This window comes from Pezoporus flaviventris, unplaced genomic scaffold (assembly GCF_033815535.1).
Source record: "Pezoporus flaviventris isolate CSIRO_AGI_PZ_B2104156 unplaced genomic scaffold, CSIRO_AGI_Pfla_v1 ptg000001l, whole genome shotgun sequence".
NCBI lineage: Eukaryota > Metazoa > Chordata > Aves > Psittaciformes > Psittacidae > Pezoporus > Pezoporus flaviventris.
In genome coordinates, this window is record NW_026892549.1 from 7,638,742 (window position 1) to 7,782,920 (window position 144,179).

The 144,179-nt window shown below is 39.3% G+C and overlaps 3 protein-coding genes and 1 long non-coding RNA gene across 4 annotated transcripts; 1 reads left to right on the plus strand and 3 right to left on the minus strand.

Annotated features, from left to right (window-relative positions):
* The first annotated feature begins 4,339 nt into the window (after positions 1 to 4,339).
* CCDC93 (coiled-coil domain containing 93) lies at positions 4,340 to 56,468 on the plus strand. Its single transcript, XM_061479309.1, has 23 exons — positions 4,340 to 4,624; positions 5,768 to 5,881; positions 7,619 to 7,713; positions 10,112 to 10,223; positions 15,550 to 15,648; positions 17,005 to 17,061; positions 23,618 to 23,718; positions 26,329 to 26,368; positions 27,783 to 27,875; positions 28,348 to 28,398; positions 29,411 to 29,497; positions 34,090 to 34,206; positions 38,394 to 38,456; positions 38,625 to 38,698; positions 39,237 to 39,318; positions 40,635 to 40,706; positions 41,829 to 41,900; positions 42,167 to 42,275; positions 45,424 to 45,506; positions 48,624 to 48,661; positions 50,065 to 50,149; positions 54,597 to 54,710; positions 56,161 to 56,468. Exons 1-23 carry the CDS (start codon positions 4,583 to 4,585, stop codon positions 56,212 to 56,214), a joined length of 1,854 nt encoding a protein of 617 aa, XP_061335293.1. The 5' UTR covers positions 4,340 to 4,582; the 3' UTR covers positions 56,215 to 56,468.
* Positions 56,469 to 64,201: 7,733 nt separating this feature from the next.
* Positions 64,202 to 81,341, minus strand: LOC133270401 (5-hydroxytryptamine receptor 5A-like). Its single transcript, XM_061455622.1, has 3 exons — positions 81,095 to 81,341; positions 80,098 to 80,903; positions 64,202 to 65,754 (listed from the first exon to the last, which is right to left on the minus strand). Exons 1-3 carry the CDS (start codon positions 81,339 to 81,341, stop codon positions 65,422 to 65,424), a joined length of 1,386 nt encoding a protein of 461 aa, XP_061311606.1. The 3' UTR covers positions 64,202 to 65,421.
* An 8,232-nt stretch (positions 81,342 to 89,573) lies between these two features.
* DDX18 (DEAD-box helicase 18) lies at positions 89,574 to 101,006 on the minus strand. Its single transcript, XM_061479542.1, has 14 exons — positions 100,805 to 101,006; positions 100,522 to 100,701; positions 99,381 to 99,515; positions 98,761 to 98,896; positions 98,185 to 98,285; positions 97,881 to 98,080; positions 97,680 to 97,794; positions 96,425 to 96,564; positions 95,400 to 95,561; positions 94,237 to 94,389; positions 93,389 to 93,502; positions 92,638 to 92,694; positions 91,143 to 91,320; positions 89,574 to 90,500 (listed from the first exon to the last, which is right to left on the minus strand). Exons 1-14 carry the CDS (start codon positions 100,920 to 100,922, stop codon positions 90,358 to 90,360), a joined length of 1,932 nt encoding a protein of 643 aa, XP_061335526.1. The 5' UTR covers positions 100,923 to 101,006; the 3' UTR covers positions 89,574 to 90,357.
* Positions 101,007 to 108,158: 7,152 nt separating this feature from the next.
* Positions 108,159 to 116,253, minus strand: LOC133275070 (uncharacterized). The gene is made up of 3 exons (XR_009745464.1): positions 116,084 to 116,253; positions 115,852 to 115,965; positions 108,159 to 108,618 (listed from the first exon to the last, which is right to left on the minus strand). It is a non-coding gene; the product is annotated as an uncharacterized LOC133275070 (long non-coding RNA).
* Positions 116,254 to 144,179: the final 27,926 nt, after the last annotated feature.

Consider the following 144,179-nt stretch of genomic DNA (forward strand, 5'->3'; position numbering starts at 1 on the left):
AAAATTGAAGTACCCCAAATGACTAGTTACTTGCATATTCTGACCCCAGTCTTTGAGGGATGTGACCAAAAGTGAAAGAAGTCTGGTAAAAACTTTAGTATTAATCAGATACTTAGTTATAACATTCTCGTATTCTTCAGACAGACTGCTATGAAAGAGCTTGCATAGATGAAACTGGAGAGAGGACCAGTCACCAATTTTGTCAACTTCTGTCATATGGACCATGATGTGTTTGTTTGGTTGTTTGCTTGTTTGTTGTTTTTGTTTGTTTTTTTTTACCAGAACATCAGCATTTTCACTATTGGACTGTATTATCCTCTAGAAATTCCACAGGCCATAAAATTTTCCATTTTCCTTCTGCTTAAAAAGGAACTATCGCTTGGCCATTTGCTAACTACATCACCAGGAAGGTGACCATGAACAGGAGCTGCTTCTGTTTTCTCATCCATTACTCCCTCCTGTTTTACTCATGATTGCCTTGTGTATGTTTGGGATAAACTAACAGCTTGGTGAGTGAGCCAAAAATATTCATTGCCAATCTTAATAAAAAAATAATAAAAATTACACAAACAAAATTTTCAAGAAAAATGTCTTCCTGTCTCCCTGAACGTTTTAAACTACTAAATGCTGTGAATAGGAATCATTCAGAGGTGAGACTGAATAGGATCTTTGTGGGACTGTACCTTCTAGATGTCATCAATGGATGTGATAGTGGGCATGTTTAAAAAATCACTAACGTTAGATGTTACTGCTGAAATGGCACTATACCTTGCAAAAAATATCAGTGTGTTCGATGCAGCCTCTGGCACAATGGCTACTGTAACAGGTCTGTGACTTTTTCATTTCACAGTGCAGGGTCTCACTTCAGTGATGATAATTGGGAATTTGCAGTTGCCTACTGGTTCCTTGTATCTACTACATCTCAAACAATAGATCAAGAGTAGCTGAATAACTGTAAGCAGAAGGGATATGATCAAGACAACAACTAAAAAAAAAAGAATAAATGTACACAGAGGATGATATGGCTCCTGGCAGTATTGCTGATTCCAGAAATCTATCTGGAAACCGTCATGGCAGAGTCATTTCATTAGGGATCGGGAAGTGATCTCTGTGCTGGAGCTGCCAGACAACAAAATAGGTTGAAAACAGAGCTTGTCCAGTAGATGAACAGCAGAAAACAATGCAAAAACTGAAACTGATTGTGGAACTGGGTTCAGTCCCCTACAGTTGGCTTCAGCTTCTCCTGTAGCTGGACATACAACTCAGAAGATGCAGTCATGGCATTACTGAAGTCCATGGTCCAGTGCATTCAGTGGGATTCTTTCCATTTACTCCCAAGATCTATCCATGACACTTCATTTTATGGTATACATAAAAGAACTTTTACCCATAACAAAAATATGCTGTGCAAAGGACCATTGCACAGGGAGCTATACTTCCGCTACCTATCACGCAGAATTTATGGAAATAGATTCTTTTAGACCTTCTCGGTATAGAAACACTGGAAAATTACTAAAGTCTGTCTATTTATTCATCTAATTGTGCCTGCCCAACAAAGAGTGAAGCCCTTGCTGTTGCTGTTTTAACCACATCTCTTAATTCTTGTTACAAGAAAAACCAAGTATGTGCTAAAAGATACACTGAAACCTATTTTCAGTTGTAACCGTCTGATGCTGTCAGAAGTCCAGGCTGAACAGCTAGAAAAATCATGGGGTTATAATAAAAGGGAGGAAGCTCTTTAGCCCAGCCTCATGGGGTCAAGATTAATGAAATTCAAAAATCAAGACAGGATTGTTCAAAGCAGCTGTACCAAGAACCAGAGCTTGCTTACCTTCACAGATCAAAACAGAGCAGGGAGAGTAAAAGCTGAACCTGCTAGAGATTTGCAAGCACAAAATCTAAAGATCTGAAGGAAGGGAGGATTTTCTTTTTTAGATGGTACCCCTCTTGGGACCATTTTAAAATCTAATTAGTATTTAGAAAATTGATTATCTGAATGTAATAGAGGACAATGCCTCTGTCTGGATAACAGGGTCAATTTGCATAACAATTAGGTATTGGGAAGCAATGATTTGAGGTTCAAGTCATCAAATACAAGTTGCAATGACAACAGATACATTTTTTTTATTATTTTCCTGTCTTTCCTTTTCATTTCCTAACCATGTACCAGGTGAAGGAACATTCAAGTCTTCACTGTAAAGGAGAAAAATGTTTCCACTCCTTGCGGTCGCATAGACAGAAAGCAAATTAAAAGAACCTATTACATTTCTGCAAGTATATAATTTCAAACCCTGTCTAATACTCAGTTACTACTTAAGCCCCTAGTTTATACTACCCTTGGCTTTTTATTTACCCTTTTTCTTTAGTGTGTTGCTTTGAAAAAGAGTCTTATGACCATATCACGGCTCAGGAAGTGTTTTTACAAGTTGATGTTTCTTTTCAGTAGTTATCTTATAACCTGTGCTGGCCACTGTGTCTGAAGGTCATGTACATCCCTTCCTAACACTCTTCTGTTTCAACCCTTCTTCTCGTCCCTGTTTTTTATTTCCTTGTTTGTTTAAGTCTCCCTCTGCATGCCAATCAAATTAGAGCCATACAGTTCTTTGTGAGAAGGAAGACAAAGAGCAGAAAGCAGCATTGCTCTTGTGAGCATATTAGCCTGTGGGGCAGCATAACAGTTTTTGGCAACTCTAATTAAGACGTGGCCTGTCGTTACACCAGTACGTAGCCTGGGCCAGCCTGGCATATTTTTGCTTTTATTATTATTGTTTTGATTACTCTGTCAGGGCAGCAGTTGGTGTGGACTGGCTTGGGTATGCTCCGCTGCCCTTCAACGAATGGAAACAATGCTCTTGCGTGGCTTGTTTCTTCACCTCTTTGAGATGTTTCCAGCCACAGCCTTACACAGTTTATTTTTTATAATGGCCAGGAGCCTAGAAATGGAACACATGGGGCAGGTGTGAAAAGAGACCTCTGTCAGTTATTTCCGAAGCTGTCATTGTGTCCTGGGTTCAGCAGTAGCAGTCATGTTTTTCCTTTGTGTTAACTGGTGCAGTGCTGTGTTTTGACTTCTAGCTTGAGAACAGTGTTGGTGAAGCCGATGTTTTCGGTTGTTGCTAAGTGATGTTTACCCTGACCAAGGACTCTGTGAGGCTCATGCTCTGCCAGGGAGGAGGGGAAGCTGTGAGGAAGCAGAGACGGGGCGCCTGACCCGGGCTAGCCGGGGAGGTATTCCATACCACAGCACGTCATGCCCGGGGTGGGGGGTAACTGGGAGTTACCCGGAAGGACAGGGGCTTCCGGGTGGAACTCGCTTTCTTGGCCGGTGGTATCGTATTCTCTTCCCTTGTTATTTTCCCTTATCATTGTTTTAGCTGATAGTAGCGGTGGTGATTTGTTGCTGGACTGTTCTTGTCTCAACCCGTAGGAGTTGCACTCTCTCGATCCTCCTCCCCGTTCCTCCGGGAGCGGGGAAGGGGAGAGCCCCGGTGCGGGGGGGGGTGAGACGGACACGGACCTCGATTGTTGTCAGCTCGGCACCACTCACTGGGAGTGAGTGAACAAGTTACCTGACTGGGTTTAAACCACGACACATTGACAAGAAAGTTTACCCTGCTGCTGAGCTGTGAATTAGTTCACTACCAGACTGTGATCACCCAATAAATGCTTGTGCATTGGTGTAATTTTACAGGTGTTAGTGACCAAATGGTGTCTAGGCACAGACATCCCTTCCTAACACTGGCACTACCAATGAACACTCATCATGCTGTAGGGCTTGCTAGAGTTGGTGAAGATGCGATGGGAGGCCAGGCTCCAGCATAACTGGTCCCTGAAGGCAAACAGGTGCTCACCTTCCCAACAGCGCTACCCTCATACATGGGCCCGAAAACACGCTTGCTGCCCCAAGGCTGAGGTAGAACCATGTTAAGGGGGCGCAAAGGGTCCTGAGCATGGGGTCTGTGTGCAGGACAGAGACACGTAGTTAAATCCCCCTCAGCTGCTAGGTGATCAAGCGAAACCCAGGTGCTATGGAGGAGTGTCGGCACCCTGTGGGTCACGAGGCTGATCTCTCAGGTCATAGAGCACTCAGTAGCTGCTTCTCCGTGCCAGTGCGAGGCCTCAGGTCCTCTTGCCAAAGATAAAAAGAGAAGGACGGGCGCCCGGCACCAGTGGGTGCCCGCAGGGCGGGAAGAGGCCGTGCGCGGACGCTGCCACCGCGGCCCAGGCGCAGCCGCGGGCACGGGGGTAACCCGGGAAGCGCCCAGGGCCGCCGCCCGCGGGCACTGGTGGGTGAGGGTGGGACGGCTCTCCGGCGGTTGCGCTTCATGCAGTCAGTCACATGAGCCGCCGGGGAGCCGCGCAGCCCCCGCCCTCCTTCCCCCACACCCCTTTGGTCGTGAATGGCACGGCCCGGATGCGCTTGTACGCAGGGAGGGTGCGGGCGAACCATTGAGCGGGGGCGGGGGAACCCGGCAGTCTCTGGCTGGGAACACCTCTTCGCCCGGGCGTTGCGGCGGCGGCAGGGGGGAAGCGGACGTGACAGGCTGAGTGGCCGGGCGCAGGCTGCCGGAGGCGGAGGGCGATGGTCGTCCCCAGGGGACAGGAGTACCAGGCTCCCCAGGAGGTACCGTATCGCCGTTTCCCCCAGCCTCCCTCTCCCCCCGCCCCTCACGTTAGGCTGAGCAGCGTTGGCGAGGCGCGGCCGCCCGCTGTTTCTCCGGCCTCGCTGCCCTGGCTTCCCCGGACTCCCTGCCTGCTCCTTCCCCTCTTCGCCTTCCCGCCGGCTGGTGCTGTGCCGGGAACCCGGGGGTCATGGCTATTGAGCGGGCTCGGCCCTCCGCGCGTGCGGCCCGCGGCCCCGTGAGGGCGGTCCTTCGAGAAGTGGGGAGCCGGGCTCCTGTGCGCCCCGTTCCCGCGGGGGGGGGGCCTGTGGGGCTGTGGGCAGCGCCTGTGTTGGTCACTTCTTGCGCACCATGGCGTTTCCTTGTCCCCACTTGCGAGGTTTTACATATTTCCGAGGGAGAGGAGAGGAGAGGAGGAGGCTGTCGAAAAGATTTTGGGGAAGAGGATGGTGGTGTGTGGTGTGCGTGCGCGCGCGCGCGCACCTCTGCAGCCTTGAAGGGGAGACCTGAAGCCCTGTTAGATGTCTCTCTTGTCTGGGTCTGAGGTGTTTGGTCTGAGTAAGTCGTATATATTCTTGGAGCTGTAGGGTTTCATCCTGTAACGTGGGGACAAAAGTGCTTTTACAGGCTTGCTGCGCTGATAAGGCTTTGGAGCACTGAAACTATCCAGGCTGCTCATCAGAGTTTACTTTTTTGTTATTGGTGCACTTTGCTTAAAATTGCATTACCCAAAAAGTGGAATTCCACATGAACTTCTCCTCATGTTTTTGTAAAAAAGTTATAGAAGTGTTAAATTAAGGTGTATGATTTTGTGAACCCTGAAATTGAAACAAGTGTGCAAAAAGGAGAATAAATTGTCTTATAACAATAGTAGCAGTCTGTCTAGCTGGAGGCAAGCAGTAGACCAGGAGTTTGAACAGCGAAAGCAGATTAAAGTATTTAACTGGGTGGAAAAAAAGTGTTGTTAAATCCATGTAGAAATGCATTACCTATTTCTTTAACATCTTTAAAATTAACAACCCAGTTGCTAATGGAAGTAAAGTTTTTCCCTGATATATGGTTTGTGTTAAGATAAAGTTTGGAAAATATTAATGGAAAGAATGAAAGAGAAACAGTTAATTAGTGTTCTGTTGTTCGTTTGTCAGGTTGAAACAAGAGAAGATGAGGAACAAAACATCAAGTTGACTGAAATTTTGGAACTGTTGGTGGCCGCTGGGTATTTTCGAGCCAGAATCAAAGGGTTATCACCCTTTGATAAGGTGAGACCAGTGCGGTATTTCTTTTAATTTCCTAAGTGTATGAGGATTAGACTTCTTTTGCTGGGTAGTTTAGCAGTTGAGGATTAGACTTCTTTTGCTGGGTAGTTTAGCAGTTCTAGGTGACTTTAAAGAAGAAGACGCTTGCAACATAAGAGGCTTTTCTATGTAAATAATTCTGCAAATGACCCAGTTTCAGACAGATAGGAACTGCTCAGTCTGAAAAACAATTTTGTGTAACAAGGCCTATTTTAAAGGAGACAACTGGATGCAACTAATTGCTGGTGTGGTTTTTTTAGGGTGTTATGGCCGAAGTTATATATGGGGAGTTTTGCCCCTCTCTCAGCTCCAGTTATAATAGCTAGAAAGACTTGATAATTGGAGATAGAATGGTAATTTTAAAAAGAAATATTAGTAAGAAACGAGGAAATACTTGTCTTGAGAGGTCTGTTTAAGAATGGAAGAGTTAGCCTAGTGAGATTATTTTTGGGCTGGCTTTATGTATCTTTAGAATGTTATGTACATTAACCTTTCATTGTCCTAGAAAGGAAGTATGTGATACTTACAGTGAGCAAAGTTCAGGTCGAAAAGAGACTTCTGAATCATTTGAGTGCTGACTCTTGAGAAATTCCTGAACCAAGGTTTGAAAACACAGAACTACAGCAACCCTGAAACAGACTCTCTGCTTTCTGCTATTTCTTTGATCATTGCACAGCTGTACTTTTCAGTGCAATTTTAGTTTCTTCAAACTGCTTGGCATTACTGACCTTACATGCTCAGGAGACTGTGCACAGACACAAAGTAGTTCCAAGGAGACCACCTTAGGATGTAATATTATTGCATTTATGTGTAGAAATGGATGCATCAGGTGGATACTTGCCTAAATACAATTGCAAAGTTACCTTTTCATGACAATACCCAACCTATACAATAATGAGAATTGCTGTTGAAAATAATCTAGATGCTAGTGTAAAAGGGGTACTGGTTAACTGTTGCAGAGGGTAATGAGAAGGGTAATGTGTTACAAAACCTTGTATAAAACACCCTAAGTTGCTGTGTGATGTTGGTAACTTATTCCACACTTTAATCCCTATTTCTATGATTGCCTTTGCATACATTTAGGTTAACTTGCATATGTTTATGCAGGCTGTCTTTAAATATTTATGTAATTTATGTAAAGTTGATGAAATGGCTTGGGAGTTTAAAAATGCCTAAGTAGCTGTAGGAATAGCGCCTGAAATAGAAATTTCTGCAGAGCTGGTGGTTTTCATTGCAATGTTGATACTATGCCTAGCATTTGGTGTGGCTTATATTAGCAAGCAAAGAATAATAGTAGCAATGGTTATATATAAAAATTAAATATATGAATACAGAAATTATGATCCTTGACAAAATTTTTATACAGTCACTTTTTAAAGATCATGTAATTTATGATACTGTTGTGTTTTATCTATTGGTTTGGATTTTTTAATGAAAACTGTGTCAAAACTAGCATAAAGGTAAGAGAGGAATTTAGAATGTCACTAACTGCTGTTTTTTCTATATATGTTTTATCTTGTATATGTGTATTATATGTAGAAGTTGTCTACTTTCTGTGTGTTTTAGTCTCCATGTAAGAATACTGAGAATGGAGAAAGTACTAAGCTGTAGTTTCTGTAATAAATAAAGCCTTTAAGGTGTACCTTGGTTTTACCTCTTCAAATTAAAATGGAACTAACTATGCTGTTGGTCCTTTGGTAGGTGGTAGGTGGCATGACGTGGTGCATCACTACCTGCAGCTTTGATATTGATGTTGATTTATTGTTTCAGGAAAACTCTACTATTGGTCAAAAAATGTAAGTTGGTTAAATGGTAGGTGTGGCGGGGGTTTTTTGTTTTTTTTTCTTCTTGGAAAAGAAATGGCTGGTGTGGGGGGAAAGTTAGCTGATACTTGCTTGTTTGTAAAAAAAAATTTTAGTCCAAGTTTCCGGTTTTTCAAGACTACCTATTTGTAAAACACTGCACTTGTTTCTGGATTTCTCAGATTGTAGTTCCACAAACTCTAGAACCAGAAAGAAGCTTATTCCAAAAAAAGACAGTGCTGTTTCCCTCTGTGCTGCATGTTCTTATATCCGTACTAAGTAGTGAAAGTATTTGTGGGGCTGTACTTTGAACTGGATTGGGAACTGATCCAGATTAAAACCTACCAAAAAAAAATATATAGTTTCAACATGAATCAGTTCCTGGATCCAGTTCTTTATGCAGCTGTACAGATGCTTGTGCTGGCACAAGGGGATGATGCTGAAGCCAAAACAAAGGGCAGAGGGAGACCATGCTGCTGGAAACTGGAGTACAACATTAAAAGATCTTCCTTGATGTCTCTGTCTGCAGTGTTGCTGTTATTTACACTTCTGATTTTCCTTTATGGCTTTCCTTTATAGTTGTAGGCATCAGCAAACAATTTAAAGCATGACACTGTTTCTGAAAGAGTTACTGAGGAAGAGTTCCTTCTTTGTGGTGACCCAATGAGACCGTATTTGATTGATTCATTTCTTATGCATGGAATTTGCTCACAAGATAGCTAATTCCTGTATTAGGGAGGTTGTAAATGTTGTTTATGATGAGAAAGGAAATACATTCTAAACTACATTATTGCTTTATACATTTCTGTGACAAAAGAGCCATAATTAAAATTTGCAGGAAATAAGATTAGCCTGTCAAGTTACAGTTACATGAAGAGAGCTTTTTGCTCAATGTAGTTAAAAATAACGTCCTTCTGTGCCGCCTTCTTTAAAGTCATTTAGCATTGGCAAGACTGTAGCACATTATAAATAAAGATTTCTAATAAGACAATTAAATCATCATGAATGACTAAATACATAAAGCATTAAGTGCAGACTAGGATTGAAGGTGGCTTTTACAATTGCCTAGTTTTTGTAATTGCCATCTTTGTTACTCTTAAGAACAGCAAGGTAGGAAATAGTTAAGTTGTTCTCAAAATGTTCTTTTTCCAGCTAACTGGATGCAAAACTAGTAAAACAAAAATCAGGTTTCTTTCCCAAAACAGCAACAATGATTTTTTTTGTAAATCTAAAGTGTTCTGAGTGGAAGTATAGGCTGTTTTGATGTCCTTAAAATGTTTATATTGGTGGTGGCTCAGTGCTTCTGGATATTCTCAAGATAAGGAAAAGTTAGGTTGTATTTTCGCAGTATTATTCTGAAGACATTTTGATGGTGTCCTATTATTTAATTGCTGGGTTGGAAATAAACATGGAAGCATACATTAGGAGAGAATCTTGCGTCTATTGCCTTGTAAGAATTATGTCAAGGTTTTTATTTCTCTTTAGAAGTATAATTTTTCAGGCTCTGTTCCTAGACTTTGGTCTGTGCCTCATGTCTTGCTCGCCTTTGTTCTTATAGAATATTAGTTGTACATTGGGCAGTACTGAATGTCACTGAAGTCAGTATTGGGCCAGTTAATTTTTTTCCTTCATGGAAAAGTAGTTTTAGTTTTTCCAATAAAGTGCTCGTCCTCTGTGCTGACACCTGCTTTACAAATGTGTTTGACAATATTGGCAACAAAGAAATAGAGAAATAGCTTGCCCTATAAGGGATTCAGTGGAAGCAGTCTGATGGTTTTGTAAATGAATCCCTTGTGTTAGGGTAATCCTTTTGCTTTACCAGCTCTTACTTGAGCTGTTAGAACAAGATTGCCAGCAAATTCAGTTTTACTCACTTCAAAACTGTGAAGCATGCTGTGTATTTAGCTTTTAGGTGCAATATATATTTAACCTCAAAATTTCAGTAGTAACATCAAGGTATATCTGGGGAGTTATGCCAAACAAATTTTTAAGTCCTTCATTTGATTCTGGACTTTCTTTGAGTGCATATCATTTACTTAGTAGAACTGTTCTTAAAGCTAGTGTTTCTTCATGTATGTTATAATATACAAAGGTGTCTGTAGATATATCTAACATAGGTATTTTATCTCATCAGGCATGCAGATCTTAAAATTTTGTGTGCAGTACTATAAATGAAATCACTAGGGGTTTAATCACCACTTCACAGACTAACTATATATATAGTAGAATTAAAATCTATTTTCTAAATGGAAGTTTGATTGCTTTTTGCAGCTGTGTACAGTGGAAGCCACTAGAGGGAACCTTTTAACTTCTAACTGTGTTTGCAAAAATAATTTGTAACTTACAAGAGAAAATGGTAGCATACATGCGTGTGTTTGTTGTTTTATTGTAGTGCCTTAACCGAAAAAATTGTATCGGTATTGCCAAAAATGAAGTGTCCTCATCGTTTGGAACCACATCAGATCCAGGGACTGGATTTCATTCATATATTTCCCGTTGTACAGGTAATAGTTTTGTGATGTTTCAATACCTTGCTGAAAAAAGCTAAAAAAACTTTGCATAAAGAGATTAACGAAGATATGTAGTATTACTCGGCTCTTTATTTAACTTTGGAATGAATAATTACAGAGAAGTAGTTTAAATTAATGTTTTTAAAGAATTGAGTGACATTACGGATGATGGAATTCTTATGTGTTGTTTGATCGACATTTAAGAAAAACACACACCAAGCTTTACGTTTTTTGAAGTGGAGTCAGATTCTGCAAAAATGGAATGCCTGCCTAAAACCCCTAAAATTTAAGCTTGTTTCAGAATCTGATAGTCCATTTTGCAACACTAGAAAACAGAACAAATATCTCGCAGTCTGTATTTAAGCTTATGGAGTAAGTTATGCAGATAGTCACTCGATCAAAAGGATATGAATAAGGCAGAAGCCAGCTGAGGTTTTTTCTTTAAGATTAATTGATCCTTCATTTGTATCACTCTAAAACTGTACGAGTGGAAAAATAAATTGCTCTGACCTCACTTGGACTACTGTGTACAGTTCTGGTGTCCTCAACATACATGGAGCTGTTGGAGCAAGTCACGAGGAGGGCCATGAGGATGATGGTAATGAGACACCACATGAGTGGTGTCCCTCAGGGATCAGTGTTGGGACCGGTCTTGTTCAACATCTTTGTCGCTGACATGGACAGTGGGATTGAGTGCGCCCTCAGCAAGTTTGCCAATGACACCAAGCTGTGTGGTTTGTTTGATACGCTGGAGAGAAGGAATGCCATCCAGAGGGACCTTGACATGCTTGTGAGGTGGGCTGATGCCAGCTTTATGTAGTTTAACCATGCCAAGGGCAAGGTCCTGCACCTGGGTCAGAGCAATTGCAGGTACAGCTACAGGTTGGGCAGAGAAGAGATTCAGAGCAGTCCTGTGGAGAAGGACTTGGGGGTGTTGGTTGATGAGAAAATGAACATGAGCCGGCTTCAGTGTGTGCTTGCAGCCCAGAAAGCCAACCATATCCTGGGCCGCATCAAAAGGAGCGTGACCAGCAGGTCGCAGGAGGTGATCCTGCCCCTCTGCTCTGCTCTTGTGAGGCCTCACCTGGAGTATTGTGTGCAGTTCTGGTGTTCCAGCAGTTCCATGTCCTTTTTATGTTGAGGACAAGTTCAGAGGAGGGCCACGAGGATGATCAGGGGACTGGAGCACCTCCCGTATGAAGACAGGCTGAGGAAGTTGGGTCTGTTCAGCCTGGAGAAGAGAAGGCTGCGTGGAGACCTCATAGCAGCCTTCCAGTATCTGAAGGGGGCCTATAGGGATGCTGGGACTGGACTACTCATTAGGGACTGTAGTGATAGGACAAGGGGTAGTGGGTTCAAACTTAAACAGGGGAAGTTTAGGTTACTGTAAGGGTAGTGAAGCACTGGAACAGTGCCAGCGAACAGAATTCACAAAGGAAGTGGTGAATTCTCCATCCCTGGCAGTGTTCAGGACCAGGTTGGACAGAGTCTTGGGTGATATGGTTCAGTTGTGGTGTCGGTGTTGTGGAACGAGATGATCTTAAGGTCCTTTGTAACCCTAACTGTTCTATGATTCTATAATGTGATCCTGTTAACTGTGTGTCAGTTGAGCACCATGAACTGGCCATATGCATGCTCATAGTTCCCCATTTTATTAAGGTTTAAGCTAACATGTGATGTGTTCCAGTTACGTGTGGTATCTTGAGAATCCTTGGTATTTCATTATCATTGTTTTGTTTTACTTTCATCAGCACACACAATTTAACTTTGATAAATAGGGAAAATTAAGACTGTTAAGCAAGCTTCTTTTTCATCAAATATCTCCTTACCTCCTGCCTATGAAAGGATCTACCAAGATGTTAATATAAATCCCAGTTCATAAGAAGTGGGAAAATTTCCTGTTGTCCGTTTCTTGTAACGTTTTAGTTAAGGGGCTTTGGGGGAAGCCCAGGGTAAGGGCGCTCTCCACATAAAGTTACATGGTATGTACTACTGTTACACAGCTTTCAAGCTGTGCTGAGGCTGCCTAAGGTGGAAAGTCTGTATCTTGTTAATGTGAGTTTTTACTTCTAAACTTGTAATTTCCTAAATAATAAAAATCCAGCCCATGTTAATTTCTTGCCCTAGTCACTTGGTGGTAATGAATGGTTATATTTATCAAATACAAGATTTCTTTCACAGGAAGAATAATTCTTCTGCTAAAGTGAGAACATGAAATATTCTCTGACCTGCTTGATCAAAAATCCTTATTTGGGATATTTACCTCTGGAAAGGCAAAACATTAATTCTGAACAGGGAAGAAATCAGCTTCTGGATTTCTCAGGGCATTGACTCTCCGTAGCTGGCCAGTAAATGGTATATCTAACCCAAACTTGGTGAAGAATTCTTGATGAGCTTAGTTTTTCTGTATGTAGAGGATTGTTTTTAGAAACTGTGGCTTTCTGATAGGTCCCTGTAAAGTTCTGCCTGCTTCAGATACCGTTAGTTCCTTATTCATCCCAACTCAAGGAGGCTTTCAAGAAAACTTGTTGGTGTCACTAGTATACTGTCTTCTGAAAAAGACCATAGAAGAGCTATAATAGACTGACCACACTATGGCATGTAGGATTTATGTATTTGATAATGACATTTTACTCAATTCCCTGTTAAATTCAAAATTTCACTTACTAACTGTAAATTTCAAATCAGTCCCCAAATAATACAGAATCTCTTTCATCTACCTGGCATTGTGTCCCAAAAGCTCTTGCACTGTGCAAACTAGAGTGGTGAACATGATGGGAGGAATTAATCCTTCCCTACAGGAAGAATATTAGATTGAGCTGGCTCACTGCCATAGACTGTAGCAGAACTTAGGAAAAAAAAAAAGAGTGTGTGTGTGTGTGTGTGTGTGTATATATATATATATATATACACACTAAAAACAGATTTCAGCAGCCAAAAATGGTGCTGTTATTACTAGTAAATTCTGCTTATATTCCCGGAGAAAAGAATGTACACAAACTTGTGTTCAGATGTGCTTTGTTAATTACTAGTCTGCGTTTTCTCTCGTTGTCATCATCTTCCCCTCACTTTCCAGGGGTTCATGGTTATAGCAGAGAAGACAGTTGCTGGTTCAAACTTGGATCCTGAGATTGATCTGATCTCTTATGTGACCTCCTGCATGGGCTGTCAACAGCCCACAAGATTTATCTTCTCCAGCATTATTTAAAATGTACTTCAGTCTTTTGTGGCTTTTTGTGTGGTCGCATAGATGTCAGAAGAAGTCTTTTTTTCTTATACGGACATGGTTATTCTTGAACATTTCATAGGCTTGAAGATATGTATTTTCATGGTGGAGCTGCCGTTTTTGAAAACAGTAAGTGATCTGTAATAGAAAAAAAGAATCATAGGAATGCACATAACCTAGCTATATTGGCTTCTACCTGGTATACAGCCAAGATTAGTGAGATGAGATCATGTTCCAGATGGTGTCTTATGTCAGAGTATAATGAACGACTGATACAAGACAGGTTCAGTATTGGGTCCTGGCACTGAGAGCCAAGAACATTTTCTGTTCAACTTCTAATTGCTTCACATTCCAGTAGAGCTTCAGCCTGTCTCCTCCCACTCAGGCTGATAGAGGTGGGTGCTATGAACAGTTCAAGCTTGCTTTGTAGGAGGATGACTGTGACAAAGCCCACAGACTATATAAAAGCCACCTGGGATATCTGTTGTTTTAAAGTATGCTCCCAAGGGCTTCTTTGGAGTAGTGAGAGATGATTGGAATAGGTTGCCCAGAGAGGTTGCAGAGTCTCCTTCCTTGGATATATTCAAGAGCTGTCTGGACACGATCCTGAGCAATGTGCTCTAGCTGACCCTTCTTGAGCAGGGAGGTTGGACTAGATGACCTTCGGTGGTCCTTTCCAGCCTCAAGCATTCTGTGACTGCGAACCCTGTATGCATGTAGACACATTTTTGTGTATGTGCTGTAAACGAAATGCTTCCCAGTACTGAGAGATTTCTTATTTATTCAGTATGGCCTGCCCAGTAGGACTACAAGATCAATAGCTTTTAAAGTACAGTAGAGTTTTGAGGTTTTTTGAATGTAGAAGAAGATGTATGTTGTGCAGACTGGTACAGCTGAATTCCTGGTCTGGTTAGTTGTGAAGTATGCTGGCTATTCCATGGTACAGATGAAAAGAAAAAGCCAGAAAATTAACATTTCTTTGTTTCATGAACTACTGTGTATTTTTCTATATTACGTATTACTCTGTATTTTCATATTTACATTATTTTTTATATTAACATTATTAATGTTTAACAAGTAATAATACTATTGCTAATATAACTACTTAGTGTGATGAAATGTACTTTTTAAAAACATACTTTTAGGTTAAGTAGTAGATGTCTTCTGCTAGAATGTTTCATGCAACTCAGAGTTTTGGGAGGGCACTTCAGGTTTTGGGTTTTTTTGAGGGTACATCTTGTGGGTTTTTTCCTTTCTTAAAGATGCAGGCTAAAAGAATAATGTTTAAAGTGGCCCACATCCATTTCTATTCCACAGATACTCTCCATTTTTCTTTTTTGGAATGAATTTATTGAAGATACAAATACTTGGATTACAGTAATTCATTTGGCAAAATTCCAGTGAATTTTGTTTATGCTTGAGAAGATTTCGTATGTTTTTGTTTATAAATGATTTTGTCAACTAAGAATTCCTAATAGCTGAAATTCACAATAGAATTTTCTTTCCATACTTACTAAAACAAAAATAATAAGAATGCAAAAAGCAAGTCAGTATATGAGAAGTTACTGTGCAAGCTAAAAAGGGGGAAATCATGCAACAAAATAAGTAATTTTGCAATACACTATTTACAAATAACATTTAGAAAAGTGGTTTCTGGGGGCGATACCAAGCTTTGCTCTAATGAGTTTATAAGGGAAGGCAGTTTGTTCTTCTTTGGACTATTGAATCCCACTGTGGTGTGAACAGTATGGCTCATTGAGGTTTGTATGGTTTGCTGTTGTCCAGCAAGATCAAGGGTATTTAGAGTTTTAAATGTAAAACCGGTTATAAGAAAAAACATGGTTTCTTAGGTTATGCTTTATTTTTAGTACATTGAAGAGCAAATATGAAGTTTATGAAATAGCTAATACTGAAGCACTTTGTTAGTAGATCTCTGAATCACCATGTTTACAAATAAATGTTCTTGTTTGTGTGCTTAAAATGTGCCTTTAGCTTTTATCATACAAAAGAATTAAAACCAATTATGCAGTAGTTTGATATTTGCTGCTGTTAGTTCCCCCCCTTTCAATTGATACAAACTTTCTTTTTTTCCAGTGGCTAGTAAAACGTGCAATAGAAACAAGGGAAGAAATGGGAGATTATATCCGTTCTTACTCAATATCACAGTTTCAAAAAACTCATAGACTACCTGAGGTAAGATTAAACCAGTTCTTGTTTCTGTTATGTCAGATGCTTAGGTGCAGTACCAGCTTCACAGCTCTGATATCAGCCCAGTATACCAGATCTGCCTTTGCTTTTGTTTTCATAATCAGTTCTAGAGGAATCCATGTAGAAATTCAAAATGTTCTGAGAGAGAGTTCATAGATACTGGTTAACTTTTGCTTTATAGTTGCCTTAGTTTTTCTGCAATATTTGGTACTTTTCTGTCAGTCTGACATGCCAGGTAGGTTGCTTCTGGAGTGGATATAGAGCTCTATGCAGTATACAGCCTGTGTGACTGGAGCTATGTTGCCTGAAATGTGTTTGAAAACACCTGGCATGCTGTGAAGAAGCTGATCAAGCTAAATGAGAATTGATGTGTTGTCAGTTTTCTCCAACTTGGGTTTTGTTTTAGACTGTTCAAAGTCATCTCCTGTCTCCCTGTATCCAAACCCTAAAATTTGTTCTTGAAAACTAGATTCCTAAAAATCTTCATTCAAAAACTGAATTTGAGGAAAGACAGAGAGGGACAGGTTTGGGTTAAAAGGAAATACATTTGTCTCTTTAAAATATAATTGCCAGAGGAGTGATAGGTAGAGTTTTATCTAAAAGTGTAGTGGTAAGAGTAATTTTACACCATTTGTGATACCTTAATAACATTTCTTCTAATAGTCAGATACCACCTGTTTTGAAATTACATGCTTAGAACAGTGTTGTGATCCTTTCTTCCTACTATTCTGCAGTAATGATACAAGTTTCCTTGGTGTAGGAGAAGGGCTAGAATGAGCTTGGGTTTGTGCTTTTAGTGCAAAGTCACCAGTTCTGTTCATGCATACCCCAAGGCAATTCCATATTTAAAACCTAGGACCCAAGTTTTGTTTCTAGTTCAGTAACAGCATTAAAGGTAGATGTACTTAGTGCTGGGAAAGACAGCTGGATTTTATTAGCTTTGGGTGGTTTAGATAATATTTTTTTTTATTGTTTTTAATGCTTAGAAACTGAAATAAGAGTAGGGGAAATTTTTCTTTTCCACATTAAATCCAGCCTAAGTTCATTTCTTCACAGTGTAGGAATTATTTGAGACTCTGGTAGTGGGCTGGCGTTGCATTTGTGTCAGGTACTTTATAAGCAGAAAGCAGAAAGACTGTATTTCTGGATACAGTTTTAAACATCTACCACCCATCTGATGAGGGAAGTAAATAAATTTCTGTGTTAGAGGAAACCACTAACATTTCACCAGATAATTTGGTTAGAAGCTATTTGGCAGTTTAGTTTGCTAAACTCATTACAGTGTCTGAGATTTAGTCTCCGTTCCTGGTATTTTTAATCACCTCCATTAATGTCTTGCAGGATGGTGAATTTATGCAAAGAAAAGAGAAGGCTATCAAAGCTGTCACTGATATATTTGTAAGTATTTTAGATTTTTATGATCGATTATGGGTTTAGTTAAGAAATGGTGGTGGTAAATTCTTTTTAATACAGCGAGTCCTAGGTTTTCTCATGATGAGGCCCCAGTTAAGTTACATGTCAAGCTTCATATTTAAATCAGGTCTCAAATACCAGCATATCAGAAAACCTGTTAGGTGTGCACTGTATGAATATATAATCTGTATCAACAGTCTGCAGAGATAATGTGGAGTTCCATGTGCTCAAACAAAAGCCACAAAGTGGCTTATAAGCTGTTAAACCCTCAGCAGACTGTTTGTTCTGAAGCTATCAGCAGTTGGACTGTTTGTCTTTAACAAAATAGCAGTGATCTCAATTAAAATGTCTACATTTCAGCACTTGTCGTTTTTACTCCTTGTAATTAGTAGTGGAAATACCCTACTTTGAAAATACTTTCTTCAAGTAGCACATGTTGGTTGGGAAATGTGCTATCACCTCTTGTGATTCCCTAATATATGGGAAATGTTCTACCTCTTCAGATGCATTTCTTCTAAATCTTGAATAAACATTTTGTATTTTTTTTGGACGCTTGTTCATGAACACTGCAGGGAGTAACATTTAAAATACATAGACTGTAGCACTGAGTTCAGATGTGTAGCTAGCGTGTGATAAATTCTCAGGCCATCATTTCAGAAGGTATGAGAAATCTTGGTGTGTTTTGAACGGGATACTTCCAAGGCTATTCAGTAGGTAGGAAACCCCATGCTTCTGAGAAAATCAATGCTACCTGAGTCAGCAGTGTGCCATTGTGCACGAGAAAGTCAACAGTACCCCAGGCTGCATCAGGAAGAGCATTGCCAGCAGGTCAAGTGAGGTGATCCTCCGTCTCTACTCAGCCCTGGAGAGGCCTCATCTGGAGTATTGCATCTAGTTCTGGGCTCCCCAGTACAGCAGAGATAAGGAGCTCCTGGAGCAAGTCAAATGAGAAGCCACTAGAATGATTAAGGGTCTGGAGCATCTTTCGTATGAGGAAAGGCTGAGGGAACTGGGCCTGTTCAGCCCAGAGAAGAGGAGGGTCAGGGTGTACAGATACTTGCACACGTACAATGCATGTAAGTATCCTAAGGGAAAGTGTCAAGAGGATGAGGCCAGACTCTTCTTGATGGTGCCAGAGAACAGGACAAGAGGCAGTGAGTATAAAATGAAATTTGAGGTTCCACCTGAACTGTGAGGGTGACTGAGTGTTGGAATAGGTTGTCCAGAAAGGTTGTGGGGTCTCCTTCCTTCTCTGGAGATAGGCAAGATCTGTCTGGACACAATCCTGAGCAGCGTGCTCTAGGTAACCTGTCTTAAGTCTGGAGGTTGGACTAGATGACCTCTGGTGGTCCTTTCCAACTTCAACCATTATGTAGTTCTGTAACTTCAGATAGCTCTAGCTAGACACCCTGCACTCTTCATCCGTGGAACAGGTGTTAAGTGTCAATATAAGAAGTTGTATGATAGCTTACATAACAGACCAGACAAGTCATGTCACTCTTTTGTCATGTTTTCGAGGTAGCTGTTTTTTCATATTAATGACGTGAGTGCTATTGAACCTAATATGTGGTTGAATTACAGTGTATGTTTATAGAAAAAAACATTGCTATGAAAGTCTCCAGGTGATGACCAATGCAAATCCCTTGTTAATCTATTTGTGTAATTACTCTTGCTTTTAAATTTTCAATTACAATCTCTGAGTGTTGTTCCCCATGGTTTGGTTGGGTTTTTTAATTATTAGCAGATATTGAGTGAATCTTCTGCTCCAGCCAGCAATACTTGTCTTCCTAGTGAGATCTGTGTTCTGTTTTACAAGTTAGCTTCCCTTGTGAATGGCTATTATTGTTCTGTTTGTGCACCTTTATAACCCTTTAAATTGAGAGAGAATGCAAATCTATGTAAGAAAGCAAATTCCAAATGTGTGTTGGATCAATTAGCACTTGAAATTCATTGAGCATCTGCTTATTTTCAACTTTCAGAATAATTGTCCTAATTTTTGAAGTGATTAAAATGTGTCCATTTTCTACGTGCGTTGTCTTTAGTAGCATCAAGGATTCTGTGTCCAAGTGGCTGATACCAACCTTGTAACTGAAGATACAAGGTATTAACAATGCTGTTATGAGACATCAATACCTAGAATTTTTGGTGTAATTTGAAAGCATACAGAAGATACTTGATTAACATTGATGAAGGGATCCCTGTATTATTAATGCATTTATTTGTGAGACCTTTTCTGAAAAGAAGGAATGCAATCTACTTTGAGTTTGCAGTTATGTAGTAAACATCGGGTCCATTCAAATCGCTTGTCTAAAGTCCCATGGTGCTTAGTTGGGTTTCCTTTACATATCTATCTGCATGTTTTCTGGAATTGCTTTTTAGTGCTTGAAGAGAATGACATGGCAACAATGAAGCAGGTACATGTATGCCAAATTATGTGTTTCTTTGGTGGTTGAAGCTAGTGAATTGGTTTTCACTTACCTGTTATATTAGGGCTATTACTATAAAATTTATAGGTCATGGTCCTCGAGTGGATATGCATGTGTCTACTTCTGCAGCTAAGGGAACAGTTCCATTTTCAGGGTTCAATAATGAAACAGATAATGGAAAGTGAGGAAAACAAGATAGAATCATAGAATAGTTAGGGTTGGAAAGGACCTTAAGATCATCTAGTTCCAAACCCCCCTGCCATGGGCAGGGACATCTTACGCTAAATCATATCACCCAAGGCATCGTCCAACCTGTTCTTGAACACTGCCAGGGATGGAGCATTCACAACCTCCCTGGGCAACCCATTCCATTGCCTCACCACCCTTACAGGAAAGAATTTCCTCTTATATCCAATCTAAACTTCCCCTGTTTAAGTTTTAACCTCTTACCCCGTGTCCTATCACTACAGTCCCTAATGAAGAGTCCCTCCCCAGTATCCCTATAGGCCCCCTTCAGATACTGGAAGGCTGCTGTGAGGTCTCCATGCAGCCTTCTCTTCTCCAGGCTGAACAGCCTCAACTTCCTCAGCCTGTCTTCATATGGGAGGTACTCCAGTCCCCTGATCATCCTTGTGCCCCTCTTCTGGACTTGTTCCAACAGTTCCATGTCCTTTTTATGTTGAAGACACCAGAACTGCACACAATACTCCAGGTGAGGTCTCACAAGAGCAGAGTAGAGGGGCAAGATCACCTCCTTCGACCTGCTGGTCACGCTCCTTTTGATGCAGCCCAGGATACGGTTGGCTTTCTGGGCTGCAAGCGCACACTGAAGCTGGCTCATGTTCATTTTCTCATCAACCAACACCCCCAAGTCCTTCTCCACAGGGCTGCTCTGAATCTCTTCTCTGCCCAACCTGTAGCTGTGCCTGGGATTGCTCTGACCCAGGTGTAGGACCTTGCACTTGGCATGGTTAAGCTTCATGAGTTTGGCATCAGCCCACTTCACAAGCATGTCAAGGTCCCTTTGGATGGCATTCCTTCCCTCCAGGGTATCAATCGAACCACACAGCTTGGTGTCATCGGCAAACTTGCTGAGGGCGCACTCAATCCCACTGTCCATGTCAGCAACGATGATGTTAAACAAGACTGGTCCCAACACTGATCCCTGAGGGACACCACTCGTTACTGGTCTCCAGCCGGACATTGAGCCATTGAAGACAACTCTTTGTGTGCAGCCATCCAGCCAGTTCTTTATCCACCAAGCAGTCCGTCCATCAAACTGATGTCTCTCCAATTTAGAGACAAGGATGCCATGTGGGATACAATCTTAAAAGTTTGATAGTATTTTGTACCACTCGCCTGCCCTGTCTAAATAGCTCTGAATAGCTCTCCTGCCTTTCAGCATAATGGCTGCTCTCCCAAGTTTTGATCTATCTTCAGGGTTGATAAAGGTGTATTCTGTCTTTTCCTCTGGATCACAGATCTCTAGTTTTTAGGTGCATCTTCATGGTAAATGAAGTTTTGTAGTTTGTTATTTTGACATCATTACTCAGGATATTGCTAGACAAACACCTTTCTTAAACATGAGCTCTGTCAGAATTATATCTGTTATTGTTATAACTACAGCTGGCACCTGACTTGTTAATGGCAGATTAGTTAATGAGATCTCTTAAGGCATTAAGGCATGAGTGCAGTCTAGGAGAACAAAATGAATTTTCAGGGGAGAATCTGCAAAGCTTACCAGTCTATCCATAGGAACTGGAAAAAGGTGGCAGCTATTAGATGAAGGCTCTGTTGCAGGTTGCTTTTCTATTATGCATTGGAATTGAAAGAGAAATCCACTTTCCTAAAAGAGGACCACCAAGTTTGAAAGATTACTCTGTTGCCTGAATTCATTATTATAACTGGTCTAAGGGCCTGTCCTCTTCTCCTCAAGGGGACAATACAGTGAGATTTATGGTCATGCTCAGGCTGAAAGGTTAGAAAAGGGATTATTAAATATTAGTAATGGTTATTGGAAAAGGAACTATAGCTGCTGAAAGGTGACTGACTAGTGGATTGAGATTATTTTGCAGTGGTCTTGTTCAAGTACTCAATTATCTGATGCCAAGATTAATGTTTGTGGTATGATGTCTACACTTTGTATGGTACAGATATGATACAGAATGTCATCCTAAAAGCTATAATTTTTTTTATAACTTACATTGCTTTTCTGTAGGTGTGAAAGTACATTAAGTGTGAGATTCTTGATCATAAAAAGTTTTTTTTCATTCGACAATCAAAAATGTAGCAAGATTTAATACCTGGAAACAAAGATGACAGAAATTGAGATCAAAAATAAAGTAAAAATTGCAAAAGCTAACTGACAAATTCAGGAGACACTTGCCAAGGAATACTATCTATTTTCACTTACTACTTTGGGATTACATGCCTTTGAAAAGATTGAAAGCTATTTTGGCAATGTTATGGTGTAGGAATTGCTTGTTGAAAATAATAGTTTGTGTTTGTACGAAAAGTCAGTTCAAGCAAAAAATCTTTTTCTATTTTCTTTTAGAATCTTTGCAGTTTCTTGCATTGAACCTTTTATGCCATGTGAATATAATTTTCTGAATTTAAATGTATATGTTGAAAGACCAAACTTTCATTTCAATTTTGGCTTTTGTAATGTATTTCTCCTAAGCATTCTGGCCCTCAAAGGGTTCATATATTTAAATTAATCTATTTAAAATAGATGAATTTAAAAATATATGTAATCTAAATTTGAAAATATATTTAAGCATATTTTAAATTCATCTATTCAAAATTCATATATTTGAAATATATTAATGTGGAACAGACCAGAAGAGAGGGTCATGTTCCTTTTTGATGCTGATTATTTGATGGCGATGATGAAGTTTTCCTGTGCTGTGATAAGGGCTATGATTTCATTTCAGGAAAAGGAGAAGAGAAAATGTAATTTAACTGATTAAGGGGAATACTTTTAAAAAATATGAACTGGAGTAAAAAAAAAACAAAAAAAAACAAAAAAAAAACTTTGAGGTCACAGGTTCTTGTTTAGATTTTTTTTTTTACTATGTGTACTAGCAGGATAGCACTAAATACTAGACTTCAGTCAACGTCAAGATCTGTATTCCAGCAACAGAAATGTTGTGTTACAGACTCACTGCACCCTAATCTTTCACCAAACAAGCAGCAAAAATAGTTCCAGTCAAAGTAAATGTTGTCTTGGTTCCAAATTCTAATCTGCCAAAGCTCTCAGAGAAAGGATTGCTGATTGTTTTTTGTTTAGCTTTGGTTTTTTTGTGCCTGAGTTAGAATAATTTCTCTAATGTTGTTCTATATGTGTAGACTTTTTATAGTGACACAGTTATCTATATGGAAGGTACTATCTATAAAAAGGTACTTTAATATAGGCTGTATTTACAGTGCTGTAGCAGTTGTGTCTGTGTTAACAGTCAGGATAATGGCGTTTTTGTTTCCATTTTGTTTTTAAATTAGAAGTAGCTCTATCAGCACAGAATAATGTTGTGAACCCTTGTTATATTTGATGGGCTGTTGTCCAGCAGTAGGGTCACTTTGAGATACCATGATATCAAATTATTTTAATACCAAATGTCTTAAGATATTTTGTTCTTAAATTGCAATTATATCTGTTTTAACTCCATCGTAACCTGTGATCATTGAGTAATTATTACTTAATGTAATAATTACATTTAGTGTCTAATCAGAGATTACAAATCAGTATTAACTTGTAAAGGAGGTGCATTTCTAGACACTGGCATTATCAGCTAAATCACAGATATTGAATAGATATTGATTATGTTATTTTTCACTTTTTTTTCAAACATAGTGGGGGAGATGGTTGAAGAAATTATGTTTGTTGCTAAATACCAATTTGTAATTTTTTAAAGCCTGGAGAGACATGTGCTGTAGCAAATTGTTTAGAAGTAAATTCAGTGAGATTTTATCATGTAATTCCGAAAAGAGAAAGATGTTTATTTGGGTAAGTATATGGAGCTGGAAAGCATGCAGTGGTATATATGTCACTCTAGATAACAACTCATTTATTTCAGAAAAGCCTTTTACCAGCTCTGAATTCATTCACTGTCTTTCAGGAGGTTTACAAACCCCAGAGAAAATATAAACGTCAGAAGGGAGCTGAAGAACTGCTAGATGAAGAATCAAAGGTTCATGCTACACTTCTGGAATATGGCAGGTGAAAGGCTTCATTTAATTGTCTGTGGGGTTTGTATTGTGTGTATTTAAAAGCATCTTGTATAAAATTTGCATTGTAGCTTTTGGGTTGGTTGGGTTGGGTTTTTTTCCCTACTACTTGAGAATCAAACTGTTTCAGACTTCACTTTGGTTTCAGATTTTGTTTGCTTACCTTATAAATTCTCTGGGGACTGGACAGTCCTCATATGTGTGCTATTTAATAGTGGGAGCCCAAGTTCTGATTTTATGCTGAGGTTTTTTTATTTAACATACTTGTTCTTTGCTTCATAAAAGTATCTTAAATTCATGATGCTTCTAGGTAGCATCTGTCAATCAGTGTTGCCTCTTTGTGAGCAATCCCAGAAAGTGGGGGAAAAAAATGAGTCTTGCTATTTTTCTAATGCTAGTAGCGTTAGGCTTGATTTACTTCATCCATTTTAGAGTCAGATTCCTTCCTCCCCAGTGAAAATGGAATTTGTAATTTGGTGATAGTGTCAGGTATTATTCTACTTGGCATGTGGCTTTCTTTCCTGACTCTTCAGCAGAAAACATGCCTACTGAAATATCTAGATTTAGATCAGGTCATTGCTGCCTCTGAAGTGCTCACCATAGGAATCCAAAGAGCTGGTATGGAAAAACAAAGTCCTGGTGTATTCCCAGTCTCTTTATTTATAGTTCTTGTACTGTTTCAATGTCATTACTCCATATTGGTGTCAACAGACATCTCCCAACAAAAAAAGTATTAATCAGTTTATGACCTTTAAGGGAATTCATGTGTATGATTTTTCTAGAGTAATTTTAGGGTTTGGTTTGTTTCAGGGTTTTTGGTTGTTTTTTTGTTTGTTTTGTTTTTGGTTTTTTTTTTAAGGCAAAACTTGAAATCACTATGTAGTGTGAAAATATAAATAAATGAAAGATTTTTTTTAATAGATTCTTACAATTTTTTTAGCTTTAGGTACTGGGGAATAGTTGGGACCCAAGTAAAACTGGTTTTGCTGGGGAAAAAAAAGATAAATCTTTAATATAAAAAACAATGAAAATGGATGATGGAGAGTTGAAGCACAGGCAGAGGAAATAAGAATAGAAAAGTAGGAGGCATTGAAAATACAAAAGAACAACTCTTCTGTTGTATAGTGTGCATCAGTACACACACATGAGAAGTCGCTTGGGATTAATGAGATGACCAAGAAATTGTGAGCTTTGGGGAAGGAAAATACCTCTTTGAGTCAATATTCGCGGAGGTGACCTTGACAGTGTATCAGAGCCCTAGCAGAAAAACAAAGGGAGAAGAGGTATTTGATGTTGGAAAGACATTTATTTAAATTCATGATAGAAAGGACAGGTCTTATTGAAAGACCATACAATTATCTATTTCATATGAAGAGCTTAACATTAATTGGATGGAAGTGGAAGAAAATAATTGCTGGATTTAAATGTGTTCTGGTATTGATCTCTTAATGAATTCTCAAAGCATAAAACTCGTGATCAGAAAACTATTTTTTGTATGGTGCAAAAATAAAGAACATCTAAGAAAACCACAGTAGTAAGATACACAAATATCTGCTTCACATGTTTTGGTAGAGAAGGAAACCCTTAGGGAAGGTGATAGTATGTCTACTGTGAACCTAGTAATAAATTATCAAGAGTACAAGGACTCCAAGATTACTCGTGGAAATCTGTGGGGGCAGTGGGGATTACTGTCCAGTTTTCAACACTGTTAGGGAAACAAGAATGCTGCTGAAAAAGGCAAATCCTAAATGTTAGATTTAGGAATAGAGTTGAAAATTTTTAGAATTAAAATGGCTGAAGTGAACCTTTCATTGTTTTACTGCATGTAGACTGCAGTCACAGAAAATCATGAGGAGAGGATTTTTTTTTTTCTCCTCCATACTGCCTCTTGGTTATCATCTAAATGGCTCCTGCTTCTGCAGTAGTTAAGGAACTGGACAAATAAGAGCGACAGTTGTAGCTGTAAGTTAGTCAGGAACATCACTTTTGTTTCCACATCTGTGTTGATGATGGCTTTAGTGCTTTGTAAGGCCAAAGATCATATCTAAAATTTCTTCCTACCTGTTTTTTTCTATAAGGTAGTATTTCCAAAATAACAACGTAGCTCAAATGATATTTTTTTTTCTCCCTCAAAAAAAACCACCAAACCAACAGATGTAAAGAAGTCTATTTGAATATGTATTTAAAGCTCTGAATGCCATGCTTCAGAAAGAAATTGTGAATTCATCAAAGCACACAAACATGAATGTTTTGAGGAGTAGAGATTGTATTGACGATTTCCTGAAGCCTTTCCAGTATTCAGTTGTATATAGCTAATAATAGCTCAGGAATAACTTCCAAATGGAAAGAGAACATTGTTTTTTCCTTTCATGAGCATTATAAGACAACATGAAATGTCTAGATTTGGAAACCATAATGGAAAGAATAGATGAAGCTGAAATCATTCTTCAAATATGCTGCAGTACCTGCTTATTTAGTTTATTTGAAGTATTCCAAAACTAACCTGAATTTGGCTGTTGGTGCATTTCTTACATTGAAAATTGAAGAAACTTAATGCATTATAAAAAACCCAATGTCTTTCATTTTGTTATTGTTCTTTTAGGAGATATGGATTTAGCAGACAAGCAGGAAAAACAGAACAGGTAAAAAAAATACACAATTTTTAAATACTCAAATTGTGGGAAGAATTGCACTGTTTTTACTGAAGTGTTGGTTACTGTAAGAGCTTAAAGGAATACAACAGTAACCAGCTGCAGCTTCTATTATTACCATCTCTTAAAAATGGTAAACTGGAACAAAAAATCTGCATGCCATGAAAGATGCAATTTAACCTCCTTTTTGAAAGGGTTTCTTTTGTTTGTAATTAAACATTGCATTTTGCAAAATTTATTTATTTTTTTGCTTAGAAGGAAGGGAGTTTAGGTGTTTTGATTTTGGTTTTTAATGTGAGGTAATGACATATCCTGTCTGTTTAATGAGTAACTTTTAACTAAAGGTTCCATGATGTGATCATTAAAGAGTTTTTCCTTTATTTTTCAAAGAACCATTCAGCTTGGTAAGAAATTTTGTAGGCATTTATTACATAACGTGTTTTTTAATGTGATAGAGAAACATGGTAACATGTCATAAATAAATCATAGTGCCTCTTGAAAAGTAGCATCCTTGCTGTGCTTTTGATGATTATGGAATCATAAAATGTCCTTGTCAGAGTATTTGCAGTTTTATTATTTCAGTGCAGATATTACTTTAGCTACAAATTTTTATTACAGACAGAGATAGTGAAGAAATGCAGTAAGTGTGTTGTGGACCCAGCAGTACATTGAGTATATTGGCATTGCACTTCTTTGTTGTCTCAATAGTCCACAGACAAATCTAGCATTTAAATTTTAGAAATGGAGATGTTTTTCCAATCTAGGCATACCTTTTTCTCCTCAAAGTAATTGCCAGACTGCAGTCATATAGAGTTAATAGAGTAGACTTTTATAGAGTTGATTTTTTTTTTTTTTCTTCAAAGCATTACTGACTTTGAAATATTGTGTATTAGACCGTCATCATATTGCTGTGTAAATTAAATCTCCGGTAAGTCAGAAGTGGAAGATTATTCAGGTTGGTGGTGCACTAGAGTGACCTAGAAGTTTGTCTGTTACCACTTCTTACTACTCTTCTCACTGAACTAGGCAATTTAACACTTGATGTTGTATGATTGTGATATTGTTAGAAAATACGTTTTATATATATACGTGATATACGTTAGAAAATACCCAACCACTTTCCCCTATATTTTGGGGTAAGTAATTGTCTTGTGAGGTTGGTTGCTCTCAGAAAGCTGTGTAATAAAGGATCATTGCCCCAGATTGGCCCAGATTAAGCTAGATACCCATCTTGAACAGCTGGAATTCTTGTGAAATCAAGGAGGGGGTTACATTTCAGTTAGCATGAATAGCTGAAATGTATTCATAAAAACAGAACAGCTGTGTTGCAAAGTTCTTCTTGCCGTCCTCCTTAATACTTTAGAATACTACAACTAGATATATTTTCTTAATTCTTCATTAAAAGGCTGAAGATAAAAAAATTGCAGTACCTCCAGGGCTTGCAGCAGCAGGAAAAGCTGAGCCTTGTGATGAAGATGACCTTCGAGCTGCTGAAGAGGTGTGCCACATCAATAGTAGGCATTGATGTTACTGATGTGGGGGGAGGGCATCAGTTATCACTGGACAGTCCTTCTTTGAAAGAGAGAAAATCACTAAGCTTTGCTGAAGTGAGGATTCTGACTCACAGGAGAATATGGGACCTGAAATTAATGCCCAACATTAAATATTTGATATTTAATACCAAAACCAGTGCTTTTGCATTGGAATCTGAGTGGTTTTAAAAGGCCAGGTTTTAGTTGACAGTGGGAGCTGAATACTCTGAACCTTTACTACTATAACAAATTTTCCTTAAATTTGGTAACTTCAGCCATCTCTTCTTTAACTTTTGTAGACTTACTCTGCTATTACATGCAATAAAATATGCATATTATATGATACTAATTGTATATATGTGTCCTTGCTACTAAGCAGAAGCAAGTTAAATGACAAAAGATAAATTATCACATGTAATCCCTCATATTTTGCCCTAGCTTCGCATTAAAACTCTGATGACCGGAATGGCTGCAATGGCAACAGAAGAGGTAAACAGCACTTAAAACTGATAAAGCTTTGTTTACATTATAGTTGATTATGCCAATTATTCCTAAAATTGGGTTAATTATGAGTCTGAAATCTTGGAATGACAGTGTTTAAATTATCATGAAGGGAGTGCATGAAAAGATGGTTGAAATAGGATGACAGTAATTTTTATGAGGCTGGTGACTTAATCTTTTGCCTTGAAATAATGAAAGCAATATAAATAAGTGCCTCTTTAAAATAATTTCTGCAAGGAGAATTTTAGGGGAAAGACATTGCTTTGCAGCTACCCAAGATGCAGTGTGATTGATCTTTATTTATCTTGTGAAGGTAACCACAGGAGTAATCATTTTACTGGGAAGAGTGAAGGAAAATTGTTTTCATTTCCAGGTGTTTTTCAGAGCAACTGAAAAATATTTACAAACACCACCATTAGTCTAAAACACTGAAAATACTGTATACATATCTTCCTTTCTTAATTGGTTGTAGTTGATGATACAATGGAACCTGACTGAGAGGACTGGGAAGAAATTCAGTTGTGCAACATTGTTTCTGTTTATTCTGAAGTCACAGAAGCAAAGGTGGTAATTAGCCTAGTCTCAAAGTTGATGACATGCTTTCTACTGAAATCCACTGTAGAATTCAGTTTTGCTTGAAGATTGTTTTTGTGCATGCATCCAATTCAAAAGGTGCATTCTTTCACACATCTGTATTGTCATAGTTTGGCTCCAAATGTGGTCTAATAGTTTTATTACTGCACATGAAAAATTCAGTGTACAGAATAGAATTAGGTAGGTTTTCGAAAATCTGAATTCAAGTTTGTTAAAAGGTTGTAAATGGGAATTTCCATCAGTGAAGTTTTTTGGGGGTGGAATGTTTCACGGTCTTTTATGGCTAGAGATTATTACCCAGTGTGAAGGTTTTGTAATTTCTGTTAAAATTGGAGCTTGGGGAAATTGCCATGTAAAAAGCACAAGCAGTTGCAAAATTCCAGATGTTTTCTTGATACCATTGCAGGGCAAATTGACAGCAAGCACAGTTGGCCAGATTGTTGGACTCCAGTCAGATGAGATCAAGCAAATAGTGTCAGAATATGCTGAAAAGGTAAGTGTGTTACCTGATTGTGTTTGGCTTACCAAGTTGTGTTTGATAGCTTGTTAATTTAGGCCTTAAGTTTTGAACTTAATTTTCATGATTGTTTTGAAACAGCACTGTTTCATATATGCTGTAGATAGTACAGTCAGGATTCAGGAAAGTATTTCAATGAGATTTAAACATTCACAAGCTTTTAGTGTGTTAGTACCTGTTCCTGGATTGTGTTCGATTTTAAGCACCTGATTAAATGTTTTAATGAACAAAGAAGGGCCTGGGTTGATACCTGTTCAAATAAGACCTACACTCTTAATGCATTTTAATGTGTTCAATGCTAAGCATAGAAGTTCTGTAGTCCTGCTCAGAGAAAAGTCTAGGCCTCCTCCAAGCAGATTTTCAGACTCTGGGCTCTTACTTGTTCTGGGCTTCAATTCTCTGTCATGCCTTGGGTCTCTAGTCCTGAATTTAGTATTAAAACCAGAACTTTGTTGCTTTTAGAATCCAAGGCAATTAAATGTGCCTATTAGCTCCATTTATTGTGTTCAACTGTAATTGTTTTTACAGCAATGTGAAAAGAAAATCTTGCTCTTCAAGCAATTAATACATAAAATACATCACTGCCAGATACGAGTTATAGGAAGCTCTTATTTGTCCAATAGTCTTCTCATATTTCTTTCTTTTTGTTGACACATGAGGTATGGAGCTTTCCCATTTGGGAGATAAACCCTATAACTCAACGTAGTCTATCACAAATTCTTGTTCTTTCTTTATTAAAAGGGAATGGAAGAACAGAAGCCCAAGGGTCATATTTCAGTGTTACATTTCTTCTGTTCTGAGAGAAGGCAGCAGGACCTTGACTATTATAGTAGAAGAATGATTAATACTCTGGAAAATAAGAACTGATTCACATCAAACCAAAAAATGTTTTGCTTTTCAGATCTATTAGATATGGCCAACATAAAAAATTCTGTATGCATGCATATACCTGGAAAAAAGAGTTAAGTATGTTATCAGTTTATTAAAGCATCAGCAGTGTTTGGATATGTAGACTTGCAATAGTTTTAATCCCTTGTAACTATACATAGTCTGAAGAGCACAGTGCTTATTTGTCTTCCAGAGTCTTTATAATTCCCCAGTGAAGATACCTGGCAAAGAAAATTGTAGATCTGATGTTGCCATGTGCCAAGACCTTCCTTACAAGGTGGCACCTTTGCAGAAAGTCAGTGCATACAGTTTTCTGCATTTGTCTTTTCTTTCTGCTGCTGTGTTAACTTGCTGGGTAAACTGGGAAGAGTTTGGTTGTGCCTCACTTCCTGAAAATCCTGGCAGAAGACATGGCTTTTATCTGTCTGTTCATCGCAGCTCTCTAAGGCCAGTTATTCAAAGTAGTTTTGATTTTACTGTTTTAGCAAATTTACAAGTATAGTCATATATAACAGGTGGTTTTGCTAGGAATAGAAAAGGAGGAAAAGTAAAATTAGGGAATGCTAAAACTCAAGAAGTGCTCTCTCAAAATTACCCCCTTCAAAAATGCCTGAAGGAGGATCCTCATCAACAGTTTTAAATGTAGTTTGTGAGTTGCTTCTATCTTAGGATGTTGACTCGGAATATTTTTGGGCTTCTAGAATCCTACATTGAAGAATACTGTGCACCCTACACAGCCAGTTGAAGTAGCATACAATAAGCATTTCAATAATTTAATATGTTTATTTGTTGTCTTTCAAGGAAAATACTAAATTGGATATTTTTATATCTTTTTAGTTTGAGGAAACCCTCAGTGATAAAGTGAGAATCAGAGGGTTCCTGAGCCCCTAGAAAGGGGCAAGGAAAGGTGTCAGCAAATTACATTGAAATGACCGGAAAGATTTATGTGGAACTTTACTGAAAACAGATATGAGCTGTTCCAAGCTTGGAGACTGTTGTTTTTTTTTTTTCCCAGTGGGCTTCAGACAGTGGCCTTCCAATTGAGGCAGTTATGAGGGAGTTAGAGACAGACCTACACCTCTGAAATCTGTTTGCTAGTAGGAGATGGTTGAACATGAAGAGATAAACAAAATTATTTACTGCTACAAAGTCTGTGGTTTTGTACAGATACTCTTTCATTGGTTTTCAGTTGTATTTTGGTTTTAAGAATGTGAAGTTCTGTAATGATTGAATTCTCTTTCTTTAATTGTAGGAAAGTTTATAGCAGTAATGTGTGTGAGAGAACCTCATTACAAAGAATAACAATTGCATATATTTCCTTCTGCCTTCCCATTTAAAACTTTTACATGTGAACAGTGGGAGGCAGGATTTTTAAGTCTAGAATTAGCCATTTATTTTAGCTAGCAGTTTTTGAGCTGACATAGATAAGTGATCTTCATGCATAATTAATATGGTGTTTTAACTTAAACAATAATATCCTCATTTCCCATGACAGAATTGGTCTTGTTTATTTGAATGGGCTGTATCTTTTTAGGGCAACTGAGCAGTTGCAGGGAATGCAGAAGAATGCAGAAGCGAGTCTACACCTGTTGGTGGTGGGGATAGTGTGTTGAAGGATGTATCCATGTATCACATGTAATTTAAGTTCTTGTTTTGAGATAGAGTATCAAATTAATAAACAGTCATACACTAGTGCTCAGCTACAGCTTTCCTACATTATGTTCAAAAGGCAACTGTTGTTTCAGTCTAGTAAGAGACCAAGTAACAACAGTATTGTCAAAAGCAAAGTAGCTTCTATAATTTGTGTTTTCTTCCTTCTCTGCTGAAAGATGCATTTTTCTCCACAAATTGGAACCCAATTTCTCAGTAACTTTAAAGCTCTAGTGTCACTGCAGAGCAGATCCTTGGCCCACTTTGACTGCATGAGGTTTAACCCTAGCTTTTTCGTTTGCAGTCCATAAGGATTTTTTTTTTTTTTTCAGAAACCTCTGTATTACAGTGATGGTTATTTCCCATTTCAAATAAGCTGTAACAGCCCACTTCTTAAGACATGAGCTTTTCCTCATACCAAACCTGTACTGTATGGATTTTAACTATTTTTGCAAGATCAGTCTTGGGTTGATTTGGCTGATGTTTCTTTCTCTTGCATTTCCAGTTTTCTTGATTTGCATGGTATGCATATTAGATAGGCAGAATGTATGGTGAGCAGGATGGGGTCTTAGATTGCATGACATGATGAGGGAATGTGATTTGGCTACATAATGAGAGGACCAAGTACATCTGAGTGTTTATTTGTTGAATAGTTCAGTGTTAACAGGTGCTGCTGAGAGGCATTTTTCCTTTCCTAACATATGTGAAGGAAGTTTGTGAATTGCTGGGTTAAGATGTCAGAATTGGTCTTTTCTTTCTGTGGATGTAGGAGTATTAACAAATCATTAAGCTGCTTCTCGATATGAATAACATAGAAAACGGAGAAGAGGAAGACAGGTTTTGCCCCTTATTTTCATTTAAAATTAAGCTGTTAAGGAAACATCTGCTTACCTATCTGCCTGAGTGGATACCAGGAGCAAATATGAGTGAGGAGTATTTAATTCTTCTTGTACCATTTCTGCTGATTGTACATTGTAGTGCTTGCCAACATTTGGTAAATATTCAAAAAAGCACTTGGTATTGAAGTCTTTGACAGACTCTGCAAATATTAGCACCTGAAGTACTTACAGATTAACCATTTTTCTAGCAAAATACTGGAAAATGGATTAACTGGGAAAAAAAAGTCTGGGTGCATGAAGCAAATTACCAAAACAGATGGATGTATTTAAGTGATGACTTCCAAAAGATACAAACAATGCTTAGGCAAATAATCACGTAGGCATCTAGCTATCACCAGTTTTCAATTATTATTTAATTATTGTCTACCACAAATACACAATTTCTATTATGAATGCTATTCCTGGTAAAGAAGGTTTCTGGCAGCTTTCCTTTCACAGTTCAGAGAGAACAGGGTCCAGATGGTTGTCTTCATTATGTTTTATGAGACACTTTCTTGGCAATGCATGCTGGATTGAGTAGTTTTCAAAGGCTAGCGTCAACTGTACACACATGCATACTGAAAAAAAAAAAAAGAAACCACTTAGAGCGGTAAATGTATCTACCATGCTGAGTATGTCATTGTCATACAGCATAAAGATACATCCAAGCCAGTATTTCAAAATCTAAATATAGAATTTTTCAAGTTCTAGATCTGTTAATTGGGGTATGGAGCAGTATTCCTCATCTGATACAATGAGTTCAGTAAATAACACTGCTTAAGGAGGTTTTTTGACATATTGGTAATTTCTTCCGTTTAAGAACTGACTGTACCAGGCCAGGTTTAACTGTAATGCTCATGTGAAAAATGTATTTCTTCTAGTTTACTATAGTATTTCCCACCTCACCCAGGGCACCTGACTTTATTTTTAGCTTAATTTACCTGTCAACTTTGGGATAGAATTCAGTTGTTCAGCCACTTCCTTATCTTGATGTGAGATAAAGTGGTAAGTCATTCTTTCTGTTGTATAGTGGGAAACAGCTCTTGATAAGGAATATCACAGGTATGTCCCATTTTGGCATTTTCTGAGCTACTGAAGAAGCAAAGAGTAATGGTGTGAGGTCCATCAGGCTGTTGTTATTGTTTGTTTTAGCAATCTGAGCTTTCTGCTGAGGAGCGACCAGAAAGGCTTGGAGCTGCCCAACAGCATAGAAGGAAGGTGGCATCTCTGAATAAGCAGATTTTGCAAAAAAACAAACTCCTGGAAGAGGTAAGTATTGTGTGTTTAATAAAGAAGAAAACATTAATAAATGTAGCTGGTCACAAAATTTTTGCCATCCAGAAAAGATTTGCAAGCTGTCTTCTGTACCATCAATTTGTCATACTGAACATTTATTTCTGCATTTCTGAACGTCTTGCTTGCACATTTATTATGGAGACAATGTGGCTGTGTTTACATTAGAGAATTGTATAGCCCTGTTTGTGAGAAGAGGGCTAGCTAACCAAATCATGCTTTAACTTTTTTTTTTGGTTGGTTTTTTTTTTTTTTTGCATACCTCGGAGAAAAACGTATCTTTATTTGACTTGTTAGCTGTAGTGTTGAATGGGCTGTTCTCACAGGAACAGTTTAGCAAGTTTCACTAAAATATGCCACAGATTATTTGTATCACTTCCTGCCCTTTGTATGAGCCAGCTTGTCTCACTGACTAAGGTGGGGTTTTTTTGCTTGTTTGTTTGGGGGTGTTTTTGCACAGTCACTGCTTGGTTCACATCTTCACATTTGTTTTAGGGGGGTGGAACGGCTCTTGAATTTGACGAGCAAGAGCCACAATTCCTGTATTTCAGCCTACTTAGACTATTGCCATTTAACCCCAGGAAAGTACAAGTGGGAAAGCTATGCCATTAATAAAATGCGGCTTTTAATTATGCATACTGCTGTAATCAGTGTGATGCTATCTTTAGCTTGCAGAATCTGATGAAAACATACTGCATCAGAGTCAGTAATTGGCAGAGGTTGCCAAAACCCAAATAGTACTTGAGGAAAAATGGTTGCTGATGACTTCTGTCAAATACATCACTGCTTCAGCAACTTTCATCTGTTTTTTTCATTTGTTTTGCTCTGCTCTTGTCAGTAATGTCTTAACCCCTTACATCTTAACTGTGTTTTCCTATTAAATGGTGGTGGTATGTGGGCTCTGAAAGATAGGTGTCTGTGTGGCACATTTTATGAGACAGTGATAGGTTCAGTCTTTCAAACAGCGGTAAAGGAATGGTAGCTTTGAAAGCCTTCCCTGCTAAGCCTTCCTGCTCAGCCACTAGTAGACCTGACTACTTTTTTATTTATTTTTAAAATGAGAATAAAGTATTCTATAACAGTGCAATAATGCTTTTTATTTAAGGATATTTATCCCTTCAAAGCTCAAATCTCCTTTCAGAAAAGCATATGCTGTGAACCATTTTTTGAAGTCTGTGAGTAACATTCAATACCTAGTTTAAATTAAGATATAGAAATAAAGCTTGTGCACAAGAAATTGGAAAGACAAATTCCCTGTCCTGTTCTTTGTTTGTTTTTTTCTAACTTTAATAATAAGCTTCATGAAAAAACAGTGTACGTTCTTAAATTATTTTGCGTAAAAAAAAAAAAAAAAAAGAAAAAAGACTTTGGAAGGGTAGAGTATGACAGTGTATTAAGTGGTAAATATTAGAATGCATTTCTTTTGGAACACACTGAACTAGTTTCATTTTTAAACTGATGCATTTCTGTGTTGCCCTTTAGCATGCCCCATCTGTTCAAGAAAAGCATATTTTCCTCATCAATAACACTACAATTATTATTTCTATTTTACGTTGAATGTAAACCATGTCTGTCACAATTCCCTCCATTCTAGAGTGGAATATGAGAACGTATAATGGTATAGTATAATTATGATATTATGATCTGAAATTAAATACACCTTTTTTAAAACTTTAGTTTGTAGTCTTTTATCACTTTGGTAATATCAATTTTCCATGTCTGTTTATGTCAAGCATAACTTTACTGTTTTTTTCAAAATGATGACTGTTAGTAAAAAAGTATTGACAATATCTAGCATTAAATGCAAGCTGAAGTGTCAGGCTTTCAAAAATCATAACATGGGCTTACAGACAGTTAAATTGTGTGAATTGCCATGTTGGTTTGAGTTCTTTTTTTTCCTGAAGTAGAAACACAAATTACAGTGTGAGATCTTTCAATTTCAGAAGTGGGGAAAAAGAGAATGAAGTTCATTGTATCCTAACTCATTGCAGTACATTTCTGTCACACTTAACTCTTTTAAAAGGCTATAAGGCAACTACATATGAAGGGAGATACAGATGTGCTGTGTATATTATAGAATGGAGACAGATGAAGGCTCCCTCACAGAATCTGTTCTGAGCTAGCAGATTGCAAATCTGTTCCAGATAAGCCTCGTTTGTCATGAATGGCAATGGTTTAGCACAGCCCCATTATAAAAGGTGGCACAGGTTTAAGGATGTTCTAGTATAGTTCTACAGATTTTGGTTGTGTCCACCAGCTTACATCCATCTACATTTTGTCTGCAGGCAGTATGTAGACATAGCAGAAGGCATGCTCAGTTTGAATGAATGCATGTGTTAGAACACTGCACCCCAGCCCTTGCATTGTGAGAACAGCTCATGTTCTTGGAGGCAGTTAGCTGAAGTTTAACATTGGGGTGGACAAGTTAGGTACAATTGTGTAGTAAGAGTAGCATTAGGAAACTGGAACAGAAAGCTCAGGTTTCAAACAGTGAAAATGTTCACTAGCATAGTTCTCCAGCCATGCTGTTTCCTTGATCTTTCTTGCCTAGTTGAGCTGTAGGAGAGGCTGGTAAATGTGCTTAGCAGTTGTGGTTGGCTTTTGCAGCTCTTCTGAAATATTCAGAAGGTTTTCTCATTTTCATTTTTCTTTTTTTTTTTTGGAAGTACTTGGCTCTTATATTCTAGGAAATTGTATCATAGTGTGGCTACTATATTAGTAATACCGAATATGCCTCAAACTATATATATGTTGAGTGAGTTACATTTTCATGCCTGGTGCAAGTAATTTCCTCTGCCAGTTTCCCAGACACATGAATGTATGTATTTGCTTGCATTCTCTGTACTGTTGAGAAGAAGAAAGCAATTTGGAGTAGGGAGGAAAAATGGTTATAAACCACACAAATTGGTAGAGTCCTTAATTCATTACAGATCTGCTTTTCGCAGCCAAGCAAACTTCACAATCCACAGGAGAAGTTAAATAATTTCCAAATCTGTTATCATACTATTTGTCAGTTTAGTAGTTGAGGGCCCTTTAATTCTGTGTTGCTTATTTCCACTACATAACAGTCTCAGTGCTATGTGGTTTTAGAAGTGAAAAGAAATACTGACAGCTACAAGACAAATACAATCCTTTTATCACTTTAGTAAAGTAAAAAACTCCTGGGTGGGGTTTTGGTTTTGGGTTTGTTTTTTGTTTTTATTTTTTTTAATTACTTGCCAAAGACAGCTTTTGAACTTAGTGATAATCAAGACACCTCTCCTGAAAAATGATTGTGAAGTTCTGGCTTCAGTGCTGCAGTAAGTTTCAGCAAGAGTTCTTATAAAAAATGTTCCTTAAGCTTTGTGAGATATGAACTGCAGGCTTAAATTTACATTTTGAATTATTGGTGAAAAATATGAAAAAGCTCTCTTTTTATAAATTCAGACGTGGAAAGTAACGAGCGTTGAGTCAAATCTCTGTGTTGTGAACAGCAAACTAAACCAGCATGAAAAGAAGTGGAACAGAAAGCTAAATGTGCATTTCTTTCTTTGTAGCACTTCTGCTCCACTTTTAACCCATGTCCCATTTTTATTGTTACTGTTTGCAATGTTATCTTAAATAAGGATGTTTAAATCATAAGGATCTTCTAAAACTGGTCTCTGTAAGTTATTTTACAAGTGAAATATACAGTGACATTTTACTAACTGCCTTCTTACTAGACTTTCCATAGTTACACAAAAGAAAAACATCAATGAGCTTTCCTAATTTATATGGACATGTCTGTGGTATGGTGCCACGGCACTTTTATGCAAGTCTCAGATCACCCTAACTTATCTGGAGAAGTAAAGAATGGGGCTATCTTCTTAGCCTGGTATGAAACTAGACCAGTGTAACCAGGCTAAATAACATTGAGATTTAGCAGAGATTTTATCCAGTAAGTTGTCATTCCGTTGGCATCCAGACATCTAGAAGGTCAGGTTGAAAATGATTGCTGTTATTAATTAAATATTCAGTTAGAGTTCTTGCAATCAAATGCTCTCAGGGTAGATGATAAGAAAAGACAGTGTATTTGATGGTTAGCCTGTTATTTAATAGGCAACTGTTATTAACAGGTCAAATACTGTGTTCTCCATTACAGGTGTAATTAGCATGTTGTTTTTTTTTTTTCTCTTTCATAATAGTTGCAAGCTAAATGTACTGATCTGCAGTCAAAATGCACTGAAGCAAAAAAGACGTTAACAGAGGTAATCTTTCTTTGTTTTTCTGTGTACTGATTCTAGCTGAATCATTTTTGAGAAGCTTTGTGTGTAGAGGGATGTATTAAATGGAGAAGACATTTGACAAAGCTAAGTACCATGAATCATTTCATGTCTAGAAGTGTATTTCAATTTATTGTTAACTGCAACCCTTAGGTTAAGAGTTACAGTGAAAAGCTGGACAAAGAATTGGCAGCCTTAGAAACGATAGAATCCCAAGCAGATTCTAGGTAAGTTACTTCCTTTGTGACCTTGGAAATTCTGAAAATTGATGGTTTGAAAATTAGTCATTCAGTGTTTCTTGCTTTGTCAACCTAAACAAATAACTACAATTTAGAAATGAAATCGTTTCCAGCTTATTTTCCAAAGAGAGTAAAATATTACCATAGTATTCAGTTGAAATGAAAAGTGTTGATCTGTAGTTGAAAATAATTGTAGGTGTGTAAAGCAGAAGAACCCGAGACACAGTTGATAAATCAGGAAGGCCTCATCTACTTATTTTCTTCATATTTGAAGGCTTCATCTCACATACACTAAAGAGGAGTCTCTCAAAACTTCCACAGTAATGAGGCCAGAACACAGCAAAACCGTCAAAATGCTCAGTGTAATATTACATTTTTATTTTGTCTTTGATATTTGGGTTTTTAATTTACAAGGTTTTATTGGAAACTTATTTAGAACTAAGCTTGTTCTAAAGTCTTTTAGTTTGCCATCTATTTAAATCAGAAACTGAAAATCTAATGTGGTTTACTGGATCTTTAAATTTAGCATATTACAGAGTCTGCGAGCACTGGTGGCCATGAATGAAAGCCTAAAAAGCCAGGAGCAAGAGTTCAAAGCACATTGTAGGGTAAGTTTTAGTTTCTTAAGTAAGGATTCATTTAAAACTTTGGAAATAAGTATTATACTTCTTCCTGATTTGTTGTCTTATTGTGTCCCTGTCTGTCATCTGTCCCTGTCCCCTTCTCCCGTTTACTGGTAGTTCTAGGTTTTCATTGAATTCTGCCACCAGCTTGATTTGCAGCAGAACTATGAACAGTTGCCCGGTTCTGCAGTATATCGTATCTGCAACAAGGCTGATGTCCAAGGAGGATGGAACCAGATTAACCAGGACTTATCCCCTACCCTGAGGCAGGGAGGTATAAGGGAGGGTGCTAAGGCATCTGAATTAGTGTGGCCTTCAATGTTCTGCTGTGCCTGGATTTTTGAATACAGGACAGTTCGTAGACATAGACATCAGCCATATACTGGTCATAGCTGTGGCTTTTCTTGTTCCTGTTACCATCCTGCTGAGAGCAACTTGGGGTGGGTTGACAGCATTAAAATCTAAGTTCGAGGTTGGGCTGTGCTAAATACCCACCTGTGCTATTCACACCTGAAATAGGTTGTCTTTTCTTGGATAATGCAGCCAAGAGTGACCTGAGAAGAGGTAGACTGCCAAAGAGGAGGGCTTGGTGAAGGCCCTGAGCTTTGGAGCAACCCACCAAAAGAGATCAGACTGAGATGAAGCTATTGCAGTTTTCAGAGCACATTTCAGTTTTACCACTTAATTGCTATGTTTTGCTGCCCTGTTTACTGCTGTGTTTATGGACTGCCTGGAAACGTGATCAGAGAGAATTGTCTTCATTTTCTTCTATTTGAACAATAGTGGGTGGGATTCAATAGAATGCAAAGAAGTAAAAAGAAATAGTGCCCAGAGGCATAAACTGATCTTAGGAACCTTATTTTCCCATACATAATGCTTTGGAAAGTACTAAAAAATTGTAATGGAAACTGCAAGTTTGTAGTGGAAACCTGCAAGTGACTTTAGGTTCATTCATTTTTTACAAATGCCGTATGTTGCAGTCCCATGTCATGCCAATTCTACTATAATATTTCTTTGCTTCCTCAGTTCCTTTTTCCATGTCACTCATTAGTTGTTTCACTTGCAAATGTAGTAGATCCAGCTAAGAAATAAATCTGTTCCTGTGTTTGATAAAAGCAGTTTTATATCATGAGTAATAATGGATGCCTGACCCTTAAGCAGGGAATGCTGTTTAATCTTAAATTCAAATATAAAGTATGTGTCAGCTCATTAGAGATATATGTTGTCAAGCTTCCTGTTTTCCCCTTTTAAGAGGACAGGTCTCAGTTAACAGCAACTTTTTTTTTTTTCTTGTTTTAAAGGAAGAAATGGAGAGACTTCAACAAAGTATTGAGAATTTGAAAGCTGAGGCAGTGGAAAACGGGGAGGAACAGGTAATAACAAGTGTGTAAGTTTTTATTTTCAATTTGTGCTTTAAAATGTTGATTCAGGCCCTGCTTCCTTTCAGGGCATTCTTGTAAGCATTTAAGTATCTGTTGCATTCTCTGAAAAATTCTGTCCTCACTCCCTACTGGTAAAGCCACAGTTCAGGCTAATAATTATAGAAATACCGTAGACCAAAAATAGCTGTAGTATTCTTTGTTCTTGCAGAATCCATGGGCTAACTTAGAGATGCTTTTGTGTCTTTAACTTCATTAAAGTACCAGAGAAGAAAATCTCTGGATATTGTGTTAAGAGCAGTGCATATCTCTGACAAAAAAGTCTTCCTCAGAAAGCGTGTTTGGTTGATCTTTTTTATTTATTTTTTTTTTTAAATGTGAATTTGTCTGAAGGATGAAAACACAAGTTTTCAGTGGCTCAGTACATTGCATGCCATGAGTAACTGTCAGAAGTTAGGCTTTAACACAAGTGCATCCAGCCTGATGCCAACGAATAATGCACAGGAAAGGAAAAGCTAGAATGACTTGTATTTTCAATGTGTAAACATTTGATATATTAATGCCTCTGAGATGAGGTAGGTTACAGGTAGAAAACAGATTTTCATGCTGTTCTTCTGAACACAGAATAAAAAAAATGTAAACCTAAGTCTTAAAGATAATCTTTTTCTTGTTTAAAAATTTAAGTCCACAATCCAAGAGATCTACAATACATGTCAGAGTGTTTATATAATGGCCTAGACCATGTTTGTCCTTAACGCCCCTACTGAATGAGAGCATAAACATTTGGACAAGGAGTATGGGCAATGTGCCAATATGTATCTTAATTTAAAGCGTGACTGTTGTAAAACAGTGGAAAAATTGACAAACCTTAACAACTAAAATATCAAAGGCTTAAAAGCCAGCAAAATGCACTTGTTTACAGTAAAAGATGTTGGGTTTTTAAAGCAGATTACGAATCATTGTTTAAAAAAAATATAAGAGCAAATGGTGGTATTATTGTGAGAGCCATTAAATGGGAAGTGGACAAATACAGCAAATAAACTCAGTCTACATGTTTTTGCACTGCAGCTGTCATGCTACTGTAATTCACAATTGTTTTGGGTTCTTAAATTCTAGGAGCCAAATAAGATTATAGAACAGCAGTACAAAACTGAGAAAGATAAGCTTCAAAAGATGCGTCTGTTACTGGTAAGTAACTCTTCATAAATTTACTTGTACAAAATTATTGACATTTTCTTACCTTGTAACTTCTAATACTACTTTTTGTTGGGGTTTTTCTTTTTTTTTTTTTTAAATTTTTTCTTTCACAAATCAATTACGAAAGATATTGAGCCTCAGCCAATGCTTTTTTCAATTAACTATTTAGTAACAAAATATTGCGGGGGGGGCTTCATCCATTTTAAGAAGAGAACAAGAATAGGCTTTGTTTTCTCCCCTCCTAACTTTCTGTTCAGGCAAGAAGAAACAGAGAAATAGCCATTTTGCAGCGCAAGATTGATGAAGTACCCAGCCGAGCTGAGCTAACACAGTATCAGAAGAGATTTATTGAACTTTACAGTCAGGGTATGTATATCTAGCAGGATCATTCTGCTGAAAACTAAAGCCCTGAAAGGAGGACAATTGCATTTTTACGCATATAGCACATAACAGCACTTGCTAACTTTGTGATCTCTTAAGGACCTTTTGATATTCATGTTATATACCCTATTTTCAAGGTTTTAAAAACTGGCTAGAAGAATTTTATTGAGCGTGAAACTTGATGCACAGGATCTCTGGAGTAAATTTTGTCTGCAACAGGTTCAGTCATTTTGGATAATGTGTTTTTAGAAAGTCTTTAATTCACCGTGTACAAATGAGGTTGCAGTAAATTTGAGGTGTGTTTAATGAATTGCTCTTAACATTAGATTGCTTGCATTGTTTTCACTGACATGAGATACCTGGTTCTGAAGCAAACTATGTCAAAATAAATATCCTGCAATATCTTGGTAGGATTAGACTACAAATTGTCTGTAATTTTTTTTATGATAAGATGTTACAAACCCGGTAAATGTGCTCAGTTGATTTTTTTCATAGGTGTGTGTATGCTGTGCACTTGCTGTGCAAAGATGGTATGGAACATACAAACTGAATAAAATTTTGAAGTTATTCCATTCAGTTGATAATAGACCGGTATATTTAGTGGTCTGTATTTGATGTAGCTTTTGTATTAGCATAAGCTAAAATAAGTTTCTATCAAGAAGAACTAGCTAGTGTTCTAAAGATATTTTGCACTTTTTAAATGTGTGTGTGAACCAAGCTCTTGAAGGTTGAGCAGTTCTGAAATTTTTATCTAACTTTGATGCAAATCCTTTGCCCTGATGAAGCATCTCTGGTGACATAATCATGTGGTATCTTCCATGTGTTACCTGATTCAGTGCATGGAATAGATGTACTTCTTTAGTGAGTACAAATCCAGTACTTCCTTCCCCCCACTTTGCTTCTTATGTATGTGCAGTTTATTTATTCAAGTCCAGCTATAAAGACAACTTTGTCTTGCATTAAATTTTCTACAGATTGTTTTCTCTGTCATGTCAAGGTGACTTCAGACAAATAATCTGTGCTCAGAGCATCTGCCTGCTTGGAAGATGGGGGCTTCATTTGTATAAGAAGTAAAGAAAGATTAAGATTGAAGAGACTTAGGAAGCTTTGTAGATCTAAGATGCCTTGAATTTTATGGGGCTTTGTTTTCTATAGTACAAAATATGTGTACTTATAGCACACTGCTCAGGTGTAGCCAGGAACTTGCATTGTGCAAGCTAAGCTTTTGGAAAATGATCTGAAAACCTCTAGAAAGTCTGCCTATGAATTGCATTTTTTAGAGGCTTTTCATTAGGCCAGATTCAAGTGATATTTGGAGTTGCCAAAACCTGGTATTTTTGAACTTTGATCTAAGGGGTGTTGGCAGTCTTCAGCAATTCCTTCCAGTCTTAGTGATTCTGTGATTCTGTACTAGAATTTCATGCTTAGTTTTTGACCTAACTGAACCTCTTTCCTTGAGAACATTAAGCTGTGGTTTCAAGAGAATCAGTGAGCCAAATGGCTCCTTTTTCCTCTTCCTGCTTTGCCTGTCTTACCTTATGTGGGCTCTGGTGTGTGCCCGCAAGGCTCTAAGAAATGGTACAACTTTCTAACCCAGTGGAAGTCTTAAAGTTTTCTGCTGAGTTGGTATGTGGAATCCACTCACAAAAGGTGTGTGACTGCCAGAGCTGCTGCCAGAAAGTGAAGAGCTGCAAGAAGGAAATGGTTAGGGAAATGTATCTTCCAGTCCTGTTAAAACCAAACTAATAGAGCACACCAGAAGTAAGCCTGTTGGAGATCTTTGTATTCATGCAGTTCTTCAAAAAGTAGCTTTATTTCAGCATTTGGAAAATCTGTGTGGAACATGCTGAACAGCCCTTACTAATTTGTCAGCCTATTCCAGGCTTCCCTGAATTCTTCAGTGCTCTCAGGCTCCCAGTACTCAGTATGTTTCTTGAGGCTACAGCATGTGTAGAACATGTGTCACAATCATACTGTAGCAGTGAGAAAGCTCTTTGGTTCCCAGCATCTCATTACTGCAAAAGCAGCAGTCACTAAAACATTCAGCTTTGAGCTGTGGGTTGCTGTTGGGCTTCAGCTGGAGAACAGAATTGTTCAAATCAGAAGTTGGTATTTCTTACAAAATTTGTATGTTCAGTGATGATGTGATGTGGGAGGGGAGGTCATGCTGTCTCTAAATGCTTCCATTCAGAAGCTTAGTCTAGCATATCAGTTCAGTAAAGGTTTTATCTAAAGATGGGAACTTGTTAGCCTTCAGAGTTTAATGTAACAAGCATGGTTTCACTCAGGTATATCTTTTTTAACCCATACCTTTTTTCCAGGTTTAGGATTCTACGCAGTGCTTAATATATTAGCCATAACAGTTTTTGCCAACTCTCCTTCTCTGTTGAACTCTTCCCTTGGGAATCACGAATACTTTAGGTCTCCTTAGGCACTGAAGAACCAAAAAATAGGTGAACACTTCGCATATCTGAGTATCAGTCATCATCTTGTAGGCCCAAAGGGAATGCATGTCTGAGCTTTACCTTCCCCACTAAGCTCTGACCAACCATCTGCTATAATCACCTAAGCCAGAAAGTATTTGAAAAGAAAGCATTATTAATTCTAAATTGTAAGAAGAGAAGGCCTTAAAGCATAAGAGCTTTCTTGGGCATCTTGCACATGATTAACTTGAAATATATAATACAATGCACTTTTTTTCCACACAGTGCTGTCAGATTATGTTTCGTATCTGTCCCTGCTGAGCCTATGCCTGTGCCTCTCCACCACAATGGAAAAGCTATGCGCGGGCAACTGTTGGCAGCACAACGGGCTGTATGCTATAAGGGTAAAGCTTATGAAAGAAGGGTGAACAGACAGTGTCAAGAAAGCACAGCTGGTAGCGCCAACATATATTCTGTCAGCAGTTGGGGCTTAATTTAAACACTGAGCTGTGGTGTTCTCATAAAATCTGATAGCTGCAAACCCTGCTGGAGATTTAAATGCAGAAGGAATATCCTTCCAGGATGTATTAAAGTGTGTCATTATTGATAGTGGAAAGTATGTTATGTAAAGCTGACAAAGTATTTTTACAGATTTCATTTCACCTCATGCTCTTTTATTATTCTACCTTTTTATTTTGTTTTGTTTGCAGTCTCAGCAACACACAAAGAAACGAAGCAGTTCTTTACTCTTTATAATACACTGGATGATAAAAAAGTATATTTGGAAAAGGAGGTAAGAAAATGTTAATCACTGTTTCCTAAATATTCAGTCTGTGGAGAAGAAGATGGAGTTTCTACTTGGCTTTCACCACATTCAGTTGTGGCAGAGCAGAGTTAACAGTCTAAGTAAAAATGAAACAACTCACTTGTAAGAATATTTCTGACATTGAGGGGGAAATGGTCTGTGCTGTAAAGTAAGTGCTATTAGAACAGCATGTTTAAACTACTCGCTGCATTCACAAAACATTAGTAATATTTGATTAGCAAATATCTCTGTCTTGGTATTACAGGACCAAATTACCCTCTTTTTTTTTTTCTTTTTCTTTTCTCTATTTGGTCAATATCTCTTATTGTGAACCAGTGAAAAGCCAGTAGCTTTTGGAGAGCAAATTCCAGCTGTTGTCAGCAACATCAGAGTTAGTTTTCAGGGTCTGAGCCTGACTACACTGAAGTTGCTGGTGATTCTACTGGATTGGGATCAGAAGAGTAGTTTCCATGAAAGCAATGTAGGTTTGTTTTTTTTCCCCTCCCTTCTTGGGGGGTGACTTAATTAAGTGATCTCGATTTTTGTCTTTTTTTTAATGACAAGCAGAGCTTACTAAGAATTATGACATTACTTGTAAAATATATAATGTTTTGATACTTAGAATCATAGAATGGTTTGGGTTGGAAGGGACCTTAAAGATCATCTAGTTCTAACCCCCTTGCCTCATGCAGGGACACCTTCCACTCAGCCAGGTTGCTAGGGGCCCCATCCAACCTGGCCTTGAATGCTTCCAGGGATGGGGCATCCACAGCTTCTCTGGGCAACCTGTTCCAGTGTCTCATCCCTGTGCAAGAGTGGGTTGTATAATGGCTGCCAGGAGTCCTAGCAAATGCCTTACCTAAGTCTGTAAGAGGATTATCACATGCTTTGTTTTCCTGTGGTCTTTCATTGATTTTATTTTCTTATTCCAAATAGTGAAATGTATTCATAATAGAGCAAGTTGCAGGTAACAATGTACCAGATTTAAAATACTACATTGAGTAGCAGCTATTAAATTCATCTTTCTTTAACTTCTCCCCGAGGTTAGTTTTATGCAGATTTTTTTTTTTTTTGAGGGTAAGCTTGCAAATTTAAAAAGCGTACAAAGATTGTTCTTGTAATGGCACATAAAAAACAGTGAACAGAATAAAGAGCAGATATATTTCATTGTTGTATAAGTTGGGAGTATTCTTGCAAATACAATTCAGTGTCTTGGGAGTAGGGGGTGTTTGCGTTTTCCCCAGTTCCAGGCTTTACTTACATGAATATAGTTTCAAAAGACAAATCAGAGTATTTTAGCATGATGTCAGTCACGAGAGAGATTTCTGAGTGTCTTCTGATGCAACCTTTTTTTAAATGTAGAATATAGTGGAAGTTCCCTTGTTTTGTTTTCAGTATTAGAACAAGGTTTCAGCAAGTAAGTATTGTCTAGTAATGTAAAAAAGATACCTTTGGCATGAGCGCCTCACAAAGATTTCTGGAATATGCTTGTGCTTTTTCTTGTCTTGTTTTGTTGTTGGTTTGTGTTTTTTTTTTTTTTTTTTCCCCTTTCTCCTCGCAAACCAACCCAACCCTTTCATAAAATACTCTGAGCATAATTGCTTTAAAATAACAATAGTAGCAACTGTTACACAGTGAAATTTTGGCTACAAAGGTTAGTTCTGACATGAAAGGTCTCTTGAGTATGCTTCATATTTTAATCATATTTTGTGATTAATTTTTTCAAATGCTTTTAAACTTTTTTTTTTCATAATGTCTTTGACTTGGGGTTTATATACTGATTTTACTGTCTAATATAACACATCAGCACTCTTACTGTGCAATAGCTGTGCAGTGTTACTTTTCATGACTTAAATTTTTTGCTGTATAAACTATAATTATATTCTTAAACATACTTATTGGAAGTATCTTGAGGCAGGGATGTGGACTTGGCAAATATTGATGAGTCATGCAATAATTTATTTCCTCTAAGTAACACGAATTTTTAAGCATTTTGGCTGCTTTGGAGTCTGTTCAGAATTTCTGTTGGAATTTGTCAAAATAAGGTCAGGAAGAACTGCAGTTTCTGCCATGCACATGCTTACCGCTGTCTCATTCAGATGGAAGAGAGATTTTGATTTGAGAGAGATCAATTTAGCTTTCCATAGCAGTGGAGCAAGTTATTCTGATTGCAGAGCTCTGGTTTGTTTAGTGCAGAACACTTTAAAATATTCATCAAAGGGAGAAACTGCTTGGAAAGTTTAACCACAGGGGACTTGCAAGAAATATTCAAAGCCAAGAGCCAGAATCACATTAATTGCTACTTGGTGAATTTTAGTACTCTCAGCAATATAGATAAAGCAAGAAAAAAAAATCAAAGGTGGTTCCATATTGTACTTATAGTTTAATTAGGTCGGTGAGTTTATACTGAGACCAACAAAATATACCTTATGCCTGTTACAAATTTCTGTTTCTGTCTTGATTCAGTGCAGTGTTAGTATAAGAGAAGCCATGCATGCAAAATGCCATTCTGTACTTGCTAGAATTTAGTCTTTTAACAGCCTGTAAAATGCATATCAGGAAAGTAACTAATGATACATGGCTGTTTGTGGAAACCTGTAAAACTCATCTGCATAATGAAAGCAGTGCAGGAATTCACCTCCTGTTCCTGCAGAACTTGGTGAGTCTTTAGGGTAGTGTGTGGAGACACTGTTCCAGTCTCACAAGCACAAATAAGTTTGTGGGTTTTTTTTCTGTTGAGGTTTTTTTTATTTGTTGGGTTTTTTTCCTCATGTTATAGGCTGATGACCTAAGTTGCAGCTTCTTGACGCAGCTGTGCTGCTAATAGCTTCAAAGCTAGCATCTTCAGTACTGTTAAATACAATTTGAGTTACTTTTGGGCAGTGGGGAGTTACTCCTTGTTGTGGTGGTTTGGTGGGGTGACATGGGGAGTCTTGGTTGACATGGTCTTGTGGTTTCTGTGCTGAAAGTAACCTTATGGTGATTTTCATACAGCTGTCTTCTTGTCCGGGGAATATATATGTAGTCAATTTTTTTAACTAAATTTCATTCTATTGTCCATGAAAAGTCATGCCAGAACGGACGAATTCTTCTTCTAATTCACAGGTTAACTTACTGAATTCTATTCATGACAACTTTCATCAGTAAGTAATGGTTCTTTTTCTCTTGATAGTTGCGATGAGTCGTACGGCTGGTTTGGAAAAATGGGAGTGAGCATGAGTTGTAGAGACAAAAAATTTGTTAGAAGTTTTTATAAACTAGTTTATAAAATAGTTATACAGCTTAATACTGTTTAAGCCAATGTTTGGGGAATCATGGACTTGGAATTACCTAACTTTTATAGCCAAGATATGTTTTTAATATCTGTCTCTTCAGTTGCAGTTGTGGAAAGAAATCATGTGCTAGTAATTTTCCTGGCATTAATTTAAGTATTTTTCTCTATTTATGAAGTTGTGGTTATTACATTAGGTACAAAGCATTAGACTCAGATATATTTTTAGACATATTTCTTGTAAACCAATTCTGCATTTAAAGGTTTTAATGTAGTGTGAAGCCTTTAGGTAAAATTGTGGTTTCCTTGGAAGTTTGAGCTCAAATATCAGTCTGCAATGCAGCCACTGTTTATTTTTCTCTGGGGGATTTTGACTTAAAAAAAATCCAGTATGAATTTTTGGGGAGAGTCATGGGGGAGGGGATGCCCATTTAATAGTTTTAAACAAATCTTCCTGTTACATCGTTTTGTAATTCTGTTGTGAAATTCTAAGCTTCTTTTTTGTTGGTGCTTGGTTTTTTGTTTTGTTTTCCCCAGAGTAATTATCTCTTTACTTGCTTCTATCCAACTGCTTCCTTCTGTGTTTAGTCAGAATTTTTGATTTTAATTTTTTTTTCTTGATTGTAATGTGCTAAACGTTTAATTACAAGAAAACCTGGGAATTAAGTATTTCAGATCTTTGCAGCAAGGATTGTAGATCTGTGTTGCTCAGTGATGAGATCCTTTTGATTCTGTCCAGGCAGAAGAAACAGATACTGTAATTGACACCTGGGGTTTGGATTTTTTGTTGGGTGGGTGGGTATGTGGGCATTGTATTTTCTTTCATTATTTTTAGCCTGTTTGAGAGATGTTACAAGTCTAAAATTACTTCTGGGCTTTCCCTGTTAGGGCATGAAAGTATTTTTTGTTTTAGAATATTTCCCTATCTTCTAGTCCTCTACACCCCTTAATATTCACAACAGCTGGTTTTAAAAGCTTGTGATTTTGGTTAGCTAATAGCAATTTATTTCTGTACAACACGAGGGAAAGGAACAGATTTGAACTGACAGGACTTGTGATGAGCTCTGAAATCTCCCTTTCCATCTCTTTGATAGTTAATACCAGCTGAAGAGCTGCAGTGCTATCCAAAATCAGTGATTAAAAAGATGAAATTTTTACATAGAACACTAAGCAGTGTGAATTCTTGGACATGGGTAAATGCATAAGACAACTGTAGGTGAGACACGTCCCACATCCCTGTCAGTTGTTACCTTTTTTGCTTTTTTTTCTCTCCAGAGCAATGTCATCTTCTGGTTCTCGGGACCAGTTTTTACGGCAGATGGAGCAGATTGTAGAAGGCATCAAACAGAATCGAATGAAGGTCAGAAACTCTTCACACTTTCTATGCTAAAACCTGGGAATTATTTCAGAAAAGCCTCTTGGATACCTGTGCATGGAGAAGTCCATTATGAGAGCTGCAAATTAAGCAAGCAAATAACAAGTAGTATTTCTTTTCACATTCATAAGAAACTTCTCACTACTAAAATGTTACTGACTAGAATAGAGCAGAGGTATCATAACGTTTCTCTCCTGACAGGGAGCAGCTTCATTATTGTCAGTGTAGTGATTTAGATGCTTGAAATGTCACTGAAGTCAATGAGAATTCTTCCATTTGGATTTCATGGGGACAGTCAGACCTGTGTCTCAGGTATGGTTCCCCAAGCAGGTGGAGCTGATTGAAGCTGCTTGCTGCTGCTGAAGAGGGTCAGCAGCACCTCACAAGAGTCCCAGCCATCAGCTTGCTTTGTGCCAGTTGCAGCACTCATCTGACACCTTGTTGAATCCACTCAGGTGGTTTTTGGTCTGTGTTTTTCATTGTTGTTGTTGGTTTTATGTTTTTTATTGTTTTTAACATGATTTAGAAAAGGCTTAGCATGTGTGTGGTGTTCATATAGCAAGTGAAAGGTGTTTGTGTGGGAGCAGAGGCCCAGTGCTCACTCAAAGATGGCAAAACTGCCTTTGGTAACATTTGGGAGCTATTTTGTAAAAGCACAGCCTCAGTGGACTTGTGTTGTTTCTTGGGGCAATGCAGGCATGAGGTCCAGCTCCAAGTAAAGCTGTCCACAGGCTTATTTGCATACAATGAATTGGCTCAGTACTTCTTGGTAATGATAGTTACTAACTTGAGGGTATGATTCTGGGCAACATGATCTAGTTGAAGATGTCCCTGCTCATTGCAAGGGGGTTGGGCTAGATGATCTTTGAAGGTCCCTTCCAACACAAACTATTCTATGATTTTGTGATTGTGTTGTTTTACTCTTTTATTTTCATAATCAAATATATTGATATTTTCCTAAGTCACATAAAAGGGGTCTGAGTTTCTTTTCTCTGTAGAGCCACAAGATTCTTGGTAGTGGATTATAGCTGTTCTTTATTTGAGTTCAAATGAAAGTATGATAGACTGTGAATCAATATAGAGTATGTACTGAAAGTGCAGTCTGTCCAGGTATTGGGCTGTTTTATCTCAACAGCTAAACAAAAATTTCAGGTACCAAGTATGGTAAGCATTTGTATGTAGAAAAAAATAGAATGGGGTGCAGCTCAAGCTTTAATAAAGCTTTTGCACTAATAAACTCTAAAAATATATGATGTTCACTATAGACTGCTGTGTTTGAAAAGTGGCTAGTTCATTGCCATTTTTTTGCAGTGAATTATTTTTATTTGCTTGACCTCTTATTTTCAGAGAGGACAAAATGACAGCAAAAAGGATAGTGATACTGGTGGTTGTATGTGTGGATCATCTTTCTATCTTCAGTGCTGTTAACGTAATGACTGGCTTGGCATCAAACTGAGGTTATGAAAATAGAACGGTGCAGTTCTGACTAGTGAAGATGAGCTTCACTGTCAGATGCTTATACATCTTTGTTTTGGAAGAATGACGTTATTTTAATGGCTGCAGCAAGCAACTGCTCCAAATTGAAACTGTCCAGGAGTTCAGTATTTTGTCTTCTGTCTTGTCTTCGTTACATGCAGAGAAATGTATAACAGCCAAGCAAGTGTAAGGAGTGACAGCAGACTGAGAGGTCTGCTGTGACTGACTTCATGTTCTTGCAGTTGAACTCTTCAATCTTTTCATTCAAGTCCATGCAATCATTCTGGACTCTCTTAATATATTCTCAAATATATTAATATACCAAATAAGAAATCTGCTTGTACAGATAAGGGAGAGGGAAATGAATGAGAGCTATCATGTCAGATGGCTCATTATTTGGGGGGGGTGGGGAATACAATTTCAGCATCTCTGATGGTTGCTGAAAGCCGTGGCAGCTCACTTCACTTGTGCCTCATTCCTGCACTGGCAGTTTAGCCACTGGCATATTGTAAGGGGTCAAAAGTGACATTTCATTCCTAGGTGCAGGTATTTGGGTTAGCAGGAGGTGGCAGTGACAACTAATGGAGAAAAGCATTTGCTGAATGAAAAAGCTAAGCTTATCTCGATTGAGGGGAAAAAAAAATTGTTAGTGATGGAGTAGGTAATCATTCACTACCTTCTGATGTTGATTTCTCAGTGAAATTACAACAAACGGATGCTCAAAAAATGTTAACAATTCACATGATTCCTTGGGGAACAGCTCTACAGCAGAAGGGATGGTTTTCTTATTCTTCGCCTAGGCTGTTGGAGGATTCTTTCAATAGACAGGCTAGTTGTGCACTGCAAGGGTTATTCATCCCCATCATGGTTTAGTCCTACCTATTCGACTTTTATCTGCTGCGCATTCAGAGTGCTCACAGTACATCCACTTTGTTTTCTGTACAGCTCTGAAAACCTTACACCTTCTACCTGAAATTTCAGTTTGCAAAGCCCATAATACGTAATTGCATCATAAAAGAGGCTGTTGTGGTTTAAGCCCAGCTGTAACTCGGAACCACACAGTCTCTCTCTCACTCCCCCCTTGCCCCCTCAACTCCCAAAGGGATGGGGGGAAGAATCGAAAGAATGTAACTCCCATGGGTTGAGATAAGAACAGTCCAGTAACTAAGGTATAACACAAATCACTGCTGCTGCCACCAATAATAATAATGATAAAGGAAATAACAAGGGAAGAGAATACAGCTGCTCACCATCTGCCAACCGATACCCAGCCCGACTGAGCAGTGAACTAGAACTTCTGGGTAACTGCCCCCAGTTTACATCCTGGGCATGACGTGCGATGGTATGGAATACCTCTTTGGTTAGTTTGGGTCAGGTGTCCTGTCTCTGCTTCCTCCTGGCTTCCCCTCCTCCCTAGCAGAGCCTGAGACTCAGAAAGGCCTTGGTCAGAGTAAACATTACTGAGCAGCAACTAAAAACATCGGTGTTATCAGTGCTGTTCCCAGGCTGAAAGTCAAAAACACAGCACTGCACCAGCTACTGAGAAAGGAGAAAAATGACTGCTACTGCTAAACCCAGGATAGAGGGCTAAGGAAAAATCAAACATACTTGCTACCAAGGACAAGGAATTTGTGAACAAGCATGTCAGTGTTATAACAGATACTCATGAGACTTGCTGAGGACAGAGTAGGACAGTTTCCTTTATGAGGAGTATGTTGGGAGGTGTGATAGTCATGCATAAAAGAAGCAATTTATCAAAGGATAGTAATAGGGCCTTATCTGTAAACAAAATCTAGGTCCTGGGTGTTCCAGCACTGTTGGTTTTAGCCTCATCCTCAAGGATGGGATGCACATGATAATACCTTTTTCTGCATTAACACATGTGATGCTGCTTCTTCCTCAAGCATAACTTTAAAAGCATACTGGCCCTGATAGGTTATGTTAGGAGAGAGTACATATCTTTTGGACAGCAGCTGGCTTTGTAAAGTAGACATACCTTGTCAGCAGTGTTCATATGCAGAGAAAGTTTGGGATCTGCTCATTTTTTTTAGCCATATCAATAAGATCAATGTTGATGTGTAAATCTAGAAACGCAGCAAGTTCTGGTGCTGTGTAATTACGTGCTTGTTTGGGCTTTGGGGGATTCTTGCAGGTTTTAGAATTGCATTTTTCCTATCAAAATCTAGGAGGTGAAAGCTTGTCAGAGTATGCAAAAATAATTTTTGGGGAGAGGAATACAGCAGAGCTCTTTTTTATGTGGTTGTGCCTTAGCACTGGATGGAGGGAAAATTTACTCTCCAGACAAGCACCAAACTTGCCTGTGATGCTGTTATGGAAGAACTTCATTAGAACTATCCCCGAGAGAAGGCAATCTATTCTAGAATAAGAACCAATCCCCTTCACATTTAGGGACTGAAGTTGTGTTTGTCACAACTTTGGCACACAGAAAAAAGAAGAGAGTTTTCTTATGTGTGGGTCTTGAGCAAGAACAGCATTGCGTAGGAAGGCAAAGATGTCTCCTGCCCTCCCCATTTGATACAACTAACAGACAACCGAAACAAGATCTGTGCTGCATCAGGAATTTATTTATTTATTTATTTATTTAATTGTGTTGGTTTTGGTTGTTTTGGAGGTTTTTTTAATTATTTCACTGTGTCATCGTTGCAATAGGCTTGTTCAGTGAGCAGGATTCCTAGCTTGCAGAGATGCGAGCTGTAGTTTAACTCTGAATACTACCACTGGTACAACTGGTACTGAGACCTCAGTGTTAGCTTTTTAATTTAAAAGCTGGCCTAAATGTTCATTGCATTTAAAGCACAAGCCAGGGTTATCACTTATGAAGCATCTGTCTCCCATTGTCTAACATAGATAATTGTTCCTTATATAGTATATATATGTGTGTATATTCCTTATACAATGTATGTAATGATCTCTTATCTGTCCTGTGTATCAACAGATGGAAAAGAAGAAACAAGAAAACAAAATGCGAAGAGACCAGTTGAATGATGAATATTTAGAGCTTCTAGAGAAACAGAGGCTTTACTTTAAAACAGTGAAAGAATTTAAAGAGGTAAGAACATTTTTGCTGAAGTAAACTGTCAAGTGTTCAGTGACCCATTTTTAGCTTGACTTGTGCATTAATATATGCACAAGATTCCCTGATACGATGCTTACTGCACCATGTTCACGATGCCTCTTGGTGGTAATCTCCACATCCTTCTTGGACTCTTGAATTTGATTCTGGAAATTCTTTTTTTCATTGATAGATTAGCCTACTCCTCCATGTTACAGGGGAAGGAACATTTGTTATAAAGTAAGCTGTATATTTAGGTTTCCAAATGGAATCTCTTGAAGATCTACGGGCAGTTAGGTATTGGAGCAAAGAGGGTTGTGAAAATGCATGTGAATAAGGGAGGGAATCCAGAGTCTCAGTGGTTATAAATGCCTTTAGGAACTGGCCTTGTTTTCTAACCACTGTGAAAGCCATGTTTAACACTTTGTTAATTTAGCCTTTTCCAAGCTTTTAATCATAATGTGTTTCTCTTAATTATTGTCTCCATGATAATGAATGACAAAGTAGTGCTGCCAAGCAAAACAGTCATTTGGCTTCAGCTTTTTGAGGAAAAACATCTTCCTGTCATTTGTCCTGCTTTGTGCTGAGACAGTTCCTTCCTGTTTTGGATGATACACTCTAGGGCATAGGTACTGTTCAGCTAATATACAGCTCTTCTGACATACAGAATTTTACATTGTAGTTGCAGAAGTTAGGTGGATTTTTGGGGTTTGTTGGTTGGTTGGTTGTGTTTTTTTTTTTTTTTTTTTTTTTTTAGTAATTGGTTTTTCTTCTGCTGCCTTGTGAAGTAACTTCTACTCAACCTTGCTATCCTTAAAAATAAATGAAATTGCGGTTGTGGTATTGAAACCAGGTGGCATGTACTATGTAAATATCTTTCTTGACCCAGAGTTGTGCCCTTAACACTGACATTTTTGCAAACTGTCTTGTGATGTTCCAGGTCAGCTAAAAGTAATCTTAGTTTCAGATGTATTTGATTTGCTGTAGTTGCTTGTAACAACTTTACCATGAGGGTGGTGAGGCCCTGGCACAGGTTGTCCAGAGAACCTGTGGCTGCCCCATCCCTGGCAGTGCTCAAGGCCAGGCTGGACAGGGCTTTGAGCAACCTGGTCTACTGGAAGGTGTCTGTGCCCATGGCAGGGGTTTGGAACTAGATGATCTTTAAGGTCCCTTCCAACCCAAACCATTCTATGGTTCTGTAAGCTTCAGATGAATGGATAAGTAGCATTCCTTTTGGCTTGAATGTCTAATAAATGTTTAATGAATGAAAATTTAATGAATATTACCATTTGAATACCATTATGGATGAATCAGAATTATTTTCAGCTCATCACTCACTCCAGACTACTTGGAGATCACTCAAAATAAAAGGGTTTAGTTTTGCTGATGTGAAGATGTATCTAATAAAGAGCGACTGCCACCTTATCTGCTTGATTTCTATTAACAGGAATGCCGTAAGAATGAAATACTGCTGTCCAAGCTGAAAGCCAGTTCTTCCTGAAGAACTTCAGCTGGTGAAGTTTCTAGATGATTGTTCAGTCCATTGAATCTCTTTTGTGAGGTGACAGTTATAACTGCAATGTAGATATATATAGATATATATATAAAAAATATATATACGCACAGCTATAAAAGTGGTTGGTTTTTTTTTTTTCCAGTATGTATTCAGTTTTACATTCCTTCATCACTGGCTGTATTATTTGTTATTGCCTCCACTGCACAGTAAAGAGTTAACGCAGTACAGCAAAACAGAAATATTGTCTAATTTTATTTATTTGGGTTTGGGTTGTTTTTTTTTCCTCCAGTAAGAACAATGGAGATGTATTTTACTTGGGTCAAGATTCTGGAATAAATAGATATATACTGTGTAATATATCCAGTACCAAGAAGCTGAGCCCTGCAGAGTGCAGCGATTTGTTAATTTTGGCTAAAAAAATGCTACAAAATGGGATTCTTGAAACTTTCTTCACCAGCTAATGACTTCACATTGTTTTAGTTTACACTCTAGCCATAGATAAGATTCCAAGGGATAAAAAATAATTTCTAAAAAATGGAAATTTGCCTTGCATGATTCCTGGTGTAAAATTATAGATCTATATTTTTATAAAGTTTAGCTGTTGTATAAATTTCTTTGAAATTTCATTTTTATATAGAGAGAGTGTACTTGTTAAATTAATAGCTCCAGGAAAAAACACCTTAATCACTAGGATTATCATTTTATGTCTGGCTGGAATAAAATCAGAGCCTGTGTCATCTGTAATATAGGAAGAAAAAGATTCAGACCTTCTGCTCCCATGAACTGATATTCATCTTTGAAGACAACAACCTATTTACCCTGCTGAAGATTTGCTCTTGAAAGTTTAGAAACTTTGTGGAACACTTTCTGAAACATTTTTATATCTGTATATACAGTATTTTATAATTCAAGCAGTTGCTTTTTGTACTTAACATCAGGATTTTGGACTGACTTCTTAACGTAGATCACATCTTCAGGAGAAAGAAGCCCCATGTTCTTTTTCACCAGTAACACTGATAACAGTGCTGTTTGGTTGCTTTCTATGGCAGCAAATATAAAATAAAGAATGTTTGGAATCCAGTGACCTTCTGTTATTGTATTTTTAAGGTGGAAGTTGCTTTGGAAGCCTTAACATGCTTTCTAATTAGAAGCACATTGAAAGATTAATTGTGTCAACATTCACTCATAAGGATGTTTTCATGTGTCCATGGAATTGTTAACATTTTTTTTTTCTCCTTGGTAAGCTTGATGTTCTGATATTTGGCACAAACTACCAAAGGAGGTCCCTGGAATGTTTTATTTGTCTTCTGCAATTATCTGCTTAAAGATACAGTATTCTCAGTGGAGACTGGACAAGCTCATCACACTGCAACACCTGGTTCCATTCCTGAATACAACAGAAGGTTTGGTATTAGCACATGAATGTTATGTAAACTCTGCAGCACTGAAAATGGAGAAGCATAGACATTTGTTAAACCTTGCATAAGGAGATTGTTCTGTGCAGGTAGGATGCAGTGAGCTACCGGAACTGTGGTCAGCTAGGTTCAACCCTCTCATAAACGAGACCACGGTTTTGTGGCATTCTGAAACACTTTTCCTGGTCCTTCAGTACAAAGAAAGAAAACCTTTCTACTGATCCAGCTTGTACCTTGCTCCCCCACATCAGTTAGTGACTGGATATCTTTATTCAAAAAGTCAGTCTTCCTAGAGTTACTGAAATAGTGAAGTCAAAATTAAATGCCAAGCACCTTCAAAGAAGGAAAAAAATTACATTCAGGGTTCCTCCAAAGAGGGACATTTGCACTGAGTGCTACTTGCAGATTTTCTGTAGTCAGCTTTGATATTAGGAGACGTTATTTCTGTCTACAAACTTTGCCCTCTATACAAACTGTAATTCTCATTCTAATTTGTAAATTCAATAATTTAACTTTGGCACCAATATAACTTGTTTGTGAATTCAAGCTATGATGTATTTGTATACCAGGCACTTAAATAACTTGAATGTGCATATCAATTTGGGATTTATTATTTTAATCAAAGTTGCTGTAGTATCAAGCAGAATCTCCTAGGTAGAGTAACTAAAGAATCTGTGTGTAGAATAAATGGTGTGATTATTTGTTCAGTATAATAGTAAACTTTATCCTTACCTGCTAGAAACATAGTACCCTGGAAACTTGAACATGAAATACCCACACAGATGGATGAGGGTTAGCCCAGGTCTGCTTCACAAGATAAGGAACACTCATTTGCCTATATGTATGTCTGTCAGTTTTAGGAGTGACCTAATAGGATCTTTCCCATATATCTTCTGAAGTGTGTGATTTTCTTCATGCAAATTTTAATTATGCCTTTTTTCCTGAGACAATGTTTTGATTTATACTTGCTTTAAATACATGGACTAACCTTGGTATTAGAAGATATGTTAGGAAAGTGATCATATTGGAAGAAAAAGAGAATCAGGCTGCCTGCTGCTCGAGTGAAACAGAATAGATGGAGGGAAATCTTGGTTGGTGAAAATTCTTTTGCAACTGAGCATTATTTTCAGATGTTTCAGTATAGTATCTTTTATAATTGTTACTCAGTATTTTAGGTCCCTTAGCCCACATAAAGTGGATGGAGGATATGCTGCCAGTGACCTTCTTTTACTATTTGTTATTTTGTCAAGGGAACTGACCGGGATAGGATTTCAAAAACCAGGAGGTGGCATAGTTCAGCACCATGTAGATTGATATTAACATACATAATGAGAAATGCCCAGGTCAGTTGCTTAAAAATATAATGCTGGCAGTTTCTCTACCCATTGGATCCATTGCTTTGGCTGGGAGCTAGTGATTTTGACTAAGATACAAATCTGGGATTTGTGAAGATCCAGTTAATACTCTTCATAGAAAATAAATGGGAGTCCAGATGATAACTTACTGGAACAAGTCAATTTCTTTCTACAATAGGTGGAAATCCAGGGCAGACAGATGCTACCTCTGCTCAGACCCCACTGTGAAAATGAAGGGAAAGAGGCTGGAGAAGTACGAAACAGTTACATCAGCTGTTCCTTGCCCTCTGTCACAGACTTGGGGAGTAGGGGGGTGGTGCCCTTTCTTCTGGTACCTGTGGTACCAGAATGAAAGAGACACTTCTGCTAACAGCCAGCTTCGTTCCTCCTCGTGTGTCATTTGATGCCTGTTAGGTTTAACTGCTGGATCAGGCTGTCCCCCATCAGTTGTAGTGTGGAGGAACAAGTACACATCATGCTATGGTTATCTGGGGAAGGTGGGTTTTGGGAACTTTATTCAAGATGCTCAGATGCTATAAACTTGGCAATCCTGAAAAACAGAAACAACTGAGTTAGTTTTGGCTTTCAATAAAATGATTACACCTCTTTGTTGAGGTGAAGAGCAGTGTCAGGAGGTGACTTCTAAGCAGAGTTCTCAAAGAAGGGAGGGTAGTGCTTTAAAGTGGTTATCTTCATTTAAGTCAGAAAGCTTCAATGCAAACCATACCTTTGCTGGAGATTCTGTCTTTTTGCATAGTTATTACATTAGGTTTTTGATCTACAAAATTAAAAGCATTTTTAATGCCAGTTTGGTAACTGGAGCTGTGCAGCTGAAGCACTAGAATCTGGGAGTGTGGATGTACCTGTGGGTCTAGTGTGCAAAGGACTATACAAACCTAGAGCAAGCAGAATCTGTCTTTATTCTGCAAGGGAGGAGCAAAGAGTTTCTCAGAATGTTACCTCAGTATTGCTGGATTTCTTGTGACTGCTTAAAGAGAAAGATCTTGCCCTGAATTCATTTGGTGTTACCAGGCTTTGTAAAATAACATCTACAGGAGTTGTAGTAAAAGCTTTTTTTTTAATTATTATTTGATAGAGCCTGCTAAGAGCTTTAATTTGCATTTCAGTTAATTTAATGATTTTGATACGCTTGAATAGACTGCTGTAAAGTAAGGCTGCTCTCCAGATGCTGAGAGTCTCTGAACTTAAGGCATACACTTACCTTTTCGACTGTGACACCTTTCTTTATATGCAGTTCCACAAGCACACTTGTAAAATACCTTCTGAGAGGGAAATCAGTGACACACACCTAACCCAAGCATGACAAAGCAGACAATCTTTTTCTCGCAGTATATTAAAACAAATTGAGTATTGCTCCAAGTCATTGCTGTTCTGAATGAAAGAAAATCTTTGAAAGCAAATTAAAATGTGACCAGTATTTTCTTTAAGGGTTCTTCCCTTTTTCATCTTTATTTCCTTGAAAATCTACTTACTGAAGTGTGACCCTACTGTGTAGTGTTTGATGGGGGAGAAACGTACGCCATGCAAAAGCATTTTACTGGGTGGCCAAATAACATGCTGTACTCTTTATGCTCTGGAGACACTGTGGCACAGGTATATCCAGCCATATAGGACGAAGTAAAACTTTACTGAAATTTCTTTAGAAAAATAAAATTACTTGCAGGAGAAAAAGTGCATTACTTCTTTTAGGTCCCAGTTTGTGTAGCTGCTGGTACTTAGGCGGAACAGAGAGCTGGAGTATCATGCTTTGCTGGTACATCCACCTCCTTAGAGCCAGCTTTGCTAAATTCGGCATGTAAGTAGAACACATGTACAAGGTGATACACAAATCTCACCCATTTTGGGGATGAATGATAGACTCTTAGGATGGTCTTTTTATCTAAAAAAAATTATGAACAGAAGAAGCCTGTTTATTTACAGCATCTGTACAGCTATGGCTGTAGCTTCTGACAACTCAGCCAGTTAGCATTGGAGTTCCCCAGGCTCTGGTCCCTGGAGCTCCAAGCACAGGCATTGTGCCTCTTTACCCAGCAGTTCAGGCATTGTAGGTGGCTGCTTCCCACCCAGCAGCAAATTCCTGTAATCAGCTGCTCCCAATACATGGTGTCTCGGTGACTGTGGTGTACAGTAGCTTGTGAGGTGATCCTCACAGGGGTTTGTTAGTATCTGCTCTTGGGGCCAAGCCCTTCATTGTTTTGCATCAGTCTTCATGTAGGAAGGGCTTGGGAATTCTCATGTAAAACCAGCTATTTAGGAGATGCCTAAGTCTGATTGAAAGACGAGGAACTCCTGGGTACAATAATAAATAATTACTTGAAGAGCTTCTTTCACTGTGGAAGCATAGCATGGATGTTGGTCTCTTAGAGAGTTAGCATTTTCTGCTCACATTCATCTTCCAAAGTTCTTTGATTTCTGCACTATCTGTGGATTGCAAATGAGGCCTTAATTTCATATAGCTGCAGGGTTCTCAGAGCCTTGTTGCAGGATATAGCAGTGCTTTTTCTGCTGAGCAGAGGTCTCCAGTGAGTCTTTCTAGGAGTAAATTCAGTGTTAGGAAATAAAATTTAAACTTCTAGTCCGCTGCTTGCAAGCAGAAATGACTGGTGTAGTCCAGACTGGCAACTTCTATTTGAGGAAATAAATGACTGTACATCTAAGCACTGGCAAACCATGATTCTTTAGAATATCTAATTTTTTTTTTAGATATTCAGGATACTGTATCATCTATCTTAGTTTACATGAGTTGTATTTTTTATGTTTTCCTTAGTCTGTCTTGAAGCCAAGCAAAACAAGGTAAGAATGTAAGTCCTAAACTAATGCTTGAACTGCCAAAGAGAGGAATGCTTGTGTGCTTGATTTTTCTCTTTCCTCTTTTTTTCTCAGTTAAAGTTGGATGCTTTAATAAGAGTAATTATGGAAATAAAGTACCAATGGAGGCAGAAAATTATCTACAGTTCCAACTTTTTTTTAATCAAGGTTGACAACTACGCAACAGTTAATGCTCCCATCTCACCAAGTTACTGGGTTTGGCACAAATCCACAGGTGGATCTCCATGCTCTCAGTGCAGGAGGCTGAGCATGGTAATGCCTTTTCTGGCTTTTAGCAGGAGCCAGCAACCAGCAGGTTAAGCCATAGCCCCCATACTAAGCTCGGACTCCATGTGATTAAAACCCAGGATTTTAAATCCCGAATATGTCGCTGCTCTTCTAAATGCAGACATGCACAGAGTCAGCATGGGAAGCAGATTTTGTTAAGAGCTGTAGTGAAATGAAAGCTCTGCTTGCTTCTTGTCACCTCTGGGTGAGCAGGAAGCCAGGCTGCTTTTAGGGGAAGCCTGTCATTCTGTAACAACTCCCTGCTGTCACAGATGCTTGGGTGGGCAGAGCACTGAACTAGTTATATTGAGAACTTCTCACAGTAAAATTACAGAGGCTCAGATTCACCTCCTAAAGAAGCTAAATTAATCTTTGTGGAGGTGGAGATTTAGATCAGTAGCCCTTCTACCAGTTTTGAAGGTAGCTGGAGACAGCCCTGCTGCACCTTCAGCATTTCTGTTAACACCAGTGCAAGCATGGAGCTACACCAAAGTGCATAGCAGCCTTCTGGCTTTATGGTGTTTTCTCAAGTCCCAGATGTCAAGCCATGGTAAAATCTGCCTTCAAAATCTGTGTCCCTTCTTGGAAGGGTTCCTCCAGTCAGCTGGCAGGTATAGTTGGAAGAAGTATCAATGCTGCTGCATGCACAGAATGTGATGGGCCTTAACTACAGTGTAGTAGGGATGGTACGAGGTTTGCATGCAAGTCTTACCAGGCAGATGGGGTACACACACTAAAATTTGGCCAAAGCATAATTATTGGAAACTTCAGGAGTGGCCACGTGCAGGAGATTTGTGTGCTTTTCAAGAACAAGTTTAAGATGACTTCATTTTCTCCTTCCCTGTCATCCATTTGGATTTTTAGGCTTTTGGGGACATGTCTGTCTTGCATGAAAAATCCAATTCACTTGAAAAATTCGTTAATGGTTCTGAAGAAGGCCTGCAGGTTTTAGTAACTTCTAAACTCCTACATATGTGTCTTCCGGTTTAATTAAGCCTCCAACCAGTACTTTGAACTGTTGCTGTTTCCCTAATATATAGAGAAATAGGGATTTAAAAGGGAAGAAGTTATTTAAGTTGAAATTTAAAAGTCTGATCCACTATCTAACATCTGAAATCCTGTTACTGAAATTTCTCAATTTCCATGGAAATTGAAAGAAACATCCTCTGCAAGGACCTAAGATGCACAGGTGGCTGTGGCTACACACGCACAGCAGAGTGTGAAGTACAGCAGTGCCTACTCTCACTATGCTCGTGTTAGTGAGACCAGTGAGAGTGGTTCTCTACAGGAACTGGAGGAACATGTACTTTGAGGGCATCTGTTTAAATTACTTGTTCAGAAAGGAGCTGGAACTTCCACAGATCGAAGTTGCTCATGTATCTGACTCAAAACTCAGTATGACATCACCAAGTAAATAATCACTTTAGGCTACACTGTAGTAATCCCTGCTTTAAAGTTAAGCAAGTAAAGGCTGCATGATTTTTTTGTTTTTCAGAATACAAAAGCTACTTGCTCTACCTCTCTGGCATGGCTGTTAAATGCATCAGTCCCTAGCTGATGGAAGTTCACCTGGCTGCTGCTGCCTGTGAGGGACTGCCAGGATACCAAGACTTTGGTAGGAGCCTCGTGATCAGCCCTCTCATTGATGCGATGCCCGTTAGGTTGGTAACTGTCAGAGATGAGGCTGAGTGTGATACACTACAGTGAGCTCAAGATGCCAGTGGTGTATGTTGATGGAGCTGAAATTCATGATTTCTAGTCATTCTCTGCAGTTCTGCATTGTCTGCCTGAGGGTACGCTTTGGATCAAAGGGTTATTTAAGCAGCAGCAAACACAAAACTGGCAGAATATGGCAGTGCAAAAGGTTAAACCTCAACTTCAAAACTAGTTGTGATACTGCAGAGCCCCATTAGTAGCGCTACAATGTTTTGTCCTTACAGTAGCTAAACCAGCTTTAGCCGGAGATGGGAGAGGGTCTGGGACTCCATGTCTGTAAAAAGCTGCCACAATAGAAATACTCAGCAGCCCTTCTCAGGTAAGGGGAGGAAACAAAACCCAAACAAACAGAGAGACTGGGTTCCAGTATACATGGAAATACTTATCTTTTAATTTATTTATGTATATATTGCTGGGACATGAGTGTGAGATCGTGGAAAAACAATTTATGGCTTGATTTTGAGTCACTAGGCTTTCTGGAGTCAGTTAGAGCTGATGGCATCAAGACCTTTCTTATAGCAGGAGGCAGGTGATGCAAGCTTACATATTGTGCACTTCTCAGTAGGGTGATGGGCACAACATTTACAGTGCAAGGACCCCAGACAGTGCAGTACAGGTGATACTGACTCCTGCCAAGCAGCCACATGGTGCTGCCAGCAAACCTGATGATTGAACACGTTTGGTGTTTGTAATACAGGTGCAGACTTAGTTTTATGGTAGCATGAAACAATAACACAGACAGTCCCGCTTCACTCAGTGGTATCAGGTGTCTGCCTGGAGCTCCCCTAGGTTGAAGAAAACAGGGAGAGCCTGAGCCCTGCAGAGTGAGAGAGTACACTGCAGGTGAACACTCCATGCTAGGTTCTCCTGTGCAAGCAGTGAGAGTACACTTCCAGTAGCTCTGAATAATTTTACACTTGGCTCTAAAGTTTCATGTGACCCCAGGGAACATACATAGGTGTCCTGTATTTCACTGAGACTTCCCTTCAAGGACTGTTGCTTGCTAGAGAACACACAGCCCTTCAGTCATACTAGGGTGTGTTTCTGAGCTGCTTGTTCATCCATTTTAATTTCACATCAATTCAGCAACTGATTGAATACAGCATATTTATTCCCTTCCAAATAAATCTCAGAAATGAAGCTGGCATCTTGCCCATATCACAAACATCTCAGTACTGCTCAATTAGCAGTTCCCACTGGTGCCTCTGCTAATGAAGAGAGTGCTACAGAATGGCACCTGTAGCTGGTTAGATGAGATCAGTCCAGTTAGATTTGACAGTCATGGTATTAGACACAGACAGTGGTTCACTCGCAGACCATAACGTGTTGATTCCAAGAGCAGACAGGAGGTATTCACTGCTTCAATCTTATTTGCCAGTCCCTGGAGCAGGATATATGTATGTATTTCCAGGAGGGAACAGTAAACTGACAGTAGATTTATATCCAAGTATCTTCCATCTTCTTTTTGATTGTTCCTAAATGCCCTCAGGTAGCTCTTGTGCATGAAAACTGTACCCATCACACACATTTCCCTCAAGAAATCTCTGTATTGTGCAAGAAAAGAATAATTTTCTACTCTGTTTCCCGTTTTATCTCTGCTTTACAAAAAGGTTCTTGAAGGCACTGTTGTAATTTTTGTTAAATGCCGTATAAATGAGAGGATTAAAGAAAGAATTGGAATAGCCAAGCCAAAGAAAGATGCTTTTCCAGATGGCTGGGATGTTGCAGGAACAGAGGGGACTTATTAATTCTGTAATAAAGAAAGGGATCCAGCACAACACAAAAACTCCAATTAAGATGCCAACCATCAGAGCTGCCTTTTTCTCTTTTTGTTCTCTCCATGTTTCTCCATCTGTCTGGAAAGTGATAGTTGCATGACGAGCTGTAAACACCATCTGTGGTTCATGTGAAGCTTCCTTCACCTCAAAACAAAAGCAAACACAGATTCTTACCAAGACAGTTTGTTTGAGTGAACTATTACTTTTAAATGACAGCATGACATCTGTGCACCTACCACTAAAGGCTCCAACTCCCTTCCTTCCATGCTCAAAGAAAGAAAATGCCCCAGAGTGCCAAAATTACCAGACTTCTCATTACATTGGAAGACCTTCTGAGTGTGACTGACAATACTAAATAAAATTAAGTAGCCAATGCCATTATGTGTTGTGGGCATTCTTTCTCAGTTTACTTTACTGGATGCCTTGGTAACTAGTGGGAAATAAGGGTGGTAAGGAAGGCTGACAAAGGCAACAAAGGCAAGTGCCTTCTGCCCATCTCTAACCTGGACTCTGATGCTGCTACATGACCTTTAGGATTTCTCAGGCCTAAATCATAAATTAATTTCATTTCATGCAGGCCCTTTGGTTCACTTGCCTATGGTATTAGGAAGGGACCTGCCACATATGCCTGCTCTTAAGGCTATTTAGCCTAACTGCCTGGACACACAGCTCAGAATCCCACCTCTGGCGGGTGCAGGAGCTTGGCACTATCACTTGTTCTGCAGAAGGGACAAAGCATACCGCAACAAACTAGGCTAAATCTGCAGGATTTTTTTTCCATCAGAACTTTTTAAATGAAAGAACAGGATTTCAATTAAAGGAAAGTTTTAAGAAATGTGTCTTATCTTTGGAAAATACCAATAGTCCATTACCCCCTAAAGAAAAAATACCATAAATGCCTGAAATAAAACTGAATACTTTGGAAAAGTAAACCCATCAAGAAGAGTCCCTTATGAAAAACAGAAGGTGGGTGTCTTCTGCTCCTTCTTGACAGAGGCTATCTCATCACAGGCACTTCTCCCTTGGGGAGAGTGACAGATCGCACCTGATGCTGCCTGGTCAATGCCAACACAGTATATGACAATGGAAGCATAAGGATACACCTGCAATGATGCACCCTCAGGCCCTGTGCCACCATTTTGAATTAGCTCCTAAAATACTCTAGTAGTAATCAACAAAAAGCTTTGCTGGAAAGCAGCATTTTCTGGTCCTTCTTTTTCCTGTTCTGTCACCTGTCCTCTATTTCACTCAGATCTAGTCTGTATTCTGACAAAAAAAACATATTCTATTGCCAGAAAAACATGGTTTCAGGCACCTTTAGTTCAAACTCTGGCTTGAGCAGAAGTTACACAAGCGAGGAGAAAACTTCAGCTACTCCAGGCTGCTGATGATGCTTCTTGTCCTCTGTCACTGAGGGCAATTCATTAATCTGTGCAGTGAATACAGCCTAGTGCTCCAGGTGGCAGTGGGGCTGGGGAAAGCAGGTTCTGGGCACAAGTTATTCCGTGCTCAGAGTCTAACCAGAAAAAGATACTTCCTTATGATTTTAATTTGAAGATTAAAGTATCTGCGAGTTTAAAGTTCTGCTACTTGCTTCAGTTATGGAGACAGTGCAATAAAATAACCAGTTTAAGGATACAATCTGAGGCTCTGAAATTTGCCTGAGTGATAATACACAGACACTGCAAGACTTTGTCATCACTCCAAAGACAGTTTGTTGTTAAATCAGCTACATATTCCACATGTATGTGCCACCTTTATACAAGCTTTATAATAGATGGAGGGCTTCTATTTGATATTAGCATAGCAACTCAGGGAAAGGGAAGCACTGGCAAAGGCTGAACAATCACTCTTCAAGATGGATATCCCTGTCTTCACCCTCAGACATGAGACACGGCTGCAAAATGTATCAGCAGCAGATTATGGGTGCAGGAAAATAATGGAGGAAAATGAAAATCACATCTGTCCTGACAATTAAAATGGGACACCCCTCATGTAGCAAGGATCACACCATTTGTCTCCAGAAAGACTTGCTCTGCACATCCTTAATCACACTCTGCAAAAGGGATGAATGTATAACACGAGGACGAATTTGTGACAAGCAACCCTGAAAGATTATGTTTTAGCCCTGAGGAATAGCTACATAAGTATGCCTCTTGGGAAGAGCCATACAAAGGACTTTGTCACTAGCACTGGGCATGGTTTGGCACTACATTTAACCTTCAACTCTTACTCAGAAGATAGAGCTTGCAGTGTGCCATATCAAATTGGAGCCTTTTTGGTACATAAGGTTTTAGAAGGCTTGTAACTGAACTGCAGAATTTACTAGTAGCAACTCTTTTATCACCTAATTATGTATTACAGGAAAAAGTCATTTAATTTATTTTTATAGAAGATACAACAGTCTTTAGGTGTTTTTCCTAATAGAACGTGTATTTACAGCCTGGCCAAGCTACCTACTGAAATCAGAGAAGTTTTCACAAACCACTGGTTGTTAGATCAGGCCTCTGAATACTAAACAGCAAGTGAAAATAGATCCTGGTATTTTTGGTAAATTACAAGACCGTAGTCAACTGCCTATCTACAGAATTTCTACTTTTTCTGTTGTAATAAATTTTTTTTTTTCCACAATTATTTTTTCACTAGTTCTATCTGGGAATTCTGAATAATGTTGTAGTAACAGTAATAATAAAGTGCAAATAGCAGCCTGGTGCTTTAGGAAAAATACTGGGATCTCTCATTGAACCTTCCGTTAAATAAACTGCGTAAATATCCCTGGCAGACTGGAGATATTTTGCTTTAATTTTCCATAAGAAATCCTTTGAAAAGGACACATAGCATGATCTTAAAAAGGCAATTAGTGTCCCTACTCAGCAAGGTCCTTCAGCCTGTGCCTTGAACAATCATGTAAACTGTGGAAGCTGCAAGAAAGCTCAGCTTTCCATGATCAGTATCTAATGCTCACCCCCTACGTTGTTTCTAACTGGACAGCCACACATGCTGTGAACAACCCTCGCTCAGTTGGCTTACCATCAGGCTCACCCACCATGACACCTGCCTCTTGGTCATTCCCAACATGGGGTACTGTTCCAAGTGCCAGCCCTGGCATGTGCCCAGCCACTTGGCAGACCTGCGAACCGCTGGCCAGCTGCTCCTGGCTTGCACTACCCCAAAAGGGATCAGACTTCACAGAGGATTTCTAGTGGGACCCTGTGCTCAGCACTCCTGTGCACAACACCCCTGTTAATGTGCCAGCTTTGCAGTTCTGTGCTCCTCCCTGCCTCAACTCCTCAGCTACTACAGGACTGCTAGCATCTCATCCCTGCTGTGGAGACAGATTCCTCAAGGAACAAGTTAACTAGATTTTTGAAGTTAAACACAGATTTAATCTTAAGTGCTGTTCATATCAGAAAATATGCATTGATATGCATCAGTTTAGAAAGGCTATAAAGCTGGTGTCTGGAGTGTAAGTCTTACTAGAAACACTGAGGGCACTGGGGTTGTTCAGTCTGGAGAAGAGAAGAATCGGGGAGACCTTGTCGCTCTCTACAGCTATCTGAATGGGGGATAGAGAGGGGAGGTGCTGGTCTCTTTTCCCGAGTAATAAGCGATAGGACAAGAGGTAATGGTCTTAAGCTGTGCCAGGGGAGGTTTAGACTGGATATTAGAAACAACTTCCTCACTGAGAGGATGATCAGGCATTGGAACAGGCTGCTCAGTCAAGTGATAGAATCACCATTCCTGGAAGTGCTCAAAAACCATGTAGATGAGACCCTTTGTGACAAGGTCTTGGCAGTCCTGCCAAGGTTGGACTTGATTATCTTAAATATCTTTTCCAACATAGTTGATTCTATGAATGCAAACTGCAAAACTGAGCAAATCCAAACTTTCATTATAATTTCAATTTTTTAAATTTTCTTTATTGCTCACTCTATGATTTCCAGCAGACTTGACTCACGTTCTTGGCCTGGCTGGTGCAAGATTATTCTTCTTTCGGTCAATTGCTGAGGTGAGTAGATTGAGAGAGGACGCCTGAAACACTGGAGTGGAGCGGGGAGAGATCAGCGTCCAAGAGCCTCAACTCAGAGCGACAAAAGCCATTGAGGAGGGAGCCTCAAGTCCTCAACAGGACTTGCCCAGGAGCCGGCAGCTCAGCTCTCGCGAGCAGTGACTCACCGGGGCAGAGGCAGCAGGCTCGGCGGCAGCTGCGGGCGGTTAAAAACCTGCACAGGGAGCCCGAGCGACCGGGAGCGCGGCGAGGCGGCAAACAGAGCAGTTTGCGCGGGCAGGCGAGTCGGGCGACCGCCTGATCAAGAGGACTCGCCTGGAGCGCAGGAGGAGGAAGGACTGCTTGCTTGTGCGGAGAGACGTAGACGGACCGATCGACCAGAGGGATCATGGTCACCACTCGATCAAAACCTGTAGTGAGGAATAACGTGGGTACCCAGGCTGAGCCTTCCTGCAGACATGCGGCTGTGCAGGTCTCTGGCTGCAGTGAATGCCTGAGCCTGGCACTTGTACTGGAGAGAGCCAGTGACACCGCTTGTGTGCAGTGTCAGCAAGTAGATGACCTGCTAAAGCAGGTGGTTGAACTGAGGGAGGAGGTAGAAAGGCTGAGAGCTATCAGAGAGTGTGAAAGTGAAATTGATTGGTGGAGCCACAGCCTAAGGCAAGGGCAGAGGGAAGTGGTTGAACAAGTGATAGATCCCCTTCCCTCCTACAATCAGATAGAAGGAGTAAACTTAAGGGACAAGGAAGTATGGAGGGAGGTCCCTCCTCAGAGAGGTAACCGAAAACCCTCACAATCCCTTCCTTCCTCGCAGTTGCCCTTGAGTAACAGGTATGAGGTCTTGGAACTACAGGGCCAGGTAGATGGAGATGGAGGGGTAGATCCATCTAGTGAGTCACCTAGGGCTTATCACTCACCCCCATGCCTTAGAACTTCCTCAAAGAAGAAGAAAGGTGGTGGGTGACTCCCTTCTGAGGGGAACAGAAGGGCCCATTTGTCGACGTGATCCATCCCACAGGGAAGTCTGCTGCCTACCTGGGGCTCGGATTGGAGATGTTAAAAGGAAATTCTCTGATCTGGTGCAGCCCTCTGACTGCTATCCGCTGCTGGTTTTTCAGGTTGGCAGTGATGAAAGTATTACAAGCAGGGCAAGGGCAATGAAGAGAGACTTCAGGGCCATGGGACAGCTGGTTAGAGGGTCTGGAGCGCAAGTGGTGTTTGCCTCCATACCTGTTACAGGCAAAGGTGAAGAGATAAATAGGAAGAGACTGCAGATTAATGTATGGCTATGGGACTGGTGCCAAAGGCAGGGGTTTGGGTTTTTCAATCATAGGCTGCTATATGAGACACCTGGTTTGCTGGTGGCAGGTGGGATACATCAGTCCCAGAGGGGGAAAAGGTTTCTGGGGCAGGAGTTAGCAGGGCTCATTGACAGGGCTTTAAACTAGGTAGGAAGGGGGAAGGGGAGATAACTGGGCCTGTTGGGGACAAGCCCAAGAGAAACATGCTAGGGCTTGAAGAATGGCAGACTAGGGAGAACTCTCAATCTATTGTTTCATTTGAGGGAAAGGGTAGTTGTTTAATCCCTGTCCTGCAGGGGGAAAAAGGGTACCTGGGCAAGAGTTAGTAGAGCTCACTCACAGAGCTCTAGGTTAGATTCGAAGTGCGAGGGGGTTGTAGCTGGGTTTGAACTAGTGGGGCAATGTTCTAGTATGAATGAAGACCAGAAGGCCTCCCGCCTTCCAAGGGTGCCACTAGCGTGCTCACCTCGCTCCCTGAAATGCCTGTACACCAATGCACGCAGCATGGGGAATAAACAGGAGTTAGAAGTCTGTGTGCGGTCTAAAGGTTATGACCTGGTGGCAATTACAGAGACATGGTGGGACAGCTCACATGACTGGAATGTGGTTATGGATGGCTATGTCCTTTTTAGGAAAGATAGATCAGCAAAGCAAGGTGGTGGAGTTGCTCTTTATGTGAAAGAGCGACTAGAATGTATTGAGTTCTGTCCAGGGACAGATGAGGAGCAAGTGGAAAGTCTGTGGGTGTGAATTAAGGGACAGGCTGGTACAGGTGGCACAGTTGTGGGGGTCTATTACAGACCTCCTGATCAGGATGAAGGAGTTGATGAGGCTTTCTACAGGCAATTGAAAGCAGCTTCACGACTACATGCCTTGGTCCTTATGGGGGATTTTAACTACCCTGACATTTGCTGGAAGACTTACACAGCCACTCACTCACAGTCTAGGAGGTTCCTCCAGTGCATTGATGATAACTTCTTTATGCAAATGGTGGACGAACCAACTAGGAGAGGAGTGCTTCTGGATCTGGTACTCACCAACAAGGAGGGTCTGGTTGAAGTAGTGACGGTCAATGGCAGCCTGGCTGCAGTGACCATGAGATGGCGGAGTTTAGGATCCTGTGTGGGAGGAATAGAATACCTAGAAAGGCCACAATTCTGGATTTCCAAAGGGCCAACTTTGGCCTCTTCAATCAATTGCTAAGGGAAGTATCATGGCAAAGGGTACTAGGTGGTAAAGGGTCTCAAGATAGTTGGTCAGCATTCAAGAACCACTGCTTCAAAGCTCAGGATCAGAGTGTCCCAATGGGTAGGAAGTCAAGTAGGGGAGCCAGGAGACCAGCATAGTTAAACAAGGAGCTGCTGGGCAAACTCATACGGAAAAAGAGAATCTATGGATTATGGAAGGAGGGGCTGGCCACTTGGGAGGAATATAGGACAGCTGTTAGAGGATGTAGGGAAGCAATTAGGACAGCTAAGGCCTCCTTGGAACTTAAATCTGCAAGTCGGGTCAAGGACAATAGAAAGGACTTCTTCAAATACATAGCGAATAAAACTAACACAAGAAGCAGTATAGGCCCACTGCTGAATGAGGTGGGTGCCCTGGAGACAGAGGATATAAAGAAGGCAGAGGTGTTGGATGCCTTCTTTGCCTCTGTCTTTACTCCTGCAGACTCTCCCCGGGGGACCCAGATTCCTATAGCCCCGGAAGGAGTCAGGATAAAGGAGGAGTTTGCTTTGGTAGATGAGGATTGGGTTAGGGATCAGTTAAGTAATCTGGACATCTATAAATCGATGGGCCCAGATGGAATACACCCACGGGTGCTGGCGGAGGTCATTGCCGAGCCACTCTCCATCATCTTTGGTAAGTCGTGGGAAACAGGTGAGGTGCCTGAGGATTGGAGGATGGCAAATGTCACGCCGGTCTATAAGAAGGGCAAGAAGGAGGACCCGGGTAATTATAGACCGGTCAGCCTTACCTCCATCCCTGGAAAGGTGATGGAACAACTTATTCTTGACACCATCTCTAGACATATCAAGGATTAGGGGGTCATTAAGAGCAGCCAACATGGCTTTACCAAGGGGAAGTCATGTTTGACCAACCTTATAGCCTTCTATGAGCAAGTAACTAGGTGGATGGATGATGGTAGAGCAGTAGATGTGGTTTCTCTTGATTTCAGTAAGGCATTTGATACCGTCTCCCACAGCATCCTCATAGATAAGCTAAGGAAGTGTGGGCTTCATGATCAGGTGGTGAGGTGGATCAAGAACTGGTTGGAAGGAAGAAGGCAGAGAGTTGTGGTCAATGGGGCAGAATCTAGCTGGAGGTCTGTGACTAGTGGAGTCCCTCAGGGGTCGGTGCTGTTTAATATTTTCATCAATGACCTGGATGAGGGAACTGAATGTACCCTCATCAAGTTTGCTGATGATACTAAACTGGGAGGAGTGGCTGACACACCAGAGGGCTGTGCTGCCATTCAGCAAGACCTGGACAGGCTGGAGAGTTGGGCGGAGAGGAACTTGATGAAATTCAACAAGGGGAAGAACAACCCCATGCACCAGTACAGGTTGGGGGTTGACCTGCTGGACAGTAGTGAAGGGGAAAGGGACCTGGTGGTCCTGGTGGATAGGAGGATGACCATGAGCCAACACTGTGCCCTTGTGGCCAAGAAGGCCAATGGCATCCTAGGGTGCATTAGAAAGGGTGTGGTTAGTAGGTCAAGAGAGGTTCTCCTCCCCCTCTATTCTGCCTTGGTGAGGCCGCATCTGGAATATTGTGTCCAGTTCTGGGCCCCTCAGTTCAAGAAGGACAGGGAGCTGCTGGAGAGAGTCCAGCGCAGAGCCACAAAGATGATTAAGGGAATGGAACATCTCCCTTATGAGGAGAGGCTGAGGGAGCTGGGTCTCTTTAGCTTGGAGGAGACTGAGGGGTGACCTCATCAATGTTTACAAATATGTCAAGGGTGAGTGTCAGGATGATGGAGCTAGGTTTTTTTCAGTGATGTCCAGTGATAGGACAAGGGGCAATGGGTGTAAACTGGAGCATAGGAGGTTCCATGTGAGCATCAAGAAAAATTTCTTTCCTGTGAGAGTGACAGAGCACTGGAACAGGTTGCCCAGGGGGGTTGTGGAGTCTCCTACGTTGGAGATATTCAAGGCCCGCCTGGACAAGTTCCTGTGTGATGTACTCTAGGTTTCCCTGCTCTTGCAGGAGGATTGGACTAGATGATCTTTTGAGGTCCCTTCCAACCCTTAGGATTCTGTGATTCTAATAACTATCAGCCCCTAGGACCAAATTGTCAAGACTGTTTGTCATAAACCAGCCCACAAAAAGTATACTGAAAGTAAATTAACCTACTGTAGGCAAACACTGTTGAGGTACACAGTGCTGGCACGGGACCCATGCTCAGGGATTCCTCCCCTCATGCAGGCATGAGGCAATCCACTGCAGTTTGGCATTGTCTGAACATGAGCACAAGCCAAAAAGACTATGTAGTTGTTAGTCAAGATATCTGACTGTTATTGCTGTGCCACATGGAACAAAGGACAAGCCCAGCCCTTTACCTCCATTTTGGGCCTATTGATGAGCACTAGTGAGCAGGCTGCGACAGGGGAAAAGGCGACTGCAGACTGCAAATTAAAACAATCTGTTAAGATGTCTTAGTTTACACTGGGCACATCTCTCTTATACGAGCATCTCTGCACAGCGTTGCACACTGTTCTCACTCAGTCACTAGCAACACACTATGCCTTGGGCACAGATTTCCTTACATCCACCCAGGCTCTATTCCTGGAGTGCTACAAGTCATGAGCAGTGGGGAAAAAAGCTGGTATGAAAAGACTGCTATTCTGAGGCCAGAATTAGGTTCTGAATTCATTACATCAGCTATTTCACAGAACCACAGAATGGTTGAAGCCAGATCACCTAGAGCACATTGCTCAGGATCATGTCCAGACAGCTCTTGTGTATCTCCAGAGAAGGAAGGAGACTCCACAACCTTTCTGGGTGACCTATTCCAGCACTCAATCACCCTCACAGTTCAGGTGGAACCTCAAGTTTCATTTTCTACTCACTGCCTCTTGTCCTGTTGTCTGGTACCACCAAGAAGAGTCTGGCCTCATCCTCTTGACACCTTCTCTTAGGATATTTACACACACTGTAAGTGTGTAAGTATCTGTACACTCTGGGCCTTCTCTTGTTCGGGCTGAACAGGCCCAGCTCCCTCAGCCTTTTCTCATATGAGAGAAGCTCCAAGCCCTTAATCATTCTAGTAGTCCTTTGCAGGACTTGCTCCAAGAGCAACAGGCTCTGAGAAGTGCAGAGATGACCACTTTCCAGTCAGAGTATCATAAAGAGTTAAATGAAGGGAAAGAGCTCTCAAGGACAAATTATTCCACAGACAGAAAGGAATTCTGGGTTAGTTTCAGAATTCATTCTTCTATAGATTGATCAGCAATTATTGTTCAATGCCACTTCTGCCATTTGTTTCCTCCCAGTAAATTACTGCTACTGAATGGCTGTATGTTCCTAGAGCCATTTGCTCCCAATTCCTGTGTTCCTAACAAAGTTATAAAAAATATGCCACCACGGAGTTCTGATGAAATCCCTTGATTTAAAGTGTTCCTTATAGCTTTAAAGATTGTTGTTAATGATCCTTCATATCAGGTACTGTGCATGTGTTTGTACTGTACCTCCAGAGTTTCCAATAACAGAACAGTAAAGGTGATAAACATCAATCAAATCTGACTACAAGTTCAGAGTTTTGTGGATTACCATGTGATTCAGCAGAGATGGTTCCTACCTCAGTGTAGCTTTGGCAAACTTGAAACAAGAACACAAGAAAATGAAATGCACAGCAAAGGATCAAAACATAGGAATGCCTACACTTTCTTGGATGCTCCAGCAATATGACAAACAGTACATTTGATAGGGAAGAGAACACCTGCTTTCTGTCACAGCATTTTCTATTGCTGTAAGCAGGAGTAACTGCATTTTTCCAAGGAAACTGCTAGCCATTTTGCTTCCTGCCTCACTTTTCTCCTATCTGACATCAAGGAAGCTGGAGAGGGACTATTCATGAGAGACTGTAGTGACAGGACAAGGGGCAATGGGTTCAAACATAAACAGGGGAGATTAGGTTAGATATAAGGAAGAAATTCTTTACCATCAGGGTGGTAAGGCACTGGAACAGGCTGCCCAAGAAGCTGTGAATGCTCCATCTCTGTAAGTGTTCAGGGCCAGGTCGGACAGAACCTTGAGCAACCTGACCTAGTGGAAGGTGATCCTGCCTGTGGCCCATGGACCTCAATGATCCTTAAGGTCCTTTTCAACCCAAACCATTCTATGATTCTATCATCTGCTCCCAGTTTTCTGGGCAGTTGCACTTTGCTTCCTGACCCATCTCCTCTACTTATACAGTCATAGGCAGAAATAACAAAAGGAAGGCCTGCAACTCCTCCAGAGGAGAATCTGTTTTCTCTCCCATATGGTCCATATGGGTGGTAAAGGCCAGCAGGCCAAGGTGTAGAACAGCACTACAATGTTGGAGCTCTGGGTCCTGATACTACCTAAAATGGGAAGGAGTCTCACAAAACTGGTAAAGGTTTGGCCCAGGCTTAATTACTCATACACTATACAAGGTACTTAAGAGGGGAGAAAGGAAAAATCAAGCAAACAATCAAAACCCACAGCCATCAACAGAACTTGATTTTTAACTCTTCACATGACTTTGAAATTGCTACATGTAAATAATCCTGATGTACAGATTCTGCCATCCTTGGTTTTGCCATGCAAAACCCGTTACAAGTGACTTCACTGATTTAAAAGGGCACTATCCAGCAGGATCTGCTGTTTTTCAAGCAGTCTCATTTATTTCAATTGGACTACTTATGGAGAGAATCATTACCTGCTGTCAACAAGGTGTGACAGAGTATAGCTATCTATCAGTGATGGTATGTCACTAGTTTTTTTACGAGGCTCACTCATGTCAGTATTGACTGTAGAACTCACTTTTTACGGAGTTCCATAATTACAAAAACCAGTCTTATTTAGGGTCCCAATTCTGCCTTTTTTTTTTGTTTCAAGAGAAAGTAAGAAACAAGCTCTCATTCAAACTAGAAGCACCTCAGATGTTTCATGTCCATGTCTCTCACCTGATTTTAACACTTCAAAAAGTGTTTTTCAAAAGCATAAATAAAATTTTAACCAAAAATTACTCAAAATAGTTATTTCGTAACTATCCTATTCTGCACCTCTGTAACAGCATAGAAACATAACTTACATATGCCAACTCTCAGCTCAGAGACAGTTGCCCTTCCTGTATGTGTGTGTGTTTGCATACATATATATATGTATATATATACATATATATACACAGTGACAACCTGCAAAGCACTTTGGTGCCTGGCTCTGTTGGCTGGAAGGCACTGTACAAAACATGAAGGTACTGTCATTATTGTTCCACTTGGTGCATCGGTTTCTTCAAGGCATTTCTACGGGCAAATGACCTCATCATGTCCTCTTTATAGTAACTTGCTAGAACCAACCAGCTATACTGTCAGGTCTACTTCATGCCATAAACTGCAGTTCTGGCACACAGTTCCAATTCAGCGCTACCTGACAGCTAATTCCCGAGTGCAACGCAGATGTCTCTCCCAACAGGGATTACTGCTGTTCCTCCTCACCTCCAGCCTGGAAAGCACCGCCAGCCTTTGGCATTGACTGCTGAAAGCCCCTCTGATGTTACTCAGATCAACTAGCACAGGGCACCCAGAGAGAACACTGACATAGACACAGAGGGCACATTGCATCCAGAGTAACAGTGACAGAAGAAAACTGTTCCAAGCATGACAGGTGAGCATTCTCAGAGAAGAAAGGCAGCAAAGAAAGCAGAGGTAGGAGAGATATTAAGGGAGAAAGAAATGGAAAATTAGAGTGAGTTGATGGGCAAAACAACTGGAACAGAATGTACCCCATAAGAGAGGATAGAGCTGATGCTGACAGCCTAATAACCCTTGCATGTGCAGCAAAGATGCATCACCTCATCAGGTTTGCCACATACCCTGACAATGTCATCTTTGTGTTTTAATGTCAAAAAAAATCCTGTTCCTATAAGCTTAAATGAGATCAGGATAAAACTTGGTAACTCTGTCTTTTAAGGAAAGAAAACTGCAGAGGCAGGAATGCCAGCTCCCTTGATTCATGGGTTCATTTAATGCACACGTGTACAGCTGGGCATCACCTTTTCCTTTAGGTGAGGAGTAAAGGTTTGCATCTGGATCACAAAGGTCTTTTTATTTAAGCCAGCAAATGAAGCTGCTGGGACAATGGGGAAGGTTGCCACTAGACACTGATTGCAGATTCAAGAATCACTGTTATAAAAGAAGTTAGCATGTCTATCACTGCCAGTACAAGAAAGATGAACTACTGGCTTGAGCATTTGCTGGTGTTGGAATAACAGCTACAATGTCAATCCCTCCAAAATGGGGATTCAGCTCACAGGAACATTTTTGTCAGGACAGCCTAAACTACCTCCTAGACACTACATCAGCAAAAAGCACTCACCTGCCAGCTTAGCTGTGCTCACACAAGGGATTTGCAGACAGAACTATGACAATTAGGAGTCAGACTCTTTCTTGATAAACTGACATACCAACAACGTGTCTCTGTATAGGCTAAAACTTCAGCAGCAATGCCTCAGCTCATTTAGCTTCCCAGAATCTTAGATTGGAAGCAACTAGTCCTGTATGAGTACGTGTGTATGTAAAACATCAAACATGCAAAAAAACACTACAAATACACAGCTAGCTTTTGTGCTTGGGAAGATTAAGTCCAAGCAATACATTAGTCATACTTAAAATAACTTGGAAATTTGGTGCAAACCAGGGGATGAAGGCCATACGAAGAACAAAAAGGAATGCCACTAGAGGAGACACCCTCATCTGACACATTTTGTGCTTTTACATGGAAGACAGCTTCATAAATCAGTTTACATTAAAAACGTCCTCAAGACATTACAATCCAATCTGCAAGTCTGACCACATATAATTGCCAGTGCTGTCACCTTTTGCTAGAATCAGGGGACACAACCCACAGACTTTTTATCTGTGATCATAATAACATGATTCTTACCATGAGTGCAAATCAAAGTTAGAAGAATTCAGCAGAGGAGTGACACGGCAGGATTAACCCCAACTGAACAGAAGGATTCCATGTCTCTTTAGGTATCTCTAACATCCACGCAGCTCATGTTTTGTCCAGGAACTGGACTTAGCAAGTACAAGCAATCATAAAAACATACTGTAAAGAAACATTTCCAGACGTAGGAGTAAGAGCACGTGACAGAAAGACCAGTTTACAGAGAGTAAAGCACCAAGCACCCTGACAACATGACATAGGTCACAGCGTCATCATGCAGAGAACTTGACTTAATGGGACACAAGGGGTCAACTCCAACCCCTTTCCTGTCCACTAGCTGTATCCCCAAAATGAATGAAACCTCGAACATGACGAGGGCTTTGTGGGATTACAGGCAATGTCTGGGATAAGGAGGAGGACATGGTTTTTCAGACAGCTGGTAATTTTACGATAGAAACAATTGCTCATTGCTTCAACACTATGTAGGGAGCAGTATGTCCCCAGTATTCAAGGTAATTTAGCCCAAGTACATAAAGTGTCTTACTTGCTGGCTAACATCTACTCAGACGCTGATAGATACTACACAAACGCATACACATTTTTCTATAGCCATGCTGGCTGAAAAATGTGTATGCATTTACTCTGTACACAACCTAGGAACCTGATTATGTATCAGTCTACCCCACTAACACTGTAAAACATAAAGAGGAAAAACCCCAAGGAATAGCAAATTCAGACTAAAGACATGACTTTTAAATGGCTCTCCAGACAGGTGAACGCACCTGTCACTTACTCCTATGGCACACTTAAGAAAAAAATGAGAATAAAACTCTTCTCTGGCAGTGGTGCTTTTTCACTATCTAGTAACTGCTCATGTGGAGTCTGTAACAGAGCTAACTCACACAAGACCCCCATGACATGTCTCAAGTCACTGTGCTGAAACCACCAATGCACGGGTGCCCACTAGGAGCAGATGAGAAGTAGAAGCCCAAGTGCCTGGGTGAAGCACTGGGGACTCTCTTTCCCGTTCCCCACGCTTACCTGGGCAGCCTCGGGCAAGGGCACCACGGCGTTCCTCCTGCGGCCCCGCACACGGAATTTGGCCGCCTTGTAGATCTTCCAGTAGACAAAGAGCACCACGCATAGGGGCAGGTAAAAAGCCCCGCCAGTGGAGAGAATGGTGTAGGAGGGCTCTTGGCTGACCTGGCAGCGCTCCTGCTCAGGGCTGTACGTCTCCCCCCAGCCAAAAAGGGGGGCAAGTGAGATGGCAGCGGACAGCGCCCAGGTGAGAGCGATCATAACGTTGGAGATGCGGCGGCGGGTGAGTAGTGTGTACTCCAGGTGGCGGGTGATGGACCAGTAGCGGTCCAGGGCGATGGCGGTCACGTTCCAGATGCTGGCCGTGCAGCACAGCACGTCGAAGCAGACCCACACGAGGCACAGTGCCCGTCCCAGCCGCCACCGCCGCCCAGCTGACAGCTCCTTCACCAAGCTCAGTGGCATCACCAGGGCTGCCACCAGCACATCTGACACTGCTGTGGAGGCCACAAGATTGTGGGGCACCCGGTGGAAAGCTTTCACTCGCAGGATGGTTGCCAGCACCAGCAGGTTCCAGAGAAAGGTGGCCACAGTCAGGAGCACCAGCAGGGTCAGAATGAGGATGGTGAAGATGGAGAAGGGCTCCCGGCCCCTCCACGTGCTGCTGCTCACCAGCGCAGAGGCAGCCGAGGAGGTGTTGGTGTCCACGACAGATGATGAGGAGTTGGCACCCATGCTGGCCTGACACTGACCCTGTGGGGTGCAAGGGCTCAGAGTCTCCGCCGTGACAGGGACCGGGCTCGGCCCCTCTTACGCACACGAACACTCTTCCCCTATCCAGGCCGCCTGCCGCCTCAGCGCCGTCCCTCGCACCGCTGCCGGAGACCGGGAGCTCACACCGCGCCTCCCCTCAGCAGCCGCCCGCCTCTTCAACGCAGCCTGCACCCCCCGCAGTGGCGCCGCCGGTCACCCGCCTCCGCCCGCGCCCGCCGCTCCTCACGCCAATACCGGGCAGCTCTGGTGCCGCCGAGGAGGGTCGCCGGGGCCGCGGCGAGGGGCACGCACGGGGAGGGCGGCACAGCTGTTGCCGCCCCGCCCCAGCGGCCGTCTCGGGGGCTGTGGCGGACACCCTCTGCGGCGACCGGCCCTCTCGGCTGAGGGTGGAGCCCCCGTCTCCGGGGTCTCCTCTCCACAGGCCCCATGAGGTGACGGGACACCCTCTTCTCCTCAGGGCTGCTTCCCGCCATGTTCTTCTCAGCGCTCCCACCGGAGCGTCTCCTCGCCTCGAGCAAGCGGCGCCTTCCCTGCAAGGTTGGTGTCGGTTTTAGTGCTGAACGCGAGTTATTTCTAGGCTGCAGCATTTAAATGGGATTTTTTCCAGTTAGAAAAAAAAAAACAAAACAAACCAAAAAACAAAAGAAAACCATCACTGAAGTTCGCTTAAATTTTTAAGTGGCCGGGAACATCTCTGTCCTTGCGTGTGTTCGGGGCAAGTTTATGGCACGGTTTCTTCAGGCAGATGCCCAGCCTCTGGAAAACATCCCTTCTCCTGGACCTTTCCAGTAACTGCCTTCAAAACCAAAGTTTTTAAAAGATAATTTCAAACCTGTTGCACAGTCTCTTTTGACGTCTGTAACAGATGTTAACAGGGTGTTATGCATAAAGGAGACACAGCAATGAGCTTTGCCATTTCCTGAGTAATAAATGGTGACGAGTGAGAAGATTGTAGAGCAACCTGGGTATTGTATTTGAAGTGTGTTTAAGGTATTATACCTACGGCCTTTGGGAGGTGTCCTTTATCTTCTGCCTGCTTCCGTTCCTGGCGGTCCTTTACAACCTGTAACCATCATTTTCACCTGCTTTGTTTCCCCTTAGTCTGTTACTAGGACAATTTCAGTGGGAGTTACTGGACAAAACACAGGCTCTTTACCAGGTTGTATGGTGGTGTTGAGAGATCTCTAAAGTTGTTTGAAGTTGTTGGGCACCATTAAATAAGCTCAGAGAAGGTTAGTGATGTTTGTTTCCTTGCAAGTAACAGCGTACCTGCCATCACAGACTGTAATGGAGTAGATTTTGGAGACAGGAGGTTGCTTGTTTTTGAAGTAGAGAAGGACTATTTTCTGGGTCAGAATAGTCTTGTGTAAATGAATGCTGCTCAAATCAATGTTCTTCACTTGCATTCACATTCACTGAAGAAACCATCTGACAAAACACAAACCTCTAGCACCACTGTGTTATCTAAGGCAAGCAGCATCCAGCTTTCCTTACTCAGGGTTCCCAAATTCAAAAGCTGGAACAATTATTACAGAAATGACAGACAATGGCTATAGTCAGAATAACCAGGCTGTTTTGCTGCTTAACTTTGGGATGCCACTTCACTTATTAGATAAACAAATTATATATTTCCCAGGCTCTTAATGCAGACATGATTTTAGCTGCTCCTTCCTATAGTAATTCTAACAAGTGATCTAGTGTAAGCCAGCAGCGAAGAGAAGAATATCTGCATTACTTATCAGCTTTTATTATTAGGAAAAGAAGGACTTCTGAGTGGTGAATGTCTCACATTTTGCCTGTTGAGCTTCTAATAGGTAGAATCTGACAGAGCTTGTCAAGAAAAGTCTTCACAATACTGCCGCAAGTTGAATGTAAAGCAGCATCTGAAACCATTAGGCACTGGTGAAAATTTGTCATGGTTGGGAAACCATATGTGACTGCTTCACAAGCAGCTTTCAGTGCTTTGTCTTTATATTACTCCTTTTTGACTTGTGTCTTGTTTTGTTTTTAAAATGTCAGCTAAAGAATTACTGAACAACACTTAATTCCTTTAAAAGGCACCCAGGCCTAAAAGCAGTAAGGGAAACAGGCAGGTAAAAAAGTCTTTTAACTTCTAAATGTTTCAACAATAATCAGTTCTGTGAACTTAATAAAGGAATAGAAGAATCTTGTCACAATTTGAATAACTCAGCTATTAAAGAATGACTGCAAACAACAAAAACATAGACTAACTGACATAGACTAACTGCAAAAAGTTTCATGTTTAGGAGCCCATATTGGCCAAGATATGATTCATTTGTGCCTGCTCCTGCAAGAAATGAGGTTGTCTTTTCCTTGGGTAAGGGATGTTCATTTGTGGGTTGTGGCCTACCATTAAAACAGGCCAGATTATTTCAAAGCCTTCCTTTCCTAGAAGATGTGTGTCCCATCCCTCTACTCCTATTTATTATGTGTAACGTATTTATTATGTACCACATCCTGATAGTTATTTTTCAGTTCACACGTTAAGTGTGTTGAAATCCCTTCTTTTTCCTCCCTGAAATAACCTAGCTGAAATAACATAGTCCTGTAATACAGAGGCTTGAATAAAGTCTCAAATGGATTAATTTTTTCTTGATAATTACTCCACTGCTGTCTTGTCCTGTGAATGCAAAAGCTTAGTAGTGCTCCTCAAAGATTGCTATGGCAACATGTTATGAAGGTCTCAGAAACCAGGGTATACTTTGAAAAAGAGAAGAGGAAATTTTAAAATTGAGGAGACTTGCATTTATTCATGTATTCTTAATAAAGAAAAAGCAAATATTGCATGAAATGATAAAAAAGACAAAACTAAAACACACTCATCTACTGAAATTAAAGGAGGACCTAGTTTACTTTTAAGTACAGTTAAAGTATTACAAGTTGCTGTCATGTGAAAGTACAGTGAAAACAATAAAAATCTGTTCTTTCATTCACAGATATATTTTAATGACTTCAGAAACTACATTCTGTGTCTTCATAGTTTCTTATTCAATGAAGTATGGCAGTGTGTATCCTCAAAAGATAACTGATATTACCAACTGGTTCATTGCTCTTAAATAAGCAAATAAATATGTGACTAAGGGCTTGGTGCTAGGTGATAGAATTAACAGTAAATACAAAATAACATCATCTTCTCTTCTGGATGTTTGGAGCTTTGTGGGCTGAAATGTTTGAGGGATGCAAAACACAAGATGGTGTTTTGAAAGTCTAAGAGTAGAAATACTTCTGTATCTGCTTGTAAGTCTAAGGGTAGAGTTACTTCATATCTTCCTTTGCATCCATTCTTACTTTTCCCTGGTGACCAGAGAACTGCTGAGAAAAGGACTTGTGACAAAGGTGAGGAATGGCAAAACATACTTCCTAGTCCTTACTGCCTTACCAAACACCACCTGCAACTCATTCTTTTGGCTGCTGATTTTGAAATAAGTCTCCTCAGACTCAGTCTTGTCATAATGATTAGACATTAGGAAGAAGTTCTTTACTGTGAGGGTGGTGGGATGCTGGCACAGGTTGCCCAGAGAAACTGTGGCTGCCCCATCTCTGAAAGTGTTCAGAGCCAGGTTGGACGGGGCTTTGAGCAACCTGATCTAGTGGAAGGTGTCCCTGCCTATGGCGGTGAGGTTGGAACTGAATGATCTTTAAGGTCCCTTTCAACCCAAACAATGCTTTGATTTTTATAATTTTTTTTTTCCTGTCAGTCTGTAAGTTCCTAAATTAGTATAAGCCTCCCTGCATGCTCAGAATTCCTGTCTGAGCTCCCCTTTGTGCAGTTGGGCTGAAGAAGTGACTGTCTTCACCAGACAGCAGCTACTCATGCCAGCATCACTATAGCTCTGTTTTCGAGCACTTTCAAGGACATCATGCTGCTTAGGAACAGCTCTGGAGGATGATAATTCATCCAGATAACAGAATTTCGATTAATTATGTGAAACAGTGCTGTATTTTTATAGCAAATTATAAAATTTAAATATAGTTCACATTTTTCAGGAGTTTGCTTTTATCTGCTAGAGATGGCAGATTATTTTTAGACCATTACAAAGGGACTACACTGAAGCTGACCATTTTAACTCAATTTTCATTTTTTGTTTTAGTTAGAAAAGTCCTGTGGCAGCTTCTAATAAATGCAGTTTTATTCCATCCTCTGTTCTCTGCTAGCTCTTTAAGAGAAAACCAGACTCCTTTATAAAGCATTTTTCACAAAACTAACTTGTATAAATACTGCACTTAATTCAATAAATATGTAGAAAAATTGCAGCTCAAAGGAAAAACAAACTTTCAAAAATCTTTTAACAGTGGTTTCCATATTTTTACGATTATAAATTTGATGAAGAATCTAGATGTCACAGAAATGCTAGCTTGTATTAATTTTAATGAGAAAATCTTTGACAGAATAATTTCCATTCACATCAGCTTTATGTAACCTATGAGGATGTGAGCCACTAAGTGCGAAGTCTGCAAACACAAGGGCTAGTTAGCAAAGATCCGTATAGATGCATGAATTAGGTTTGCCACAGGGGTGTGTGCGTGCGTTTCAACAGATAATGAGCCCAAGTGCAGCTAAGGCCAACACAGGAATACAAAGAAGTATATATAGTGGCAGATCTACTAACATTAGGCTTTCCTGCTCTTGGAGCAGCTGCGTACAAAACCCCCTCAACTAATAATCTACAGTTGAGTAAATCTAATTTGTTTGACCTAGACTGTTGGCTTCTGCTACTGCTAACTTCTGGATTTTAATATTTTTTAGTGTCAAAGTTATTTAGGAATCTACATCTACTGATTTCTATTTTAATTGGTGTCCAAGAAAGTTGCAGTGCCCAAATGCCTTGAATTCTCATTCTAGCTCACTTCAGACATGTGCAGCAACTGTTCTCACATTTTATTAAGTTCAGTAGAAAAAGCATTCACAAAATGTTCCCCATACGGGCCACCTATTACTACTAATTAACTCCACTGGCATTATAATGTAGAGTGAATGTAAAGCAAGGTCTTTGTATGAATTTGTCATGGATACAGGTCTGGAATAAGTGTGTGTGGCAGTTATTTTTCTATGCAGTACTTTTGAATAGACAAGTTTAATACCCATATTCAAAGAAAGAATTGTTTGGGTAAGTTTAAGGTTAATTAAAACCTATATACACTATTGATTAGTTTGCACCTGAAATAGCATTGGTGCTACCTCACCTCGAGTAGACAATCAGTGTAGGTTCCTTCCAACTGAAAATATTCTCTTCCGTATTCTTACTTAAAAATGATACCTTGCTCAATTTATGTAGAAACTGGGACAAAAAATTTTGGAGAGTTTACATAAAGTTATAGCATATAATTGTAAAGCACCAGAAAAAGATTAATAAAATTTTGCACTGAAATGGAAAATGCAATGTTTAAATAATAATTTTGCACTTAATATAGATTTGTTACAGGCTGTTTGCAGCTAGGGCTTAGTACAGGTCAAGGATTCTTTTCCTGGTATTAAAGAATTACCTGTTGTAGTACATTTCACTATTTTGCTAACTTTCCCTCTGCCACAATTAAGATAGGAATGTAAAGATATAGGTAAATAAAATTTCTACGGAAAAATTGTTTTACCGTTTTTGTGTTTTTGTTTGTGTTTTGTTTGTTTTGTGTTTGTTTTTAAAGCAATGTCATTTTGGGACTACATTTATCATCTTAATTACATCTTGTACCTATTAGTGTTACTATGTAGCTTCATAAGTTCATTCTCAGGTCTCTTAATAACAATCAGAGCAAGGTGCTGGGCAAAACAAGACTGAAGTCTGTTTTCCCATACAGAAGGGGTTTTATTAATTAGAAATGACCATGTACCAAGAACACTTATCCAAAGCTTATAAGGAGGACTCAATAGTTCTACAAATTTACATGGTCTGTCAACCCCTATGAATGAACATCTAGCTTTAGTTACGTCAAGGAACACATTTAATATTCTTGTAATTCTCAGCATTCACAGGTGATTGCAACCACTCATAGATAAGGAGCTTAGAAAGCCCTAAGAAGCTAAACATCTTCAGATGACAACCAAAAGAGGAGCATCTGGAAGAAGTTTTGGAACTGTTGTACAGGATTTTACAGAGCCTATGATTTTCTTCTTTTTAATTCTGGGCAACTGGGGAAAAAATAGTAGATAGCTATGTTTTTCAGTGCTGTAGCTTACGAAAGTGTTTGGGAAGATGAACTGCTATTGTAGAGGATGCTCAGATACTTTTTTGAGAGGTGAATGCAGTTCTTAAACTGGATGACACCGATACAACAAAGTGAGTGTGTGTCTAGACAGCACCCCAATTTTCCATTTGTCTTCCATTCTCTTAATGGCACCCTTCCTCTACCTCTTCTCACAACTCCGTATCAAAAGTTTATTGTGGTGGGTAAGAGGAGAAAAATAAAGGTAATCTCTTCCCACGTGGCTGTGCAATAAAGAGATTTGACACAAGCAACATTATAGTATTTATGACTTTGATGCAAGCCAGCAGTTTTGTTCAAGTGGCTGGATTCTTATTGTCAGGGCTCAAAATCTTCAATAAATCTAGAGCAAACAAAAGCATTGCAGTTACATGAATTCTCCTGTCAAGCCAAGCAGCTAAAATACTGAGAAAATCAAGCTAGTAGAGCAAAAGTCATGAGCAGGGGACATTTTATCCTGCATGCTTAGCCAGTTCATTCTAGAATTATATCAGCATTGTTTGTTTGCAAAAACCAACCAACCGACCAGCCATAAGCCCACCTTTTAAGTACTAATAATTGACTCTTTTCTAGTTGTTAGATCTCCATAAAACCCCTTGGAAGTTTTGATGGGATTGTAGTAGCTGGACAATTGTCTCCTAGGCAGAATGGTGGTAGAACGAAAGAGTTACGGACCTGTGCTGTGTCCTGTCAGTACAATACCTTCCTTATAGTGACAAATTGGAGACCTCTACTAAAATGTTATTTTGTTTAATCATGTTCTTTTTGTTCTTCCTCAGATTACTGGCTTGAAAGCAAATCTTTTAGTTTCTAAAGCTTTGGTAGGTTACTTAAATTGAGCTATCAACTCATGCATGAAACAAAAAGCCTAATTACTGTCAAAACATAAACCTATTTACAGCAGATCAAAGTATATATCATTTTCTCAAGTATTGTTGCTCTGCACCGTCAATAAACTTGCCCTTTACCTGTGACATTCACTCTGAAAAATTTGATGGCAACACTTTCTGACTAGTCTTGTGCTTGTCTGTAACTTGGCAGCATTATGGCACATAAAATTCGTATCATGACAAGGTTTTTCATGATTATGAGCAGCAGCTTGGCAATGGAATTCTCCTTTATGGGCCTGTTCCAAGAACTGTCAGAAAAATCTTCCAGTTCAAGCAGGACAGTTTTGATCACCCCCTTAAGTGGTTTAAAGCGTCCAATTTCTTTGTCAAGGTTCTCAGAAAACAAAGGCAATTTCTCAAGGCACACGGTATTAGTCCCTAGCCTATCAATCACTGTTATGAGACAAGCCTTGAGAATCTGATGGCTGAGGTCTATTAACTGCTCACAAGATTGATAACAGGGTAAGGTGCAAAGGAAACGCTGGATTTCCAATCAGCTTGCAATCTTCTAAAGTTCTTGCAATACCATCATAAAATAGATGCAACTCGATACACAGAGATGTTTCATCAAACTGTTTTTCATATATGATTCTATAAACAAAGAGAAAGGTGACTAACTGCATATGCACAAGGTAGGAAGCTGAAGCTCTTCTCAATTCCCACTTAGTCTCAGCGCAGGAAATCTGGTTAATCAGGAAATCACAGTGTGATGTAGCTACTACAGACTGTGCAGCCATTATACATGTATGATGTTTAAATAAGTGTTGTCTAGAGAAATACCACCCAGTCTTTCAAATACTTCTTTGTATTAGGGTACATAAGAGAATGCAAACTAAATACATCAGGGGGGAATTGTGGGGACTTGTGCCTTGTATCATTAGAAATTGACAATGCCTCAACTCTTTCAAGAAAATTAGGTATTTCCCCCCCCAAGATGATCTATTCTGAGGGTAAGAAATGAAGTCTGCCAATGTTCTGCAACACTTCAGTACACATATCATAGTTTTAAATCTGACATATTACTTCAAAAGACCTAAGGAATAAAAGTCCATTTGATAGTGGAGTAACTACGTATGATTTTGTATTCCTCATTGGTCCTGAGTTATGTTTTAAATCTAAATTAAAAAATGTTTTACTGTAATCACATGGGCCCAGATTTCCGGATTCTGTGACATTTTAGTCTTTCTCTGCATTGATGTATACTTTTTAAATACTACTGCCCAACACCACTGTAGCCTCAGGAGAATACTCACCTACAATGGTCAAGCTATGAAAATAATAATGTATATAATACAATTACTCTACTTTTGCCTATTCTTTTTGTAGCCTTCATTTTGTTCTGTTTGCGATGTCTACTCCACCCTCTTCCATTTCAGTTTATTTCTCCATCAACATATCCTACTATATTTATAACCCATTTCACTTATCAAGTCTCTCCAGCACCCCAATCCTGTGGTAGTATTTTAACTTTGCTCATTACTGATCTGATAAACTAAGACTAAAAGGCACTTTTATAATTTATGAGATACAACTGCAAAAATTCTCACTCCATCAAGGTTATGGAACATTTGAAAAAACATCATCTGGGCCGTGTGCTTCAATTTATGTCATCTGCTTTTCTTAATTTTCTTTGCATATTCATAAAAGTACACAAGACATAACCATATGGATAAAGTCAGATTTAAAGAGAACATGAAGGAAAAGCAAACATTTCACTAGAATGTTAACCATCTTGTCACACTGAAAAGAAACACTATTAAACATGTCCCAGATGTGGTACAAAAGATTTTTTTTTTTAATCTTGGACAGTGTTCCTTGTTATACAGGTACCATGACTGAAATTAATCACAAGCTCATACAGCATTAATTATTTATAAGTATGTTCTGTTCTAAAGGAATCTTATATTCTTCAGCATATCTGATGGGCAGAGTTCTGTAGCACTAAAAACCCTTGTAATGATTTATGTGAGTGGTTTTTTATCTTACACTGTAATCTGCCCTTGCATTGTCTCCTCCAACAATTTTCAGAGGCGTGCATAGAAAAAAGGGTAGGTGTGAAGCAAATTCTTCTATAAACCCTAAAAGTATTTTTAATTTCTTTAACAAAAAACTCTGTAGTATTGACTTAGGATAATTGTATTCAACTATCTTTTTTCCTTACAAGCAGCATGGCAAAATTAATTGGCCATATTCTCCCTTTCTATGTTTAATCTCCCTCCGAGTTTTCCTAAAATGAAAAATAAAAAGGATGTTCCCAGAAACAAAACCACAAAAACTCCTAAAAATGTGAATAGAGCAGTTTAAATTGGAAGTAAATGCCAGATAGTTTTGATCAAGGTAGTCTGTATGACTGCCACAAGCCATTTTAATGAATGTATGATTAACGAGAAAACTGCCGACGGTCTGATTTCTTGTTAATGTGTTTGAAGATTTTAGCTTTGTGGACGCTTTTTGCTTTCTGGTAACCAAATCCCCCACCTCCACCTCTTTTCTGTAGTCTTCTGCCATGGTTGCTGTTCACATCTGAAATTTTATTGGTTAAAGAACTTAAAAAGGAATAATTCAAAATGTTGCTTTTTAGGTACTGTAAAGGTTATTAATGTGAGAAAATATAGCAGCATTATACAAAAAGTTGCATTGCATAACTACAGGCAAAACTAGAACTTTGTGCCTGTGGTCCTAAATAAGGCTTTTAATTCCTTTAGTTGGCCAACAAAGCTGGCCAAAGTACTACTGCTTCCAATTCCATCCACTGGCAGGTTTGACAATAATCTGTAGCATCTCCTATTTCATGCTTTTGCCCCTCTGTTTCTATGTTCCATAATTATGGAACTTAAGCATGTACCTTTCAATGAAAATAACAATTCATGGAAAACAGTACTCTAGAACACATTTGCATGTATGCATTCCAGCACCTGCTACCCCCCAGCAACTGAATCATGTACAGCATCTACATTCTCTAAAACATAGATGATTGTATGCAATTTTTGCAATTTTAAGATTTGCTATTTAACATACTTTTAAAATAAACTACTGTTGGAGCACAGGACATTTATGTGATTAATAACAAAATCAGAATTTGAAGTTGCATAGGAACTTCAGGAAGTTGTATTTAACACATATAACACAGAAATACAGTTTTGAAACACTGCAGTAAAAGGATACTGAGGTCAACAAATGGAGGAACTTTAAAACCAAATGAAAGGCTGACTTTGGGAAGATCCAAGTTATTGACATTATAGATCTGCTTCAAAGAATGGGAGTCATAAGCTCTAATGTAAGCTTTGTATGCTTCCTGGGCTGACTTGTGAAGGAAGTAATTCTTCTCAATCAGTTTTTCCAGCTGGTGAGGGGGGAAAAAAGACCAAAACAAAACAAGAGACATATCCAGTTATAGCTGTAACAAGTGTATAAATTATATTCAAGCAGATTATTTACTGTGGGTGTTGCAGTGACATTCACCATTCACTTCAACAAAACTGCCCTGTGACAGTGGAGTGCATGTACGTGTATCAGAATGCTTTTATAAACAGAGGGAAAAAAAAAAAAAGAAAAAAAAAAGAGGTTTCTTTATACTGAAACGGAATTACAGTACAAAGCCTCAGCAATATAAAAATTTACAGAAATATTAAATTGGGTTGTCCCAAACAGGCTAATCAAGGAGTATAAAACTACAGCCCCACCCTAAAACTATGTGTATTGAGAATTAATGGGCAACGATGGTGTAATTTTAAGTCACGCATCTAGAATGTACAATTCCATGTAATTCTATATGTAGTCTTATCTATGGTGCACATGCATTGTAAAATCAGAAGCGTTAATTCCAAGACAAAAATGCAGATGCAGTAGTGTAGACATTTTATTTGTTGCAGTCTAAGTTCCCAGTCCTTAAGGTCCAGGTATCTCATTTGAAGTTTAGCTTACATTAATTCAGCATACTAAGTTACACTGGACATCATTACTTTCTAATTATTCTTAACTAGGAACCTCTTCACTGCCTCTTATTTTCGTTACTTCAAATCTAAGTTACTGCAAAGAAGCTTTAAAGCACTCCTACCAGAAGAATGAGTCACAAAACTAAACAATAGAAATTCACATCTACAGAACTATCTGCGTCATTCTATTCAACTTTATGCTCCATGGCTATTTTTGTAGCACTGGAGCACAAAACAGGCTAAGCTGACACTGGGCTTTATTAAAACCAGATAGTTAAAAATACACCTGGAATGTTATCTTAACATCTCTAAGTATTGGTACTGTATCTCTTTCTGCTCACAGAAGTCTGAGTACATCATCTTGCAAAACATACGTTGCTCACAGTTAATCTGAACGTATGTAACTATGCAATAAAAGCTACCAAAATCCTGTTTGTTCTGCCAGACAAGAACATCCCTTCAAAAGCTGAAAGCACGTTTACATCATTGTGCTTTTGCAAGATAATATGAAAAAATACTTCTTACAAGCCAATCTGTACTGTGTAATGATGCAAATTTAGTGCTAGATATTAAAATTAATCTTTGATTTCTAAACCTTTTATCGCTTTACTGTTATCAAGATACAATATAATGGGAGGATTTTCTAAAGTGCATAAGACTAGCCTTCTCCATGCAAATTATTATACAGATACGTAGAGTAACTGTAGTATAAAGTCATTTCATACCTGAGACTGGATGTCTGAAATTTTTGACCATGAAAATTCAAATTCACTTAATGGTACCTTAAAAAAAAAAAAAAACAATTATACTGTAAACAGTGAATGTGTTTAAGACATAAGACAAATAGAAAAAGACCTCCTATATAACCGAAGATTTTTTTAATAACCCAGCTGTATCTGTAAGGAGGCTTTACATCAATATACCAGTATATTACTCTACCTTAAATGAAGTGATTAAAGATGCTCAGTATGACACTGTTACTACTTTAGCTTTGCTTTAGAAGCTATACCACTTTAAGTGTCAAAACTCTGTAGTGTAAAGAAGCACATGAGGAGAGCAACCAAGAAACTGTGTGCAGTTCTGCCACATTAGAATGATTATATTTAGAAGGTGGCTGCACTTCTGGAATTGAACAAAATGCAGCTGACACTGAATAGAAAAAAACTGTACCAAGCAATATCCTGGTTTTAATTTCCTATGGGTGGTCAAACTCCCAGTATGCTTTCACAGACAAGTCACAGGAAATTTATTTATTTATTAGCACCACAAGTTACACAGTTGCAAAGCAACTGTAAGTACACTCAGTATTTACTTTTGTGCTGCTGACTTCAAGATAGTTGTTCAGTTAAACTTTCTAAGCAACAGAAGTTTTTGCTTAAAAAAAATTAACGTTAATTAGACATGACATTTTTTGCCTTTAAAAACCTGTTGCACAGTAAGGAAAAAAAATGTAAAAATTCTAGACATAAGGTTTACCCTTGCTTGTTTTAAGTAACGAAGAAAGCCCAGTTCTTCTGGTCGTAAAATGAGCAGAGCATGCCCTCTACCATTTATACCTCTGGCAGTTCTACCAACACGATGAATATATTCCTTTTGGAAAGAGTAAGAAACAACAAGTCCAATCAGTATTTCAAACACATAAGAAACAAACAGCTCTCCCCTTCCCAATTTAACATTAATATAGTGTAACACATCATCCATTATTTTTAAAGACCACTTTAAATGACACATGGATGAGGGAAAGCAAGTGCTGGAGATGCAAAGCATTAATTAGGCTGAGACCTGATTAATTTAACAGAGTCCCTGACTAGAAGTATTTTACCTTTTATTAAAGAATAAAAATCTTAAGTCTGCTGTAACTGAAAATTAAAACTGCTTTTGGTATATTTGCTGTGTTTATTTGTCAAAACTTCTCTGAGTTTTTTGAGTTTTGCTTGTTTACACTGGACATTTATTAAAGTAAGAATACTTTTAAATACAAATCCAATTTCCACTGGAAAAGCTGTGAAGAGACTCAGGGATGCATATATAAACTCATACTCCTCCCGAGAACTGTTTTGGTGTTTAGCCAATTAGATTTTACATTAATTTAACAGCACAAAGAATAAGATTTTTAAATACAACTCTTAAAATGGTAATGAAGGTCTCAGCTAGGTGCAGTATTTCCCAGGAGCTGATGAAGTGGAAGAAAGCAGCAGCTAGATCTGAACATGGCTGAATCCTGCAGCAGTTTCAGGAGCAGTAGTTTCAGCTTTTCTCTGCAACGATGTTTGTAGCTAGGATTGGATCTGTTGCTTTCAAGTTTCTCTGTTTCCTTAACTTACTTTTGGATCATCTGGTGGGTCATACTGGACAATCCAGTCAACTTCAGGAATATCCAGTCCTCTGGCAGCTACATCAGTGCACAACAGTATTCCAGATTCTGCATTACAGAACTGGAAAAATGTTGTAGTACGTTTGGTTTGTTTCTGCTTCCCCTAAGAGGAAACAAAAACATAAAGGATGAAATATTAACTAAAAAAAGTACATCAACAAATAATAAAAAAAATAATCTGCCCACTTGTAAGCTTAAATCTACTTTCTCATTTCACATACAGTACCACTGCCAAAACCAGAAAGTAATTTGGGGCAGCTCTGCATATCACGGACTTGTACAGACCAAGCAGGCCTATTTTACAGTGAAGAAACAATGCTACCAGTCAACAGCACAGAGCTATACATAGTGGTATCTCTGAGAGATTACAGTCTATCTTCACAGCATTAAAAATTTGGTTGCATAAATAATCTTTTCAAGAGAGCTGCTAAATGCCTGAAGTTCAGAAAAAGGCATCTGCAAGTCTAACAATATGTTACATAAATTACAAGTTAAACAAAACCAACCAAACATACTTAGAACAGTTCTATCAAAGTATAGCTAAAAAAATTTAAAAAGAACAAAATAAAAAAAGGACATTTGTAGTAAGCTGCGACTGTTTCCTAAGATTTCAGTTAATTCTTTCTTCTGAACTATGCATTTTGTGGTTTTGACAAAAAAAAAAAAGAAAGAACAAAACCAACCACAATTTAAAATACTCATCCAAATAGTAAGAATTGGAATAGTAAAACCAAACATCACCCTGGCCTTAGAAGAAACACCCAACACTTCAGGGATTAGTGTTTGGATTCCTCTGACAACAGCTTTGCTCCACAAATTGAGCTTTAGTGCTTGAAAGGCAACCTCTTGGAAGAAAAGAGAAAGCCTTCTACACACAGAGCATAAATTAACATTGTTCAGCCCTGGCTTGGAAAACAGCAAGATTAACAATATTGAAATGGTGTTATTACATAATCTTTGCTTTATTTCCTTTCTCTACAGACTAATCAAGACAGTTTTCTGAGCAGGGTATCTGCTTATTAGAAATTGGACTGAAATAAAAAAGGCAAATGTAAGGTCAGTAACAGCTTACACGTACTATCAGATAAATTAATCAATTAATAAAATACTTACATGAATGGCCAAAACAGGCAAATCAATATAGTTGAGTAATTCGTAGTGGTACTTTACTGACATACATGATGAAAAAAATACCATTAGTTTCTTCTTCCGGTTCTTCTTAAGGAATGTGAAGAGCAGAAGGAATCTTTTCTCAGATGGACACACTACATACCCCTGGAAAAGTTTTAAATATTGTTAAGTAAAATAGTACAGAACAAATTTTTGCTTCAATGTAATTTGCTTTGCAATACAGTTACATTAAGGAAGTGTTATGTAGTGAAACAAACATGCCAAATCGTTAATTTTTCCAGCTGCAATGGGCCAAACCATTTGATCTGTTGTCTGTTCCTTATCTTGGTATATGAAACTCCTGAAGATGATGAATTTGGTAAGAAGCTTACTGTACTAACTTGAAATATGGAGAAGTAATATGTAATTTTCCAAACTAATGTAAGTTCAGTGAAAAATAATTAGTTTATACAATAAAAATGCATTTCAAGAACTCTGAATTACTGACACTAGGCATGAAAAAAACTACATAGGGTTCTTAGTATTTTTGTATGATTTCAAGACTTTCATTTTACAGAATCTGTGCTACTGGCTTACTCTTTTAAGGTAATACACAGCTACTGGGAATTTTATTAACATCATGTCAGCTGCACAAACAGAGAAATTGCTATTATCTTGAAACAACAATGAAACAGATCTGAAGTGTGCATCTATACATGTAGTCAGTAACATGGAAAATACAGTTAGAAAGACAACTGGATCTATATACGTAATACAGGCAGGAACAAACCAATCTAAAAACTATATTAGTATTTCATGAGTTTTTAGATCATCTGGCCTTCAAATACTGACTAGATGCATGTAACTTACTCTAGTTAACAGACTGAATACAGCCCTTTTGGCAAACAATAGCTTTCGTCCATTAGGATGGTAAATACCCTTGAAGACAGTGTTTGTACAGCTCAGTTAAAACCACACAGGACTTGGTATGTTGACAGATCATACCCCTGTTAACACTTGTGTTTTACCTGTTCAAGACCATCTACTGTTGCTGTCTCCTTATTATCATCAACCCCAACATAGAGTGGCTCTTTCTTCAGAGAGATCTTAGCCAGGTCTTCAACCTTTCTGGTTTGCGTAGCAGAAAAAAGCATCGTCTGCCTGCGCTCTGAAAAAATATTTTGAAAGACAGCCTCATTTTTTAAAGGAGAATTCAAATAGCAAGACCATAAAATCTCCAGCTGCAAACTTCCCTGAGGAAGTTGTCTACTTTTTTTCCAATTAAATTCTAACTGAACCATACTTATACTGACAAAGACAGGTGTAGCTGTGTTATGAATTGTACAGGATGTTTATTTAGCTACCAAAACACAACATTCTTGCTGCCTGGGAAAAACATTTATAATCACTTTCACTCCAATTTAGACACAAAACGATGATTATTAAATAGAGACTGACCTTGTAATTCTAACTATAGTGATTTAATTCCCATGAATATTAAAATTTTCTTTAAAACTCATGCTAGACATTGTGCAAGAAAAAAACCTTACCAAAACTAAGGTGCATTGTTGCTGTTTGTCTTGCACAATCAGTCTAGATCATACACCTTTGTGCATATGCTGTTTAGTCACATGGCAGTATGTCTGTACAGAACCTCAGTGACTTTAATGCTCTTACAGCAGGTGTAGGACACCCCCTGCCTGCCTGTCATCACTGAGCTCAAATATATATCCTGATCCTTTATCTTTTCCTTGTTACATGAGTACATGGAAAATGCAGACCAAGCCTGTTCCATTTCACGACTGCAAGAACAGTAGAAACTGTTCTTGCCAAACAACCTGAATAAATAAATAAAAAATTGGGGAAAGAAAATTTTTAAGGTAAATACTTAAAACTTCCTTAAGATACTGTTCTGGGACGTATGAAGAAAATTTCAACTGCAATTCAGAAGACCTTTTTCCTTATATAGAAACATTAGGAAGTAATGAATTGTAGAAAGTAAAAATGGGCAGAGGAAGATGAGTATGTAAATGTTAAACTAAAAGATCTTACACAAACAGAATTATATCCCTAAAGTGCATATGAAAACTCTGTCCTTCAGATAAATAATATTAAATAAAGTAACATATACTAGCTATCAGAAAAAAATGACAGAGTAAGAGAATGACTCTGAAGTGCATTTACAGAACTATAAAAATTAATGACTTTCCTTACAATAACTGAGCCATAAAGGAGACATAATGTTAGTCAAGTGATTTCCAGGAAAGACTTTTTTTTCCTTACTTGGTAGAAGTTTTATGATCTGTTTCATTTCTTCTTCAAATCCAACTTCCAAGATACGATCCGCCTCGTCAATTACCAAACACTGCAAGTTCTTATACATGAAACCTGGAGTGTTCTAGAAGATGAACAAATAGAGTCACACAGGTACAGGAGCTTTATTATGTTTTAACAGATCAGATTAGACATCAATATTTTATCTACCTGCATATGATCCAGCAGTCTTCCTGGTGTTGCTACAATGATGTTGATCCCATTTCCAAGTTTCTGTGCTTCTGCTGATCTGTTACTGCCCCCCATTATCAGACCATATGTGTGAACGTGATGATTCATCAGTTCTTTAAGAACTCCATAGGTTTGCATAGCAAGCTCTCGAGTAGGAGAGAGAATAATAACACCCGTTCCTAAAAAATACAACAGACAAGTTATAACTCATCCAATCCCCCTCCTAGCTGTGTCCCTAAATGGCAGCGCCACAGTAAAATTCAACTGTGAAATATAGTCTTACCATTTCTAGGCATGAATTTCAGCTTATAGATGAGCTCTACTGCAGGAATAAGAAATGCAAGTGTTTTGCCACTGCCTGTTTTTGCAGCTGCTAAAATATCCCTGTATGCGGCAGTTAGAAAAAGAAGCATTTAGTTGAGTGTACTGAGAAAAGAACAATCATATTTTGAACAATCATATGTTGCCAATATAAACACCTAACGTGGCTTAAAGAACAGCTGGCACTAAAAGCTTGCTGGCAGATGGTCTTGGACGGCAATTGGTCACTGTGTCACTGGTGACAGTGTCTTTGAGACACACTGACAAGACCAGTGAAAACAGTTCCCAGCTTTCAAAGACAAATGCAAAGCAGTTCCCATGAGCTTACCCTAAGTACCTGTTCACACGCAACACTTATAAAATTTGTTAACCTGTATTACTGTTTATATGAGAACATGCGGAGAAAAAAAACCCAAAACAAAAACCAAACCCACAAAAGTTTAGCTGCAGAAAAGTTACATTTAATATATTTAGCTTCCCAGCAAAATTTACACAACATTTCAGGTCCATATTGTGATTAAAAAGCTGTATTTCTTACCTGCCTTCCAGAAGTGGCTTAATACTTTTATGTTGAATTTCAGTCATGTGTGTAAAACCCATATCATTTATGCCTTTCAGTGTATTTTCGCTGACAACACTGGCCAGGGAAGTAAAAGAATTGTCTTCAAAAGCACCTGAAGTGAGTGGGGGAAATAAAAACATTCAAACTTAATTTCTTCAATTTCATCTGTCCTCTGAGATTACAGTCAAAAGTGACCTCGATTAAAAAAAAAAAAAAAGAGGAATTTTTCTTACTCCTTTCTACCATAAAATCTGAAGACACTGACAAAATACTCTGTATTAATGAGTTCCTCAGACTACTACACAATGTATACAAATACACTGTTCCTCCATTGGGCTCTTCATTGACTTTTTGCTCTACAATTAAACATGTATGTTTTAAAGCAGATGTTAACTAGCAATTTTAAGACTAGTAAGAGTGTGCATATAATGCAGATTTCAAAGGACAGGTACTGAGGAACAGCTGTACAGTCAAGAGTGTCACATCACCTGTCCTCCAACACCTGACTTACAAAGCTAACCTGAAAACTGCAACTTGCTCTGGAGGAGACAGACCTTAGATTTTTGCACAGGCATGTAAAAGCGAAAACCAGATACCTGTTACACCTAGTGGTAAACTAGGCACTTCGTCGTCCTCCTCCTCCTCTTTCTTCTCTCCAGAATCCTGCTCTTCTTCATCTTCTACCTTGGCAGATTCATCTTCTTCAGTTTTTGCTTTTTTAGTTTCTGTACCTAAAGCATTGTTTTACGTAAGGCGAGTCAGAGATATGAAAAACTTGTTCATCATTACAAGTTGTTCCAGACAGTGAATTTCTTTAGTCTGTAAACCACGCACAAATGTCATACTTTTTTCATGGGGTGGAAAAGGGCAGGAGAAGGGGAAGCAAGGTTTCTAGGGAACCTTCTGAGGCAGAGCACAAAAAAAATCCTAAATTCCTTCCATAATCCACTTCCCATAGCAAAACAATTAAGCTTAATGTATATTCTATGACATTTTCTGTGGAAACAAGATAAACTATGCTTAAACTTCAGTTACGAAATCCTTTCCTATCTGTAATGCAGACATAAAGTTTTTAACTCAATTTGTGCTCAGGACATGTGATACGTAATGTCTCTGTCCTAAGTACCCAAATCCTCAGAGCATGAAAGCACCTCTTCATATTCATAACCACAGTGAGTGTCACAAAGATCAAATACATCAGGGATAGAAACTTCAGATGTGTATATGTGTATCTATACATATATAAAAATATATACAAATCTAGCAACATTTATGGGATGCAATTTTTTGGGTTAGTTGCCCAGTAGGCTTTAGTTTCATAATACACAGATGTTACCAAAGGTTAGATGCGTTGCTAAAAGGCCACACTGGCTGCACAGGAAGCACCGTGAAAGCTCTCAAAGCTCCAACATGAAAGACGGCAAATATGTATTTGCTTAATAAACAGGCAAAACATCCATACATCATGTTACAAAGCACAATCCTATGCAACAACTCTTTGCTATCGGTTTAGTATGTATAAAAGTTCAAATATTACAATTAGAGTAAACTCGGCAATACTGAAGACCTCCAGGGCTTTAAAGCATAGCCCATACCACCACAAGGCCCTTCTCACTGCCCAGCCGACTGAACTGATGCGCTCCCGCAGAGCAGAAAACGAAAGCAAACGCTTTTGTGAGTCTTCAAGAGTTTGAACTCAGCCCTGGGAAGCAAGCTGTATTCGTTAAGTTAACCCACCTTCCTCCCCAGCTGCCGCTTTCCTCTTTTTCTTCTTCCTCCTCTTCTCCTGCCCGTCGCGGGGGCCGGCTCCATCCGCGCCCTCCCCGTCTGCCGCCGCCGCGTCCGCCTCAGGGGCCGCCGCCGCTTCCTCCACCTCCACCTCCTCCTCCTCCGGAGGGCCCTGCGATGCCGCCTCGCCTGCCGGAGGGACGTTGCGGAGGCAGAAAGGGAAAAAAAATAAACGTAAAGTCAGCGACAGCTCCGCAAGCGCTCAGCCGGGAGAGGCCCGGCACGGCCGTACCTGCCCCCTCGGCCTCCCGCAGCTTGAGGTTGCGCTGCCGCAACTTCAGGTTACGCTTGTGGATCTTCCTGCGGAGGAGCCGCATGGGCAAGCTGCTGGCGACGACCGGAGCCGACATCCCGCCGCCCCGCTTCACGATCTCTTCACACGTGGGACAGCGGCACGCCGCGTACGGGTTCGGCCGGAACACCCCGCCGCCCGCGAGGCATGACGGGAGTCCCGCAGCGACACCCAGCGGAACGGCGGGACAGAGCCTACGGTCCCTGACAGCCGGGAGGGGACTGCCTCGTATGTCTGTCCCGTTCCCTCCACCTCAGCTCAGCGAGGGCGGAAAGAGCCCCGTTTACCCTGAGGAGGGGGGGACCGCCGTCTCCTCCGCAGACACCCCTTACCCCGCAGTACCGGTGGTGTTGTCTCTGCTCATGGTTACAGGTGTTTAACTGCAAATGGGAGTAAGAAGCGCTCCCTGGCATCCACCTGTGGGGTTCCAAATCTGGTACCTCCGGGAAAAGTTGTTTGGGGACACCCCGCATGTCCTCTTGTGTGCTGGCCAGAGGGGCTGGGGACACCGCTGTGTGCCCCACCGTGCAGGCCCCAAACTGTAGGCAGCGGCTGAAAGTGGTGATCCCCACCGCTGCTGGCTCTGCTGGCATCCCCTGGGGATGCTTCGTGTAGTGGCACAAACTTTCATGCTACTTCCAGCACAAAAGCTGGTGAAACTTTCAGGCTTGCAGAATCCCCAGCACCGACCCTGGGGATAAAGTTCACAGCCGTGTCTTCAGTGATGTCCTGAACCTTTGTTAGTCACCTCATCTGCTGTCTGTTCCTCCTGATGGGTGCAAAGAACTTGGAAATCCCCTGGACTCTCACCAGCCTGGCAGTGAGAGTGAGTGGGCCAAATCCGGGACGCCGTCATTTCCAGGGCACGGCTTCTTGGAGCTCTGTTAGGTAGCGCTTTCCAGATGGCCGGCTGGAGCTCCCCGCTGCACCTCGATTCCAGTGGCAGGCAGTGAGACTTTTCCTTCTAGCGTCCTCCTGCTGTTTCGCTCGCCATCCTCTTCCAAAGTGTGACTCCTGCAGGCTGGAGTGCAGAATGCCTCGGCTTTTACAACTTGCTTGACCAGCAGATGGCACGAGCAGTACAGGAGTTTACAGCAGATCGCTTTGCTACCTTAACCCAGTAACCGCCGTGTTCCTAGGAATCCAAATGACTGCAAATCGCGTAAGAGGCTGAGCCTGCAACACCCTGCTGTAACGCAAAATTAACTGCAGAACTGTTACTATATTAATTTCAAAGTGTTAATTGAATATAGTATATATATATGTTTAAGCTACTGATATTAGAGATGAAAAAAGTAATTTTTCACCAGTGTTGTCCAGTTGTTTTCTTGCAGAATATGAACCACATTATCTTGTCCAGACTTTCAAAGACTGGATAACAGGCATGGCCACCGGCTTATTAAATTATGAGGGTAGCTGCCATGTCCATCTGCTGTGTTTGAAAATACACTGAACCATTCTCAGCAAGAAAGGCTTGTGGCACAAAACTCCAGGAGAACTCTGTTCAAGGCTGAATTTCAAGCAAGTAAAAGTTCCTTATCCAGCTCAGTATAATTTAGGTTCTGGACTTATTTTCTTCCTGGCTACCTTATATTATGTCCACATAATATGTTTTCAGGTATACGGGTTTGCTCTTCCTAGTCTGTACCGATTTATGAGTGAGTATGTGACTATGTTTATTATTGGATCCAGATTTCACCCAGGTGGTGCTCTTTTCTGGAATATGGTCATTGTGCAGATAGAGTGAATTAAAAATCTGCGGACTGATGCTAATACTTGCACTTAGGAAGAAGAAAATGATGTTCTTTGGGCATATTTGCATCTTAACTACACACATTTGTGTCTTAAACAGTAGTCTAGTCCCAGGATCATCACTATTTTGCTTTCAATCACGTCATCACACCCCCAGCTCTGCCAAGAATTAGGACCTGGAAACCCTGTTCAGGTAAATCACTAAATAAAGAACTCACCTCAGTGTCTGTGTTGGGTCCTGGCTGTCTTGGCAAGTCTTCATGAAATTGCATTAGTGTGGCATGAGGCCCAGACTGATAAACTGTCCTGAGAAGCTACGTTAGTTCCCACAGAGCAGAATATATTGCCTGTGTCAGTTGGCTATTAGAAGCATGGTACACAAAGAAAACTTTGTTGTGCTTGTAGATAAATTATGATCTTGCACCTGTGTAAACAGATGTCATGGCATTATGTATAGGAATTCAGAAATTACAGATTTCATTAAGTGTCAAAGTATCATGTGCTCGAACACTACTTTGCCTCAATTCTCGTAACAGATACTGCTTAGAGTTAGTAAAGAAGTGTGCTGCTCTGAAAATTTCCGAACATGTTTTATGAGCTTCTTTCTTTTTGTCTTTGTTTCTTCTTCCAGCTGAAATTGCAGGAAGTTAGGAAAAAAAAAAAAAAAGAAAAAAAAAGACAGTAATAATTTTATTGTGACAGGTCTAGACAATAGTTTAAACCACTAACTCATGTTTTTTCTCTGAAGTATAGCATTTCTTAGGTATCATATGAATTCCCTCTAGTACATGTCTTATTTCTGTCCAATAGATTAATTCTTAATTGCTAAGGCAATTGTTACTAACAATAGGATTTTCTCAAATGGTTATTATTGTCAAAATGTCTCAAATTTTCTACACATGATTGTGCAGGAAGGTATGTTTTGGGTTAGCAAAGTCTTGATAGAGCAGAATAAGTCCATATTAGACGCTCTGAATTTATCTCTGAAGGTTAATATCAGCATTTTACCTCCAAAGACAATTCATCATTAAAGCAAAATTCAGAATCTTTCCTTCTACTTACCATTAACTAACTCCTGTTGATTAACAGTGTAACACAACAATAGTTGTTGATTTCAGTTGTATCATTTCAGGTAGATGATGATAATTTATACAAAAGGTATTAAAATCCCACACAGAAAAAATCATGAAACAAAAGCGTGTAGTTATTTTGGATACTTGAGTTGTGATGCAGAGCTGAATTAAGACAGACAAGTACTATTTTCAGAAAACAGAATCTCTGAAAAAATGTTTTTTTGATGTCTACATTGAACATGAAAAGCCACCAATGTCATTTATGAACCCCTGCACCATCAAGCTGAAAGTTTTGAACTAGAAAACTAGAGCTTTTATTGCCTACAGCCACACACGGGAAAAACTTTCAGATCTGACTTTTCATTTTTAACAGATTATTATTTTCCCTGTTAGATCAAATTTATCTGTCAGATAGTAGTAAGTTATGGATAGGGACTTCATTTAAACTCTAGTGTCAGGTGCCACTTTTTTTCAAATGTGTCTAACTTCCATAAGAAAAAAAATCTGTAAATATGCAAGTGATGGATACAAAGGTATCTGCAGAAGTGGTCTAGTGTGATGTGTCCCTGCTCATGGCAGGGTGTTAAAACTAGGTCCTTTCCAACCCTAATCATCCTATGATTCTATGAAATAATCAATTTTCCAGTTTGACTGACACATATGGTTCTGAAATCTGGACTTTAGCAGAGAAAAGTTACCCACACCTGAACTGATGTACACAGTGTAGATACAGATATATCACATAGAGAATAAATGACTCAATTTATAGAGCATGTTATTGTTAATGGGGGTTAGAAATTGCTGGTGCAAATCATACCTCCATAGGGTATCATTGCATATCATTGAATCTGTGAGGGTATTTAAGTATGGCCTTAAGACAAGGTAAGATATCTGTTTTTGAAAAAAGCAAGCTAGCCTATCATAATCACAGGGGATTTTTATTTTTATTTTTAATTTTTTTTTTACTTTTTGTTTAATGCTGCTTTCAAATAATGTCTCCCTTTTGTCATCTGGAGGTATTGTCCTAGTTATAAATGGCATCATCATCGCTTTGTGTAGCATATGGAATTTGTGGTTTTTTTTTAGGAAATTTCTCATTTATCCATTTACCCCACTCTTTTAGACCTCTCTGAAGAGCTTAGCATGGTTGATCATGAAATCTTTGTGTGTCATATGAGCTGGATGGCAGGAGTTCAGATTACTGTACTATTCTGAGCTCTTCCTAAAGTGATGCGTTCAACAGTCAGTGATGATCAGCTGCATGCCTACCCCACTTAATGGCTGGAAACCCACAAAAATCTATTTCCTTATGTCCTTTTCTAGCAATGGAATACAACCACACTGGCAGCTGGACTCAGAGGCTAGCAATTTACAGATAGTACCTGTTTATCAGTATTCATTACCATCTATGTAACTATAGCTGGATTATGTGATGTTTATGATTAAAAAAAAATCCTCAGTATTTAGGAAATGCCATATAGTATGAAATGCTGTAGTTCTTCCCTGCAATAAGAGGAATTATGAATTGCTTTCCACAGAAGTTTGTGCCAAGGTCAGTATTTTGGTCCTCATCTCCAAAATATGTCATCTCTAGGGCCCAGTTTATCCAAAATATTGCTTAAATCTCTTTGAAATGAAGCATACCGTGCAATCACAGAATCACAGAGTCACTGAGGTTGCAAGGCACATCTGGAGATTGCCTAGCCCAATTCCCGTGCTCAAGCAGGGTGAGCTACGGCAGGTCCACTCAAGTTTTGAGTGTTTCCAAGTATGGAGGCTCACAGAAGACTCCATCTTCTTTACTCCCTCCCTCCAGGTATTGATACACATTGAACCTTCTCTTCTCCAGGCTGAACAGTCTGAGCTTTCTTAGTTTCTCCTTGTATGCCAGATGCTCCAATCACTTTACCATTTTTGTGGCCGTTTGCTGAACTTGCTCTGGAATATCCACGTCCTTATACTGGGGAGCCTAGAGCTGGACACACTACTCCACATGTGTCTCACCAGTGCTGAGCAGAGGGGAAGTTTACCTCCCTTTCGTTTGTCACAGTGGAACTTCCTGTTACAACTATATAGCTGTTTTTGTAAAGAAACTTTGGCATTTCCAAGAGAAATATAATAATTGTCTATTTGACGCCTACACACTGCAAACAATAAAATCCTATAGAAAACAAGGTGCTATGCCCATTTTCATCCTCACAGAGGCAATGAGAGAACAAATAATACATAGTACAAGAGTAGTGCACAATTTGTAATGTACTGCTGGCAGGCAGGAGAGTACCATGAGGATAACTGTAGTGTAAAAGCATGCATGCCACACAGATGAGTATTTTAGATTCTTTTTATTTTATTTTAGCAACGCAGAACAAGTTGTTTCTGGCATTTTTAATTTAAACTTACAAAATATTTTTTAGAAACTCTGAATCTACTTTTCTGAATTGGGTGAAATAATAATCAAACATTTTGTGTTCTATTTCAAGAGGCTGCTTACAGATGTTTGTTTCAACTGTTTCACCATCCCTTGTAAGAGTTGACAAACACCCTGTTTTGCATGATAGTAAGATACAGTCATTTTTATTGAGATAGAATTTAAATTCACAATAGTATTTCTTTACATACTAAGATCTATTTTTTAATATTTTCATGTTTTTTTAAAAAAACTTAGTGAAAGTTTTTCAAAATACTGCAGAGGCTGCAAGTTGAATCAAGTGATTAGTTAAGAGGTTAATCAAACTGCAGGTGTAGCAGCTAGCTTGTAACTAACTGACAGGTTCATAATCTTTAAAATAATAGTTTTCTCAGGCATAAAAGGCTTTCCTTTTATGGCACCCTCATTAATTTAAAGAATCCTACTAAATATACTACTGTGTCCTTTTCAGGAGTGTGTCTTTATATGGCTTATCATTTACATGCCTTCATTTGAAATAGCTCTGTTCAAATAATATAAAGTCACAATTAAACTCAAAGAGAGTATGACATCTGAGACAGTAAATGAAATATATAGGGTCACCTAGAATTGTTGGCAGCTTTTTTGAGATAAAATTTGAAGTGGAGGGATAGAGCTTTGGACATTCGGGGTGAATGGCAGCTGGATGGAGATGGATCTGTGGATGGAATGAACACAAGATGTCACCCTAGCTGTGAGAGAGCTCTAACACAAAAATGCCATTAGTTGAAGGGTTGATGAGGGAAGAGAATGAAGGTTTGAGGTTACATTTTTTTCAGTTATCCATCACATGAATTCTTTTATTTACCATGGCACATCATTTCACCATAAAAAGCACCTTCCGAGTATTTCTAATTCAATTCTATTGTGACATTTATGTTTTGAGTTTTGTTTGGGTTTTGTTGTTGTTTCAAAGCTGGTTCCTGAAATTTGAAGTCAGATTTTATGTGTTTGAATAGTAGCCCTATGTTTCTTATCCTGTTAATGAAAAAAGACAGTGGAGAACAGAGTGCAATATTTTTCTGAGTTTTCTCCAGTCTCATTCATTTTCATACATTTACCTGAAAGTCTCAAAGCTTATATAAGGATGCAGTGGCAGCTGCTCACCCCTCACTTGCCTGACATTATTAGTGTGCTCCTACATCCATAGTTTTACACTGCTTTTCTAATTTATATATTTCTGCATGTCCTTAAAACCAGTGTAAGCTACTCTTACTTCTCAGTCCTGTTTAGATTGCCATTTAAAGGAGTTTAAATATTCTTAAGAATGAGAATGGTTAATACTTAGTCTGTTATGTAATATTGCTTTTTCTGATTGAAACTGCAAGCTTGGACAGTTCCCTCTTTCTCCATATGAGAATGCTTAGTAGCTTGTCTTTGAGCTATTTCAGTTCAAGACTTTATAAACTGTGTCAAGCTGTGATAGTTATAATTATTGCACATGTTGGCTTAACCTATATAGTGTAGTCATAATGCATTAGCCTTTCCAGCTTTGCTTGCCTGTCCTTTATTATCAGTGACATTTTCCCTTAAAGGTTCAGAGCAAGTATGACTTTATGATCAACCGTAAGCTTTAACTAAACCAACTTTTTTCCAAGGATGACTGTTTTTAAAGAAACCAGGAGATGGCAGTCTTTCTTAATCGATCACACTTCTACTGGCGATCACAATTTCTGTACTTGTGCCCCAGAATAGGGAAGATGTTAAAATTAAAGAAGAGATGCATTTCTCCTCTTGTTGGCACAGCAAGCGGTTGCATGCTTAACGCCTCTGGTATCTTCCAGAGCCTTTTCTTTCAGGTGTCATATCTTGAACAATCACAGAAATCCAGGAAAAATTGGTGGTCTTCCCAGTCTTTGGATTAGCTTTAGTGCAATTTTCTTACCTGTCTGTTTCAACATACCTGAACTATAGTTCTCTCTTCCCTGGTCATTGGAAAAGCCAATGACTAGCCAACCTTCCTAAGACTGTGTACTTCATCTGAAGGCAGGCTATTTCAGAGAAAACTACCTTAGAAACAAAACATAATTCATTCACATGTTTATTAAGTAAAAATCTAGTAATCCAGAGACTGTATGACCTTAGACTGTCTCTCTGTTAGTTTCTTAACGTATCTGTCACCATTCTTGGACAACTCAGAGCCTCCGCAAGTCAGAGCCTCTTCCAAGTGTCCAGCTATATTCTCAGTCATCAGATTTGTCAGCATTATAAACTAAAGGATTTTGGTTTTTTAAGTTAGTGATGACAGACCACCCTGTCATGTTTGTGCATAAAGATTGTCAACCTTTCTTCTGCAGCTCACCATGTTCAGTTTGATGCATGTTACTCAATGTCTTGCCACTGTTTTCCTGAGCATTCATGCTTGTAGACATTCTGCAGATGACTGGTTCTCACATCAGAGGTCTGTATTTAACTTTGTGCAGGATGATGAGCTGTTCCCATCTAGCAGGAGGTAAATATTGTTGGATTTGCATGCCAGGATTCTGCAGGTGAGAATTGTGTATATGGTAAAGAGTATCCAGTATAGATTTGCAATATGGATACATTGAGAATGCAAAACTCCTTGATTTGGTGAAACTGCCTGATATACAAAGGACATTGAATATATCATCCAAAGTTTGTTATTTTGTCTGCTTCAGAAAATCTCAGAAACAATTCCCAGATAACTATAATATCATTTGCCTTAGCTGTGTATATGAAGTTTCAGTTGCTATGCAGCATCATAATATAAGCCTCTAAAAGCTATGTTAAACATATAGCTTCCACCTAATCATCTGCCAAAATGTTTAAAGGCATAATATCTTATTAATAATTATTAAATCATTGAGTCATGCAAAGAGAGATGTTCTGTTTTTACTTGCATAATGGTAAAACACATTTACCAAGCATGCAACAGCGTATCAGATATTGGAATTTTCTTGAAGGGCATTAATAGAGCCTTATTAGAGGATACACATTAGTAAAGGAAGGAAGCATTTAGTGAATGAAACTGTGTTCAGCCATAGGTACAGTCTAATTTCTACACTCCCCCATACTCTGGAAGCTTAAAACATTCTCATGGAAATAGAGTGAAAAAAAAAGTGGGCTTTCTAAGTAAGACTGAGTGAAATGGAAAGGGTTTTTCTTTTATTTTAGGCTCAAAATGACATTACTTCTATATAATGCCCATCCTTTGGATTAATAGTTTGTTTTACCTTTTCCCAATCATTTACATAAGGAATGAAGGTAACCAAAAACAAAGTAGGCAGGAAAACAGTAGAGGTAATCAGTGTACTATATCTCTCCAGGCAGAGAACAAATGTACTTACTGTATGTAAGTATGTAAAAGGGCAATTTAGGGCTTTAACTGAAGCCTGAATTGCTTCAATCTTGAATGGCAAAATGCACTAATCTATAATTATGTCATTTCAAAAAAGAAAACAAGAAAATCAAGAGATTTAGATGGCAAAATGCCAAACAGACAAACAAACAAGCAAATCCTGAGCTGATTTGTACATTTCAAACAAAATAAAGCAATGATGCACATGGACACCTGGAGCGTAAGAAATACATATGTTTTACAAATGTGCAGCAGGTTTTGATGAATGCAGCAGATCTCTTTGTGACTTTTTAGGCCCTAAGCCCTAAGCCCCCAGCAGGTGTAAACATTCAAAAAATGTCTTCTGTCTAGATACCAAATGGAGAGCAAAATTTCTGTTGTTAAAATGTTTTTTTCAAGTGCCATAGAACTAAACTTTAATTTAAAAATAAGTGTTGACTTCAACTTAAAGATTTGGTTCTGCTATACCCCGGAGTCTCCTGACCACACTCTTCTAAAAGAGCTCATTCCCTTACTGACCCTGACAACGATAGTGGGACAACCCCTTGATAATGCCAAAATAGAATGTCTCACATCTAAGCACATGTTAGATTTCAGTCACCTCAAAGAAAAGCTTGAATATTCTCAAAGCCCTTTTACATCCTGAAATTAATGGCTCCTGGTTGATCATCTTATGTCAGAAGGACAATAAGCATCTCTGCTGATGGGTGGTGCTTACTTGGAGCAGGAGAGATGTCTTTGTCATAAGATCAGTCATGTTCCCTGTGGTTAAAGGCTGCCTCATCCAGGCCCGTATTTCACACAGGTTTGGGCACTGAAGTGTCTGGGATAAGCTAGATGCCATGCCTCAGCTCCCTCAGTTGTTCTCCCTTGATTTCATGAGCCTGTTACAGGATTACAGCACAATGAAATCAGCAGAAATGATTAGGGAGAGTAAGGAGCTGTCAGGGGACTTTGTTGAACTGTGTGTTGAGCCATGGAGTTGTTCATAATGCAGGTAAGGTGGTAGGGACATAAGTGTTGTAAGGGCTATGTTGGAAGCTCAGGATAGAGTAGGTGGTACAGGTGTTATTTAAAATAAAACATGCTATGCTGGCAGGTCATATTTAGGACATACACAGATCTCGGTCTCCTCAGAGCATACACACCCTGTGAAAACAGCATTTTCAAGTGTATTCTACATTCATGGTCTTGCAGTACTCCCACATTGGCTGATGTACAGCTATCTGTTGGTTTCTTTGATACTTTCTCTGGAGTCTGATTGTTCAGGATAGGAATTCATCTGCAAAAGTAAAGTCATGTGTGCTGTGCCATAGAATTAGTGTTAGTCACTTTTTCTTTTTTCTGACAGAAAAAGATAAAACATCGAATAAGTCTGGCCCTGCAGGTGATGCTGAGAGACACTAAGAGATATAACAAATTGAATTCCCTAGACAGATTGATTTTAGTGTAGAATATTTACTTCTTTCAGGGAACTTAAACCTCACCTCCACCACACATTTCTACACTTCTACACCTTTTACAGCTCTACACCTTCCAGGTAGTTCCCTATCTTATAAAAGGATAAAAAACCCTAATTTTAAATAATTTTTTGATTGCATAATTCCAAAATCATATTTTCTTTCTATTAAACAGTGCAGCTTCAGCAAAGACACAGACCTATGAGGCAGCAGCTGTGGATCTGTTAGCTCTCCTTCATTATTAATGTCTTGTTATCACTGGATTAAAGACAGATTCTTTGAGTCATGTTTTCAAAACCATCTGTAGATTTTCACATCTGATTTAAGCGAATGATTTGAAAGCTCCCAGTGTCTCTACATGACTTCTGTGCTTTTGCCTTTTTATGTTGCAGTGAAGGTGCTGAAAGAAGCACAGATCCTACTTCAAGATTATGTCTCTTGTTATATTGCACTTAATGGGAAAATGTTTATAATTTCACCATGTTATTTTCTACTATTCTTAGACAGCTTTAGTGGTATAAACAGTAGTCAGGGAGTGTTAGAAATACACTTTGATTAATAAAGAACAGACTAGTAAGCTAATATGAAGAACTGTGTAAAGATTAAGATTTTCCTGTACTGTTGGAATGGAAATAAACCCTTGGGTAAAATATTTTAGGAAACAAATCCAATAAGGGCCCAATTTAAAGAAAAAGGTCCACTTACATGCATAAGTACAGGTGTCTGACTTTTCCTCTCTCACAAAATTGCCCCCAAAATTATAAACTAAGAATAATTACCCTTAGCAAAATTTTCTGATCATTTGTTCTACCTGGATTTTCTGGAGTCCATTTTCAGATCATGGATTATAAGTGCATATCTCATTATCACTAATGAGAATTTCAACGCAGCATATAAATTTACTGTGCTATTTTGTCTGACTTGTATTACACCTGTCAGTCTGCTGTCCTCCTGCTAGTTCATTAATATTTAAATATTAATATTTAAAGGTCAAAGTTAGCCTACAGTGATATTAAAATATATTATTCATTTTCATCTGACTTGAGGAGAACATCTTTGGGACGGTGTTCACTAGATAGGGAAAAAGGCAATTACTTTACACTTTGCTGCTTTTTTCTCCTCCCTCCAGTAGAAATTGGACAGTTTCCATCTGAGAGAGAGAAGAGAAAGATTTGTAAAGGAATGAAGGATAATTCATACTTCAGTCAATGGGGGTGAGGCACCACTCTTCTCTGTACCTGGAGAGTCTTGCACTGAAGCAGTTGCAGAACTGAAAGTCTTCAGACAACAATGAAGCAAAACTGTTTGTCCACTGGAATTTCTCAGTGGAAAATGCTATCAGCCTCAATGCAGCTCACATTCAGGTCAGTGAAAGAAGATGTGGCAGGATCCAGACTAAACCCCTCCTGCTCTGTGCTGGGTTCCTGAAACAAACATGGAGTATATTTGAACAGTATGGCATCCTGGAAGAAAAAGGAAATTCTAAGTGTTAAGTAAAGTAGTGAAGTAAAAGTAGTGCTCCAAATTAAGCAGCATTTGTTTACACAAATATTTAGATAGCTGAACTGTATTCCATATGTGTGATTTTGTGTTTTGAGCAAAACTGGATTAGCTCAGAAACTGCGTATCTGTGTAAATATTTGTGACATCAGCATTGAAGGTTATAAGGTCAGGATTGCAAGGAATTATGAATACAATGCAAATTCCATAAAACAATGTTATTTGAGTCAAGGTCATGCTAATGATAACTGATTCTGTAACTGAATCCTTCCAGAAATACCAAAGAAATCATATGGGTTTTATTTACTTGTTATGTTCCAGAAGGTAGTCTGGTGTCACAGAGAAAATGGAAGAGGTCCTACAAAGAGTGGAACGGACCTGCACAGGTAATCTTCACTGCATCAAAGTTGCTTCTCTCTTAAAAGAGTCTACCATGCTAGCACCTGAGAGGAAGGTAAAAGTAGAGCTGTGCATATGCTGTGTATGTAAATTCTTGCCTATAGCATGCACTTGCTTGGAGTGCAGAAAGGAGTCCTTGCAGTATTTGCTCATGTGCAAACAAAAGGATCCCAGAAAAGACCTAATAGATGATGTCTTCTTGATCCCAGCAATGAGACACTGCTGAAGAACAAGTCAGGTATGTGGTAGCAGCCAGGTTAAATGTCCAGTCCATGCTGGATATTGATATATCTGGATTTGTGCCAAGAGACATGAGGCATCCAGCTTTCCTCAACATACATCAAGGGATTATGCAGACTTAAACCAAAACACAGTAGTAGTTCAGACTGAGCACAGGTTTGACTACATGTTAATTTTGTAGACATACCTCAGGTGCTGGGAAGCTAGTTATCAAGCAATGGGAAAACTATTTGGTGAAAGTATCAAATCTCTACAATGGATGTGAACAGAAGTGTAATTGTTGACCTCAATGGAAATAAGATCAATCTTCAAGTGCCTAACAGCTAAATAATCCTGAGCTGATATCCTAAATATGCCATTGTAATTGTTCACCACTGTTGAATGCCAGGCTAAATGTTTTTTTTTTTATCCTGGATCTACATATTGTGCTGTTTTAGAGTTTTCCACAAGCAATGTAAAGAGACTACAGTCTCTGAGTCTTTGAACTTGCCAACTGTGTGGCTGTGAAGTGGTAAATTAAAATGGACTGCATTCCTTTGTTCTGCAACATTTTAGCTGACTCAAACATAGAACTTTCCATAGATGCACAATGAGTTTGTGATTATAGCTTTTGCTATCAGATATAAAAATAGAAATTGTAAATTCATCTACTTTTAATAGGAGAAATTATCTTCAGTTGTATAGCTGTTTATCCAAAACCTAATGTCATTCTTGTGAACCTAGAGCTGCTTGCTTGTGTAGGTCTGATGTAAAGTTGTAATTAATTTTGTGACACTCCTCAGCTTAATATCATTAATCAGCATGATTTTCTGACCTCAGCTGGTGCTGAATAATCAAATGCCCTTGCTGTATTTATAAATGTTTCTTTTGGAATACAGAATAGCAGTAAGAAAATGCAGTTGCAGATACATTGAAGGAAATGTTTAAAGTGGCATATAAGTAACTGATCTCTTATCACTTTTGGCATGTCACCAAAGAAGAAAAAAATACTTTGAATAAGCTAAGCAAATCTTCCTAAATTCAATAGCTGAATAGTTCCTCTGAGGGGTGTGTCTGTGGGAAAAAGCAAAAATCTTTTCTGCTGCCATAGAAACCAGCCTTAACCAGGACATTGTAAATAAGAGCATCCTCTGGCTTCATATTTATCTTGCATCTGTATTCCTTTCTAAATAAGAAAAAAGACACTTAATTTCTCAAATTAAGTCTAGAGTTGGCTGTATTTACAGAAACAAGCTTAAGAAGTAATTTTTTGTCTAAGAAATGAAAAATACACAGACCCTAAAGAGACTGCAGAGGCAGTCTGAGTTCCCCCATAGACTTTTAATGCATGGCAGAGTGCATTGAGTGGAAGGTGTTGGAATGTTCCTACTGTGCCTCAGCATGAGAAACAGCAGATGTGCACCTCTTCCCGTACTGTGCCACCACCCTTCATATACCTCATCATAGATAGTGGATTTTCATAATTTCAAGTCTTTTTTCTTTTGTAAGAAATCAAACATTCTGTTAGAGTGGGGTAACTGTTGCAGCCATTTGCATAGAATCATAGAGTGGTTTGGGTTGGAAGGGACCTTAATGATCCCTGGGCAGGTACACCTTCCACAAGACCACATTGCTCAAAGCCCCATCCAACCTGGCCTGTAACTTGACTCTTGCTTTCCAAAGAAAGGAGCTAGTTGGTGCTTTGACTGATAAGCTTCCACCTATCAGCAATATTTGCCCTGAAAAGGAGTAAGCTTTATTAAAGTGTCACAAGCTGAAAATCCCAAAATGAAGTCCTTGAAATGACACATGAAATGCTGTCTCTACTGGCATGGAAATTTTGGCACATATCAAATGCTTCTCTTGAAAAAAAGACTATACATTTTTGCAAATATCATGTTCATAATTGCAGAAAAATTAGTTCCTTTTAGTATTGAATCAATTTTTTTTTAACCAAAACTTTTTTATTTTTTAAATGCCTAAATACTGTTTCTCAGTGTGATCCTGCTCTAGCTCTTCATTTCTAGAGATTTTAAAATATGCTCATTTTAGGAGAAGAAACTCTGTGCTAACTACTGATGTAGCTATGAACTGAGCTACACATTGTATGTTATCTGTGTATCTGCTTTAGGTGCACTATAAAATTGCACAGTACAATTTGGAACTCCAGTGATATTTTTATTGACACTGTGGTGACTTTTCTAGGGAGATGCAGCCATGCTGGGCTGGACTGGACTTGGAGCATGACTGTGTAAAATGAAGGTCAATCTGTCTGCTCAGTGCAGCTATGCTTTTCCAGCCATTTCTGCAGCTTTTTCCTACATTTAACTTGAGGAAGAATATATATAATGCCAACATAAGTTAAAAAGGCTTTCTACCACTCACTCCTGCTGTCTCAGGAGGGATGCCTGTCTGGCTGCTGTGACTAGAAAAAGAAGCTGAAATGCTGATTTTAACATCTGAGAGTGAAACCAAAAACAAGGCTGGGTACAGCCCATTTTGGAGACCTCCAGAGGCAATCCTATGTATACATTCTTTTGGACCCCAGGTAGCTCAGCTGCAGTATTGTATTGAAGAGACCTGGTGAAAAAAACACTGTTAGGAAGGATCCTACACTGTTTTTTGTCTGATATAAGTCTTACAGCACTGCCACAAGAATAAATAGATAAGTGGAAGCAGCAAATCACAGCCTAGTTAGTTCTACATATTTTACAAATGCAATAGAAAAGCAGTCAGCCAGCCATAGACTGGGTGTTGACAGTGGCTGATTGTCAGTAGATACAAAAATACTGCATCTCTTGCAAGAAACGTATAAATACTTGCGGTCAAGTCAGGATAGAAGTGTTCTGTGTGAAAATCTGCTATTCATTTCAGGAGGGTCTGGGTCAGCCCTCAAGGCTTTGTGAAGGGTATGCTGAAGCTGGATATCCATGCTGATGAAAGTATTTCATCATAGCCCTGGCTTTTTTACCATTGTTGGTTTCATTCTAGCACATGCTGCATTTCTTTCTTCTCTGACTGTTCTCCGTATTCTCACTTTAAAATACATACCCCTACCTTAAAATGCATTTGTAGATGAAAAAGCATCTGTGTAAGAATAAGCTCTTCCTTCTCAACATGGTTGCACTCAGAGAATAATACTCACTGACTAGTGTGGCAAGAGACAGCTTTGAATGTTTTTTTACTCTGTTAGCAGAGTGCTTGTGAGGTTTACTCAGCCAGTACCGTGAAGAAAACTTCTTTCATTATCTCTCATCATCATTAGACCCATTTGCTAAGACACAGCTGTGCAAATACACTGATAGTGAGGGTGTTACACAGGTGAAACTGGGCATCTCATCTGAACTACACAGCCTTCCTTCCCCCTTGATGATAATGTCATGTAGGAAATAATGAGCCAGTAGAAGGTTTAGATCTCCCTGCTTTTCTAGATAGCAAGTGTTCTTTCACAGAAAAACATTGTTTAGTTCAAATAAGAATTAAGTTAAGTCTCAGGGACTTTTCCAGGTGCTAATGGCTGGGGTGTAGTATAAGATGTTGATGCCAGGAGAGGTGTTCAAGGACAGCTTCTAGGGAAGAAGTAGTCAGGGGTGATGCAAAGGCAGCACATGGGGGAGGAAAAGAGTTTTTATATTCTCTTTTATCTTATTGGTAATTGCTAGTTTGACCAAGGGACTGGGAATCTCTCTGGGCTCAGCAATATCCTCTAAATTCAGAAGCAATTTCAGACAAATGTATCCAGACCCTCATGGCACGGGGCTGTGGGATTAGCACATGTGTCCATAGAATGACTGACAAATTAACTATGAAAATATAAGCTTGGAAACAGGTAAAACTTAAATATTAAGTTATTTATATTTCTTACCACTTCAAAGTGGTGCTTGTTTGCATTAACAGCCTACTTCTTAGCTAGAGCAATGAAGTTCATTAAAATAATTACTTAAGTTGCAAAGTCAGGTATTTTAAGGCTAAAAATGCCAGATTTATGGTTGTCTGTGCAACATTAACTGTATGTCCAGTGTCTTAAATTATAACATCATATTTTAGTGTTGCAGATGGGGTGATACACTTAACTCATAAAAGTAGCAATATGTTTTTTGATATAAAATAGCAATTCAAGAAAGTTTGATAGTAAATGCAACAGTGGTTTAACAATATTCAGTGGCAAGGTACATTTGAGTATTTACTGCATAAAGGGCAGGGTCAGACAAAGCTGTCAGGGAGACCCTCCCTTTATGTCACAAGGTTCAGAAAGGAAACATTTGCTTTCTAAACTTCTCAGAGAGGAGTCTAGGTGCAGTTGGATCCAGACTTGGCCAGTGTTCATGTCTAAAAGATTACATATGTGCAGTCAATCCTTTTTAACACCTAGCTAAGGTTTCAAAGTTTATCATGCTATTAATGAGAATCTTTTGTGGCAGGGAATCTCTCAACCTTGAGGGGTTTCCTACTCATGGGGAGATCCTGACATGCAGTCCACTGCCATGCAGAGAAGCCCAACAAGGCCGGGGCTGCTCACTATGCAGGAAGGTAATTGACTCATAGTGACATTTGCATACTGGCTACAGAAATTAGAGGTTTTTTTCAAACTTGTCTTGAGTCATACCTTGACGGGGGGGGGGGGGAGCACAGACGTTGCTCAGGTTAGCCCTTGGCTATTGTTATCACAGTATCACAGTATGCTAGAGATTGGAAGGGACCTCAAAAGATCATCTAGTCCAATCCCCCTGCTGGAGCAGGAACACCTAGATAATGTTTCACAGGAATGTGTCCAGGAGGGTTTTGAATGTCTCCAGGGAAGGAGACTCCACAACCTCCCTGGGCAGCCTGTTCCAGTGTTCTGTCACCTTCACTGAGAAGTTTCTTCTCAAGTTTAAGTGGAACCTCTTGTGTTCCAGTTTGTACCCATTACCCCTTGTCCTATCATTGTTTGCCACTGAGTAGGGCCTGGCTCCGTCCTCGTGACACTCCCCCTTTATATATTTATATACACTAATAAGGTCACCCCTCAGTCTCCTCTTCTCCAAACTATAGAGACCCAGCTCCTTCAGTCTTTCCTCATAAGGGAGATGCTCCACTCCCTTAATCATCTTCGTTGCCCTGCGCTGGACTCTCTCCAGCAGGTCCCTGGCCTTCTTGAACTGAGGGGCCCAGAACTGGACACAATATTCCAGATGCGGTCTCACCAGGGCAGAGTAGAGGGGAAGGAGGACCTCTCTCGACCTACTAACCACCCCCCTTCTAATACACCCCAGGATGCCATTGGCCTTCTTGGCCACAAGGGCACAGTGTTGGCTCATGGTCATCCTGTCGTCCACTAGGACCCCCAGGTCCCTCTCCCCTACACTGCTCTCTAACAGGTCGTTCCCCAGCCTATACTGGAACCTGGGGTTGTTCCTGCCCAGATGCAGGACTCTACACTTTCCCTTGTTATATTTCATCCAGTTATTCCCTGCCCAACTCTCCAGCATGTCCAGGTCTCGCTGGATGGCAGCACAGCCTTCTGGCGTGTCAGCCACTCCTCCCAGCTTAGTGTCATCAGCAAACTTGCTGATAGTACACTCAATTCCCTCATCTAAATCATTGATGAATATATTAAATAATACTGGTCCCAGTACTGACCCTTGAGGCACTCCACTAGTTACAGGCCTCCAACTAGACTCCGCCCCATAGACTACAACTCTCTGGCTTCTCTCCTTCAGCCAGTTCGCAGTCCACCTCACTACCTGATCATCCAGACCACACTTCCTCAATTTAGCTGTGAGGATGCTGTGGGAGACTGTGTCAAATGCTTTGCTGAAGTCAAGGTAGACCACATCCACCGCTCTGCCATAATCCATCCACCGTATTATTTCCTCATAAAAGGCTAAGAGATTGGTCAAACATGATTTCCCCCTGGTGAAGCCATGTTGACTGCCCCTCATAACCCTCTTATCCTTGATATGCCTTAAGATGGCACCAAGGATAAGGTGTTCCATCACTTTCCCAGGGATGGAGGTGAGGCTGACCGGTCTATAGTTACCTGGGTCCTCCTTCTTGCCCTTTTTGAAGACTGAAGTGACGTTTGCTTTCCTCCAGTCCTCAGGCACCTCTCCCGTTTCCCAAGACTTGGTAAAGATGATGGAGAGTGGTCTAGCAATGACTTCCGCCAGTTCCCTCAGCACCCGCGGGTGCATCCCATCTGGACCCATGGATTTATGGATGTCCAGATTGCTCGACTGGTCTCTAACCCATTCCTCATCGACTAAGGCAAACCGCTCCGTTGACCTGACTTCATCTAAGGTCTCAGGGGTACAGGGCTCGTCAGGACTGCCTGCAGCAGAGTTGACAGAGACAAAGAAGGCATTCAGTAACTCTGCCATCTCTGTATCTTCTGTCACCAGGGCACCCATCCCGTTCATCAGTGGGCCTACATTGCCTCTGGTGTTAGTTTTATCTGCCATGTATTTGAAAAAGCTCTTTTTGCTGTCCTTGACCCTTCTCGACAGTTTTAATTCTAAGGAGGCCTTAGTCATCCTAGCTGCCTTCCTACATCCTCTAGCAGCAACCTTATATTCCTCCCAAGTGGCCAGCCCCTCCTTCCATGACCTGTAAACTCTCCTCTTCCACTTGAGCATACCCAGCAATTCCCTATTTAGCCACGCAGGTCTCTTGGCCCTCTTCCTTGACTTCCTACGTGTCGGGATGCTCTGATCTTGAGCTCGGAAAAAGCAATCCTTATCTATCTCTCCTGAATCCACTTTGGGTTGGATACAGCCATTGTTACCAGACACATCCATTACCACTGCCACTGGTGGTTATTGCGTGAGTAGGGTTATAGGAAATAAAGGTCAGGTTGGGATGGGCACACCGCCACTCTAAGTTCTCTACTTACTCCGTCCAGTTTGCAATACAGACTTCAAAAAGGGAAGGGAATCAGGGTAACTGAACTGGCCATGACTAATTGCTTTATTCTAAGTCTTTGTTCCCAATAGCTCCCAATTTTCTTTGTTTCTGTTGAACATAATAGATACTAAGTGTTAGTCTGGTGATACCAGATTGCCCTTCCATCTGAAAGCTTCAGGCCCTTTCTAAATGGTACCTTACCTTTGCCAGCCTTCTGCAAATGAAATACTTCATTTTACAAAGATAGCTAGGTGCGTAAATATAAAATGATATACTTGGACCCATAGGCTCTTAGAATCGACCTAGAAATGTAACCTTAATATATGGGTTCCTGACCTTCCATTTTAATAACAAATCTCTTTCTCTTGTCTTATGCCAGCTAGTTACTGATTTTCAATACAAATGGGAATCAGAAATCTACGGTCCCTTTCAATAGATCTGCTGCAAACTGCTGGAATTATATTTTATAAAATTTCAAGCATGGTCTCTGGAACAGGTAGAATGAATCAATTAGAACCAGCTATAGATCTGTTTATATACTGCTAAGTGGCAAAGTCTGAAAGCAAAGTCTGTTAATATATCCAGCAGTTTTAGTGGGAGAGGGCAATTAAATGGAAGAGATTTTGTTTTCAGTTACATCGTGTGAAAATACAGGTTGAAACTCTACCTATATCCATATCTTCATTTCATTTCCTTTTTTCTGCTTTCTTCTGCAGTGCATGTGGAATGCCATAAATAGTTCAAAAGAAACTGTATTGTTGCTCCCTTTACCAAATTTTGTGTGAGTCTGTGGAGATGAAACTAGAATTGTGACTACATTTTCCCCCAGCAGCCAATATAGCTGGTCAGCATGAGACTGGGAAAGCTCTGGATAATGGGAAGAGTGTGGGGAAATAGCGTGACAGTCCCTCTCAGGGATTGTGCATGAAGTCAGACCAAGCCCCATACTTGGACTTATTTAGTCAAGGTGGATTTTTGCTTGAAAATGTTAGTGCTTCTTTAAAGGCATAAACTACCAATTTTTTTTTTTTTTGGCCCAAGTTGAAAAAGGGGTGCTTTAATAATGAGAAAAAAAACAAACAACCGAACCCTAAAATGTATAATCCACCAACAAATATATAATACAAATATATTAAATATATATATATAATTATCCTCAATGGCCTGAATGACACATAATTATAAATTTGTAGAACTCGGAGACAATTTTAATAACAAGCATACTAAATACTTTTAAAAAATGCTGTACTAGGACCACAGGTGCTTTCTGGCAGAGACCAGTGACATATATTCACTGGAAGGTGTGACTGCAGCACAGAAAAGAAAGTCAGTTCACTGTAGGCAGAATGAATACTGATGGTAGTGATACTCTAGCATCACAGGCTTCAGTGAGCTACGTGTCAGTCACAAACTCCGGGTGGACCTTTGTAAATAAGGAGTGTCAGCTGATATGCACCCATGTTGGTGTGCTGTCTGCTGTAGCCATTAACACCAAAAAAAAATCAGGCCCTGGGGTGCTGTTAAAACCCTGCATATTCATTGTTCAAGCAAAAATGGTCTGAGGAGTCTAAGGATTTTGAGTTTTGGGAGTTAAAAATCGTCTCAGGAATATGGGGAGAGAAGAGAATAATAGTAGATGTTGTTCTGGCACTAATGGAGGCCTGTTTACACACTGATTTGTCTACATATCTGTGTGTAATAAGGCTGCCAAGATTCCTGCCAAAATGTAACCAAAAATAAATATAATCATATTAGTGTCTTTGCTACATACTATGCCAATTTCTTTACTTAGCATGAAGTCTGGAAGGGGATATCCATTAGCATGAAAACCTGCTGTGTAATTTAAGAAATAATATTTGTCTTAATCCTTGTTCCATTTATTTCCCCTCCCTCCCCCATTCTGTCTCCTTCCCACTGCAGTGTGATGTAGTGCTACTGGATGCTGATGATCCCATATTAAGTCCAATCCCAGCCACTTATTACTGGCCAGCTAAATTGGCACCATAGTGGCATTTCATACTTCTGACTGGGAAAAAAAAAATCTGTGGAGAAGCCTAATCATTACACTGAATGTCTAGGGAAAATGTGGCTTTGGTTTTGGTTTTGTTTTGTGGGTTGGTTTTTTTTTTTTAAACTGTATTTATTCAAGTCTGACTTGATTATATTCCTTCCTCACCATGTTCATCTCAAAGAGGCAGAGTCTTCCTGTGTTTAATAATCTCAACCTATTTTCTGAAGACACACATACAGAGAGAAGCCAAGACCTTTCAGCATGCAGTAAGAGAGATTTGTTCATATTTCCTACTGTTTCTGTCAGGGTGGTGCCTGTGTGCCTTGGTTGAAATGCTTCTTGCTCCGAAGAAATTTGTAGATGAGACAAGCAGATTCAGGAGGGAAGGAAGAAAAGTACCAGAATGGAGTGTGGCATTTTGAAATTCAATATTCATGCTATTTCAGACATACAGACAGTACAGAATTGCTGTAGCTAAGAAAAAACAGAGAAGCAGTGATTGCTATTAAGCAACAACTGACTGTAGTGGGTATCTGTGGGTAAAACAGCTCTTCAATAAAAAATACAGAATCATCAGGTTGCATACATTTATGCAAGTCCAATCTGTTTAAATCTTCCCTAATCTGATCCTTCTCCGTGAATTCTAAGTCGTCCCTATAGGTCTCATAGACCTAGAATTGCTGATGGCAAGCTTTACCAGTGAAAGACCCAAGTGGAAAACTCACCAGATGCTTCATTCTTTTCTGTGTCCTTTGGCACCAGGTCAAAATTCTGAATTATTTTAACATTTGAAGTTACCACCATGGGAGACTGCATGGAGATACTTCAGTGTGTTTGATCTCTGCTTTCACACTTCTCTCTCACTGATAATGTCTCTCATTTTTTGATAGAACAAAAAAGAGAGAAAGACTTGGGGGTGTTGGTTGATGAGAAAATGAAAATGAGCAGGCAGTGTGTGCTTGCAGCCCAGAAAGCCAACCATATCCTGGGCTGCATCAAAAGGAGCGTGACCAGCAGGTCCAAGGAGGTGATCCTGCCCTGAATCATTTATTACAGAAAGTTAGCATTAGAGCAGATACACTTTTACTGCCTAATGATGGTGTGCTGCACTGCATGCATCCTGGTGAACTGAATTACGCTGAACCAGTTCTTATCAGAATAAGGTGAGTATATGCACTCTATAGCTAAGTTTTATGATAATTTGTGTAGAGTCCCCCCAAATTAGAGAACAGGCAAATTGTTGCTTAAGCTACCTGTTATCTCTGCTGACAGGGAGCATGAACTAGATGATATGTATCTGTTTGTAATTTCCGATTTTCCTGGATTTATATTTTCCTGTTTTTTTTTTGTTGTTTGTTGGTTTTTTTGTTTTGTTTTGTTTTTTGGTTTTTGGTTTTTTTTTTTCTTTGAAGGATAGCTGAAATAGTGCATGTGATGCTGTGGTGCAAAATGCTTGTGTTGCTCCTGAGTCAAAGCTACATGTAGCTCTGGTTGAGACTTGTGAAAAACAGGGTTCAACTTGATCTGTAAGCACTATTCACTCACTGGTGCTGTGGCAGATAGCCATTTTGCTTCATGTCAGGCTTCTCACTAGTCCTGTAAGAAATCTATGGCAAGTGATTTGCAGGACTTTCCTTCTGGGGTCTGCAGTTTGCATATACTCTTTCAAAACTCAATTAAATTGTTCCATTTTCTCATTGACATGAGGATACTAAATGGAAGAATTTCAAGGCTTAATATGTCTCTCCCTCAGAAACACTTGAGATTGCACAGCTCTGAGCAGAGGTGCTTTATCAGAGATTAGTTTGTTCAGATTTCCTCCATGGCTGAAAATTGTTAAAAAGAATTCGATTACTGTTGTGGGAAAGTACCCTAGGAAATAAAGGCTATTGCTGGCTATTTGCTGAAGGAATCAGTTATAGTATCAGTTAAAGGCATTTGGCACTGCTTTAGAAGTTTCTACTAGCTTAATAGCAATCTTTTCCCAGGTAACATCAGGTAACTATAGAACTGTAATATGTCCTCCACTTCAAGCTGTTTATATGGCTTGTGCTTGTGTCTTATGTATACTGTCTATATGGGAGATCCAAAATGGGAGAGTGATGTTGTCTGTGCTTCTCACCAAAGGTTCTTGATGGTGTCTGAATGCATACAAAAATACTGCTCTTTTCTCTGCCAGTTTCATATTACTCTGCTGAATGGTTTAATACTTTGGACATGAAGTGCTCCCCCTCTCCTCTGTCCCACAGCAGTAGTGGACCATGTTTCAGCTTCTAGCAACCAAGTGTCCCTAATAGTCTGCACAGATGAATTGCATGTGGTTTCATCTGCTCATAGCATTTCTGCCAGTAGCCATGGCTTCATTTAATAGTATTATATCATGTATACAGCTAATTCTGGCTCAAGGACTAAACATTTGGACATAGAAGTTTAGTCCAGAGGTTGTGCTCAGTACCCTGCCTGTCGGCATGGAAACTGTGCTTTTGTTGAAGAAAAGTTAGGTTTGTATTGAGTGGGAAAAAATGTCATTTACTGCTTTCCTCTGCTCCCCACAGAAAAGTATGGGGCTGCCTACTGCCTACCCCAGTTTATCACCAGTTTTCATATGTCCTTCCTTAGCTTTGACATATCTCACCCTGGGGTGATTTTGCTGAGCATTCCACTGGTTTCCCCTGGACTTCCATCAGAGCAATTGTCATGCTCATCACTTCTTGCTGCTCTTTCTGAACTTTAATTAGCTCTGCCCCAAGGGCTTGTGAGCTTGAAGAGCTCTTCTCTGACAAAAGTGGGTTTGCTCACTAGGCTAACTGTAGATTTTCCGAGATCTCAATGTACTTATCCTGCCTAGCCTATCTTTGGGTTGGGCTCCCCCATCTGTAATTAATACACGTCAGAGATGAATCTGTGCTATAAGATTTTCTTAGGAGGATGAATTCTTCTACAAAAATATTTATCAAGTTTGCTCACCTTGACCATCACAGTGAATTCCTTTGTTCAATTATTCACAGTCCTGTGAAGAACTGTGCTGTATTCTGTCAGGGCTAACAGAACTCAGGACTAACAGCTGTTAAGCCTGGATCGAAAGTTCAAATAGGATCTTAAGCACAGATTGGTTGGGATGTGCCCTTGGCTTTGTACTTGGGTCTGTCCTCAGGGGAATTTAAAGCATTTTTTTTTTTTCATGGATTTATTTGAAGGCTTTATTTTGATTACCTAAGGAAGAAAAAGACAAGTCAATACTGCCCCAGAATTGCATTTAAAGGTATGAAATTTTGGTGCAGGGATGTTAATGAACTGACTTTTTCCAGACTGCTTAGTCTCTGCAGCTTTCATTAACTTCAAAAACTTGCAGTCATCTGTACTGCTGTCCATAATTTTCCAAGCTTACTCCACTCACCACTGACAGAGCCAGGAAAATGAGTTGTGTTTTTCATTAATGACTAGTGATTTTGAATATGACAAGGTTTTAATTTCCAGAAAACTCACAAGAACCCTTTTCTTTTGCTTCTTTTTCCCCAACCTCCCACCTTAATGACATGGCCAAAGATTTTCTTTTGAAAAGTCAGGTTCTTTTATTTCCAGGTTTCAGACTAAAACTGAAAATGCAAAGTTCTGAAAAGCACTTGTCACTCAGAGAGGTCCTGGCAGTGAACCCTTTCATCTGATTTTATCTCCAGCATTCCTCACAATTCACTCTGCCACTTCTGTGAAGCTGATTCTAGTGTTTTCATCCCATCCTGTTAAATTGAGAAGAATATTTCTATTGACTCAGAAAGCAGAAGGATTAAGCTCTAGCATGTGCTTTGCTCCACTGTGCCAGGGAGTGCCTTGCAATCAATTTATAGCATATGCAGCTTCTGTTTGCTGGGTGCGGTTCCAATATCTGTCTGCCTACATCAAGGCTGACATTCTGACACAGATAGTTATTTTATGTCATTATAAGTGATACAATATTTCTGGAAATTAAAATGGGATTTTTGTTAGGGTTTTTTTTCTGCTGCAGCTGCTTTAGTAAAGTGCAATCAATTTAAAAGCGTCTCTCTGACTCACCTGAGCTGGGTTCAGCTGACAAAAATACCTACTTTTGTCACAGAGCTAGAGAAGAGTCATTAGGTCATCTGGCTGATCCTCTTCTTAGGTAGTCTGTGCTTGGAGAGCTTGTGCTTATGCTTTTTAATATTCCGCCCATTGAATAGTGTGATGCTTAAAGAGCTACTGTCAAACTGATAGGATTAAGACCAGTTCTTGCCACTGTTTTGTTATTTATTAGACTGAGGCTGCTTGCTGTGCTGTCTCTCCATTCTGAGTTTCTACAGGCAATCAAATGTGCAAGAAATTGGTCACATTAATAAATTTTTTAAGGTGTGCTAAAGAATCTCAGTTTGACTATACTAAGCAGTATGTATTTAATCCAAACAGAAGTTAACCTACGATAATACCTTGAGGTGAAGGCGAGACCAGGGTAAAACCTCTTAGGCACCAAAATGTGCTTTGTTTGCAAACATTTTGAAAAGAAATCAACAGGTGTGAACCAGCAGCTGTCATTCTCCCTCTTGGGTATGGACTATCCATCACTGACACAGAGGACTCTTGAAGGTGCTTTTTCTTGATGTCTGGACTCCTCAATCCTATGGGCATAGGAGGCTGGGGAGCTGAGAGTCCAGGCTGTGCAGATGAGGTTTGGTGGTCAGCAGATGCATGAGAAAAACAGACAATCATTCAAGGGCCACATGTGGAGCTTATCACTGAGCTTATTCTCTTGACTCCAAAGGATGATGATGCTCTAATGCTGCTGCCATAACTCTGTGTTTATCATGAATGCATTGCTGCAGGGCAAGGCTGTGTCTCCTGCTGCTGATCTTTTACAGATATAACTTTAGGACTGGATGCCTGGGACTGTGGGGGAAAGTTGGTTATCATATACTTCTAGACAACAGGACTATTCCTCTGCTTTCAGCAAAAATGGGGTTACGCATGGCTACGACTGCATGTAGCCTTACAAGTCAACAAATCCCTCAGTTCAGCACCTGTTAGAATATCCCATATCTAAGCAAGAGCTGCTAATTTTCCCTGGCTCTGTGTGGGGCTGTTACATCAGTGTTTTCCTCATGCATGTGCTGAAGACTGCCTCCTCCCAGGTATGTTCTTATGCATATGGAAACAAAGCACATGCTCTTATGTTGTGGAAAGCACATGTTCTTATGTTGTGGAAACAAAGCACATCACAAAACTCCTCCTTGCTCCTGGATGTGACTTAGGTTTCCAGCTTGGTTGTCAAACTGGTGTCAGTCTAATGAAAAAGCCATATGTATTGCTGCAGTCATGGGGTTTAAGCAGTATGCTGTGTATAAAAGGGTGCTGGTGCTGATGTGGACTATGCCTGCAGTCTTATTACACCTATAAGTATATTTCTGACTACAGATATTGAAAATACAGTGTCTGCATATCCAATGTTTCATGAAAAGATGCTACCTTTATTGAAGGCTGCTCTTGAAAAACAAGATGGAAAGCATGTAGGATAAAATGGCAAAGACTGGTACTCTATGGTGCTGTAAACTCAGTCTGGGAAAGAGGGATTCATCTCAGTTTTGAAATGTGTTTAGTTCTTTGCTTCTCTTCTATATATTACATGAAGAGAGGAAAATGGGAAAATGATCAGAAAAGTTGCCTGAATACATTTTAATAACAATTTTAGCTTAAAAAAAGTCCTAATTTTGTTCAAGTAGTTCGTCTCCATTCAGACAATACAGAGGTTACTGCAGAGCTCATGCCTTTGATTTCTTACTTTACTTTGGCTTGTGTACCAACCAATTCTTGTTAAATATTTATAGACAAGATTAAAGACTTTATAAAACTTAGCAGCTGGCAGCTGTCCTCGCCTAAAGGATAATGCAGAGTTTTCATTTTAATTGGATAACTATGTGACTGAAATATGCAAAGCCCAAGGGAAATACAAAAACTGAAATATGTTAAGATTATTTTTAAAAGAAAACACCCTTTTACATTCTCTACTTTCTTTTTCCCTTAGTGGCTTTTATCTGAAGGTGAAATTGCCATTTCTTTTTCAGTTCTTCCTTTTTATACTTTTATTTAAAGTTTGTTGTTATTTCCCACCTCTCCCCCCAGGAGTTAAACATTTCAGATGGGGTTCCTTCTGTTACAGGCCAGGCATGAATTAACATGCCTCTATTCTTCCTTTTCCTCCTACACTATTTCATTTTTTTGGTGCTCTTAGTTACTGCTTTTATTATGTTAGTGGGAATCATTGTATTGCGTTCTTTGAAGATTAGTCCATCAATACAGTCTTATAGGTCTTCCATATTAGCTGTCTATACACACAATCTTGTCCTTCTGCATGTCAGTGCTTTACATACATACCCCACACAGCCCAGCTAAAAGAGAAGGCAGCTGTATCTAAGGAGAAGCAGGAGATTGTATTTCAGCCCTTTTTCTCGACGGACCCTTTGCTTCTGTTTTTCTAAATCTGTTTTCCTCACAATGTTAAACTGTCTTGTGACAACTAGAATCAGTAAGGTTGTCTTTGCAGAAATGTCTGTATGGAGTGTGGTAATAAAGCAACAACAGTTTCTTTCTTCACCCAACCAGCATCTCATAGTTCAGGACCCCATGTAGTGAAATAATACAGCTCCTGACCCCTCATTTTCTCCCTGCATGGATGCTCTTCTGTTTTTCTTCTTAAACCCATTTTATGACTAATTTTCTTTAATACTGTTCCTTAAGGTATTTTCAGATGTATGTGTATTAGCTGTCCTATACAATCTAGTTTGTTGTCGTATGAACAGCTTAAGGTAATCAACATACTTCTGTGAATTTTAGAGTCAGGTGTAGCTATCATGCTGCTGTCTTTGTTATTTCACAAGAAGAAAAAAGGTGGAGAAGGCCTATAGAAGATGCCAGAGGTCAATGAAGAGACAGCTCCTTCTGCTTGAGGATCACAGCCTTGCTCCTGGAATAGTGCTACAAAATCTGAGCAGAAGTCCTTCAAAATCCACTTGGAGATGGCGTTCTCTAGCCAGTAGCTAACTGGTTAGAAAGCCAAGACAAGCTATAGAACTATGAATTCACAGCTTCACTGACACCTCCACAGACTGAAGAGACAGTATCTCCTGGAGTGTGAGTTTCTGGGGCACTGAGATGATAGAAGAAAATCAGTCAGCTGCAGATGCTAGTTTATGTTTTGAGGCAAAACTGAAGATACATTCTAACAGAAACTGATGTTGATCTCTAACCCTGTGTTAGTGTTTCTGTAGAAGGACAGAAAGCTGGATTCTACTGCCTTTTTTCCTATGTGTACCATTTATATATAAAATCTCTATAGGCAGTGGTTTGGGGGAGCAGGGGCAACCTGAAATAGGTTGCTTCTGAACCCTCCCAGGAAATGAAATTTTTAAAAGGTTCTTTACCTCTGGTAAAAGCATTTCTATGTAAAACGGTTAAGAGTCTGGAGTAGCAGCTGAGCAGTGATTCTGAGGACTGTAATTTGGATTTACACTGCTCAAATGGAAATTAGGTAGGACTTTGGAACTAAAGTCTTTCTTCAGATATGTCTTAAAACGACTCACCAAAGATCACAGTAGAAGTCTGTATCAAAGAAGAAAACCCCAAATTAGCTCTGTAAATAATAAACTGACATGTCCGTATGGGCTCTGCTTTTTTAGTTTGTGTTACTTCTCCTTTCCCCATTGGCACTTCAAAGCACTGACATTTTAGATTTGACACATGTGTTTTTAAAATGTCCTGCAAAAAGCAGGAGGCTATGGAGCTGCTGGACCTATGTGCATTTTTTACACGCCCTCTCACCTTCCAGTGACAAGCAAAAAATGTTTGGTTTTTTTTTGTTATTTTTTTGAGGCTGCAAAATTTCCCAGGTTTGCTTCATAAAACTACATGGGTGCCTTGCATTTGTTAAGAAATCAGTACTGATTAGAATATTATAGTGAAGAAACATCTAATGAAAATTACCTTTTTTATTTGTTTCTGCATCTCCTTGTAAAGATAACAAGAATCAACGATGATATCCTATTAATATTTATTTTCATAAATGACACAATAAATGGATACTAACTCCTCTAATTTGATTGTACTGAGATAGTGAGGTCCTTTGAAAACATAAGGGACTCTTCTCTTATTAGGAGATGCAAGTGAGATCAGCTGATCTTTTTGAAACTGCACAAAAATCTTTAAAATACTCTCATCCAGTGCTGTATTATTACTATATTTTGTTTCTGTTCTTAAGAGTTGGACTGGAATCTGTAATGCCAAAATTCTTAGTTTGCTATAAGGATCTTCAATACTTGTAAAAACAGCTCAGTCAGTGTTTACAGTGGTCAAAGTGCACCAGAGATTGCTTATATACTGTATATGCTTTGAAAGAAAATACTGACATCAAGGTTTAGTTGTATGCTGGGATTTTGACTTTTGCTTCTATAGTAGAACTTTTAAATATTCAGATTGGTACTTAAGTCCCCTTTCTGCCATTCTGCCTGATGTTGGCTGGTAATTTCCACTTTCATGCATCTTTGTTGTAACCCTCTGTGGTTAATTCAGCTTGGAAGTGCTTGGTGATCCAGGCAAGAAACTTCTGGTTTAACTCCTCTAAGGACTTAACGTCAGCCATTACAAATAGGGACACTTTACATAATCTCTGTGACAGCTTCTCTAATTTTTCTTTTTTTTTTCTTTTTTTTTCGAAGAAGCAGGTCTCAGTATAATTTCTCTACTTTGTGACACAAACACTGCTGAGAAGTATACTCGTCCTCTGTTTTTATTAATTTTCTAATGGAATTTCTGTGATTAAACAGATATATTGCAGGAAAAAAAAAAGATATGTTATCCCCATGCTGTCTTAACCTTGTAATAATGTTCTGCACATTTTTACCCCTCTAATACACTTTCTGTGTAGGTCTATAAAGAGGATAAGGGAGTTGTTCCTATAGAAGTGAGTTTTCTGAGTTTTCCTATAGCTCTTCCGGTTGGTGTTCTGGATGTATGGTATTTTGCTGTTTTAGTCCCACCTCTATTCATATGACAGAAAGCATTTGTTGTATACAGCACCTGAAACCTCTTACGTGCTGGACACCTAATCTAAATGTAACAAAGTGATGAGAGAAGTCTGTTCATTAGAAATGAATCTGAATACCATCTGTTGTGTTATAACCTACCATTCTGGTTTTGTTTTGTCTCTTGGAGTTCTTGGACTATGTGTGTGAGAGAGTACAGGAATACAAGGCATTGAATAAGGCGGAAATCCTTCCTCTTGCATTCAAGAGACTCCTTCACTGGACTGCATGGGCTAGAAGGGTGCATCAACAATATTGAGTTCCCTCCCTGCCCCCCCCCTTGTGGTTTTGCCTGCACAATTCAATTAGTTTCAGTACTGTAGCAGAAAGGGAAGGAAACCTGCAAGACCCAGAAAACTAGAGAAAAGCAGAATGTTTGATTACCTGGCAATGCTATAATAACATTGGCTCAGTGTAAGCCTTACATGAATTAAGAAGGAGGTTTTACTATTTGCTTTGTTGCTTCAAACAGAATCTCTATATTACTAAAACTCACGTGTTGTATAAAGGCCTGTAACACACTGGTGAGCTGAAAATATATTTGTAGTTAAGAACTCCACAGAGGAATGTTTTGCTTGAGTATGCTTGAGAAAGGTGCACTTTTAAAGATCTCTGATGTACGGTTGGTAACTCACAATGCCCAAGTAGTCAGAAAGGACCCACGGTTGTGGGTGGCTTTTAGGAAGAAGGTGTTAAATGATGCTGATTAACTGTAATTCCTCCTGACTCAGCCTCTCTGAGAATCAGCTCTCCAAATCTCTGGTTCAGTCCCTGAAGGGTATCAGTTTTATCCAAAGGGTTATCTTAGTTCCAAACCTATGCTTATGACTCAGCAGCTTGTAAGACTCAGTGCCAGCCTGTCAAAATCTAATAACAGAAAGTGCTCATCTTCTGCATTGCCGTTGCCTTTAAGCTGGCACCTGTATCTGCACATCTCTGTCTTGGCTGAACCCCACCTTTGCAAACTGGGCCGTTAGTCTTGGAGTTACTGAACAATATTCAGAACTGAAAAGAAGTCTCTGATACATAGCTTTTCACCCACATTTCACAAGTTTTTTGGCCAGGCTAAGTACAAGTATCTTTTCAGAGATCATTTGCCTGTACATGAACTGTCATCTCTGATGAGATCTCTTCACAGTTAAGCAGTACTCGAAAGTCCTATGAAGAAACCGGATTCAGGACAATTGCAAACAGGTCTGGTTTTGAGTTGTGTGGTAGAATGTACCTTGAGAAGAATGCCAGCATTGCCTGGGGATGGGTTACATGTGACAGGGAATGACAGCAACCCCTCACCATAGGGAACTGAGAAAGAAAGATGTGACCAAAGGGGGAAGTAATGAGGTATAAGAGAGACTCCTCAAGAAAGAAAAGACAGGAAAGCAAAATGCCACTGAAAAAAGAGTGGTAGGCTGCAAGGGTTGACAGAAACACAACAAAGCCTCATAAGGGAAAGCGGAATAGAGAGGCAGAAAGGGATCAGTGAGATTACAAAACCCCCACATCTTGGGGAATCCTTCTTTATCTGCCTTACAGCACTCAGCTTACAAGAAAGCTCCTTTCTGCTTAAAGGAGTGTCATAGAAACTTATATAACCCACAGCAAGATTTACATGAAATTGATAATGAGTTGGTCAAAGGGAAGAAGAGAAAGTGGGTTTTCTTCTGTCATTTAAATCCTTAAAAATGTACTTTATTTATTCCCATAACTTTCAGCCTCTGCTTTTTTCTTTTTTTTTTTCTAATTTTTTGTATTTAGGGTTTAAGTAACGGACAAATGTAGCATATTTCTCTTTTCTTGATCACACTTTCAGGCAGAAAAGCAGAACCCATTTTTGCTCCTTTTGAAGACTTTACCACTGAATCTGATTTAGGGCTTAAGACGTCTTGAAAAAGGCCCACAGAAAATGATCACTTTTCTGTTCTCACCCTTCTTGCTTTCCTACCCTGAAATTTCAGCAGGCTTTTGTCACTGAACATTCAGATTGAAAATAAAAAAAACAACTGCAAGAAATATAGCATATTCCCTTGGATTACAACAAGCTTATTTATCTGCAGCCTTTGGCCTTAACATTAGAAACCTAGTATCTGCTTTCTGACACAGTTTCTAAGGAGCCCCTATGCATAACAGCCCTGGCATGGGGAAACTTGTGAAGTAAGCGAAGAATGATGACTAAAGGCCCTCCTAAGGCATTAGTATTGCCTTGAAAAGTAAGCTCAAGATGATGTATCTAGTAGCTCACAGTTGGAATAGCAACACTTAAACTATACAGTGTTAATTTAATCAACACCTTTTTTTTTTTGAGTTTGTCATAATACATGGCTGTAGAACAGCTTGTTTTTTGTTACTCGCCACTTCCCAAGCAATGTTTTATGAGTATTTTGTATTTTTTAAGTGTGCAGTAGAAAACATTTTAAGTACTTTGCCGATTGAAAGGAAGATACAGATACGGTGTTAGTATCAAAGGCAATACCTGTAAAAATAAACACAGGCAGACAGAAGGCCATATCTGTTTTGGGCTTTGCTCTTCTGGAAGGTAGTTTTACATCAAGGAATTGTCTGTCCCAAAAGCTGAAAAGTGTAACAGACAGGCTAATGATGAGGCATGCCTTCCATGATGGCAAAAGGCAGAAGTGGAAAGCCAGAATTAGGAGTTTTTATGTGTCTTAAACATCCCCAAAGGATCTGTGGGGAAGAATGTGGGATTTATGGAACAATGTTTTTTTTCTGTTATCTCTCATTTGTGATGGGGAACATGATGGGAGCAATATTCCCAGTTCATGAATATTACCAGCTGTATATTACCAGTTGTGCAATCCAGTGGGATAGGAGAGACTGAAAGTGCGGTTCACCTATTCTTCACTGTCTTTCTCTGTTAGGATTAAGCAGAGGGCAGTGATGTTTGCTTTCCCTTCCTTATGTCTCATGGGGAAGGCAAGTTCTGAGAAAGGCCACAGAATATCATGGCTGTGGGAGCCAAGCAAGGCTTCAGTAATACAGACGCAAGTTAGCTGCTTCTTGAATGTAAACACACTAAATACTCCATTGGCCAGTCAGCAAGATAGCTTCTGCAAAGAAAACAGCTTTTTATAGAAGTATTTTTGCCAGGTGCTCATTTTCTACTAGGATTCCCCCCTCTTTTTTCTATTTGCTGGTGGTAGACTGAAATTGTTGGCTATCTATTCAGCAATTCATTGATAGCTTTGGTAAAATTCATTTCTCCATCACACATTCTATTAGAAATTAGGTTTTCTTCCTAATGATCTTTGATTCCTAATTGCTCTTTCTGGCAGTCCAGACTCCTAGTCAATGATAAAAAAACAGTCCTGCCTGGATGAGGAGCAGAGTTCCTTGTCCCCAAAAGAGGAACAAAATTTATTGCAAGGTGGGGGAAATGGGACAAGAGAAAACCAAGTAAATGGATGAAATTATCTGGTGTGCTCTAGTGTAATATTAATTGGTGTACTGGAATGCTAAAAAATACCTGAAAGGATCTAGTATCATTCTAGGAAGTTCATAAGAGAGCCTGTCTGAATGTGTATTTTGTGGGAGCTTGCCTGTTCACTTTCATCATAAGCTTTTTCTTGCACAAAAATCTCACTGTCTTCTTAAGCAGTGGCCCTAGGTGGTCTTGTACAGCCCTGCTGAAGATTTTTCTGCTGGACAAACTTGCTCTTGGCAGCTGCACTGGCTGTATTAAAATTAGCTTGGGTCTCTGTGTGATACGTGCTAAGGTGTTGAGGCACTTCACAGTTTGCATATCTTCAGTGGGGTATTAATACCACACTGAACAAAGCACTGTTTGTGGGATTTGGTGGGATTATTTAACAGACCATATTCCTCAGTATAAATCTGGCAGTGCTGTGTCTTGGACAGCATGCCCTCACAGCTCCTATTCCATCCCAGCTGGACTGACTGCCTGCAGGGTTTGGTCCCAGACTGAGAGAGTCAGCAAGGTTGTTGAACCGCTGACAGTTATCCTCTGCCTAGGTAGTTATGGAAGAGGCAGGGATGTAGTTGTAGATTTTGTTTGCTGGCTGGAGTGCTGGCAGCTTGGCAGGAGACAAATTTGGTATCAGGATCAGATAGCTGTAAACTATCTGTCAGGAGGAAGAGGTAGGAGAGAGATTATGACTGTGATGAGGTGTGGATTATAACAGTACCTTTTATTTGGGGCTGTCCTTAATGACAAGATGCAGCTCTGTGAAGGCTAAAGAGTAAATATATAGCTAAAGGGATATATATCCTCACATGCTTTCTTTAAAATCATTCTAATGTGGTGTCAGAAGACCTTGTTTTAACCTAGCAGCAAGGCAAGATTGCAGCTGAATGATTCCCTTCCTCCTTGAGCATCATATTTTTCTGTTCTGTTGCAGCAAATAAACCATCAAAGTTAAGCAGGCTGGAGCTAATGAGAGGCCACTGGAAAGCAGTATGTGAATAATGTAAATGTCTTACTATGATAAGATGGTGTATTTTCATTAGGTTGGAACAGCATTGACAGGGCAGCTGACGAGCCCTTTGGCAATATGAAGGCTAATTACTTGCCATGAAGAAATGAAAACTTGTCAAGCGGGAGCTCTGTCATTGCTCAGTTCAATAAATCAAGGCAATAAATCATACCCAACAGAGTCCCAGTGCCATTTTAGGCTATCTGTAATGTGTGTGGGAGTGGAGAAACCAAACACTGGAAAGAGTGTCAAATAGGGTATGATTTTACGGGGTTTATGAAAAATTATTTCCATGCTTGAGTTTTATTTTTTCTTTTTAATAATGTGTATATGCTGAATGAAGTAAAGAATGTGTCTGTAGGTGAGTATAAAGGGAAAATAAAGATGTAGTGAAAGAGGTTTATGGTTTACTTAGCTCAGGATAAGAACTTCAAATGTGCTGTTTGGTTCTGATTCCTCACTACATGACCTCCAGATTAGCTGATCAAGAGTGTTTTCAGAGGTGCAAATAGCTTTTCAAGGCAAACTGGTTCTCAAGGGGAAGTGGTTCCTCTGTTTTCTGATTGCCTTCTGGATTAAGAACCACTGAATATTGCTGTCAGCTGGGCAGTGCTGTTCCAGCTCTGCTGCCGCCCCTGCTGACCTTGGGTAACACACTGCTGCATTCCGTGCTGTAGCCTTCAGTAAAATGAGGGACATAACACTTGCCTTATTTCTAAACTTCCCTGAAAGCTATATATTAAAATACCTAGTAAAAAATCGTGACTAAACCTTGTTTATTGTTGCTTTTGTTGTAAGAGAAGCTATTAAATCAGGATAACTGAAATAGCTTAAATACTATCACAGAGCTTAGTTTTATGCAGACTGGAGGAGGCTACTCATGCTTGTTCCACAATCTGATTTGCAATTGTAAATATTCTCTGAAGAGATCTGAAGGAGTCCTTTCTGATCTCTTTGAGGTGGTCAGCTGCTCCTGCGTCTTTTAGTTTCCAATTTAAACAAGCAATCTATGAGTAAAAAAAAAAATAAAATTACTCTTTGTTTGGTTTTGGGTTTTACTTTTATATTTGTCCTGAACAAATACTATATAATGTATTGGTTTTCCCTGTCATTGATGACAGCAGTTTCATTTCCTCACAAATTATTTGTTTTATAACAAATGTGGGGTTCTTTTGTGGTAACATTTATTTATTTAAAAAGCTTTTGGGCAAGAGATGGGACAAGATGGGATTCATACTATGTAAAAGCTGTAACTGTCTAAAATAGTTTAGATTACAGAAAAGTTGCTTTCTCCTTCTCCCTTGACTTTTAAATATTAAAAAAAAAAAAAGTTATTTCTTTTCCTACTGCAACTGATGTAATGTTGAGATTTCCATTGCGGTTTCCAATGAGCTGGAGAAGAGGAACGCTAGTGACTCGACACACTACTGGGAAGTCTAAGGATATTATGGTAAAGAGACCTGCAGGGTCCAGAACATCCAAAGGAGTTCATATGTAAATAAATATACACATATACAAATATACACATGTACACGTATACAGAAATAAATATATACATATACAAACATACACATATACACATATACATAAATATACACATATACAAATATAAACATATTGATAATGACTTGAAGTCAGTATCAGAAAATCTTGATCATGGGTATTACCTGAAATTTCCTTTTGAGCTGTTTTAAATTGTAAACAATTATAAACACAGGAAGTAGAATGGAGGGTGACAATTGGTATTGGTTAATGAGGGTTTTTTTTGTTTGGTTTGGTTTGGGTTTTTGAGATAGGCAGAAGATGGTATAAAACATGCATTGGCTGTGCTGATCCACTGCCTGTGTTACCCTTCAGTGTAAGTTTACTGGTGGACAGCAAGAACTGGTAAATTACCATTAAATTCACTTCAGCTGTTCAGTTCTTGTGGGCAGCCCTTCCTCCACTCTGAAGCCTTGTGGAACTAACCATTTTTATTCAGCAAAGTTTAAGCACAAATTTAACTCCCACTGATATTAGTACATTTCAGAATATGCTTAAAGACTTTGTGGAAGTGCAGCTTGGTGCACTTTTATGAGGAGTTTAACAAAGCTGAGTTTTTCATCTCCTTATCCTCTCAGATACTGCAGACATCAATATCAATGATACATGGAGGTCTACTCAGCTTCAAATCACATTCTTAACAGGCAGAGTCACCTTTTTTACGGATGTAGTGTCTCACTACATGAAAGACTTGAATGAGAAGTAGTGCTGGGCCCTGTGAAACAAATGTGCTAACAGTAGAGCAAAGAAGCAATCAAAATTCTTTTTTTTTCTTCTTTTTTTTTCTAAAATGGAATTTTTGTAGAATGCATTTTCTGTCTTATTTTTGATATTTCAACTTGTACCAGATGCCTTACTGCTCTTCATGGAATTTTCAATTGCAAATTAGCTCTGAAAAATGTATCATAACACTTTTTACATCTGTGTTTATTGATTTACATACTTATCATATTCACCCAGTATTGAACAACTGGTCATTCCAAAAAAAGAATTTCCGTAGCAAAGAAAAAAACCTATTTTCAGTCATGTATCTCTCAATACTCAGAAATATCCCAGTATACATGTCTTTTTACTTCTATCTAGATTTTTTTCCTTGAAAATATTTAGTAATGCAAATGTAACAACCTTAGAAGTATGTGACGAAAACCATTCAAAGTGAAAATGCTATTTGTAGTATATAAGTATTGCAGAACTGGATAATACTATGTAGCTGCATAAAAATTCTCTTAAATCAAGGATTTTCATTTCTGGGCATTTCCATTCTCAGTAGTCTGATTATTTTCTCAAACTTAGTAAGTACAGCTAAGAGAAATGAGCTTTATCAAAAGGCGTGAATAAAGAGGGAAATAATTCTCTAGTTAGAGATGTTCAACATTACTTACACTTTATTACAGGGAGATTTTAGTTTTGGTCCAGAAAACAGGGACATTGACAGAGCTTTTAAATGGTTTTGAGTCAAATGCAACACAGTAACATGGACAGTAGAGTTAACAAAGCTGGTGCTTGATGCATCTGATAAGTTTATATGATAAAGTTAAGGTTGATGGTTTAAGCTCAGCTGTCACAGAAACTCAAAGAACTCATTATTGCATCAATCTGATTTTTGTTTCTCAGGCTCCTATGTGACCCCTATCCTACGCCCAAAGGCTTTAGCTGGGGAGAAATATTTTACTGGCTTATCTGGCAGAGGGCAGGGAGCTCCAGTGTCCTACTCCTGCGGTGGGAATAGAATAAATGTGATGGGTTTCAGCCCCTGTGCTGGAGAGAATTTTCTTTCTGTCTTTCCTCCCCACCTCACAATCCTGAGATGCTTGTCAGTCTATGTCAAGGAAAATTATTTTCTGTACCCAAGTCTGTATGATCATGCTCCTGATATCAAGACACATCGTCCAGACGATGAAAGAATGAGGACTCTTCATGCCATTTCTAGCCCGTGTATTCAAGTGTGCTGAATGTATTGATATCCAGAGTCAGAGGAGAGCAAGCCAACAAAATATGCTGACAGTTTTGGATGGCAGAGGTGGAAGGAGATATGAAACAGATCCCTTTTGGTTTCTGGGACAAAAGGCTGAAGTGGTGTATCTAAATGCAAAATTCCAATGAAGCTGTGTTTTTTGTTGAAATTTTTCATGAAGAAAGAAAATCTGCATTGAGGTTGCTTTGCCAACAGTAGCAAAACGTGACATCTGAAGGTGCATCCACTTAGTTGACTTTCAGTGTTTGAGTCAGGAAGTTTTTGCTGTTGAGGGGAAAGCATCAGGGTTTTTTTTGTAACTAGTACTATAAAATTGCAACAGAAAGTATTAGGTCTAATTTAGCCCTACTGCAAAGCCGTGAAGAAAACAGAGGTATTCGTGGAGACATATTTAGTCCACTGTAATATAGCAGTAGTTGTAGAACAGAAAAAAAATAATCCTTGTGTAATTCCCTCATCTTCACTGGGTAGCTCATTAAAATCTCATTAATGGAAGAGTTCAACTTTTGCCAAGTTCCTTGAGGCAATTTTGTTTTATGAAGATAGCTATTTTCTTACTCGCAACTGAAAGGTGAATTGCCCTTGAGCAGTGCATACATGTGGAAATACCCTAAGATCTTTATTAAGATTTCTTTATTTTACAATTAGATTGCAGGTAAGGATTTTTAAAAGCATTAGTATATAGCATATTACAGAGTCTATCAGCAGTTCTATGATAAAATTTTATTTTTAGGTTGGTTTGTATAAAATCTCATTTTAGGCTGATAGTAAAATAAGTTGGAAACCATGGTGCATAAGAACTGTGGCATATTTATCTCATATTTCAAAATCACTTCTCAGAAACTGAAATCTTGTATTTATGCCATCAGTAAGGTGTGAGTGTAAGTCTTTTGTAATTAAAAATGATAGTTCCTGGCGTAAGAATTAAAACCTGAAGGGCTGAGGCTACAAAAAGAAGACTTACAGGATCAAGAGGTATTCAGTTATTTAAGCTCCTGACTTAATTGAAAACAGTGGGAGGCATCCATGTAAATGCCTGTAGAGATCCAAGTCTCAGTTAGGGCAAAGTACAGTTAAAATGTGTAGCCTAGTGCCTGCAGGAGATTCAGGAATGCTGCTTTAAACACATGAAGTGAGAGGCATAAAGTATGAGCATGCTGCTTAGAGAGCTGACTAACCTTAGATGGATCCTGAGAACTGGGGTGTCTTTGCTCTTGGACTCAGACCTAAAAAAGGATTTGGAGGAAGATTTCATGAGACTGTTCTCTTAGTCCAAAATGTATCTTCCTCTGCTTCCCTTCTGCCATCTCTGGTGATCTTCTGGTCCTATTATTAAGACCATTTTGGTTGCTAAATCCACAGAAACCAAACTCAGGAAAACACCACGAACAAACAAACAAAATCCCCCCCTCTACTTTCTGCCTTACTGAATAGCATTCATGTTGAGTAAGTTGCACCAGTTTTCTGTGGGATAAGGCAAGTACTAAAGTGAAAGTATGTGAGAAACAGGTAGCTAAAATATGGGAGAATGTGGTGGAGCTGTATTTCAACCTTCTGAGACAAGAATGCTGTAGTTCAGGTTGATCACAGGATCAGTTCAGGAGCTATCACAGCTGTAATGCTGCATTGTGTTTTGTACCACTCAGTACCTTAGACCTTCTGGAGAATTTGACAATGCTGGTGGTGCGGAAGAGCAACCCTGGGTAGGCCAGTGAGGAGCTTTCCAGCTCTGACATGGGAAGGGGAAAGAAAGGGGTTTTCTGAGTCTGAGCCAATGGCCTGATCCAGCCTTTGAAAATCCCACCCTGGACTACTTTTGCCCACTCAGGCTTTCATCTTTCATCTGGGAACATGAGCACTGCTTGAGATGAGATATCTTGAAATGTGGGCAAAGCTGTTCACTAGGTAACTTCAGAACCTCCCATTTGTTTCACATGGACCACCAAACAGCTATAAAACAGTAATAAAGTAAAACCTGAATCAGTTATCTAAAAGGGAAAGACCTATTATCACTGTGACATTATTAATCCTAGATCATCCAGGCTAAATATATTTCAAACTGATTAATATTCTGAGCCGTAGCTGTAAGGACATTCTGTACTCCTCTTTAGTTTCCATTTATGAGCACGCTAAATTTGCATTGACAGTATGCAGCTTAACGGCAGGTGATTTTCTAGTGTTAACAGCAATTTTGTTACTAGTGTGCATGCATGGTGCTATATAAAGTTCAGCCAGTCGATGCTGACTACTGAGAAGCAGGAAAAAAGAAATCCACAGTTAGCATTTTAAACCACTTTTAGGAATGCAAAAATTTGACAAAATTTATATAACAGACATTATTTTCTCCTACTTAGGCTGTGTGTTAGCTAATTCTTTTCTGTTGTGTTCTTGGAGATCTCCAGTGTACAGGTGTTCATACACACACAATTTTCTCTAGCATATGTCCTGGGAAATTTACAAGATCAGCAGGGTCCCCATTTCTCTGATCACTCTCAGTGGATGTAAATGCAAATAGAGTAATGGCAATGGGAGATGAGCTGCTTTTTGCCATTGGGGGCTTTATTGATCCATTTGTAGACAGAAGGCTTTAAAAGTCGACAACCTTTGATTTATCTGAGCAAATACTTTTGATCAAATAGTTGAGGAATTAAAGCATAGCAATCTATAGAAAAAGTCTGGAAGGGAAGTTAGGATATGGGCATTTAAATTTTTTGGGCAAGCTAGGTTAGTGGAAGAGGTAACAGTTTTTATGCGTTTTTCTCATATGTAGCCCTAATATTGCTCAATCCTGCATAGATTAAATCAAGATTTTTTTTTTTCCCCCCATTCTTGAGGTGCAGTTGAACGGAAGAGCTTACTTAAGGAATAGCATATATATTAATGAATAATTTCCATAAGGCATAATCTACTATTTTTAATGTGGTTTGTTAAAAAGGTGGTTTCTCTTTAAAGGAAAAATAGATACAAAGACTTTTAAATAGATTACAAAGATCTTTATCTAATTCTTCTTACAAATCAGCTCACACATGTGTCTTGGGAGTCCTCTAACTCTGCTCTGACATATTAATGTTTATTTTTATGCATCCAAGTAAGTAGTCCCAAGGAGCTCTACAGAAATATAAAGAAACAGTGGTCCTTGAGGATCTTGCTGTCTGAAGCTGGCTGTGAGTCTTAGCTTCCTTTCCACATTTCTGATTTTTTTTTTTTTTTTTTAATGTCTGGTCCAGAGCTGAAATCCAGAATCATAATGAAAAAGGCTAATAACTGATACCCTGCAAATTTAATTTGTGAAATAGCATGTGTTCCCTGTGATCTCCAAGAGTTTATAACTCAAAGTTATGTGATTCTTCTCATTTTAGCTGAAACCTCTCTCTCCAAAAAGAATCAGTACAATGGAATAATTGGATCTTGTGACTACAGAATTGCAAAAGAGTTTTGGTAGGCATGGAATTTTTGAATTTTGTTCAAGATCACCATCTTGGAATGGAAAGCTTGTAATTTTCAAGATCACAGTTTTCTGACAGAGAAACTAGACATATTAAATACCAAGTACTTCCTTGACCCTGAATTCTTTGATTCAGTGTGGGATTCATAAAGCTTCTGGTTCCTTGGGTGAAGCATTATAAAGTTTTACAAGTTGGATTTACTCCAAAGTTGAAAAGCCTGACCTAGGTTCTGGGAAGAAAAGCTTTATAAAATTTGCAAAAACTGAGCCTTCAACATGAAACGTGGTGGTGGGTTTTTTGTTTTTATTTTACTAATCATCCTTTTCCAGCAGAAATCTGTTTCATCATAAGGTTTTGACTGCCTGTATTTATAACACTTTGAGAGGTGACAGTAGAGTGGGAAATTATTTCTTATACAAAAACAGCATATAAACTGAACAGAAACCACTTCATCTGTGTGAAGTAATGCTGAGAATCTCTGGAAACAAGGCCATTTCATTTTAGGTTCTTCAATATCTTTTAAGCTGCAATATTAGAAAAATGAACAGTAATTTCTAAAACATTGTGATTTTTGTTCTGGTATTGTCAATTATATTTCTTTTCCTTCTTCTTCCTGCCTGCCTGCCTTTTCAGCATAATTTACTTCTGACTCACATCCAAATCCCTCATTATTTTAATTCCTGGTTACTTCCAGAACAGCACGGGCTCATACAACTCTGTGCTGCATTCATAGTACATGGTAGCTATCATATTCCAGTGCTTCCTAAATAGCAGCTTAGTGACAAAACTGCAACATAGTAAATTGTTGTTTGGTTTTATTCTTCTATAATGGCTCCCATGTTTGGAATACAATATAAATATTTCCAGTATAGATAAAATTACAACTTTAAAAAATGTATTATGATTTTCATAATACAGAGAAGAGTCTCAAATCTTAATTTTTTTTCCTCGTCTTTACATTCCGTACTCCAAATGAAGGTAAAAGACTCTTAAGAATTTCTCATTTGGCCATGGAAATATTGTCTCAGCTTGGATACAATCAGGTGCCTCCTTCTGAAAGCTCCTTTGCAAAGTATGTGGCATGCTGCATGGTGGGAATTGAACTGCAAAGGGTGTCAGAGAGAGGGCTGGAGCTTTGCTGAAATTCTAGGCAATACTGCAATGCTATACCTGGAAGTTACTGTACCTTAGAAAGCCTCGGGTTCTTATCCTAATTAAGCTGCGTTCCCTCCAGAACTGGGTACCAAGGTGCTTAATGACCCTTTAATCTTCCTGTACTGAGGTCTATGCTGTGCTACCACACAGACTTTTACTCATGATGACTATCTTAGAGCTAAAGGGAATTACATGCAGGAAGATAATGCATTAGCGACAGCAGAAATTAGAGTTCTGTTCCATTTCAGGTTGTCTCTCAAATAAATGATAAACCTTGCCTCTGTTAACTTGTAGTAATAGAAGCAATACTGTATCAGTCCCTTCTCTGGATTCTGCCAGCAGAAACTGTTGAAGCACAGAGATAAGTAATGATACTAATGAAAAGTGGAGAAAGGTAGTCACAAACTCTGGACCTGAGAGACCAAAGTTTAATGCACCTAGCAAAAGGGTGACATTTTTAGTCTGCTTCAAAACACACTAAGGAAAAAGGATATTTTAATTTGTGGTCTTGGAAGACCAAAATGCAACAACCTGTGGTAAATTGACAACAATAAGCAGGAATTTTAGAAAGCAAGAATGGGAGAAGATGGAAAATATAATATAGA

Coding starts and splice junctions, on each gene's coding strand:
- CCDC93 (XM_061479309.1), top strand. CDS start 4,583: ATGGTCGTCCCCAGGGGACAGGAGTACCAGGCTCCCCAGGAG. Junction 17,062..23,617: donor AAGCTGTCACTGATATATTT/GTAAGTATTTTA, acceptor ACTGTCTTTCAG/GAGGTTTACAAACCCCAGAG. Junction 26,369..27,782: donor AAGCAGGAAAAACAGAACAG/GTAAAAAAAATA, acceptor CTTCATTAAAAG/GCTGAAGATAAAAAAATTGC.
- LOC133270401 (XM_061455622.1), bottom strand. CDS start 81,341: ATGGCGGGAAGCAGCCCTGAGGAGAAGAGGGTGTCCCGTCACCTCATG. Junction 80,904..81,094: donor CAGAGCTGCCCGGTATTGGC/GTGAGGAGCGGC, acceptor CGTGTGCGTAAG/AGGGGCCGAGCCCGGTCCCT. Junction 65,755..80,097: donor CCTTGCCCGAGGCTGCCCAG/GTAAGCGTGGGG, acceptor TTTTGTTTTGAG/GTGAAGGAAGCTTCACATGA.
- DDX18 (XM_061479542.1), bottom strand. CDS start 100,922: ATGTCGGCTCCGGTCGTCGCCAGCAGCTTGCCCATGCGGCTCCTCCGC. Junction 100,702..100,804: donor GCGGGAGGCCGAGGGGGCAG/GTACGGCCGTGC, acceptor TCCCTCCGGCAG/GCGAGGCGGCATCGCAGGGC. Junction 95,562..96,424: donor CAGTAGATGGTCTTGAACAG/GTAAAACACAAG, acceptor AAACTTTTCCAG/GGGTATGTAGTGTGTCCATC.